Source organism: Salmo salar, chromosome 12 (genome assembly GCF_965601325.2).
Source record: "Salmo salar chromosome 12, fSalSal1, whole genome shotgun sequence".
Classification (NCBI taxonomy): Eukaryota; Metazoa; Chordata; class Actinopteri; order Salmoniformes; family Salmonidae; genus Salmo; species Salmo salar.
Genome location: NC_138302.1, coordinates 41,531,732 through 41,672,720, shown reverse-complemented (window position 1 = coordinate 41,672,720; position 140,989 = coordinate 41,531,732). Strand labels below are relative to the sequence as shown.

General features: G+C 41.6%; 2 protein-coding genes and 2 long non-coding RNA genes across 9 annotated transcripts; 3 read left to right on the top strand and 1 right to left on the bottom strand.

Annotated features, from left to right (window-relative positions):
- Positions 1–37,407: 37,407 nt before the first annotated feature.
- On the bottom strand, positions 37,408–86,138 carry LOC106565027 (CMP-N-acetylneuraminate-beta-galactosamide-alpha-2,3-sialyltransferase 2). 6 transcript variants are annotated; one of them, XM_014131603.3, is made up of 7 exons: positions 85,825–86,138; positions 53,797–54,684; positions 41,239–41,432; positions 40,226–40,405; positions 39,868–39,913; positions 39,664–39,783; positions 37,408–38,870 (listed from the first exon to the last, which is right to left on the bottom strand). In XM_014131603.3, exons 2-7 carry the CDS (start codon positions 54,130–54,132, stop codon positions 38,700–38,702), a joined length of 1,047 nt encoding a protein of 348 aa, XP_013987078.1. In that variant the 5' UTR covers positions 54,133–54,684; positions 85,825–86,138; the 3' UTR covers positions 37,408–38,699. The 6 variants fall into 6 exon arrangements, with proteins under 6 accessions (XP_013987078.1, XP_082815108.1, XP_082815107.1 ...); XM_082958982.1 differs by having other exon boundaries at positions 85,821–85,842; XM_082958981.1 differs by having other exon boundaries at positions 85,815–85,833.
- A 23-nt stretch (positions 86,139–86,161) lies between these two features.
- LOC106565029 (uncharacterized) lies at positions 86,162–88,203 on the top strand. Its single transcript, XR_001319586.3, has 3 exons — positions 86,162–86,485; positions 87,727–87,780; positions 87,894–88,203. It is a non-coding gene; the product is annotated as an uncharacterized LOC106565029 (long non-coding RNA).
- A 21,432-nt stretch (positions 88,204–109,635) lies between these two features.
- On the top strand, positions 109,636–113,766 carry dynlrb1 (dynein, light chain, roadblock-type 1). The gene is made up of 4 exons (XM_014131599.3): positions 109,636–109,784; positions 112,085–112,160; positions 112,341–112,508; positions 113,312–113,766. Exons 1-4 carry the CDS (start codon positions 109,782–109,784, stop codon positions 113,353–113,355), a joined length of 291 nt encoding a protein of 96 aa, XP_013987074.1. The 5' UTR covers positions 109,636–109,781; the 3' UTR covers positions 113,356–113,766.
- Positions 113,767–136,854: 23,088 nt separating this feature from the next.
- Positions 136,855–140,373, top strand: LOC145859500 (uncharacterized). The gene is made up of 2 exons (XR_014379698.1): positions 136,855–137,720; positions 137,823–140,373. It is a non-coding gene; the product is annotated as an uncharacterized LOC145859500 (long non-coding RNA).
- The last annotated feature ends 616 nt before the right edge of the window (positions 140,374–140,989 follow it).

The window sequence follows — 140,989 nt, the reverse complement described above, 5'->3', positions numbered from 1 at the left end:
CTAATCAAACTCAGAAGCTAGGATATGCATATAATTAATACCTGTGGATAGAAAACACCCTAAAATTTCTAAAACTGTTTGAATGGTGTCTGAGTATAACAGAACTCATATGGCAGTCAAAACCCCGAGACCGATTGAAACAGGAAGTGGAATTCTGAATTGTGGACTCAACTTCACATCGTTGCCTATTATTCACACCGTGAGCTATCGTTCATTGAGCACGTTCTATTGCTTCCACTAGATGTCCCCAGTCTTTACAAAGTGTTTTGAGCCTTCTACTGTCGAAACTGAGTGAATGAGACGCGTTGGAAATTGGTCACAGGGGGAGGGCCATCACCATTATGACGCCGGCGCCCCTGTCTACCCCCTCCTTTCGAAACGTTTTGAAACACAATAAAATCGTCCCCCTCGAATCTTATTGGCGCTCTTGTTGAAACAGGCCCTGAAGATTTATGTTATACAACGTTTGACATGTTTGAACGAACCTAAATGGGGGGAAAATGTTTTTTTTCGAAACGGCTGTCCCGCGCCCGACGGAGCATTTGGATACAGCCTTCAGACGCGCTAACAACAGCAAGCTAATGGAACATAAAGGATGGACTTTTTCGACCGAAAATACATCTGTTGTGGACCTGGGATTCCTGGAAGTGCTTTCTGGTGAAGACAACTAAAGGTAAGCGATTATTGACAATATTATACAAGATTAGATGTGATATGCGATTGTTCCAAGATGGCGCCGAGCTAGGTTTACTAGCTCATTTTCTGAGTATCGCATCCCCTTTTATCGCAAAGTGTGATTACCCAGTAAAGTTATTTTTAAATCTGGTATGACAGGTGCTTTCAAGAGATATTCATCTATAAATCTTAGAATGACAATATTACATTTGAAAAATGTTTTTCGAATAGTAATTCAGTAAATTGTAGCACTGTTTCCCGGGATGCATTTGAGGGAAAATAGTTAGTCAACGTCAGACGCCGATGTAAAATGCTGTTTTCATATATAAATATGAACTTTATTGAACAAAAGAATGCATGCATTGTGTAACATGATGTCCTAGGTGTGTCATCTGATGAAGTTTGTAAAAGGTTAGTGCTGCATTTAGCTGTTTTTTGGTTATTTGTGATGCATGTGGTTGGTCGGAAAATGGCTATGTTGCTACTTTTACGATGGACTCCTCTAACATAATCTAATGTTTTGCTTTTCCTGTAAAACCTTTTTGAAATCGGATGACGTGGGTCGATTCAGGAGAGGTGTATCTATAAAACGATATGAGACAGTCCTATATTTGAAAAAATATATATATTACATTTCGTTTTCGCTGGATTTTGATCCCGCATATGGGACGAGACGCTCAAGAGGATTTATATTCAAATACCTCCGTTTTGTTCGTGCATTCAGGTCACTATCCGAAGGGTAACGCGCGAGCGCATTTCGTGACAAAAAAATTCAAAATATTCCATTACCGTACTTAGAAGCATGTCAAACGCTGTTTAAAATCAATTTTGATGCTATTTTTCTCGTAAAATAGCGATAATATTTCAACCGGGCGACGTTGTATTCATTCAAAGGCTGAAAGAAAAAAATGGAGAATTCTCATGAACGTGCATCTCCAGTCTCACTGTCCCCAGGCTGACCACTTACAAACTCTGCTGCTATACTTTGCCCAGAGACAGCAGACACCCCATTCCACTTTCTGGCGGCTTTAGAGAGCCAATGGAAGCCTTAGAAAGTGTCACGTTACAGCACAGATGCTGTAATGTCGATAGAGATGCAACAGAAGGACAACAAATTGTCAGACAGGACACTTCCTGTATGGAATCTTCTCAGGTTTTGGCCTGCCATATGGGTTCTGTTATACTCACAGACACCATTCAAACAGTTTTAGAAACGTTAGAGTGTTTTCTATCCAAATCTACTAATTATATGCATATTCTAGTTTCTGGGCAGGAGTAGTAACCAGATTAAATCGGGTACGTTTTTTATCCGGCTGTGAAAATACTGCCCCCTATCCCAAAGAAGTTAAACCTAACATTGTTAACAGGAAATATTCCTAAAGCAGGGTAAACGGCATATGTACTGCCATTCCAAGGGCAGGGATAGTATTGATCTTGATTATTAACATCCCATCTCCAGGTTTCCATGTCTAGCTAAGATTCACGAGTCTTTGGTATGTAAGCAATAAGCTCTTTTTATCTGAGCATGGTATATTGAATATAAATCAATCTGGGTTTAGGCCAGGGCACAGCAACCACGTTAGTTATTAATGATATTGTCAATGCTTTAGAAACTAAAATGAATTGTGCTGCCTTGTTTTTGGACCTGTCAAAAGCATTTGATACTGTTGGTCATGCTGTTCAATTGGCATGGGCTCTGATGCCTGCTCAGGGTTTCATGATTATCTTAGTGACAGAACTCAGGCCATCCTGATTGAGGTTAAGTTTGAATATCTTGAAGTACATAAAGGTGTTCTGCAGGTGTCAATACATGTTCTTTTCAGCATTTATATTAATGCTATTGGTTAATATGTAAAAAAAAAATACTTTTCATCTATATGCGGATGATACTATTATGTACGCAATTGCCCCGACTGCTGACCTGGATATGACAAGACTACAGTCCGATTTTGCAGATGTACGCAAAGCCCTAACTGATCTAAAACTTGTGCTTAATACGGGCAAAACTAAATACATTACGTTTTCAAGTTCCGTTAAGATCACATCTTCACTCATCAGATGGTTTTATAATCGAACAAGACCCTGCATACAAATACCTTGGTATTTGGATTGACAATGATTTGTTTAAAAAGCATACGAATAAACTTGTTAAGAATCTAAGATTTAAAGAGGCAGTGGGAGAAACTATTCAAGTCATTAAATCCGTTTTTTTTTTAATGTAAAAAGAAACCTATTATTAGCTAGCTATCTGGCTACAGCAGACCACTTTGTAGTCTAACTTCACACACTGTTTAGCCAAGTGAATGAAATGCATCAGCTAGCTAACTTTCTATTAGCTACCTATCCAAATTCATTTGTAGATAACAGCCATGGAAGAGAGGGTGAAATTGCAGCTCCAGCTGTCAGTAAAGGTAGGCTACTGGATAGGGCAGGTCATTTTGTGGGAGGACATTATGAGAAGATTCTCCAGTTCCAATCCCTAGAGGGGAAAACTTTGAGAGAGATAATAGCAACATAATATTCAGTGCTGTCTAATTTGAGTATAATGAAGCCTATTTCTTTGTTTTCTATCCTCAGCTGTGAAAGCCTGTTTGCAGGTGAAAAGAAAGGTCCCATTGAATGCCACGAGACTAAGGGTATATCCTATATGCCATGGGTTATATCTGTAGGGCTACCTATGTTAGCAAATGATGTATACAAAATACAGTTAAACATCACACAAAGTGTTTAAACTTGTTTTATTCGTCAAATTATTATTCAAAATGAACTAGTGTCAATGTTGATTACAATCCTGCAATAAAGAGGGGAAGGGGTTCTGTCTGTAAATGTCTGTTTTATTCTTAAATTAACATTTCCTTTTTGTCTCGTAAGATCTCCAAATCGAATCATGGATCAAATTTGGCCCTGCTGAAAGATGAATTCAGGGATGTATTTATGACTTGACACAATGACATAAAATAATCATCATTAGCTCAATACACCAGCGTATTGATGTTAGCGTTCTAATTGCATTAACTGTACTATTTGTGAAGTCATTTGAGTATGTAGTATGCTTATTGGTCTTAGTAATAACAAATAATTTGTATCCTAAGTATGACAAATTTGTTGGTTGCGCTATCCTTATGAATCGAACTTGCTAGTATATTGACTATTCACGTCATGCTTAGCTAAATGGCATAGTCATTGTGCGGGTTGAATATATCCTGTGTCAGTAAATGTTAGGGAAATAACGTAATTTGAATTATTGCCAGCAGCACAGGGTAGTCCCCAACTTTTGAATAACATGAAAAAAGCCTAAGCAGCTCTGATTGGTGAGTAGAATGGAGAATGAGGATGTATTCTCTTGTTTGTTTCTAGAAGTAGCGTTAGCTAGCAAGCTAGCCAACTTTAGCCAGTTAGCTTGGGTGTGAGACAAGAAAGGTATTCTATTTTGTGAGGTCAGAGAGCTTGGATCAACCCTGCTTCTTGGCAGATTTGGGGGTTGTATAATCCTTGTGAGAATCAAAGACAGTGTATATTGGGTAACATTAAAATTAGCAGTATATATGGGCAAGAGCACGAATTATGTTACGAATCGTGAAACTTTGTTTTACGCCGGATTTAAACAATCGCTAAAGGGTGTAGATTTGAGGGTTCTGTATTGATATATGTAGTGAATCTATTGGCATAAAACCTGTGAACAGAAATTATGTTTGTTTTGACAATTTAAAACTATTGCCGTGTTTGTTTTAAGATGCAAACTGAACATTTTAACAGCTTGCTTAGTTCAAATACACAGTAAAAGTGTTCATTTAACTCCTTTTAAGTTGAATTCAACAGTTTCAGATAACATTTGGTCCCAGTGTACATAGTGTTACATTTACTCTACAGGTAGTGTCACATTTTCAGAGTTAATTTGACTCAAAATGGTGTTAAAATTCACACAAATTTGTAATAATATTTAACACTGGTTTAGTTACTCTCCAGTGTTATTTAATCACTAATTTGTGTTAAAATGTACACTTAAATGTGTAATCATATTCAACACTGGTTTAGTTGCACTCTGCAGTGTTATTTAATCACGCTTTTCAGAGTTGAGTATACTCAAAGTTGTTAAAATTGACACTTGTTTTTTTCTCTAGTGTTATCCAGAAAGCTCCACTGCACAGTAGTATTACCCAATTACTTAACTTGGTGTCAATGTGAATAAACACAATTACACATGATAAAACATTTATTGTAAATGTCATCAATTTCAACGTTCATGCACATCAACCCACCCCTCACCTTGCCTTTAATCAATGTAACCATTTACACTGTCAACATTGCAAGTGACCAGAGAAAGCAATATGGGACAACAAATAGAGATGTAATTCATTCCATACGACATTTGTATATCAAATGGTCTATGATAATGCAGGTTGTCGACATGAAAGAAAACAAAACCATGTTTTGACTTGGTTACTTTGTACGCATTGAAATGTTCTTGAAAAACTAGAGTAATTAAAGGCACAGTGAGCAGCAACACTTTGCCATTTGATAAAACAGAGGGATTTGAGATTACATTTTACAACAGATAACCAGGCTTGGGCGGTAAACAAAGCCATGGTATTTAGCCCAGTGCACTTTCATAACCTGAGTGCTAATGGGCACTTGCATTGCCATAGCAATCATAGAACCACCTTTTACCATATTCAAAGACACCATTTCACAGGACCAATGTCTTATTGACTAAAAGGTGTAGAGGATTGCCAATTGTACACCATATAGTTAGTTTTTTTGCCAAAGTTTTGGTAATATTTTTAAAAGATTGTAGTTAAAAAAAATATGCTTACCTTCATACTGCATTCACCAACTATGAATTACAAGTCCAATTTTCTAGATGCAGCGGGGATAATAGATTAGAAAATGGTGCTTTGGTTAAAAAAAATTCTGGAGAAACAACTGTTTAAATAAACACAGAGACCCTCTGTTAATATAGGAGAAAATATTATGTTAACTATTTGAAGTAATAAAAGGAGTAGGCCCCAGTGCTGTTCAGTAGAAGTTACCAAATCCCCCAAAATAAGAGGAACGTTTCTCAGTAAGCACCATGACTGAATTGCATTAAGCCCCAAATCATTCCATCCTTCTGATAAATTCACAGCCACTGGTTTATTGTTTCTTTCCATGAATCCATAATCAAAACTTTGTATTCTTAAATCTAATTCTGCTGATGTTACATGTTTTTTCTTCAGATAAAGAAATAACTTCAACTCGTACTGGGCCACACCCTCTAACACATCATGCATCACATCAACTGAGAAGTTCTCAGTTCTGTGATGATAAATACTCAGAATTTAATAAACACGAATGCTTCACACCAAAAATGTAAGGAAGAGATGGATTCCTATTCATTTCTTGACAGTGAGCAGTGTGCATTTCTTTAGTTCACAACACTATCTTGGGACAATCTTCAGAGAATTCTGCCTGAAAGTCATATTTTTCTGCAAGACAGAACCTACAGCAATACCTTGCGCTGAAAGACTCCACCAGGCCAAACAAACTATGTAGACCCAGATTATCGCCAGTAACATGGACCACACTGCCATGAACACAACCACTGTATAAAGGAACCACAAAGCCACCACTCTCTAACACTTTAATGTCTCGAACAATAGAAGCAAGGATTGCCCTTAATCCATAATGTTTAAGATCTTGAGCATGAAATAAGGCACGCAGGTGTATGTTAGCCAAACAAGCATTCCATTTAGGAGAGAAGTTCCTTAAAGTAAAATATATAGCACCCAATTTATGAATTCCTCGCTTGGAACCCACAGGGTTTGCAACCTCAAAATCATCATAGAACAATTGAATCTGTATGACGTGCCTTTCTGTTGAGAACAGAGAGTGACTCCTAATAAAATATCCATCACAAATCACAGTCTTGTGTCACTGGGATCACAAAACATCTCTGAAACATGTTGACATTTGAATATTGACTGCAAGGTAGACAATATTGGAACATACTTGAATTTATCTTGAACCACGATCTGGTCATATGTTCCAGTCTTTTTGTTTCGTCTTGTGTCAAATCTTGAGCCAATGACATGTTAAACTGGTTCTACAGTTTCCCACTTCTCTGTGAAAAATGTGGACCTCTTGTATTCATAACTTAGCACAATGAAAGGATTCTCTAACCCTTCAAAACATGCCTCAACTTTCTTGGACATTTCAGTTTGTCCTTCATCACATAGAACATGCTTAACAACAGTTTATTTAGCTCGCAGTTGGATATCATGAACTATCTCTTCCATGGAATTCACAACAGAATAAACTGTACTTTGACCTACACCTGCTGCCTTTAGATCAGCAATTACAAACGCACAATGATTTACAATGTCTGGGGAAGACATCGCTGATTCACTCTACATTTTCAGTCAACACTTCTCCAACATCACTACCTTTACAAGTGTTAAAGGTGCTTTGAGAGTTTGAAATATCAACATCACCGACTGAACCAAATGAACTGCTAATGTGGCAACTACTTAAATGCTTTCTAAAACCAGAAAAGCTACCAAAGGAATGTGAACATCCCACTTGATCACATTTTAGATGAAGAGTTCTCCCTGGACAAAGTCCATTAATTACTTTAAGGTGCTTGACAAGGGTGTTTGAACTTGTATGCTCAGTCTTGCATAGAAAACACTTCATAATTTCACTAATGCAACATTCTTGCTCTCAACACAGCAACTCGGGGAGTCTCCTTTGTTTCCCCTATATCAATGTTATAGATGGTTGTTTGCACAAAAGTGAAGAAGTTACTCAGGCAAGAACTGTATGACGTACCAAAGACGAAGTGAGCCTTAAAGAGTTTGTCAAAGAGTTTGTCAAAGGCTCCTACTGAGGCCGTTGCCTTGCATGGAACCGCATGCTTGTCGATCACAACAAAGTAGGAGTGAATGCTGCTCTTTGTGGATCCCAAGGCAAGAAGGTAGGGCTGACTGCTTTGGGTGATGCTATCCATATGCTGCTGCACACTGGTTCCAACCTAAAACATGAGATATTGGTAGGAGCATTTAGTGACTAACTTCTTTCAAAGGTTATAGGAACATCAGATCACTTCACACTATGCATGGGAGCTTGAGGTAGGGACAGATTATTAAACTTGAGCCATTTCTGGTGTCTGGTGTACACATTTTAGACAACTTTTTGACACCTTTTGAAATTTGATGAGCTGATCTACCCCTTGACATGCAGACATCTGTCCAGGCTTCTTACGACCTTGCGCAGCTGGTGGTAGCAGATGTAGCAGCAGCAAGATAGCGGCCATGTCACTGTCCCAGCCTGTTGATCAGTAAATCAATGTCAAGTGTACATTTTCCACATTTGCATTCAATACTGGTTGTCACAAACCTACATTGCTACCAAAATGCATATTGTGCACCTGCACAAAAACAATAATGGCAAGACAAAACATTGCTCTGCTCATACCATTCTCATTTTCAACAGCTGACTCAGCATTGCGCATCAATTCCAAGAGTTCTGTGGTGGGTGTAAGTCCATGGCTTTCCTTCATCACTTTTCCCTTGAAAGTGGTTGGCCACTTCTCCAAGAACTTGTTGGCTGTGGCCTCACCAAACAGAAGCCTGAAGTCTTGTTCTATCTGCAATGAAACAAGCGCACAAAAATAATCAAAACTGATTGACACTTGAAGCGGTATTTGGTATTTTGGTGGTGTAGTGATTTAACATGTCATACCAGTCCTGGTATATCCAATACTCTGGGGAAGACTGAGAAGGCATCTGCTGATTTGTCTGCATCATTGACCATTGCTTGGCAATGAGGGAAGGTAGTCTTCATCTTCTCCCGGACTGTGTCTTCATCAGCAGAGTATCTCAAAACAGCAATGGCTGCCTCGATGTCTTCGTTAATTGGCACTTCGTCATGGGTGAAGGGTTGTCGACCATGGCCTGGCCCACCAACTGGAGACAAAGTCAATTTGAGAGCCTCCTGTCTGCATGATTCACAACTCATTAAATCATTGTTATATTAGCCTATAATATGTATGTGAACCTACCTTTGGGAGATTTGCTTTTTTTGTGTGCTCTTCAATCGACATGCTAGGTATCCAGACCAACTCTCTCGATCATAGTAATGTTCCTACATAATACATACATATAAATGCATAATGTATACATTTCAGACTGATCATGTACTGTTCCAGAGATACTTTTACTTTACTTGCACATACATTTTTTTGAAAATGAGTCTTCAAGATAAGGAAACAATGCAACAATTCCCTGTGCATACATCATCCTGACCTTTTTGGGGAGGTATATGAATTCCATGAGTACACAATCAAACTCAATTGGCATTGGCCAACCACTAATAAAGACAATTACTCATGCGTACAATAATGACAATATTTACTTGTTACCCAAATCATTTGTTTACCCATGTGTTTCTGTCATCTCAGCAGCAAGTATGTTGATCATCTGCCTTCTGGTGGCATCTGTCAGAGTCTTGGTTTTTCCATACTCTTGTATGATGCTTTCACCACCAGGTTTTGATGTTAGGATTCTTTCAATCAACTTTAAAGCTAAATAAAGAAATAAGGTGCTCTGGGTGAGTAAATTCAACTATAAGATTTTAAAAAATTTACAAATTGAAAAGAATTAGCTCAAGAACACTCCCCAATCCCATAATATGAAACAAACATACAGATTACACTAAACAGTAGTTTCTACCACATACCGCTTCAGCCTCAGTTTATCCGGCACTGTCTTTTGGGTTGGCTCCCTTCACCAGTAGCTGCTTCTTCATGATGGTTACACACAGTGAAATTCAGAATTACAGTGTCATCAGATCTTACAGAGAATGACGATGATGATTGAGAGGCTTTAAAATAGGAGAGCAAAAAATGTAAAAGCCACGTGAATATGTGAACGTTTAGTATTTTGAATTGTGTCATACTTGTTAATTAATAGCCTTTCAGCTTAACATTAAACTGTGAAGAGTCTAAATGAATAAATACTACAAATAATTTCACACAGTGATGACCCACCAAGTCCTTCATCACCTAGAGTGATCCAGAAGTTGCCAGGTGACTCCTTTGCAATCTCTTCAAACACCTCCGAGTCAATTTCTGTGTGAGACTGGTCATACACTTTGATGTCAGACTGTCTTTCCTCTGGTATGCTGAATTTGATGAAAACGGAAGAAAAAAAAACACAGACATTGTGTGTCCAGGTGAAATAGTAGTGTCAATATGAAGAAAAATACAACTTAACCTGTTGGGGCTAGGGGGCAGTATTTTCACGGCCGGATAAAAAACGTACCCGATTTAAACTGGTTACTACTCTTACCCAGAAACAAGAATATGCATATCATTTGTAGATTTGGATGGAAAACACTCTAAAGATTCTAAAACTGTTTGAATGGTGTCTGTGAGTATAACAGAACTCATATGGCAGGCCAAAACCTGAGAAGATTCCATGCAGGAAGTGCCCTGTCTGACAATTTGTTGTCCTTCTAGGGCATCTATATCAAAAATACAGCATCTCTGCCCTAACGTGACATTTTCTAAGGCTTCCATTGGCTCTAAGAAGGCGCCAGAAAGTGGAATGAGAGCTCTGCAGTCTCTGGGCGAAAAACAGCAGGAGTGTTTGTGAGTGGTCAGGCAGGGAACACTGACACTGGAGCGCGCGTGCACGAGAGGACTACATTTTTTTCTTTCTCTCTTTGAACGAATACAACGTCGCACTTCAAAAATACAAATGAGCATGCATACACAAGCAATACAGTACCAAACAATCCCGCACACAGAGCAGGTGGGCCTCCTGGCTAAAATAGCCCAGCTAATCAGCCCAAACCAAAAACAGGTGCACACAATCAACAAAAAGGGGGAAAAGGAAATCAGTGGCAGCTAGTAGGCTGGCGACGACGACCGCCGAGCGCCACCCGAACAGGAGGGGGGAGCTACCTACGGTAGGAGTCGTGACACTGACGAAGAACAGCAAAGGTAATCCAATTTTTCTAATAGTAAATCTAAGTTTGGTGAGGGCCAAACTTGGTGGGTGTCAAATTAGCTAGCCGTGATATCTACTCAGAATATTGCAAAATGTGCTTTCGCCGAAAAGCTATTTTAAAATCTGACACCGCGATTGCATAAAGGAGTTCTGTATCTATAATTCTTAAAATAATTGTTATGTATTTTGTGAACGTTAATCGTGAGTAATTTAGTAAATTCACCGGAAGTGTTCGGTGGGTATGCTAGTTCTGAACATCACATGCTAATGTAAAAAGCTGGTTTTTGATATAAATATGAACTTGATTGAACAAAACATGCATGTATTGTATAACAATGTCCTAGGAGTGTCATCTGATGAAGATCAGCAAAGGTTAGTGCTGCATTTAGCTGTGGTTTTGGTTTTTGTGACATATATGCATGCTTTGAAAATGTCTGTATGATTATTTTTGGCAGGGTACTCTCCTGACATAATCTAATGTTTAGCTTTCATTGTAAAGCCTTTTTGAAACCGGACAGTGTGGTTAGATTAACGAGAGTCTTGTCTTTAAAATGGTGTAAAATAGTCATTTGTTTGAGAAATTGAAGTTATAGCATTTATGACGCAAACGTCCCACCTTGCCCAGGGAGGTTAACTAACTAAAGGCACCATCAAACCTAAGGTAACGCACGCACCTTCTTTCAAGAAAGAATCAAATGTCAACTCAGACAGTTTCACATATTTTTGCTCTGCCACGTATTAATCATGTTGGGTATACCTGGTTTTAAACAGAAATCCCAAATCTTCACTAGTGCAATCAAACCAGCTAACTCAATGTTTCTCAGTCCTGCTCCGACCCAGCACAGTACTGGACAATATAGGCGTCTCCCTGACATAGTTCAGTCTTCATGAGTTGAAACAGATGTGTTAGATGAGTGAGACATTGTTCAGTGCTCTGAGGTCCGGCAGCATTAACACACTGACCTAGTCTAGTATAACCCACTGAAAAATATTTTACTTATCTTCATTTGCTGAGTGTAAGTGAATCATAAGGGTTATCATAATAATTGAGGTGGCCAATGAAGTTATTCCTTGGAGCAAGTTAACTGACTGTGAACTGTAACAAAAGCAAAGCAGACAGGTTAGCTAAACCGGATTACTCCTATCTAAACACACTTTACATTGTTTGCAAGATCAACATAATAGTCACAATCCATAACCTCGAGAAAGGACAGATCAAAACAAGAAATCAGTTCAGTGCATCTCTGATTCAGGAAATCGAGACAAGCATTCAAGAAATCCAAACAAATTATCTACTGTATGACAAAGTATTACTACTATCAATATTCTTAATGCAAATTTCTAAAACAAATGTCAAAGAGAATAACACATTCTGTTGAAACCATTTTTTTTTTTAAACAAAGCAGACCCAATCTGGTGAGATTTATCAAAACAAAACAGAACAAACAATGCAACAATACACTCCTTCATACATCACTCAATACATTTCTATATATCACTCAAGGTGTGTAAACCTCAATTCCACCCCCCCCCCCCAAAAAAGGTAATTCCCCCATTTTGACACATAATTCACATAGTGACTAATGTGTAAAAACAACAACACTGCAAATCAAATTCGAATTACTACCCGTAATAACAAACAAAAAAACATTTGTACCCATAACTTCATAGAAAAATAGACTAGAGACAGGACTATCCTTCTTGTGGTCCTATTAGTTATAAAACTTCTCCGTAGTTATCAGCATTACAAATGACCTTCAAATCATCATCCAATGTCTCGCAGATTTCTAGTGAGGGTGATCAAACCACACTAGAAAGTCAGGACAGAGGTCAGAGGTCATTCAAACCCTTCAAATAAGTTTTTATTACTATATTAAATTAATTATGTAAAAACAGTCAAAACATTTCAATTTCCAGGTTCACAGTAAGTTTCTTCAGTACATTTCTTATCAAAATAATTCACGTGTTCAATAAAAAATTCCATGTGTGTGTATACCCCTTTAAGATATCTCGGCACTAACCTATATTCATAACCAGTAAGTTGTGTGTGTGTTTGTATGGCAAAAACAAACAAAAATGGCCAGGCCTTATTTAATTTGGTAACTCCTCTTTACCACCGAATTCGGATACCTTTATACCTATAAAATTACCGAATTTCACTAACCCCTCTCCCAAGACCACAGCCTCAGGAAACATTTCAAAGAGAGAGAAAAATGACCACCCCCATTCTCCTGGAAGAGAAAGTGTCAATTTCTTTAGGATTCACTATACTAATATCATAATCAGCCACCCAAAGATTTTAACTACAAACAAACATGATAATGATAAGTCCATTTTACTCCCTCAAATCATTAATCATTTGTTTTAATGTACCCCAACGTTTATGTGCACTTAATTTAGCATGCACTACCATTAGACACGGCAACATGTGTCAGCCCCCGATTCTAACAATTCACTCCCATATCTTATTATATGACTGGTCTCTCTTTTCCATAACCATGTAAAATTATCCTGGTATCGTTACTAGACCAATGTCCAACAACATATGTAATTGCTGTTTTGCTTTAGATTGTTCCTGTTACCCCTCTAAATGTAATACAGTGTTCCATTAAGTGGAATCGATCCTGTCTAAAATAAACAAACCCAGAGCCCCTTTCCAGTAATCCTATGTTTAACCTGTTGCATTAATTTAGTAAAATAAAAAACTGTTAGTTAACAAATGTAGAACCTTCAAAAAGTTGGTGCTGTCTTTACAGCTTAATAGTCAACACTTAATTCAATCTAGAAAGAAAGAGGAGGAAGGGAAGCGCTACTGAGGTACACAATAGTACATTTTGGTAGACAGAAGGTGCTCTTTGGTAAAAGGGGTGAATTGGCCATCAAAAAGAAAGGAGGACCAAGGCACTCTTCATATAATTAATTAAAATGCCTTTATTTTTATGGCATGTTCAATAGAAAGAAGGTTTTTAAAAAATTTGACGCGTTTCAGCTGCATGGCCTTCGTCAGGGAGTACAAAGAAATAATACAATGTCCTCTTTTGAACAGCTTTTCCAATTAGCCCTAATTTGAAGAGGGAGTGGTTACAAAATTGATTGGACACACCTAGTAAGCAATGCTATACACATTAAAAAGTGAAACACTGTAGCTGTGCCATCACAAAAAAATACAACTCCAAGCTAGAAGCACCAGAACACCCAGAAAGGTACAGTGGGGGAAAAAAGTATTTGATCCCCTGCTGATTTTGTACGTTAGCCCACTTACAAAGAAATTATCAGTCTATAATTTTAATGGTAGGTTTATATGAACAGTGAGAGACAGAATCAGTGAGAGAAAAAATCCAGAAAAATGCATGTCAAAAATGTTATAAATTGATTTGTATTTTAATGAGGGACATAAGGTTCTCACCCAAGATTTGACGGTACATGGCCCCGTCAAATGATGCGGTGAAGTTGTCCTGTCCCCTTAGCAGAAAAACACCCCCAAAGCATAGTGTTTCCACCTCCATGTTTGACGGTGGGGATGGTGTTCTTGGGGTCATAGGCAGCATTCCTCCTCCTCCAAACACGGTGAGTTGAGTTGATGCCAAAGAGCTCCATTTTGGTCTCATCTGACCACAACACTTTCACCAGTTGTCCTCTGAGTCATTCAGATGTTCATTGGCAAACTTCAGACGGGCATGTATATGTATTCTTCAGCAAGGGGACCTTGCGGGCGCTGCAGGATTTCAGTCCTTCACGGCATAGTGTGTGACCAATTGTTTTCTTGGTGACAATGTCCCAGCTGCCTTGAGATCATTGACAAGATCCTCCCGTGTAGTTCTGGGCTGATTCCTCACCGTTCTCATGATCATTGCAACTCCACGAGGTGAGATCTTGCATGGAGCCCCAGTCCGAGGGAGATTGACAGTTCTTTTGTGTTTCTTCCATTTGCCAATAACCACACCAAATGTTGTCGCCTTCTCACCAAGCTGCTTGGCGATGGTCTTGTAGCCCATTCCAGCCTTGTGTAGGTCTACAATCTTGTCCCTGACATCCTTGGAGAGCTCTTTGGTCTTGGCCATGGTGGAGAGTTTGGAATCTGATTGATTGATTGCTTCTGTGGACAGGTGTCTTTTATACAGGTAACAAGGTGAGATTAGGAGCACTCCCTATAAGAGTGTGCTCCTAATCTCAGGTCGTTACCTGTATAAAAGACACCTGGGAGCCAGAAATCTTTCTGATTGAGAGGGGGTCAAATACTTATTTCCCTCATTAAAATGCAAATCAATTTATAACATTTTTGACGTGTTTTTCTTGATATTTTTGTTTTTATTCTGTCTCTCACTGTTCAAATAAACCTAACATTAACATTATAGACTGATCATTTCTTTGTCAGTGGGCAAACATACAAAATCAGCAGGGGATCAAATACTTTTTTCCCCCTCTGTAGTTCCAACCCCAAACATGACTGGGAGAAGTGTCAAGAACAAGAAAGCAATATTTTCCATAGTACACTAGAACACAACAAAACATGAACAACAAGTCTAAACATAGCTGAGGGCAATTGAGCAAAATGACCACTAGATGACAGCAAATGGACCTATCACAACCCTACAGGAATGATGAGAAATCCATATCTTCATTTAAACCAAGGTATTTAGTGGCCTGTAGTTTGTAAATCCAAAAACTTTCCCTTTGGTTTAACTGTTTAAGACGGTCCCCTTGTCTAATAGAGGCCGGAATATGATCAATACCCATAGCTTGTAGGGAGGCAGGGTTGCCATGGTGTAAGGACTTGTAGTGCCTTGACATGGGGTAGTCTTCATTGCCTACCCGTATGGTGTACTTGTGTTCCTCTAAGCGGTCTTGAAGGCGTCTCTTTGTCCATCCAATGTAGAACATCTTGCAATGTGGACATTCCAATCTATAGATGAAATGAGTGGTTTTGCAGTTAATGAAATGCTTGACGTAATACTCCATTTTGGAAGTGTCAACAAAATACTTTTTCTGTGCAATATTTCTACAGTGGTTGCACTGGTTACATTTAAAAGAGCCTTTGGGTTTGTGGTCACATTTTTTGAGAGTCACCCAGAAGATAACTGTGGACTAATTTGTCATTTAGGGTAGGACATCTTTTAAAGCTTATGACTGGTGGCTAAGGAAAGACTTGGCGTAGTAGAGTATCACTTTGGATGATTCCCCAATTATTTTTAATGATTCTTTTAATGTTCTCTGCTTCAGTGCTGTATTTTGTAACAAAATACACTCTCTCTGATGTATCACGAGGCACTCCCCTTCGCAACAAGTTCTCTCTGTCAAGTAATCCAGCCCTTATACCTGCATCTTTCAGGACCTGAACGCTGGTGCCCCGATTCAAGAAGCGATTCTCCAATTCAGCAGCTTTGACACTGTAGTCTGTTTCCTGATCGCAAATTCTGCGGACTCTTTGGAATTGGCCATATGGAATATTCTCTTTTAGCCTTTTGGGGTGAAAGCTGTCTGCCCTCAGAATGGTATTCCCATCTGTAGGCTTCCTAAATATTGATGTGTGCAAACAACCTTTGTCATTTTTCCTAATGTCGAGGTCCAAAAAATGTATGTTATCCTTGCTGTACTCCATAGTTAGTTTGATGTTAGGGTTAATGCTGTTAAAGTATTGGTGGAAGGAAATAAGTTCATCTTCTGAGCCGGACCAAAACAGGCAAACATCATCAATATAGCGTCCCCACCATAACTGGTCAAATAACTGGTTATTAGAAGGTTCCAAAATGAAGTAATTTTCCCATTTACCCAAGTACAAACCAGCGTAGGAAGGGCTGTAGCAAGCTCCCATGGCACGTCCTTTGACTTGTTTAAAAATACGGTCCTGAAAAATAAAGATGTTATGATTAAGAGTCCATTCAGTCAGTGAGACAATGAATTCTGTAGGAGGCATCTACACTGTGTGCACAATTATTAGGCAAGTTGTATGTTTGAGGATTAATTTTATTATTGAACAACTACAGCGCTCTCGGTCAATCCAAAATGTGAATAAACCTCAAACCTGAATATTTAAGAAAGTAAATGTGAGGTTTTGGCTTTCTTTGGAGAATATCTATGTGTGCACAATTATTGGGCATCTATTAGTGTGCAGAATTATTATGCAACTAAATGAAAAACGAAAAGTTCCCCATCTCACTTGTTTATTTTCATCTGTTAAAGTGAGAATAATAAACAAACAACTCAAAATGTATAAATAAACATTTCTGACATTTAAAAAAAAAATCTGTGACCAATATAGCCACCCTTCTTTTCAATAACAGTCATAAGCCTTCCATCCATGGAGTCTGTCAGTTTCTTAATCTGTTGACGATCAACTTTTTGTGCAGCAGCAACCACAGCCTCCCAGACACTGGTCAGAGAGGTGTACTGTTTTCCTTCACCGTAAATCGTCCGTTTAAGAAGGAACCACAAGTTCTCAATAGGGTTTAGGTCAGGTGAGGAAGGGGGCCATGTTATTATTCTTTCATCTTTAAGGCCTTTACTGGCTAGCCATGCAGTGGAGTACTTCGATGCATGCGATGGAGCATTGTCCTGCATAAAAATCATGGTCTTCTTGAAAGATGCAGACTTTTTCCTGTACCACTGCTTGAAGAAAGTGTCTTCTAAAAACTGGCAGTAGGTTTGGGAGTTGAGTTTGAGTCCATCTTCAACCCGAAAAGGTCCAACAAGCTCATCTTTAATAATACCACCCCATACCAGTACCCCACCTCCACCTTGCTGGCGTCTGAGTCGAAGTGGAGCTTCGTGCCCGTTACTGATCCAGCCACGGGCCCATCCATCTGGTCCGTCAAGAGTCACTCTCATCTCATCAGTCCATAAAACCTTTGAAAAATCTGTCTTCAGATATTTCTTGGCCCAGTCTTGATGTTTCAACTTATGTGTCTTGTTCAGTGGTGGTCGGGTTTCAGCCTTTCTTACCTTGGCCATGTCTCTGAGCACTGAACACCTTGTACTTCTGGGCACTCCAGGTAGGTTGCAGTTCTGGAATATGACAGCACTGGAGGATAATGGGTTCCTGGTAGCTTCACATTTGATTCTTCTCAAATCTTTGGCAGTTAATTTGCGTCTTTTTTTCTCAACACGGTTCTTGCGACCCTGTTGACTATTTGCAACAAAACGTTTGATGGTTCTGTGATCACGCCCAAATATCTTAGCAATTTCAAGAGTGCTGCATTCCTCTGAAATACTTTTTACAATTGACTTTTCAGAGTCAGTTAAATCTCTGTTTTGGCCCATTTTGCCTGAGGAAAAGAAGCTGCCTAATAATTATACACACCTTGATATAGGGTGTTGATCTCCTTAGGCCACACCCTCCCTCATTACAAATACACATCACATGATATGCTTAAATCCAATAAGCATTCCAGTTTATACAGCTTGGAGTTGGGAAATATGCATAATAATGATGATATGGTCAAAATACTGACTTGCCTAATAATTGTGCACAAGCAGGGTGCTTGGTCGCCTGTTGGAGCATGACCTGTACGTCAAGGCTGAGAAATGCCTGTTCTTCCAGCAGTCCATCTCCTTCCTAGGGTACCGCATTTCCACCTCGGGGGTAGAGATGGAGAGTGACCGCATTTCAGCCGTGCGTAATTGGCCAACTCCCACCACGGTAAAGGAAGTGCAGCGGTTCCTAGGGTTTGCGATAACTACCGGAGGTTTATCCGGGGTTTTGGTCAGGTAGCGGCTCCCATTACCTCACTGATGAAGGGGGGCCCAGTACGTTGCAGTGGTCGGCTGAGGCGGACAGGGCTTTTGGTCACCTGAGGGATCTGTTTACCTCGGCTCCCGTGCTCGCCCATCCGGATCCCTCTTTGGCGTTCATAGTGGAGGTGGACGTGTCCGAGGCTGGGATAGGAGCCGTGCTCTCTCAGCGCTCGAGTACGCCACCGAAGCTCCGCCCCTGTGTCTTCTTCTCGAAGAAGCTCAGCCCGGCGGAGCGAAACTATGACATGGGGGACTGGGAGCTGCTGGCTGTTGTCAAGGCTCTGAAGGCGTGGAGACATTGGCTTGAGGGGGCTAAACACCCTTTTCTCATCTGGACTGACCACCGCAATCTGGAGTACATCCGGGCAGCGAGGAGACTGAACCCTCGCCAGGCAAGGTGGGCCATGTTTTTCACCCGTTTAGTTTTTTCCCTTTCCTACAGACCAGGTTCCCAAAATGTGAAAGCAGACGCACTGTCCCAACTGTATGACACAGAGGAGCGGCCCATGGATCCGACGCCCATACTCCCAGCATCCTGCCTGGTGGCACCGGTAGTGTGGGAGCTGGATGCGGACATTGAGCAGGCGTTACGTGCAGAGCCCGCTCCCCTCCAGTGTCCCGCTGGGCGTCTGTACGTTCCATCTGCTGTCCGTGATCGGTTGATCTATTGGGCCCACACGTCACCCTCCTCTGGTCATCCTGGGATCGGTCAGACGGTGCGCTGTTTGGTTGGGAAGTACTGGTGGCCTACCTTGGCCAAGGACGTGAGGGTTTATGTTTCCTCCTGCTTGGTGTGTGCCCAGTGTAAGGCTCCTAGGCACCTGCCCAGAGGGAAGCTACACCCCTTACCCGTTCTACAGCGGCCTTGGTCGCACCTGTCGGTGGGTTTTCTTACCGACCTCCCCCCCCCCCCCCCCCCCTCACAGGGTAACACCACGATCCTGGTCGTTGTGGATCGGTTCTCTAAGTCCTGCCGTCTCCTCCCTCTGCCCGGGCTCCCTACGGCCCTACAGACTGCGGAGGCCTTGTTTACGCATGTCTTCCGGCACTACGGGGTGTCTGAGGATATAGTGTCTGATCGAGGTCCCCAGTTCACTTCGAGGGTCTGGAAGGCGTTCATGGAACGTCTGGGGGTCTCGATCAGCCTTACCTCAGGGTTTCATCCCGAGAGTAATGGGCAGGTGGAGAGAGTGAACCAGGATGTGGGCAGGTTTCTGCGGTTGTATTGCCAGGATCGGCCGGGGGAGTGGGCAGCGTTTGTGCCCTGGGCCGAGATGGCTCAGAACTCGCTCCGCCACTCCTCCACTAACCTCTCCCCCTTCCAGTGCATACTGGGGTACCAGCCGGTTCTGCCCCTTAGCATCAGAGTCAGACCGAGGCTCCTGCGGTGGATGACTGGTTCAGGCACGTGGAGGAGATGTTCACCTCCAGCGGGCCATGCAGCGCCAAAAAGCCAGCGCAGACCGTCACCGCAGTGAGGCCCCGGTGTTTGCACCGGGGGACCGGGTCTGACTCTCGACCCAGAACCTGCCCCTCCGCCTGCCCTGCCGGAAGCTGAGTCTGCGGTTTGTGGGGCCATTTAAAGTCGTGAGGAAAGTGAACAAGGTTTGTTATAGGTTACAGCTTCCCCCTGATTACCCCTCGTTCCATGTGTCTCTCCTCAGGCCGGTGGTGGTTGGCCCGCTCCAGGAGTCTGAGGTGCGGGAGGTTCCTCCGCCCCCTCTGGACATCGAGGGGCCCCCGAAGAACTCCGTTAGCTCTATCCTGGATTCGAGGCATCCGGCGAGGGGCCTTCAGTACCTCGTGGAGTGGGAGGGGTACGGTCCGGAGGAGAGGTGCTGGGTTCCGGTGGAGGACGTGTTGGATCCTTCAATGCTGCGGGAGTTCCACTGTCTCCGTCCGGATCGCCCTGTGCCTTGCCATCCAGGTCGTCCCCGAGGCCGGCGTCGGCGTGCAGCTGGAGCCGCGCGTCAAGGGGGGTACTGTCACGACTTCCGCCGAAGTCGGGTCCTCTCCTTATTCGGACGGCGGTTGGCGTCGCCGGTCTTCTAGCCATCATCAATCCACTTTTCATTTTCCATGTGTTTTGTCTTGTTTTTCCTCACACCTGGTTTCAATTCCCTCAATCATTTGTTGTGTATTTAACCCTCTGTTCCCCCCATGTCTTTGTGTGGGATTGTTTATTGTAAGTGCTTATGCACGTGTTGATTGGTGCGCGACATTTTTTTTGTACCCAAATGTCTTGTTATTTTTATGCCGTGGGTTTTGCTATTAAACTGCTCCGGCTATTACCAAGTTCTGCTCTCCTGCATCTGACTTCCCTGCCACCGATTACACACCCCTTACACATACAGTGGTTCCCCCTTTAAAACTTGCGAGTGTACAACGCAGGACTTAGAGGTACCCAGCGTCACAGCTTCATTGCTCCAGACCACCGCAGGGGGGAATTATAGCACTCATTATGCATTTGGGTTGCAAGGTTTTTATATGACCAATCATATCGAGTGGTTCCAATGACGAATTTGACATTACGCAACCTGTCGCTGGTGACTTTCTTCAGCAAAGATGTCTGACAAAAACATTACGGTGGAAGCAAATGTAAGTAATTATAAAGTCATAACGAGTCAAGCAAAACATTTTCAATTGAGAGGAATATGTTAGTTAATGTAGAGACAAACGATTGTGCATCTTTTTTTGTCATGAAGTTAATTTACGAAAATCGCTATTTAGCAAGTCTTTTTTCAGTTATATCCAATACCAGGTGTATCAAACTCTATTATTTGAATGATGCTGTGTCTGCATGTATGAATTACAATTATACACTTCAACAGTGTTTACCACTCCTGCTCCTGGGACATCAATGATTACACATTGTAACTATGCAATAGACTAGAAACATGATTTAAGAAAAGGCTGATTTATAATTCATATATACAGAAAAAAACTGTACACTACACTTCCTATGCATATCTAACTCCCTTCATCTGCATTAATCTGAGGAGGTTCTCCCAGCCATGTGGACGATTGAATACAGGGCAGCAAAGTTTGTTTGTCACCAGAGCGGTTTAAAGCATATTACTATTTGCCTGTGAATAACCAGACCTTCCTACAAACTTGCTATGCTGAATTCTTGACGTACAACCGAAGGTGCTGCCATATCCTGCCAGCACGCCCACAAGCGAGCCACTCAGGTGGAGAATGACGCGTGGAAGAGGGCGGGGAACAAGATGGGAGTAACAATCCATCCTATTTGCTCTGAGACCGGCATAATAATGTAATGAAACAAGCAGGGAGCAGGTTTCAAACCTTCAACATTCTAGCCCAAAGTCCGGTACGCTATCGACTGTGCCCAAATGTATTAATTGGGGTTGGGGCCGATTGTGGCAACAAAAAAAAACTTTATCAATTGGAATCCTTAAGTGGAAAGGAAAAAGTATTATTTGTTTTTCACAAGCATAGCAGGCTGTGAATTCTGCTAACAACTTATCCAGGATGGGCTATTAGCTGAACAATAGACTATTTAACCTAGGTGTGAAACCCCACCCTCCCCCCTCCCCAACTTGAGCTAGGTGTGAACCCCCTCCCCCCCATTTGTATCTACCTTTCCACATCTACCTACACACGGGTTAATGTTCTGAAAAAGAAAGAAAAATTTTTTTTTTTTTTTTTTCTTTTTTTTTCAGAACATTAACCCGTGTGTAGGTAGATGTGGTAGATGTGTGTAGGTTAATGTTTTTTCAGAACATTAACCCGTGTGTAGGTAGATATGGTAGATGTGTGTAGGTAGATATATATATATATATGTCATGGCTCCCGAATCGCGCAGCGGTCTAAGGCAATGCATTTCAGTGCAAGAAGTATTACTACAGTCCCTGGTTCGAATACAGGCTGTATCACGTCCAACCGTGATTGGGAGTGCACAATTGTCCCAGCATCATCCGGGTTTGGCCGAGGTAGGCCGTGATTTGACTTTACAAACAACAAGAGGGCTTACTTGGAGTCTATTTCTTCGGAGCCTAGACCAATATAAAATAACCTAACTGGCTGAGGTAGGCTATGAGGCTTAACAGCTTAATAGAAGTAGGATTTTTTTTATTTGGCCTCCTTACAATTGCAACTGGTCAAACATTTTGCATCCTACATAAAACAATCATTTAAAGAAAAAAAGTCTGCACATTCTAACTAAAACAATGTAACTAATAATGAAAAGTGCACATTGGTAAATCCCAAACTGTAAAAGTAATTGGAAAGGTAGATACAAATTATTTGTGACATTGTGGTTACAATAAAGAATGTAAACAAGATGTAAACAAGATGCTCTGTTTTTATTTACAGCAGTGATGGACAACTGGAGGCATTTTGAAAACAGGTTTTCAAACACTTGTTTTTCACAAGTGTACTGTAGCAATGTAGTACGTGTAGCCCATCATGCAAATGTTTCCTATTAGCAGGACAATAGACTTTTTATAGCCCGGCTACTGTAGTGAAAATCCCTCAACTTGCAATATATTCGATGCAGCAGTACAGTATTTCTTCATCAACATATTTATGCTTTCGTTAATAAAATAACGAGAAAGACATTCAAATGCAGATGTTTATTTAAACTACATTTTAGTCGCACTTCCACCCAACTCCACGACCACAGGTAAAACCTTGTTGAGATGAGCAGCATTTGTGTAGAGTCAGGCAGCATTGGTGGAGAATGACACATTGAAAAGGGTGAGGAACGAGATGGAGTCACAATCCATGCCAGGCACACCTGTGAGCTCTGGAACTCCAGCTCCGACAAGCAGAGTGAACATACGTGGCAGGTTCGTTAGGTCGTCGGTTCACCCTGACATTTCCATTCCTCTTCTGACAACAGAACTTGACCAACTGCTCACCAGGCACAGCAATGGCCGCCCGGACCATTATGCTGTTCTACTATTCCAAGGATGTGCAACCGAATAGAGATACCACGAATGGGCACAGAATACAAACTTGGATGGATCCCGAGGCAAATGTGGCTTACCAGTGAACCTCCGGGTGTTCATCATTAATACTGTGTCTCAGAAGTTTCTGTCTGTGACTGATGCAACCCGAAAAAGCATTAAAGACAGAGTTAATGAGTACTTGAGGTCACTGAGAAAGTCTGGACATGGCCTGCTCTCCCTTATGTAAGGAATTAGGCAATTTCCCATGTTTACTACAGTATGTACTGTAGGCTATGTTTACTTGTCAGACTGAACAGTAGCCTAATAAACAAATGCAGGTGGCTTATATCTTCAAAATGCTTTAAATGCTTTATTATCCAAATGTAAAAGCATATACTGTACAGTACTGTATTTTTTTATCAGCATCTTTATGCTTTGGTTAATAAAATAATGATAAAAATACTCTTTCAAAATGCTGATGTTTATTTAGTTATGGATCCATAAAAGCTTACGCTTGCTTCCCAGTCGAAACAGTTCGCACATATATTATGACAAACGTTTTGGTTCGTTTTGGTTTTCAGCAGGTGTTTTTTCTTGAGGCAAGTAGCCAAAGTCTTAAGCCTCTTCATCGGTGATTGGTTAACAATACTACTCCTAGTAGGAGTGGGAACTATGGACGGATTCTTCAATTATGTGTTTGTTGTCATTCAATGAGACAACTAGTTTTCATGCACATTTTGTCACTTGAGAAATACTGTACCAAACCTTTAGTTAGTTGTAAAACTGCGTGACTAAGACTTCTTTGGCAAAAACGTCAAAATGAATGACAGATTTCTTGATTTATCATTGATTAATTCCGACTATTTTGAAGAAGTGTTACTGCCTATGTTGTTACTACACCGTCTCAAGGGACAAACAGTAATTGTTCGTTTTTCAAGTGCATGTCATTTAAGGGTGTATGCGAGCACAGACGTTAGCTTTTGCCTAGCCCGAGTTCTGAAAGCAGCATTAAACTGTTTTGCACTGACTCAATACACACACTGGCACTCCTACATACGCTCACACCAGTGGCGGTCAGTGCTGTTTAAGATTAGGGAGGACCATTTAAAAAAAAATGTATGAGCATGGCCTTATTTCTATTACAGCATATTTTTTTATTTGAAATGTAACCTTTAATTAACTAGGCAAGTCAGTTAAGAACAAATTCTTATTTACTATGACAGCCTACCGGGGAACAGTGGGTTAACTGCCTTGTTCAGGGGCAGAACGACAGATTTTTACCATGTCAGCTCTGGGATCAGCTCTGGGATGCTCTAACCACTAGGCTACATGCTGTCCCAAGCATATTGGATGACTGTCATTGATAGGTTTAGGCTACTACATGATACTCAAAATTTCCCTATATCCATCATGAGGTTGCTACAACCTAGCCTACGAATAAAAGTTTAACAGGTTGAGTGACAAATTGGAGTAATCAAGGTAACTGACAGTGACACATTCAAAAATGCCTTGCACATGCTTGCCTGTATCTAGGGTGTAATCATTAGTCCAAACAGTTGCAAACAAGTGTTTCTATTTGACAAATTCAGGTAGGTTTATCCCTGTTCATTCCTTTTGCTTCCATTTAAAAAACGTTTTAACAGAATCAGCGGAATGAATACACCCCTGATCACCCGCACACACAGTTCACTTTCATAGCAGCCACACAAACAGCATCATCACTTTGCTCGTTGTATAATTTCTTCTCTCATCTACGCGCTCTCCTCCTCTCACCTTTTCCCTTCGCTTGTTGTCTTCAGTGCACAACACAACAGCTGTCTGTCACTAGGCGAAAAATACTTTCCAACCCAAACCTTCAGCTACCATAACCGCTACCCCTACATTGTTGTCACCATATTAGCCAATGTCATAGTCAACATAGCTACTAGAACTAACACGCTAGTAAACTTGCTATAATCGCGCCATATAGTGTACAGCAAGTAGATTAGTAGTTACACAATGAATTAATAAAACCGAAAGCTTACCTTGACTTGGAAGAGTTCCAGTGCTGGATAGCCTTAGCCAGCATTCTTCTTTGTTTGAGCCAGATGTATGAGTAGGTTAAATTAGCTAGCTGCATTAGCTAGCTAAGTAAGTCAAAGTGAAAGTGGAAAAAAATACAACACTCTCTCTCTCTTCTCCTTAATTTTTGAAAAAATATATTTGTTAACTGTTCAACTATTGTCTTTCTCCCTCTGAGTCAACTACCCACCACATTTTATGCACTGCAGTGTTAGCTATGCTTTCAGTACTAGATTCATTATCTGATCCTCTGATTCGTTGGACATGTCTTTTCATGCAGCAAAAGCTCTGATAGGTTGGAGGACGTCCTCCGGAAGTTGTCATAATTACGATAAGTCTATGGAAGGGGGTGAGATGGTGCTACACCAGAGAGTGCTGTTGAGGCTACTGTAGACCTTCATTGCAAAACAGTGTGTTTTACTCAGTTATTTGGTCACCTGAATATATTTACTATAGTTTTATCTAAAAATAATCACTTTTTTAATGTTTCACAATTTTTTTTGGTTGAAATTCATTGAGTAGGATCGTCCTCCCCTTCCCCCTCTGAGGAACCTCCACTGGCTCACACACACTCACACATAGACACTCTTCACATATGCTGCTGCTACTCTGTTTATGATATATCCTGATTGCCTAGTCACTTTTACCCCTACCCACATGTACATACTGTATTACCTAAACTACCTCGTACCCCTGCACATTTATTCGGACTGGTACACCTTGTATATAGGCTTGGTCTTGTTTTTGTGTTACTATTTCCTTTTTCATTTAGCAAATATTTGACTTACTTTTTAACTCTGCATTGTTGGGAATGGGCTCGTAAGTAAGCATTTCACTGTAAAGCCTACACCTGTTGTTTTTCCCACATGTGGCCAATACAATTTGATTTGATTATTTAAACAGAAACAGAAGAGCAGACCCAATCCTGTAGCTATGCATGACTGACCAGCCTGTACAACACAGAATGTATGAGTGAATGCAAGTAAGAAGTCCCTTCATAAACACTGATCACTAATAGTTTACCCCTCCAATGGTTAAAGTCAGTGCCAATAGCAAGCAGCTGAGTTAATTGTAGCACCTTTTATTCACTATTTTATCAATTTAGCTGTTGCCCAAAGACTTTGAAACGAACACAGTGAAGAAGGCACACCACCGAAACAGATTTGTGGAGGGTAATCTGATGCTAGATCTGTGTCTGAGGACAACTTCTACCTATAACAGAGATACCTTAACACCAATCAGCATTGTCCTCCTCCAGCACAACCAATATCTCACCCTTGTTGCTTGGGCTGGAGAGAGAAACACCACAGCACAATTGAGTGAAAAACATAACACCAGTAAGGAAAGAAAAACATTACATCATCCCTAAAGGTGACTAAGCCAAATTTGTGCTTAACAAAAATAACATATTTGCTCTGAGGAGGAAAACCCCCATATCATTGAAGAAAAATAGGTGTATGCCCAACAGTAATGAGTCAGGGAAAATGTCAAAATACATATTTTGCAGTCATCAGATTAACTAAAGATCTCAGAGGATAAGGTGAACCAATCCTGCTGTGGTGACTAAGACTTGGACTTTCCAACTGTTTGCCACCTATAAAAGGAGCCTGTTTTGTCCCAGCAGATGGCTCTATTGTCAACTTGAAGTATCCAAGGGTAGCCTGTCCAAAAAACACAGATAAAAATGCCCGGCCTTTGGATGTAGAAACAACTACACTATATATGCAAAAGTATGTGGACACCCCTTCAAATTAGTGGATTTGGCTATTTCAGCCACACCCGTTGCTGACAGGTGTATAAAATTGAGCACACACCATGCAATCCTCATAGACAAACATTGGCAGTAGAATGGCCTTACTGAAGAGCTCAGTGACTTTCAACATGGCACTGTCAATAGGATGCCACCTTTCCAACAAGTTAGTTTGTCACATTTCTGCCCTGCTAGAGCTTCCCTGGTCAACTGTAAGTGCTGTTATTGTGAAGTGGAAACACTCTAGGAGCAACAATGGCTCAGCCGAGAAGTGGTAGGCCACACAAGCTCAGAGAACGGGACCACCAAGTGCTGAAGCGCATAGTGCGTAAACATCATCTGTCCTCGGTTGCAACACTCACTACCAAGTTCCAAACTGCCTGTGGAAGCAACGTCAGCAGAAGAACTGTTCGTCGGGAGCTTCATGAAATGGGTTTCCATGGCCGAGCAGCCGTGCACAAGCCTAAAATCACCATACGTAATGCCAAGCGTCGGCTGGAGTGGTGTAAAGCTCGCCGCCATTGGACTCTGGAGCAGTGGAAATGCGTTCTCTGGAGTGATGAATCACGCTCCACCATCTGGCAGTCTGACAGACAAATCTGGGTTTGGCTGATGCCAGGACAACGCTACCTGCCTCAATGCATAGTGCCAACTGTAAAGTTTGGTGGAGGAATAATGGTCTGTGTCTGTTTTTCATGGTTTGGGCTAGGCCCCTTAATTCCAGTGAAGGGAAATCTTAACGCTACAGCATACAATGACATTCTAGGCGATTCTGTGCTTGCAACTTTGTGGCAACAATTTGGGGAAGGCCCTTTCTTGTTTCAGCATGACAATCCCCCATGCACAAAGCAAGGTCCATACAGGATGGTTTGTCAAGATTGGTGTGGAAAAACTTGACTGGAACACAGCCCTGACCTCAACCCCATCGAACACCTTTGGGATGAATTGGAACGCTGACTGTGAGCCAGGCCTAATCGCCCACCATCAGTGCCCGACCTCACTAATGTTCTTGTGGCTGAATGGAAGCAAGTCCCCGCAGCAATGTTCCAACATCTAGTGGGAAAGCCTTCACAGAAGAGTGGAAGCTGTTATAGCAGCAAAGGGGGGACCAATTCAATATTAATGCCCATGATTTTGGAATGAGATGTTCGACGAGCATGTTGTCCACATACTTTTGGTCATGTAGTGTATATACAGTAATACTAAAACTGAAATATAGCCTGCTATGCCTTGGCCTCTACTAAATTGAACTACCAAACATATCAAACTATAGATTATGAAAATACACTACTTTGAGGTGGAAAATTACTGTGAACAGAAAATAACATAAGGGAGTAGGCATTTTCTGAGGAAATGTGCCCCTCTGCCAACTCTCACCAGTGCTCTCCTGGGCAGAGGGTGCAGGGGGTTGCCATAGTGGGAGAAGGCCCCATTGGACTGCAGGATGAAGGTGTGAGGAGATGAGGGGAGGGTTTCTGCTGATGGGCTGAGGCATCTGATAGACAAAGTGGGACGAGTTGCTCGATCCATCTGCGCGGATTCCTGGGTGACACAAAGGGGAGAGAGAGCAATAAAGACATTATGCCTGTGAAGTAAATGTGGTTGAATTCTACAGCATCTAGAGAGCATACTATGGAGAGCATACTATATGTGGTTTTTCCACTTCAAGAAAGAGGTGTGCTTTTACGTGTGATACAACTGAGTAAAATTCATTAAATTTGTAAAATATAGATAGAATAGTTTACCTCTCTCTGGCAGTTCAGATAGGGAGTTGAGGGCAGTGACATAGTATTTTGGAGACCCTGTGCTGAAATAGACGGGGCAAGACAATGGGCTAGATTCAATCCGGACCGCGGAAGATCCGCGTTATAACGCGATTGAAATTGAAAGGTAATTTCTGATTGAGCTGACATATGCAGTGTTTAACGTGAATGCAGTCTCCACGAACGTGGGAACATTTCCTTTAAATGTCAATTGCACTATAGCGCAGAACTTCCGTGATCCGGATTGAATCTAAGCCAATATAGAGTTGGCCCAGTGTTATGAGAGAATAAATGGATTTATCTGGTGATAGTACTACATATCAGATCTGGTGATTGAAACATCACTGCTGGGTCATGTATTGCAATACCCATAACTAATGTACTATTCATTGAAAACTCCCAACATAACCAGTTTCAGGTAGTTAATCCTTTAACCAAACGAGGTCAGTATACCAAAATAAATTTGTCATAGAAGAAATACCTAAATGAAGTTGGCCTACTCACACATACTTCTGAAAGGATGACTCTGGACCACCATAGCCTCTTGAATTTTATGGTACACCATTTACATTTTAGTCATTTAGCAGACGCTCTTATCCAGAGCGACTTACAGTAGTGAATGCATACATTTCATGCATTTTTTTTGTACTGGCCCCCCGTGGGAATCGAACCCACAACCCTGGCGTTGCACACACCATGCTGGCGTTGCAAACACCATGCTCTACTAACTGAGCCACAGGGAAGACACCATAATCTGCACAGACGATTAACAGATCACAGTCAACACTAAGTCAGAGACTACCGTTCAGTCCCCACAGGTCCCTGCCCCAGAGATACAAAACAAACTGAGGTCAATGGACATGTTGCTGCTACTGGTGGTGGGGAGGATGAAATCACACCAGCCCTCAGGTGGGCTGACTGGGTAGGAGGGGGAGGGACATTTGGACCTGGAAAACACAAGTTACAGCTTTATAATATATAACATGGTTTAACATTGGCCATCCGTAAAAGACAGAGACCATCTGGATATAAGTTAAGAAAACTGCACAAGACAGTTTTATGGAGAGGCATTGTTGAAGCCCTTTGTTGCACTAGGAGCTAAAAGGACTTAACCCAGTCATTCACATAAAAGAGTGTCCCATTTCTCTATGCCCTTGTGACTGTCCAATAATATTGCCTTGTCCTGTGTAAGGAGTGTCTGTCAACTAAGCACAATGGTGTACTGTCTAGATCACGGGTGGGCAAGTAAGGCCTGTGAGCCGAATAAATGTGGCCCGTGGTGGCTTGATATATTTATATATTCTGGGCTACAATTGAACTTCTAAAACCAGATGGACCTATAATAACAACCCTTTTTCCGTCCGGCAAACTAATCGGTCCAAAAAATGTTTTTGTTCTGACCTCCGTTGCATTTAAAAATCCCGATTTATTTAATTATTGCCCATCCCAGGTCTAGATCTATTTTCTTTTTATGCATCTCAATGGTATAGACAGTCAGTTCCTAAATCCTAGAAAACTACAGTCTGGGTTGAAGGAGAGAAGACTGAGTGTGACTCACCTTTGACTCTGGGAGGGAAAGGGGGAGCAGGTGAGGAGGGTGAAGATGACAGGGAGCTGTCCAGGCTGCATGTGTGAGAGCTGGGAATGGCGTATACCTCACGCTTCTGATCACGGACCAGGGCCAGCCTGCGACCCACACTGAAGAGTTCATCTCCTCCTCCTGCTAGTCCTCGGTCCAGGCTGGAGGAGCTGGTGTGGGTCTGGTACAGACTGAAGGGCCGGATCCGTCCTTCTTCACTGGACCCATCTAAGAGAGTCACAAACAAACACACTCTAAACTCAGCAGTGATAACAAACAGTCATAATAGACTGCTACAAACAATCTATTTCGGATCAACTAACACCTCCCAATCAGGATCACACCAGACACCATAGAGTTGTGAATTACTGGGTTGTGTTGATTATTAGGGCATGCAACAGAAAACATTTTTAAATGTTTTGTAACAAGAAAAAAAAGTGTTTCTTATTGGACAAGTCCAAATAGTTCCTCCCTGTTTAATCTGTTTTCTTCCATTTGGTGCCTAATGAACACGATTGAGATGTAACAATGTTGCTGACCTTGTCGTCATCACTCTCGTACAGATCATCCTGATGCAGCTGTAGTCCACGTGCACGTGTATGTTGAACTGGGACTGGTTGATCTGGTACACAACACACAACAGGAGAATTGCAGTGTGTCAATCATCATATATCATACTATATAGGGAAAGGGGGATACCTAGTCAGTTGCACAACTGAATGCATTCAACTGAAATGTGTCTTCCGCATTTAACCCAACCCCACTCATTTTTTGTCTACGCTATGGAAATCTATTTATCATTACAAAATAAATCTGCTTAGTTTGGTGTCCACAGACTCAGGAGCAAAAATATATATTGACAAGGAGGTGCTGCTGGCTATGAATGACAAGTGAATTGGTTTAGTTAATTACTTTAAGTGCCAGGGTCCTAGAACTGTGTAGCTGTGAGAGAATGAAATCCAGCTGTAGTCAGCTGTGTAGTCAGGTGTGTGTTATTTAACCTCCAAGCGATATCCAGTCCCGTCTTGCCCACTTCGTTCTCTGAGAGAGAAACAAAAACAAAACAGCGGGCACTAATGTCTGGCAAACATAAACTTCACACATGCAGAGCCACAATATGAAGCTCTCACGGTCACACTGTGGCAAAATACAATACATTACAATACTTGCTTAATTGGTCCATTTGCACAGATATTCTTATTATTTGCTATCACAGTACACAACCTGACACACAACACACAAACTGGCTTTGAGCAGAACAGTGCTGTGACCTTTGAGCAATTAGGGGTAAAGTGCCTTGCTTTCTAGGGCATAACAGTGATAGTAGATTGACGTTTATTGGGATGAGTCTTGTCCTTGAGGCAGAACAGTTTAGCCTAGTATGTGAGTTCCATAATGAAGGCTACATATCCTAAATTATTGCACAATGTTAGTCTAATATGATCCATTAATGCTAGCAGGAACAACTACACGGACATGACAGTGGAAAGAAAGGTAAAAGGAATGGAATGATGTAAAATGTAGGCTACAAATTGAAAGAAACAAATACTAAAGTGACAGTTATAAATGTATATGGGTATTACTGATGGCGGCTCCCGACATTTCTAGACATAATTGATATGGGCAGAAAGCTTAAATTCTTGTTAATCTAACTGCACTGTCCAATTTACAGTAGCTATTACAGTGAAAGAATACCATGCTATTGTTTGAGGAGTGCACACTTATGAACTTGAAAATGTATCAATAATCCAATTAGGCACATTTGGGCAGACTTGATACAACATTTTGAACAGAAATACAATGGTCCAATGGATCAGTCTAAAACTTTGCACATAACCTGCTTCCATCTAGTGGCCAAAATCGAAATTGCGCCTAACCTGGAATAATAAATTCAAATCAAATCAAATTTTACTTGTCACATGCGCCGAATATAACAAGTGTAGACCTTACAGTGAAATGCTTACTTAAGAGACCCCTAACAAACAATGCAGTTTAAAAAAAACGTATAAGAATAAGAAATAAAAGTAACAAGTAATTAAAAAGCAGCAGTAAAATAGCAATAGCGAGACGATAGATAGAGGGATACTGGTACAGAGTCAATGAGCGGGGGCATCGGTTAGTTGAGGTTGAGGTTATATGTACATGTAGGTAGAGTTATTAAAGTAACTATGCATAGATGATAACAACAGAGAGCAGCTGCGGTGTAAAAGAGGGGGGGTGGGACAATGCAAATTGTCTGGGTAGCCATTTGATTAGATGTTCAGGAGTCTTATGGCTTGGGGGTAGAAGCTGTTTAGAAGCATTCTCACATAGGTGTTCCTTTTGTCCAGGTGGGAAAGGGCAGTGTGGAGTGCAATCGAGATTGCATCATCTGTGGATCTGTTGGGGCGGTATGCAAATTGGAGTGGATTTAGGTTTCTGGGAAAATGGTGTTGATGTGAGCCATGTCCAGCCTTTAAAAGCACTTCATGGCTACAGACGTGAGCGCTAAGGGTCGGTAGTCATTTAGGCATGTTACCTTAGTGTTGTTAGGCACAGGGACTATGGTGGTCTGCTTAAAACATGTTGGTATTACAGACTCGGACAGGGAGAAGTTGAAAATGTCAGTGAAGACACTTGCCAGTTGGTCAGCGCATGCTCGCAGTACACGTCCTGGTAATTCGTCTGGCCCTGCAGCCTTGTGAATGTTGACCTGTTTAACCTGTTATGGATAGGGGGCAGTATTTTCACGTCCGGATAAAAAAACGTACCCGATTTAATCTGATTATTACTACTGCCCAGAAACGGGAATATGCATATAATTATTAGCTTTGGATAGAAAACACTCCAAAGTTTCTAAAACTGTTTGAATGGTGTCTGTGAGTATAACAGAACTCATTTGGCAGGCAAAAACCTGAGAAGATTCCTTACAGGAAGTGCCCTCTCTGACCATTCCTTGGCCTTCTACACTCTCTTTATTGAAAACTGAGGATCTCTGCTGTAACGTGACACTTCCTACGGCTCCCATAGGCTCTCAGAAGGCGGCAAAACGTTGAATGATGCCTTTGCAGGCCATGGCTGAAAAACAGTAGCGCATTTGGATAGTAGTCGATCTGAGAACAATGAGACTGGGGGCGCGTGCACGAGGAGACTCCATCTTTTTATTTTCAGTCTTTGAACGAAAACAACGACTCCCAGGTCGGAATATTATCGCTATATTACGAGAAAATTTGATTTTAAACAGCGTTTGACATGCTTCGAAGTACGGTAATGGAATATTTTGAATTTTTTTGTCACGAAACGCGCCGGGCGCGTCACCCTTCGGATAGTGTCTTGAACGCACAACAAAACGCCACTATTTGGATATAACGATGGATTATTTGGAACCAAACCAACATTTGTTATTGAAGTAGAAGTCCTGGGAGTGCATTCTGACGAAGAACAGCGAAAGTAATCCAATTTTTATTATAGTAAATCGGAGTTTGGTGAGTACCAAACTTGGTGGGTGTCAAAATAGCTAGCCATGATGGCCAGGCTATCTACTCAGAATATTGCAAAATGTGCTTTCACCGAAAAGCTATTTTAAAATGGGACATAGCGATTGCATAAAGGAGTTCTGTATCTATAATTCTTTAAATAATTGTTATGTTTTTTGTGAACGTTTATCGTGAGTAATTTAGTAAATTCACCGGAAGTGTTCGGTGGGAATGCTAGTTCTGAACGTCACATGCTAATGTAAAAAGCTGGTTTTTGATATAAATATGAACTTGATTGAACAAAACATGCATGTATTGTATAACATAATGTCCTAGGAGTGTCATCTGATGAAGATCATCAAAGGTTAGTGCTGCATTTAGCTGTGGTTTTGTTTTTTGTGACATTATATGCTAGCTTGAAAAATGGGTGTCTGATTATTTCTGTCTGGGTACTCTGCTGACATAATCTAATGTTTTGCTTTCGCTGTAAAGCCTTTTTGAAATCGGACAGTGTGGTTAGATAAAGGAGAGTCTTGTCTTTAAAATGGTGTAAAATAGTCATGTTTGAAAAATGGACATTTTTGGATTTTTGAGGAATTTGTAATTCACGCCACGCCTATCATTGGATATTGGAGCAGGTGTTCCGCTAGCGGAATGTCTAGATGTAAGAGGTTAAAAGGTCTTACTCACATCGGCTGCGGAGTGTGATCACATAGTCTTCTGGAACAACTGGTGCTCTCAAGCATGTTTCAGTATTATTTTCCTCAAAGTGAGCATAGAAGTTGTTTAGCTCATCTGGTAGGCTTGTGTCACTGGGCAGCTCTCGACTGTGCTTCCCTTTGTAGTATGTAATGGTTTTCAAGCCCTGCCACATCCGACGAGCATCAGAGCTGGTGTAGTACAATTCGATCTTAGTCCTGTATTGACACTTTGCTGTTTGATGGTTCGTCGGAGGGCATAGCAGGATTTCTTATAAGCTTCCGGGTTAGAGTCCCGCTCCTTGAAAGCGGCAGCTCTAGCCTTTAGCTCAGTGCGGATGTTGCCTGTAATCCATAGCTTCTGGTTGGGGTATGTACGTGCGGTCACTGTGGGGGCGACGTCATCGATGCACTTACGTATTGATGAAGCCAATGACTGATGTGGTGTACTCCTTAATGCCATCGGAGGAAGCCAGGAACATATTCTAGTCTGTGCTAGCAAAACAGTGCTGTAGCTTAGCATCTGCTTTAACTGACCACTTTTTTATTGATCTGGCCGCTGGTGCTTCCTGCTTTAATTTTAGCTTGTAAGCAGGAATCAGGAGGATAGAATTACGGTCAGATTTGCCAAATGGAGGGCGAGGGAGAGCTTTGTATGCGTCTGTGTGTGTGGAGTAAAGGTGGTCCAGAGTTCTTTTCTTCTGGTTGCACATTTAACATGCTGATAGAAATTTGGTAAAACGGATTTAAGTTTCCTTGCATTAAAGTCCCCGGCTACTTAGAGCGCCGCCTCTGGGTGAGCGTTTTCTTGTTTGCTTATTGGGGATTACAGCTCATTCTATGCGGTCTTAGTGCTAGCCTCTGTCTGTGGTGGTGTGTAAACAGCTACGAAAATTACAGATGAAAACTCTCTAGGTCGATAGTGTAGTCTACAGCTTATCATGAGATACTCTACCTCAGGCAAGCAATAGTTCAAGACTTCCTTAGATATTGTGCACCAGCTGTTATTTACAAAAATAGACAGTTCGCCGCCCCTTGTCTTACCAGACGCCGCTGTTCTATCCTGCCGGTGCAGCGTATAACCAGCCAGCTATATGTTGATAATGTCGTCGTTCAGCCACGTCTCCGTGAAACATAAGATATTACAGTTTTGAATGTCCCGTTGGTAGTTTAATCTTCCGTGTAGGTCATCTATTTTATTGTCCAAAGATTGTACATTTATTTGCTAGTAGAATGGAAGGAAGTGGGGGTTTATTCGATTGCCTACGAATTCTCAGAAGGCAGCCCGCCCTTTGGCCCCTTTTTCTCCACGCAAATCATGGGGATCTGGGCCTGTTCCCGGGAGAGCAGTATGTCATTCACGTCGGGCTCGTCAGACTCGTTAAAGAAAAAAAGGATTCTGCCAGTCCGTGGTGAATAATCGCAGTCCTGATGTCCAGAAGTTATTTTCGGTCACAAGAGACGGTAGCGGCAACATTATGCACAAAATAAGTTAAAAAATAAGTTACAAACAACGCAAAGAAACGAACAAAAAAACACAATTGGTTGGGGACATGTAAAATGTCAGCTGTCTTCTCCGGCGCCATCTTATTATTACATTGTGACCTTTCTCTTGCATTTCAAAGATGTATTGTATTATCTTTTACCAGATCTAATATGTTATATTCTCCTACATTAATTTCACATTTCCACAAACTTCAAAGTATTTCCTTTCAAATGGTATCAAGAATATGCATATCCTTGCTTCAGGTCCTGAGCTACAGGCAGTTAGATTTGGGTATGTCATTTTAGGTGAAAATTTTAAAACAAAAGGGTCCGATCCTTAAGAGGATATTAAAAAAAAATTATCTGGGAGATTATTATTATTATTTCTGATTAAATCTTGGCCCTTGTTTCATTCAGTCACCATATCTGCATCAATGAGTCATCCAAAACCAGGCCCTGATAATGCTTTACAGATTAGGTTTTTACCCTCTACAATATCCCTCGGCAGGCCCTGGCCAAGACATACACCGCAGATAAGAGATAAGAGTATGAGCTCAGTGAAAGTGTGAGGGAGAACAAAGTTACTTAGGAAAGAAAATAACGGAAAGAAAGATGGACAGACAAGTATTGCGTGTCTAGTCCAACCTAAAGATTCCCTTTTGTACAGGATATCATGTTATAGGAGAATCACTTCCTCCTCTGGATTCTCATTTGGCCATCTGGTTTTCAGATGGAATCTCCCTGGAGAGATATTTGCAGTCACAAAAACAGACCAACTGAACTAACAAACATACAAAGTGGGTGTGGATGGGTCTACCGTAGATTTTGTGTGCAACCCATCGACGTTTAATTTTGTCCTCACAGTATGGATACGTTGAGGGCCAGCCAAACAAGAAAGGCCCGTTCCCTTCATCTTTCGTCCATGCAATGTCTGACACAAGCCAAAATAGGGACATGTTCTGTAAGGCAACCTGCCACCCTTTCCAATGACTTCAGGACCAAGCTTAAACTACCCGAGGATCATGGGGCACTCGGGAACTTTGGTTCTGATCGTGAACGTACTCTGTTTGAAAATCACTGCTCACATTTCCCTCATCTTGGGGAAGCCATGTTTTTCATTAAGAACAATGGCTGTGGTTGTTGCACACACTACACAGCCTTCGTAACAAGTCAAGTTTTGCCCAAAGATATTGCGTCAAATTACACTGCCAGTCAAAGGGGTCACTGTATTTACCTACACAAGAATTTCATGTTATAAAAACTTAGGCCAGGATTCAATCCGTTTCAAAATTAAAAAGGGAGGCGGTGTGGTGATTGTTCAGCTTTTATTTAATTTTTAAAGACACCACAGCTTGATCATAGTCAATCACACACATAGTCACAAATACAAAAGGTATGGTTTTATTAAAAGTACTGTATTGGGTACCAATTTACTTTTATTTAAAAAATCCTAAATGGCTTTGAGATTTTATTTAAAACTTAATGTTTCGTGAATGATGATATTAAAGTTGCATTGATCGTTTCTGGTTTTAATTGAAGGTCTTCATTTTTACTCATCGGGTCACAACTGTCTACCAGTGGTCATAGATCAAACTCGGATAACAGCGAATAACAGCGAATTGACACAAAGGTTCACACATCCATATAAAAAAAGTTATATCAAAACTCCCTGTTAAACTGGCTCAGAAGGCACATCACTGGAATCTCTCTAATTAAACCGTTCATTCTTTTTTTTAGAAATTAATCAAAGACATCTGGCTAGCCCCCCCCAAAACAAGAATGTGGTATCATAATGCAACATTAAGCAGACTGTTAATGACCACATTGTGTGTTCCCTCCTTACACAGCATTCAAAATTTGTATTCCTTGGGATGGCAACACAAGTGAAATTTCCATCATCTACGTTATTAGATCAAGTTAAGAGCAACATAATAATAGGCAACATAATTGGGTGTGAAAGCTGTACATTAATATGGTTTAATTGACTACTATGGCAGCTCAAAACTGTTTCTACAGAGACATTAAACCAATCCTTATAGTTCCAATGCAGTATAAATTCTTGAATTAATTTGAGTCCAACTGTGCCCTAATCCATCCTCACAAAGAAGAAAAATACACGCAGATGTGGTTTTTACACCCTTGCAACACAGGGCTTCTGTCCTTAATGCGGATTCTGTGGTTTACCCCTTCAGTCAAAGGCTCTCAGGTTCTTGAAGGGTTCTTCAGTATAATGTTAGTTCGGTACAGAACAGGGAAGAAACGAAATAAGCTGGCTCAGCGTAAGCCGCTCCGCATACTGTGTTCGTTTTCATGATCCGTCTAAAACGTGCATGTGTGGAGGTTTTCCGTCCCTGTTAAAATGTTGTTTTTTTTCAGACATTTATAATGCTGTTGACATGCAGCGCATGCTCAAATGACATGATTCAAGTTCTTGTTTTGGTCTGAGGACTTCTGTTTGTGGTTTTGGTTGTATGTGTAGCTCACAGTGCTAGTTTCAGTGACCAGGGAGCATCACAGGTTTCATGTCCCTCTTCGACGGTCTCTGACCACCACGCCCAACACTAATGGCTTCATCCTGTACACACCACCCTTGCTCATTCTCATCTCTTGTGCAGCTTAATTTTGCCCTCTGTGTCCAGCTTTTGGATAACCTCCGTCTCAAAATCAGCATTGTGCACCCCAGTTTTCCTAAACGCACCAGCATACTTGTTGTCCTCCCAGTAGTGGTGCCAGTTCCCCTGTTGGTCAGCTCCATAGCCAAACACAGACACCTGGAGAAGGACGGCAATGTTTAGCATTACTAGTGTTATTAGCATTCTGTTTACTTTCAGCCAGGCTTGTGACACTTAAGATAAGTCAATTTCCACTGATAATTTACCCCCCAAAAATCAGATTGTTTCCACATCCATGGCCCAGCTCCAGTGATTCACTGGGCTATGACCTCAGTGGACCTGTTCTGACTTGGGGCCAAGGCTAAATTTACTTTTCAGCTCGCATTTACATAACAATGGCTTAGTATGAGCTTTTAATTTTTGTTTATTTTACCAGGTAAGTTGACTAAGAACACATTCACAGTTACAGCAACAACCTGAGGAATAGTTACAGGGGAGAGGAGGGTGGATGAATGAGCCAATTGGAAGCTGGGGTTGATTAGGTGGCCATGATGTTATGAGGGCCAGATTGGGAATTTACCCAGGACACCTGGGTTAACACCACTACTTTTATGATAAGTGCCAGGGGATTTTTAATGACCAAAGAGTCAGGACACCCCTTTAACGTCCCATCCGAAAGACGGCACCTTACACAAGCCATTGTTCCCAATCACTGCCCTGGGACATTGGGATATCTTTTTTCAGACCAGAGGAGCTAATCACCTTCCACGGTTAACATCATCTCACAAAGTAACTGTGTTGATATTGCAAAGGTTGTTGATTCTGCTCTTCACAAGTCCTCAGTGTCAGCCTTAGTTCCCCAAAAATTACACTAGAGCTGACATTAACATAATCACTGGCGACACACTAATGCTGCTATGGAAAAACCCTATTGATATCAAAGGATACTCACCTCATCGCAGATGTGAAGGGAAAATATAACGGCCAGCATGCCCGTGGAAGGGTATCTGCCATGGCGCTCTGTCCACCGGTCGTGGGTGTACTTAAAGAACGCTGGATTCACCACTATAACCTGCAAACGAGAGGGTGATTAGCTTTAACACACAAAACTAATCAACATTCATTCAATAGTTTTGTCCACCATGATAAGCCTTACCCTGTTCTTGTCAGCCTGTACTCGACCTTTCACCCTCATGTATGTCCTGAAGAAACATGCAGGGAAAACAACTATTTTATTTTACATTTATTAAACAAGGTGGGTCAGTTGAGAACCAGTTCTCATTTATAATGACAGCCTAGCCAAGAGGCAAAACATTGTCACGATAAAAACAGGAACATTCTAAATATAGACTAAAAGACCATTGTACTTGCCTACGGAGCAGCAAGAGGAAATTGACAAGTGTTGTTGTGGTCAGTAGATGTGTGTTTGTGGTCAGTATTGTGTGGTTGTCGTCAGTAGTTGTACGTTTGGGAGTGACAGTGAAAAGCTTGGGATTGGCAAAGAGTGGACCTACGCTTTGATCTCTCCTGTCGAAAGGGCACTGGCCACCCACTGTAGATCGCGGAGTTTAAAGGGCAGCAGAACGAGGTGGACCCCAGGGGCGATGTCCACTGCACTCTCAGGGTACATGAAGTGGTGCGTCGTTCTGTTGCCCACGTCGGCTTCAAACCCTGCTGTGGTGGCTTTATTCATCCTTTACAGCAAAGAGAGAACATTGTTTCAGTTCACAGGCAGGTCATGAACCAATCTGTGCCTATGTGGCATGCGAGGCAACCATCAGACACTGAATTAGATTTAACATGGTAGCCCTGCAGCTACTGGGCTGTAGTGTATGTGTGAATTCATTCCTGACAGTCAGTCAACCACCTGATTTAACTAAGTATAGTCTTAATTGAGCTCATCTGGCATGCCTCACTGGTTTCAGGGGATATGGTAACTGGGTCAGGTGGTTTGATGAGTGTCTGGAACTGAAGCCTGGTCACTGGTTCATCAGGCTCAGTATTGCCTAATCCTGCCAAGGTGAATGGTTGTGGGTTGTTTGGATCATGGTGGGGTTGTGTAATGCATCTGTACCCCATGAAATCAGCCCAAATTAGTTCAATGCATGCATACACCTATAGAATATGCATTCACCTGAATTGTGAATAGGCCTAGGCTACATCGTGATTTACCCTGTTTATCAAGAGATGTATCATTCAAATAAATGATTACCGTTATGTAGTTATTGTTTTTACGAAAGTCAAATAAATTGTATGATTGTATAAATTATTAATTAATGCATACATACATTGCTGTCTCTGAAAATGTTTTACATACATCTTTTTGAATGTAATGTTGTTGAACTCAAAAACATGCCCAACGATTGAACAGAGCAGTAGCAGAGTTTATCTGTCTGGCTCAAGTGCCAGTATGTGCCTTCTTTTGTGGTATCGAGTATTGTGATGGTATCAAGTATCGTGATACTAAACCTGGTATCGGTATAGAAGTCAAAATTCCAGTATCGTGAAAACACTAGTTAGGTCATACCTTATGACACTGTTATGTGAGTCTATCAAGGAGCCGTATTGAGAGCCGAGCAGGTTTCCTGAGTTCCCCACCACTGCACACTTCCTGCACTGAGCTTGTTTGGGTTGGACATCCACGGCAGGGGGAGCGATGACCTGGAACATCTTCTGGACCACCTCGTATATCGTTCGCTCATCGGTGGACCGCTGCAAAGCCTGATGGGGATGTTTAAAATTCACTTTAGGTGTGGGGTGACAATGATATCTCACAGGACTAAAGCCTGAGCTCACCTTTGGCAAACAAACAAAAACAGGGCAATATATACAGTTGAAGTCAGAAGTTTACATACACTAAGTTGACTGTGCCTTTAACACAGCTTGGAAAATACCAGAAAATTATGTCATGGCTTTAGAAGCTTCTGATAGGCTAATTGACATCATTTGAGTCAATTGGAGGTGTACCTCTGGATGTATTTCAAGGCCTACCTTCAAACTCAGTGCCTCTTCGCTTGACATCATGGGAAAATCAGAAGAAATCAACCAGACCTCAGAAAAAAAATTGTAGACCTCCACAAGTTTGGTTCATCCTTGGGAGCAATTTCCAAATGCCTGAAGGTACCACGTTCATCTGTACAAACAATAGTACGCAAGTATAAACACCATTGGACCACGCAGGCGTCATACCGCTCAGGAAGGCGACGCTTTCTGTCTCCTAGAGATGAACGTACTATGGTGCGAAAAGTGAAAATCAATCCCAAAATAACAGCAAAGGACCTTGTGAAGATGCTGGAGGAAACAGGTACAAAAGTATCTATATCCACAGTAAAACGAGTCCTATATCGACATAACCTGAAAGGCCGATCAGCAAGGAAGAAGCCACTGCTCCAAAACCGCCATTAAAAAGCCAGACTACAGTTTGCAACTGCACATGGGGACAAAGATCGTACTTTTTGGAGAAATGTCCTCTGGTCTGATGAAACAAAAATAGAACTGTTTGGCCATAATGACCATCATTATGTTTGGAGGAAAAAGGGGGAGGCTTGCAAGCCGAAGAATACCATCCCAACCGTGAAGCACGGGGGTGGCAGCATCATGTTGTGGGGGTGCTTTGCTGCAGGAGAGACTGGTGCACTTCACAAAACAGATGGCATCATGAGGAAGGAAAATTATGTGGATATATTGAAGCAAAATCTCAAGGCATCAATCAGGAAGTTAAAGCTTGGTCGCAAATGGGTCTTCCAAATGGACAATGACCCCAAGCATACTTCCAAAGTTGTGGCAAAATGGCTTAAGGACAACAAAGTCAAGGTATTGGAGTGGACATCTGAATGCCCTGACCTCAATCCTATAGAAAATGTGTGGGCAGAACTGAAAAAGTGTGTGCGAGCAAGGAGGCCTACAATCCTGACTCTTTTACACCAGCTCTGTCAGGAGGAATGGGCCAAAATTCACCCAACTTATTGTAGGAAGGTTGTGGAAGGCTACCTGAAATGTTTGACCCTAGTGTAACAATTTAAAGGCAATGCTACCAAATACTAATTGAGTGTATGTAAACTTCTGACCCACTGGGAATGTGGTGAAAGAAAGTAAAGCTGAAATAAATCATTCTCTACTATTATTCAGACATTAGACCTTTCACATTCTTAAAATAAAGTGGTGAACCCAACTGCCCTAAGACAGGGAATTTTTACTTGGATTAAATGTCAGGAATTGTGAAAAACTGAGTTTAAATGTATTTGGCTAAGGTGTATGTAAACTTCCGACTTCAAATGTACAAGGGGCCTTTAATATTCGGTACTAAGGGAATCACCAGCCTCCAGAGGGAGACTTGGTCATGTGTTAAAATGTCCCCTTTCATGACCAGCCAGCCTCTTTTTGGTTATTACCTTGTTTTGGCATGGCATTCTTATCAGACCAACTATGGCAACACAGTGTGTGTATGTCCTGACCACTGCTTTTCAGTGCCAGGAGCCATCACAATGCCAAGCTTATCTTGGTGTTGCTTTCGAAACCTTGAATGCCTCAAATTATCTTTAAATAAAACATATTGAAACATGCTCAGACTGCTCAGACTGGAGAAAGGCTGACTTGCTCAGTCCCTTCGGGGAGTTTCTTTTGGAAAGGAATCACCCTGACGATTACAGTGCATGGAATCCACCGCAGTTGGTTTTAATGACATTTGGCCATGGAATGATGGTAGTAACAGAGCACATTTAGTTTTCACTGTGCAGCACAGAGGCTGTCTTTTCCAGATGTACTAAGTTTGCCACGGAAGAAAATGTAGACTTCAAAATGTTGATATTTGCAGCATGCTTTAGAGATAAGAGTAGGACTACTAAGTCCCTCATAGGAATAAAATGATAACAGATGTGTATATCTGGGAATACACACATTTCTCATGCATGTCAGGAAATTTTTGCTGGCCACATGTCTTGATTTATTTTCAAATGACTGATTATTGAATGGTGGTGAACAGGACATGCAGTGCAATAAAAAAAAAAGTATTTGCCCCCTTTCAGATTTTCTCTAGTCTTGCATATATAAGTATTTTTTTAGAGTACCACAGTATGTGTCAATAATACCCATAAAACCTAGCGGTTAAACAATGAATAAAATAGCTACATTCCTTTAAATTGATAATTCTGTGAACTGTCTTGTGCAAGTTTTAAATTGACACAATACCTGTTAGCAAAGGTATCAGCGAAAGATGACGTGCAGGAGCTTGCAGGGATTTGTAGTCTTGCATGGTGTCTACTTTGATGCTTATTAGAGCATATTGATAAAAGTCACCTTGTCCGAGACAGATAAACAGGGTAAACTTACATGAAACACAGTTTCTAAAAATTTAAACATTCATGAAAATACAAGTGTTATACATCATTTAAAAGCTTAACTTCTTGTTAATCTTTCAAAAAGGCTTTACGGCGAAAGCATACCATGCGATTATCTGAGGACAGCGCCCCACACCAAAATACTTTTTCAACCAGCACAGGCGTCACAAAATCACAAATAGCGATTAAATAAATCACTTACCTTTGAAGATCTTCCTCTGTTTGCAATCCCAAGGGTCCCAGCTACACAATGAATGGTCATTTTGTTCGATAAAGTCCTTATTTATATCCAAAAAAGTCTGTTTAGTTGGCGCCAATGATCTCAGTAATCCACTCGTTCAACGTGCATATAAACGAATCCAAAAAGTTACCGGTAAAGTTCATCCAAACAAGTCAAACAATGTTTCTAATTAATCCTCAGGTATGCTAATATCTATATAAACGATAATATTTAAGACGGAGAATAGTATGTTCAATAGGGAAGATAACGAAGAGCGCGCACCTCATTCACGTGGCACACCTCATTCACGTGGCAACAAGACTACTTTTCTAATGAGACACCTTGTAGTTTTTCCAACTACTTTTTTCAAAAAACAAGCCTGAAACCCTTTCTAAAGACTGTTGACATCTAGTGGAAGCCATAGGAACTGCAATCTGGGTCCTATCTATTTGTATTTCCCATAGGCTAGCACTGAAATGGCCTGTGACCCCAAAGAAATTCCGGATGGATTTTCCTCGGGTTTTCGCCTGCCATTTCAGTTCCGTTATACTTTGGGCACATCCGTCAACCGAAATTCTGAACAAAAACCAGTCTCCAAAACAGGTTAATGGGTATTATGACACCTCCACTGTGGGTCTCTATAGCCCCCTTACTCTCAATAACTGGTTGTACCACCTTTAGCTGCAATGACTAACGAAACACGTCTTGTAGTTGATCAGTCTATCACATCGTTGTGGAAGAAATATCGCCCACTCAGCGACATTTGTGGGTTTTCGAGCATGAACAGCTAGTTTCAGGTCCTGCCACAACATCTCAAATCGGGTTTAGGTCTGGACTTTGACTAGTTCATTCCAAAACTTAAAATAGCTTTTCAGGCTTTCTGTAGACTTGATGTGTGTTTTGGATCATTGTCTTGCTGCATGACCCAGCTGCACTTCACAGTGGCGACCTGTCATTCAGTGCTGTTTTGAGCAACACACTTTTAGGTAAAAAAAAAGAAAAAAAGTAATTGAGTCAATAACACTGACACGGTCGCCAGGTGTACAGTGTTTCCTTCGACACATTCGTGCGACTGGCTTCCGGGTTACGTGGGCACTGTGTCAAGAAGAAATGCGGCTTGGCTGGGTTGTGTTTCGGAGGACGCACGGCTCTCGACCCTCGCCTCTCCTGAGTCTGTATGGGAGTTGCAGCGATGAGACAAGACTGTAACTACCAATTGGATACCATGAAAATTGGGGAGATAAAAAAAGGGGTAAAAAAAAATGTGCCCATCCAAGAAGGCTCAAGGTCATTGGCCACAGAATTACATCAAATCACATTATATTTACAGTAGCTTTGATTGGACTGATCATGTCAACATTTACTTTCAAAGTCTTAGCTAGCAGTCATTATCAAGTCGACAATCTACTGGCAAATCCTTTTGAAATCTTTGTCATATGAAGAGAAATAATGAAGAGAAATTATAGATAAAACGTATCGGTGCTCATCGGCCATTGTACATAAAGATTACACAAGTTGGCAATCAAAATTCAACAATGAGTCGTTTAGAAGGAATCAGTGGCTAACTGCAAGCGTTACAAAGAAACCACTAACGCTAGCCTGCTATTCAATGGAGTGGTTGTGTTCCCCCCCGCCCCAAGTTCCCACCATAAATTCAGAGAATGCCAGACTTTGATGACAAAATTTGCCCAAAGGACCGCTGCACCACCTTCACAAGGTGAGTCCAAAAATGTATTGTATGTTGCTCCATAAATGATGTAATATGCAAGGGAGAAATCTATTCTGTAGCTAAGAAAGTAATACTAAGTATATATTGTGTAGTAAGCTGTTAGTAGCCCATGTGCCTCACCCTAATAATTTGGTCTATTTTCACCAATGCGGTATCGTTCGTGGCCCGGGTTTGGCTGTGCTAGTTTGGCTACAGCTTTGACAGTGCTACTGATAGTATTGGTGGCGCTTGGCTTGAACGTGCAAATTCAGCACACACAACATTCTATAATATAAGTGTTATTTGATGTGTCAAATTAAAAGCATATTTAACGCGTCAAATAGTGTTATATGACGTGTATCTTTTTTGACACGCATAGACCCAAATGGCGTTCAATGTACCTCACCCTAATAATTTGGTCTGTTTTCACCTCTTAATTTTGCCTACTGTTCAAACTTGGTGGTGCACAAATCGCCTATAACCTGTTTTACAGAAATGTAATCATTGAATATTGTAAGAGCTTTCATTGTCTGTTTATATGCCCCATTTATTTATCCTACGGTTCTAACTTGTACAGGGAGTAAACTGTAAGAACGGCCCATGTTCTGAATTCTGTCGCTGTAGATTTCATAAGTGCTGAACAAATAGTTATTGACTATGTCCGTCGTCGCTTGCTCATTAATGTCTTAAATTGAAATTACGGATTTCCACTTGACGTTCCCTTATGCCATAGTTCGTACATCTCAATTGTCAGTAGAAACCACATTTGTTTAAGCAAGTCTGTCATTTCAGCTATGTTTTTTTTTAAAGGCAGTAAATTAGGCTGAATAAACTGTTTCGATGCCAGACAAGGCTCCGCTGAAAGCCAGGTGTAGCAGTGGTAAGGTGTTGAGTCTGCTGTTGGGACAGTTTTATGTAGGCCCTACAGTTTGTGGGCACCGTTTGTCACCGTTATAGTGCAACTAATGTATTGTTTAATGTTGTGTAGTGGCTTTTCAGGCATGCATCCCACATTTTCTGTTTGTTTGCCCCACCAAGATGTACATGCTAAAATCGCCACTGGCACTTCAGCTCATGGACAGATGGCCTGACATTCTCCTGTAAAATTATTTGATACAGAGCAGAATTCATGGTTCCTTCAATGATGGCAAGTTATCCAGGTCCTGAGGCAGCAAAGCATTCCCAAACCATCACACTACCACCACCAATTTCATCCACAGCGATGTACGGAACTGATCAACAACTACAGGAAGCGTTTGGTTGCAGTCATTGCAGCTAAAGGTGGTATAACCAGTTGAGTGTAAAGGGGGCAATTATTTTTTCACACAGGACCTTGGGTGTTGCATAACATTATGCATTAAATAAATGTAATTAGTATTGTGTTATTTGTTCATACGGGTTCCCGTTATCGAATATCTAGAGAGTAGCAGCGGTGTCAAAAGGGGGGTGGCGGCAATGCAAATAGTCTGGGTAGCCATTTGATTAGGTGTTCAGGGGTCTTATGGCTTGAGGGTAGAAGCTGTTTACAAGCCTCTTGGACCTAGACTTGGCGCTCCGGTACTGCTTGTCGTGCAGTAGCAGAGAGAACAGTCTATGACTAGGGTGGCTGGAGTCTGACAATTTTTAGGGCCTTCCTCTGACACCGCATGGTATAGAGGTCCTGAATGGCAGGAAGCTTGGCCCCAGTGATGTACTGGGCCATTCGCACTACCCTCTGTAGTGCCTTGCAGTCGGAGGCCGAGCAGTTGCCATACCAGGCAGTGATGCAACCAGTCAGGATGCTCTCGATGGTGCAGCTGTAGAACCTTTTGAGGATCTGAGGACCCATGCTAAATCTTTTCCTGTGGGGGAAGAGGTTTTGTCGTGCCCTCTTCACGACTGTCTTGGTGTGCTGGGACCATGTTAGTTTGTTGGTGATGTGGACACCAAGGAACTTGAAGCCCCGTCGATGAGAATGGGGGCGTGCTCTGTCCTCTTTATCCTGTAGTCCACACATCAGGCCTACCACTGTTGTGTCATCGGCAAACTTAATGATGGTGTTGGAGTCGTGCCTGGCCGTGCAGTCATGAGTGAACAGGGAGTACAGGAGGGGACTGAGCACGCACCCTTGAGGGGCCCCTGTGTTGAGGATCAGCGTGGCGAATGTGTTGTGACCTACCGTTACCACCTGGGGGCGGCCCGTCAAGAAGTCCAGGATTCAGTTGCAGAGGGAGGTGTTTAGTCCCAGGGTCCTTAGCTTATTGATGAGCTTTGAGGGCACTATGGTGTTGAACGCTGAGCTGTAGTCAATGAATAGCATTCTCACATAGGTGTTCCTTTTGTCCAGGTGGAAAAGGGCAGTGTGGAGTGCAATAAAGATTGCATCATCTGTGGATCTGTTGGGGTGGTATGCAAATTGGACTGGGTCTAGGGTCTCTGGGATAATGGTGTTGATGTGAGCCATGTCCAGCCTTTAAAAGCCCTTCATGGCTACAGACGTGAGTGCAAAGGGTCGGTAGTCATTTAGGCAGGTTATACTAGTGTTCTTGGGCACAGGCACTATGGTGGTCTGCTTAAAACATGTTAGTATTACAGACTCGGACAGGGAGAGGTTGAAAATGTCAGTGAAGACACTTGCCAGTTGGTCAGCGCATGTCCTGGTAATCTGTCTGGCCCTGCGGCCTTGTGAATGTTGACCTGTTTAAAGGTCTTACTCACATCGGCTGGGGAGAGCGTGATCACAGTCTTCTAGAACAGCTGGTGCTGTCATGCATGTTTCAATGTTAACCTGTTATGGCTAGGGGGCAGTATTTTCACGGCTGGATAAAAAACGTACCCGATTTAATCTGGTTACTACTCCTGCCCAGTAACTAGAATATGCATATAATTATTGGCTTTGGATAGAAAACACTCCAAAGTTTCTAAAACTGTTTGAATGGTGTCTGTGAGTATAACAGAACTCAAATGGCAGGTCAAAACCTGAGAGATTCCTTTACAGGAAGTGGCCTGTCTGACCATTTCTTGAACTTCTTTGCCATCTCTATCTTTTACAAAGGATCTCTGCTCTAACGTGACACTTCCTACGTCTTCCATGGGCGCTCAGAGCCCGGGAAAAACCTGAATGTCGTCATCCCAGCCCCAGGCTGAAACACATTATCGCCTTTCTCAAGTGGCCGATCAATGGACTGTGGGCTTAGGCGCGTGCCCTGGCCGCCCCCGTCTTTGTGATTTTTCCTCTGTTTGCCGAAAAGGAGATTCCCGGTCGGAATATTATCGCTTTTTTACGAGATAAATTGCATAAAAATTGATTTTAAACAGCGGTTGACATGCTTCGAAGTACGGTAATGGAATATTTAGAATTTTTTTGTCACGAATTGCGCCATGCGCACGACCCTGATTTACCATTTCGGATCGTGTCTGGGACGCACGAACAAAACGGCGCTATTCGGATATAATGATGGATTATTTGGGACCAAACCAACATTTGTTATTGAAGTAGCAGTCCTGGGAGTGCATTCTGACGAAGACAACAAAGGTAATAACATTTTTGTTATAGTAAATCTGATTTTGGTGAAGGCTAAACTTGCCGGGTGTCTAAATAGCTAGCCCGTGATGGCTGGGCTATGTACTTAGAATATTGCAAAATGTGCTTTCACCAAAAAGCTATTTTAAAATCGGACATATCGAGTGCATAGAGGAGTTCTGTATCTATAATTCTTAAAATAATTGTTATGCTTTTTGTGAACGTTTATCGTGAGTAATTTAGTAAATTGTTAGTAAATTCCCCGGAAGTTTGCGGGGGGTATGCTAGTTCTGAACGTCACATGCTAATGTAAAATCTGTTTTTTGATATAAATATGAACTTGATTGAACAAAACATGCATGTATTGTATAACATAATGTCCTAGGTGTGTCATCTGATGAAGATCATCAAAGGTTAGTGCTGCATTTAGCTGTCTTCTGGGTTTTTGTGACATTATATGCTAGCTTGAAAAATGGGTGTCTGATTATTTCTGGCTTGGTACTCTGCTGACATAATCTAATGTTTTGCTTTCGCTGTAAAGCCTTTTTGAAATCGGACAGTGTGGTTAGATAAAGGAGAGTCTTGTCTTTAAAATGCTGTGAAATAGTCATATGTTTGAAAAATTGAAGTTTTTGTATTTTTGAGGAATTTGTAATTCGCGCCGCGCCTATCATTGGATATTGGAGCAGGTGTTCCGCTAGCGGAACGTCTAGATGTAAGAGGTTAATTGCCTCGAAGCGAGCATAGAAGCATTTCAGCTCATCTGGTAGGCTCGTGTGACTGGGCCGCTCTTGGCTGTGCTTCCCTTTGTAGTCTGTAATGGTTTGCAGGCCCTGCCACATCCGACTAGCATCAGAGCCAGCGTAGTATGATTCGATCTTAGTCCTGTATTGACGCTTTGCCTGTTTGATGGTTCATCGGAGGGCATAGCGGGATTTCTTATAAGCTTCCGAGCTAGAGTCCCGCTCTTTGAAAGCGGCAGTTATTGCCTTTAGCTCAGTGTGGATGTTGCCTATAATCCATAGCTTCTGGTTGGGGTATGTACGTACGGTCACTGTGGGGACGACATCATCGATGCACTTATTGATGAAGCCAATGACAAGATGTGGTGTACTCCTCAATGCCATCAGAGGAATCCAGGAACATATTCCACTCTGTGCTAGCAAAACAGTCCTGTAGCTTAGCATCTGTTTCATCTGACCACTTTTTTTATTGATCTAGTCATGGGTGCTTCCTGCTTTAATTTTTGCTTGTACGCAGGAATCAGGAGGATAGAATTATGGTCAGATTTGACAAATGGAGGACGAGGGAGAGCTTTGTATGCGTCTGTGTGTGTGGAGTAAAGGTGTTTTTCCACCCTCTAGTTACACATTTAACATGCTGATAGAAATTTGGTAAAACGGATTTAAGTTTCCCTGCATTAAAGTTCCCGGCTACTAGGACTGCCGCCTCTGGGTGAGCGTTTTCTTGTTTGCTTATGGCGGAATACAGCTCATTCTATGCTGTCTTAGTACCATCCTCTGACTGTGGCGGTATGTAAACAGATATGAAGAATACAGATGAAAACTCTCTAGGTAGGTAGTGTAGCCTACAGCTTATCTTGAGATACTCTACCTCAGGCGAGCAATAGCTCGAGACTTCCTTAGATATCGTGCACCAGTTGTTATTTACAAAAATACATAGTCCGCCGCCCCTTGTCTTACCAGACGCCGCTGTTCTATCCTGCCGGTGCAGCGTATAACCAGCCAGCTGTATGTTGATATTGTCGTCATTCACCCAAGTCTCCGTGAAGCATAAGATATTACAGTTTTGAATGTCCCGTTGGTAGTTTAATCTTCTGCGTAGGTCATCTATTTTATTGTCCAAAGATTGCACGTTTGCTAGCGGAATGGAAGGAAGTGGGGGTTTATTCGATCGCTTATGAATTCTCAGAAGGAAGCCCGCCCTCTGGACCCTTTTTCTCCGCCTCCTCTTCACGCAAATCACGGGGATCTGGGCCTGTTCCCGGGAAAGCAGTATATCATTCGCGTCGGCCTTGTCAGACTCGTTAAAGAAAAAACAAGGATTCTGCCAGTCCGTGGAGAGTAATTGCAGTCCTGATGTCCAGAAATTATTTTTGGTCATAAGAGACAGTAGTGGCAACATTATGTACAAAATAAGTTAAAAAAAATACAAATGTACAAACGCAAATAAACAAACAAAAAAACACAATCAGTTGGGGGCATGTAAAACGTCTGCCTTCTTCTCCGGTGCCATCTTACCATCTTGTCATCGCCAGACTGACTTTAGTTGCAGTATAACGTTAGCTAGCTAGCTAAGATTGAGGGGAGACCTCCAGATTTTAGCTAGCTAACATTAGCATCTCTAGCTATTTTTGATGAACTTTGCTAGCTAATGACAACATTGCCATCTGTCTAAAGTAAATTTGACAACATGATGATGCTGGTAAAGTTGTTTCCTACGAAATATGTGCCTAGTTTAGCAATATCATAGTATTCCCAAGCCCCTATAATGTAATTTAGACTAAACAGTCATTAGCCCTGGTTTAGTCATTAGCCCCCGTTCCACGTTTGAGCATCAATATGGCTGCGGCGTCTGTAGAACATTGATAACAACGGCAACGACACGACCGAGTGACCCATAAATAGTAATACAAATGTATTACATTGTACTGATGTACTAATATTAATGTACAGGACAGATATTGTTTGGGAAAGTGACAGATTCCTTCATATTTTTTCTTCATTTGTCATAGAATTTTTTGCTGTATAATCCTACACCTTTAACCTGTTAGGGCTAGGGGGCAGTATTGACACGGCTGGATAAAAAACATACCCGATTTAATCTGGTTACCACTCCTACCCAGTAACTAGAATATGCATATACTTATTACATATGGATAGAAAACACCCTAAATTTTCTAAAACTGTTTGAATGGTGTCTGTGAGTATAACAGAACTCAAATGGCAGGTCAAAACCTGAGAGATTCCTTTACAGGAAGTGGCCTGTCTGACCATTTCTTGAACTTCTTTTCCATCTCTATCATTTACTAAGGATCTCTGCTCTAACGTGACACTTCCCACGTCGTCCATAGGCGCTCAGAGCCCGGGAAAAAACAGAATGTCGTCATTCCAGCCCCAGGCTGAAACACATTATCGCCTTTCTCAAGTGGCCGATCAAGGGACACTGGGCTTAGGCGCGTGACCCGACCGCCCCCGCCTTTGGGATTTTTTCCTCTGTTTGCCGAAAAGGAGATTCCCTGTCGGAATATTATCGCTTTTCTACGAGAAAAATGGCGTAAAAATAGATTTTAAACAGCGGTTGACATGCTTCGAAGTACGGTAATGGAATATTTAGAATTTTATTGTCACGAATTGCGCCATGCGCGCGACACTTCTTTACCATTTCGGATAGTGTCTGGAACGCACGAACAAAACGCCGCTATTCGGCTATAACGATGGATTATTTTGGACCAAACCAACATTTGTTATTGAAGTAGCAGTCCTGGGTGTGCATTCTGACGAAGACAACAAAAGGTAATCAAACTTTTATAATAGTAAATATGATTATGGTGAGTGCTAAACTTGCCGGGTGTCTAAATAGCGAGCCCGTGATGCCTGGGCTATGTACTTAGAATATTGCAAAATGTGCTTTCACCAAAAAGCTATTTTAAAATCGGACATATCGAGTGCATAGAGGAGGTCTGTATCTATAATTCTTAAAATAATTGTTATGCTTTTTGTGAACGTTTATCGTGAGTAATTTAGTAAAATGTTAGCGAATTCCCCGGAAGTTTGCGGGGGGTATGCTAGTTCTGAACGTCACATGCTAATGTAAAAAGCTGTTTTTTGATATAAATATGAACTTGATTGAACAAAACATGCATGTATTGTATAACATAATGTCCTAGGGTTGTCATCTGATGAAGATCATCAAAGGTGAGTGCTGCATTTAGCTGTCTTCTGGGTTTTGGTGACATTATATGCTGGCTTGAAAAATGGGTGTCTGATTATTTCTGGCTTGGTACTCTGCTGACATAATCTAATGTTTTGCTTTCGTTGTAAAGCCTTTTTGAAATCGGACAGTGTGGTTAGATTAACGAGAGTCTTGTCTTTAAATAGCTGTAAAATAGTCATATGTTTGAGAAATTGAAGTAATAGGATTTTTAACGTTTTGAAAATCGCGCCACAGGCTGCCAGTGGCTGTTACGTAAGCGTCCCACCTAGCCCATAGAGGTTAACAATAAGCTGACAGTTTTGGGCCACATATGGTATATAACCACACTATTTGGCCCCTATCATCAATAATAAACGTCTTACCAGCCACCACTTCAGGGCCAGGGGGTCCATGTTGTTGTCTCCGTCTGTGAGAAAGGGCTGCTGCTGGGGGTCATAGTGCTGAGCGAACCACTCCGAGACCTCCATGTCCGCTATGCAGGACGGACACCCACATATCCTGTCCGGGCTGGGCACAGTGGCACTCGGTGGAGCCCATGTTCGGTTAACAGCGTGAACTTGCACAGTCCTGGAGGTGGCATGGGTCTCCATCAAAGTCATAGACAGGATGTTGTTCTTCTGAATGGTGTGGGTGGCAATCATGACAAAGAGAATCCCACCAAACAGAGCAAACAGGCACAACTTCCTCTTGAAGAGCATGACTGGACTGTTTGAGCCAGTGCCCTGGGTAAAAGGCAGTCCAGTGTTGATGTGTTGGCACCACTGCTCCGTGAATATACTTCGTCAGTGATTCTGGAGTCGAGGGTAAGCACCAGACACATTCAGCAAATATATCAGGAATCTCCCTGTTGTTCCAGCCAGAGGGAAGGTACACTTAAAATTACTGACAAGTTATACATGTAACAAACATGAAGAATAATTAGTTGATACCAGAGTTTATAAAGGAAAGAGGGTGTTTGCTGGATTGTGACCTTGGCCTAATGTGTCCTATTTGGCCATGCTGGTCTGCCACAGGAAGAGGAGAATGAGTTCGAGTAAAAGACTTGACCAAATACTTTTGTCTGCCGCTTATGAAGAGGCACTGCCTTTCCCTGCTCAAGGCGATCGGTGAGGAAATTAAAAAGAGGAAGGTCAAAAATAGAGCCTTCGGTTTCCAAACACCCTGTCCAGAACAAAGAAGGCCCCTCATTGGTTCAACCTCATGTTTCTCTCCAGAGCTCTGGTCTGCATGCGCTGCACAGCTTCCTGCTCCTAGAAGACAAACACATACAGATATCAGCATCTGGAGAAAAAAAGGTCAAACCAAGATGCTTAGGTAAGAAATAAGACAGGGAGAGAAATCAATTACTCCAAAAATCACATACTGAACAGTCACCACAGCCTTTGATTAAACTCACCATCCATGCAGGGCTCAATACATAATCATGAAAACGTCAATCAAACTCATACTGTGTGGATGGCCATACTGTGTGAGCCTTCTGTTGTTTGAACCTTTCTCCTGTTGTGGCACAGAAAGATGAAATCTTGCAGCCTCTTTCTTCACATTGAGTTCTCAGAGCACAACATGATCATCTATGGAGAGGAAAGCCAGAACAACTTGCCTCTCCGCAGGAAGTAGAAACACAATGACTAAGCCTGAGTGTCCGCTCTGCACACAAGTTCATGAATAAAGTCACACGCTGGCTCTGCATTAATGCATCTCCTATAGATACACTGCCTGCATAAACTGTAGCTACAGCTGTCAGGAAAACACAAATAGAAACCTTCTTGCCTTTGTTAAGAGACCATTAACCATTATGCAAGGCTTTCAAATGAATGCATGTCAAACATACCAACTCCTGCGGCTCCCATCCAGTGGCTTTGAATCAATACTGAGCCCCCCTTTGGGGCCAGACTCAGTGGTACCAGGGATGCAGAATCACTTGCATTGCAATAAGCCAGCCTGCTGACTTCCCTCACTGGGCTGTTGCTGCCTCTGGAGTCAGACCAAGTTCTGAGCCTGCTCTGGAAGTTGATCTTGCTAGGGCAGCCTGTGCCAGAAACATCAGCAGCCTTCTCCAATACTCATAGAAGTCTAGATTGTTTCACAAGTTTGAACATCACATTATGGCAGCTTAGCACAGTACAGGACAGTAGTATTATTCAGTAGAGAAGAGTACAGTAGAGTACAGTACGATACAGTAGAGTCGAATTCAGTAGATTACAGTACATTAGAGTAAAGTAGGATACAATACAGTACACTAATCTACATTTCTTTATTCTACTGTGTACTCTAATGTACTTTACTCTGCTCGACATAACTATGTAAATCTAAACCAATTATAGACGTCCATGTTTGGGCCAAATATAGGCCGATCTGGATCGGATGTCTGTGGACGTTGAAAATCAATGCCGGTGTGGACTGTACCAACAAAAAAAAGGCTGGTCTGGACCAAACAAAGTCGCCGCCGTCGGTAAATGCTTAGTGGGTTAGGAACATCTCATTTCAAAACAGGCCATCATGAATGATAATTCTTCACATTTTACCAGTGAAATGTCCAAAGTGCATGTCAATAATTTGATCTCAATCAGTTGCATGGGAATATGCATTTAGATCTTAAATGACTGTTTCATGAGTGAATTAATGCAGATTGTGTTACACTATAAGCCTTTCTTTGTAAGCCCATTTTGTTTCAATCATCGCATATATCGTGCCATTTGGTGAGCACTGTTCAGTTTTGGCCGCATGAGAAAAACATTGACAGCTTCAGATAAATGACTGAGGTTTTTTTGGTGTAACATATTAGAGGCCTATGGTACAGTATATGCTATTATATTAGGTTTTGTTATGTAAAATACTAATTCATCATTGTGATCTTGCGAGACATTGATTCAGCTTTAATCTAACTTTACTAAACAAGCACCATTGTGAGAAGAGATAATATTCCACTTTTAATAATAATAATAATAATAATAATAATAATGTGATGAGTAGGACTATTAGGTGCAAGCAACAGATCTTGATGATGAGGGTTATTTTAAGCGATTTGAGCGCCCCTCGAATGGTGGTGCTGAAAGGACAACACCATAACCAAGTGATCACACACAGTGGTTCCTCCTTTAAAAGTTGCGAGCTTATGCCGCGGGACTTAGAGGTACCCAGTGTCATGGCTTTATTGCTCCAGACCACTGCAGGGGGGAGTTAGAGCACTCATTATGCATTTGGGTCCCGAGTTTTTTTTCTTTCTAATGACGAATTTGACGTTATGCCACCTGTTGCTGGTGACTTTCTTCAGCAAAGATGTCTGACAAAAACATTACGGTAGAAGCAAATGTCATTAATTATAACGTCATAACGAGTCAAGCAAAACATGTACAATTGAGAGGAATATGTTAGTTAATGTAGAGATACGATTGTGCATCTTTTTTGTCATAAAGTTAACTTACCAAAATCGGTATTTAGCAAGTATTTTTTTCAGTCATATCCAATACCAGGTGTATCAAACTCCATTCTTTGAATGATGCTGTGTCTGCATGTATGAATTACAATTATACACTTCAACAGTGTTTACCACTCCTGCTCCTGGGACATCAATGATTACACATTGTAACTATACAATAGACTAGAACCATGATTTAAGTAAAGGCTGATTTATAATTCATATATACAGAAAATAAACAGTACACTACACTTCCTATGCATATCTAACTCCCTTCATCTGCATTAATCTGAGGAGGTTCTCCCAGCCATGTGGACGATTGAAAACAGGGCAGCAAAGTGTGTTTGTCACCAGAGCAGTTTAGAGCATATTACTATTTGTCTGTGAATAACCAGACCTTCCTAGAAACTTGCTATGCTGAATTCTTGACGTACAACCGAAGGTGCTGCCATATCCTGCCAGCACGCCCACAAGTGAGCCACTCAGGTGGAGAATGACGTGTGGAAGAGTGCGAGGAACGAGATGGGAGTAACAATCCATCCTATTTGCTCTGAGACCGGCATAATAATGTAATGAAACAAGCAGGGAGCAGGTTTCGAACCCTCAACATTCTAGCCCAAAGTCCGCCACGCTATCGACTGTGCCCAAATGTATTAATTGGGGTTGGGGACGATTGTGGCTAAGAACACTATCAATTGGAATCTTTAACAATGTTTCTAGGATGGGCTATAAGCTGAACAATAGACAATTCAACCTTTACTAAAGAATTGTCTAATAGCCGAGCTAGGTGTGAACCCCCCCCCCCAACTTCAGCTAGGTGTGAAACCCCCTCATCCCCAAATTGCAACAAATCATTTGAAGTCAGTTTACATACACATAGGCTGGAGTCATTAAACCTCGTTTTTCAACCACTCCACAAATTTCTTGTTAAGAAACTATAGTTTTGGTGATCTACTTTGTGCATGACAAGTAATTTTTCCAACAATTGTTTACAGATTATTTCACTGTATCACAATTCCAGTGGGTCAGAAGTTTACATACACTATGTTGACTGTGCCTTTAAACAGCTTGGAAAATTCCAGAAAGTTATGTCATGGCTTTAGCAGCTTCTGATAGACTCAAATTATGTAAATGAGCCTATTGGAAGTGTACCAGTGGATGTATTTCAGTGCCTCTTTGCTTGACATCATGGGGAAAATCAAAAGAAATTAGCCAAGACCTCAGAAAAAGAATTGTAGACCTCCACAAGTCTGGTTCATCCTTGGGAACAATTTCTAAATGCCTGAAGATACCACGTTCATCTGTACAAACAATAGTACGCAAGTATAAACATCATGGGACCACGCAGCCGTCATACCGCTCAGGAAGAAGACACGTTCTGTCTCCTAGAGATGAACATCCTTTGGTGTGAAAAGAGAAAATCAATCCTATAACAACAGCAAAGGACCTTGTGACGATGCTGAAGGAAACAGGTACAAAAGTATCTATATCGACATAACCTGAAAGTCCGATCAGCAAGGAAGAAGCCACTGCTCCAAAACCACCACAAAAAAGCCAGACTACGGTTTGCAACTGCACATGGGGACAAAGATCGTACTTTTTGGAGAAATGTCCTCTGGTCTGATGAAACAAAAATAGAACTGTTTGGCCATAATGACCGTCATTTTGTTTGGAGGAAAAAGGGGGAGGCTTGCATGCAGAAGAACACCATCCCAACCGTCAAGCACGGGGGTGGCAGCATCATGTTGTGGGGGTGCTTTGCTGCAGGAGGGACTGGTGAACTTCACAAAATAGATGGCATCATGAGGAAGGAAAATTATGTGGATATATTGAAGCAACATCTCAAGACATTAGTCAGGAAGTTAAAGCATGGTCGCAAATGGGACTTCCAAATGGACAATGACCCCAAGCATACTTCCAAAATTGTGGCAAAATGGCTTAAGGACAACAAAGTCAAGGTATTGGAGTGGACATCACAAAGCCCTGACCTCAAGCCTATAGAAAATGTGTGGGAGGAACTGAAAGTGTGTGTGAGCAAGGAGGCCTACAAACCTGACTCAGTTACACCAGCTCTGTCAGGAGGAATGGGCCAAAATTCACCCAACTTATTGTGGGAAGCTTGTGGAAGGCTACCCGAAATGTTTGACCCAAGTTAAACAATTTAAAGGCCATGCTACAAAAATACAAATTGAGTGTACGTAAACTTCTGACCCACTGGGAATGTGATGAAAGAAATAAAAGCTGAAATAAATAATTCTCTCTACTATTATTCTGACATTGCACATTCTTAAAATAAAGTGCTGGTCCTAACTGACCTAAGACAGGGAATTTTTACTAGGATTAAATATCAGGAATTGTGAAAAACTGAGTTTAAATGTATTTGGCTTAGGTGTATGTAATCTTCCGACTTCGAATGTATCTACCTACACACGGTTAATGTTCTGAAAAAATAAAGAAAATACACTGCTCAAAAAAATAAAGGGAACACTTAAACAACACAATGTAACTCCAAGTCAATCACACTTCTGTGAAATCAAACGGTCCACTTAGGAAGCAACACTGATTGACAATAAATTTCACATGCTGTTGTGCAAATGGAATAGACAACAGGTGGAAATTATAGGCAATTAGCAAGACACCCCCAATAAAGGAGTGGTTCTGCAGGTGGTGACCACAGACCACTTCTCAGTTCCTATGCTTCCTGGCTGATGTTTTGGTCACTTTTAAATGCTGGCGGTGCTTTCACTCTAGTGGTAGCATGAGACTACAACTCACACAAGTGGCTCAGGTAGTGCAGCTCATCCAGGATGGCACATCAATGTGAGCTGTGGCAAGAAGGTTTGCTGTGTCTGTCAGCGTAGTGTCCAGAGCATGGAGGCGCTACCAGGAGACAGGCCAGTACATCAGGAGACGTGGAGGAGGCCGTAGGAGGGCAACAACCCAGCAGCAGGACCGCTACCTCCACCTTTGTGCAAGGAGGAGCAGGAGGAGCACTGCCAGAGCCCTGCAAAATGACCTCCAGCAGGCCACAAATGTGCATGTGTCTGCTCAAACGGTCAGAAACAGACTCCATGAAGGTGGTATGAGGGCCGACGTCCACAGGTGGGGGTTGTGCTTACAGCCCAACACCGTACAGGACGTTTGGCATTTGCCAGAGTTGCCTCAAGATTGGCAAATTTGCCACTGGCGCCCTGTGCTCTTCACAGATGAAAGCAGGTTCACACTGAGCACATGTGACAGACGTGACAGAGTCTGGAGACGCCGTGGATAACGTTCTGCTGCCTGCAACATCCTCCAGCATGACCGGTTTGGCGGTGGGTCAGTCATGGTGTGGGTTGGCATTTCTTTGGGGGGCCGCACAGCCCGCCATGTGCTCGCCAGAGGAAGCCTGACTGCCATTAGGTACCGAGATGAGATCCTCAGACCCCTTGTGAGACCATATGCTGGTGCGGTTGGCCCTGGGTTCCTCCTAATGCAAGACAATGCTAGACCTCATGTGGCTGGAGTGTGTCAGCAGTTCCTGCAAGAGGAAGGCATTGATGCTATGGACTGGCCCGCCCGTTCCCCAGACCTGAATCCAATTGAGCACATCTGGGACATCATGTCTCGCTCCATCCACCAACGCCACGTTGCACCACAGACTGTCCAGGAGTTGGCGGATGCTTTAGTCCAGGTCTGGGAGGAGATCCCTCATGAGACCATCCGCCACCTCATCAGGAGCATGCCCAGGCGTTGTAGGGAGGTCACACAGGCACGTGGAGGCCACACACACTACTGAGCCTCATTTTGACTTGTTTTAAGGACATTACATCAAAGTTGGATCAGCCTGTAGTGTGGTTTTCCACTTTAATTTTGAGTGTGACTCCAAATCCAGACCTCCATGGGTTGATAAATTGGATTTCCATTGATTATTTTTGTGTGATTTTGTTGTCAGCACATTCAACTATGTAAAGAAAAACGTTTTTAATAAGATTATTTCATTCATTCAGATCTAGGATGTGTTATTTCAGTGTTCCCTTTATTTTTTTGAGCAGTAAATATATTTGGTCATGGCTCCCGCGTGGCACAGCGGTCTAAGTCACTGCATCTCAATGTAAGAGGCATTACTACAGTCCCTGGTTCGAATACAGGCTGTATCACATCTGACCGTGATTGGGAGTTCCATAGGGCGGTGCACAATCGGCCCAGCGTCATCCTGGTTGGCCGAGGTAGGCAATGATTGTAAATAAGAATTTGTTCTTACCCGACTTGTCTAGTTTAAATAAAGGTTACATTTAAAAACAACTGGCGGAAACACAGCCCAATCAATAGGAGGTGAACAGTGGCTGGTGCTGAAAATATAGCTAACTTATTATGCAAGTGTTGCACACCAACAGATGGAGAAAACCTACACCAGTTGAGCTATTCATTTCAACAATAATCTTCATCTTAATTTGACTTTACATACAACAAGAGGGCTTAATTGGAGTCTATTTCATCGGAGCCTAGACCAATATAAAATAACCTAACTGGCTGAGGTAGGCTATGAGGCTTAACAGCCTAATAGAAGTAGGATTTTTTTTTTATTAGGCCTCCTTACAATTGCAACTGGTCAAAAATGTAGCATCCTACATAAAACAATAATTTAAAGAAAAAAAGTCTGCACGTTCGAACTAAAACAATTCAACTAATAATGAAAAGCGCACATTTGTAAATCCCAAATTCTAAAAGTAATTGGAAAGGTAGATACAAATGATTTGTGACATTGTGGTTACAATAAAGAATGTAAACAAGATGCTGTGTTTTTATTTACAGTAGTGATGGACAACTGGAGGCATTTTGAAAACAGGTTTTCAAACACTTGTTGTCACAAGTGTACTGTAGTAATGTAGCAGGTGTAGCCCATCATGCAAATGTTTCCTATTAGCAGGACAATTGACTTTTTATAGCCCAGCTACTGTAGTGAAAATCCCTCAACTTGCAATGTATTCGATGCACAAGTACTCTAAAGTGTTACATTTCTAACTCAAAACAGCAGTACAGTATTTCTTAATCAACATCTTTATACTTTTGTTAATAAAATAACGAGAAAAAAGACATTCAAATGCGGATGTTTATTTAAACTACATTTTAGTCGCACTTCCACATATAAAACCTTGCTGAGATGAGCAGCATTTGTGGAGAGTCAGGCGGCATCGGCGGAGAGTCTAGTGGAGAATGACGTGTTGAAAAGGGCGAGGAATGAGATGGTCACAATCCATGCCAGGCCCACCTGTGAGCTCTGGAACTCCAGCTCCGACAGGCAGAGTCAACATACGTGGCGGGTTCGTCAGGTCGTCGGTTCACCCTGACATTTCCATTCTTCTTCTGACAACAGACCAACTGCTCACCAGGCACAGCAAGGGCCGCCCGGACCATTATGTTGTTCTTCTATTCCAAGGATGTGTAACCGAAGAGATACCACGAGTGGGAACAGAATACAAACTGGGATGGATCCCGAGGATAATGTGGCTTACAGAACCTCCATATGTTCATCATTAATCTTGTGTCTCAGAAGTTTCTGTCCAACCCAAAAAGCATTAAAGACAGAGTTAATGAGTGCTTGAGGTCACTGAGAAATTCTGGACATGGCCTGCTCTCCCTTATGTAAGGAATTAGGCACTTTCCCATGTTTACTACAGTATGTATTGTAGGCTATGTTTACTTGTCAGACTGCACAGTAGCCTAATAAAGAAATGCAGGTGGCTTATATCTTATATCTTAAAAGCATATACTGTACAGTACTGCATTTCTTCATCAGGATCTATTATGCTTTCTTAATAAAATAATGATACAAATACTCTTTCAAAATGCAGATGATTTAGTTATGGATCCATAACAAATTACTATGGGAATAAATATCACTGATTTACAGAAATATTGGAACAAAGTAATCTAATGGAGGCAAACAATTTAGAATCCTCCAATCCTCTTACGCTATTGCCTACTTCCAACCGTCACGTTGTACAGCTCCATATTTTCCATTCCATCCTAACGGAAACCCTGAGGGGTTCGTTTATCATTTTTCTAAGAATAGAAACACCGTAATATTAAATAAAATTAATTAAGCCAAATTTCTTAAGAATCAATCCCATATACTATGTTATTACAAAAAAAGGTTTTAAATTCTCTGGTAATGCCAATATGGAAGACTATCAAATGCTTCTCAAAGATACTAGCACTAACTTGCATTAACAGAAAAAATGGCTGACAAATAACGTGCCACAGAATGCTGCAGAAGCCCGCAAGATGTGCTGCAGTACGACGCAACTTTTAAAGGAGGAACCACTGTATCGTTCTGGGTTCCACTGCACAAGAGGGTGTCCATGGACCTTTATGAACATCAAGGCAGACACTGTGAATTTGTATCCTAGATCGCATTGGTGTGATAAGGTTCATGCGTTGGATGTTTGTCTGCATACGCAATAGGTGTTAGGTTTCTGTAAGCTAAGTACTCGGACAATAGGGTGAGTTCAAGTGCGTCGTACATGAGCCCCAAGTCCATAACAAACTGTTTTGAGGACAGCCGTTTTAGCAGCCCCTGGGAGTTCCGTCTGTGGCAGTTCTTGCTACGTCGGATTTGGAACGCTCAAAGTCAACGGGCCTCTGCACATGCCTACTGTTATTCATCATTCACGGCACCACCAGAGAGAGAAGACAAGTAAAAGGTGGTTTCTTCCCTACCTATAGGCTGCTATAGCCTACATATTTACTTAGTTTCTCATTCTACTGTTTTCATGACATTTCTGTGGTAATTAAATATAATTTAAGATGTATATTAATACATTTTCCAGAAATATTTGACCAACTCTGTGTATTCTCTAATTGAAAAAATTGAGGGAGCGCTGCTCCCCCGCGCTACTGAAGCACTACATCCCTGCTCCCCACCTAGCCTCTGGCTGCCATGCTAAAGCGGAGTTGCAGGGATAATCCGCAGAGATCAGCTGATCCTCAGCTGATGCAGTGGAAGAGTTCTGTTAGATGAGATCATATTGGTGCATGTCTGTCCTCTCTGGTCCTGCTGGAGACCAAACTGCTAGAGATCTTATCCTCAGAAGAGTGCAGCAAAAGTAACCCAGTCAGCAAACCAGCAGGCCCAGGCCCACACACTTCACATTACAGGGAGGTTGGTGGCACCTTAATTGGGGAGAATGGGCTAGTGGTAATGACTGGAGTGGAATTGTAACAAATACATCAAACAAATGGTTTCCTGGTGTTTGATGCCATTCCATTTGCTCCATTCCAAACATTATTATGAGCCTTTCTCCCTTCAGCAGCCTCCTGTACTTCACATTCATTATGCAATCAAATGAAGGCAGGAAACCCTGAATTACAGGGCCAGGGCAAGAGAAAACACCCACATGGGGATACACCGGGAATCACAGCCGTCTGCTATTTATGTGCCCAGGCATATACACTTATGCTTAAAAGCAGTAGCTACTACTAGATTATAGGATAAAAAAAAATACTGGATACAATTCTGATTATCCCTAATCTGCAAAAGTGTGCTTATTTTGCAGACTATGTTGGAGTGGCAGCTTTCATACAAATGTGTGTTTTGTTTCACAGAAAAGCAGATATGGGGAACGTTTTTTCTCAGTCTAACAATGCTTGTGATAACTAAGCACTAAGTTCCCAGTGTAGGGTAACATGTGTCTGGTGTGTAGTTATCAACAGTACAGATCTGCAAAACTTAATCTAGGTTTATTTTGCCGTTGTTACCAGGGCAGGATTAAGAAATCATAGGCCCTTCCCGGCACACCATTTTCTGTAAACAACTCTGTACACCAAGATGCAATTCGATGGATGGTCAAGTTACTGTTGAAGAAAAAGGGCCTTTATAATAAAGCCATAACATTTGCAATGTGGCAAAGGCTACAGTTGAGCAGAGGCGATTTAGGATTTCCACACATAGGGAACATTTGTTAGCATGGTCCGATATTTTGTTTTTGCCTTTAAAATTCTACATCATTTACATGAAAGAAGACATTAGCTGAATCGTTTTTAATACCGCAAAGGATCAACATCACTACCAAGTTCTAACAGTATCTGGAAAACGTGTGAAATGCTTGATAATGTATGTGATATCAACAGAGGGGTATCTTTTCTGGGTGATTCGAATATTGACTGGCTTTCATCAAGCTGCCCACTCAAGAAAAGCTTCAAACTGTAACCCGTGCCTGCAACCTGATTCAGGTTGATCAGTCAACCTACCAGGGTAATTACAAACTGCACAGGAATGAAATCATCAACATATATTGATCACATTTTTACTAATGCTGCAGCAATTTGCTTTAAATCAGTATCCAAATCCATCAGATGTAGTGATCACAATTTGGTAGCAATATCTAGGAAAACCAAAGTTCCAAAGGATGGGTTATACAATAAGTTTTGTAGTGATTCCTATGTTGTTGATATAAATAATATTTGTTGGTTTGTGGTGTGTAATGACCAACCAGATGCTGCACTTGACACATTTATGAAATTGATTCCAGTTACTAATAAGCATGCACCCATAAAGAAAAATTACTCATCAATCCCCATGGATTGCCTCATCCCCATGAAAGGGATGAGGCAAAAGGAATGGCAAATAAGTCTGTCTGTACAATCAATTGGCAAACGTACTGCAAATTGAGAAATCATTTGACTAAACTGAATAAAAAGAAGAAGAAACTATACTATGAAACAAAGATAAATGATGTAAAGATTGATAGTAAAAAGCGTTGGAGCACCTTAAATGACATTTTGGGCAAAAAGGCAAACTCAGCTCCAGCATTCATTGAATCAGATGGCTCATTCATCCCAAAACCTACTGATATTACCAATTACTTTAATGATTTTTTTTCATTGGCAAGATTAGCAAATTTAGGCATGACATGCCAGCAACAAACGCTGACTCTACACATCCAAGTATAACTGATCAAATTATGAAAGACAAACATTGTAATTTTGAATTCCGTAAAGTGAGTGTGGAAGAGGTGAAAAAATTGTCTATGAACAATCACAAGCCACTGTTATTTGCCATATCTTTAATCTAAGCCTACTAGAATGTGTGTGCCCTCAGGCATAGAGGGAAGCAGAAGTTATTCCGCTACCCAAGAATAGTAAAGCCCCATTTACTGGCTCAAAAAGCCAACAAACCAGCCTGTTACCAAACCTTACTAAACTTTTAGACCAGATACAATGCAATTTTACTTAAACAAATTGACAGACTTTCAGCATGCTTTTAGGGAAGGACATTCAACAAGCACGGCACTTAAACAAATGACTGATGATTGGCTGAGAGAGAAATGTTTTGTTAGAGTTCAGTGAGGTTTTTGACATTATCAGTCATAGCCTGCTGATGGAAAAACGTATGTGTTATGGCTTTACACCCCCTGCTATATTGTGGATAAAGAGTTACCTGTAACAGAACACAGAGGGTGTTCTTTAAGGAATACCTGGGATAGGATAAAGTAATCCTTCTAACCCACCCCCTCCCCTGGCTCAGAACAGGGCAACACGGCTGGCCCTTGGATGTACACAGAGAACAAACATTAATTATATGCATGTCAATCTCTCCTGGCTCAAAGTAAACTGTCAAAACATGCTGATACAACAGTGGCTAAGATAGAGAGAAGTTTGTCCATAATAAAGCGCAGCTCTTCCTTTTTTAACAACACTATCAACAAGGCAGGTCCTACAGGCCCTAGTTTTGTCACACCTGGACTACTAAGATTGTATAACTGCCTTAATTTTGCTGGACCCCAGGAAGTTGTGTGGTCAGGTGACACAAAGAGGGACCTCGGAAAATTACAATTGGCCCAGAACAGGGCACCCCGGCTGGCCCTTAAATGTACACAGAGAGCTAACATTGATAATATGCATGTAAGTCTGTCATGGCTCAAAGTGGAGGAGAGACTGACATCATCATTACTTGTTTTTGTAAGAAGTGTTGACATGCTGAATGCACCAAGGTGTCCGTTTAAACTACTAACACAGCTCGGACACACATGCATACTCCACAAGACATGCCACCAAAGGTCTTTTCACAATGCCCAAGTCAAGAACAGACTATGGGAGGCGCACAGTACTACATACAGCTATGTCTACATGGAACTCTATTCCACATAAGATAACTGATGCAAGCAGTAGAATCATATTTATAAAACATACACCTTATGGAACAGCGGGACTGAAAAGACACACACACAGGCACAGACACACATACACATGATAAGACACCCACTCTACACATACTTACACCTGGATTTTGTATTGCAGATATGTGGTACTAGAGTAGTGGCCTGAGGGAACACAATGTGTTGTGAAAAGTGTTATGAAATGTAACGTCATGTAATATTTTAAACTGTATACAGCATAACTGCTTTAATGTTGCTGGAACCCAAGAAGAGTAGCTGCTGTCTTGGCAGAAGGCTATATTAGGTTGTAATAAATATACAGTGGATTCGGAAAGTATTCACACCTTCACTTTTTCTACATTTGGTTGCGTTACAGCCTCATTCTAAAATGTATTAAATACATTTTTTACCTCATCAATCTACACACAACGACATGGTGAAAACATTTTTTTTTTATTTTTTTTTTATGTTTGCTAATTTATGAGAAAAAAATTAAAAATCTTATTTACATAAGTATTCAAACCCTTTGCTATGAGACTCTAAAATAAGCCAGGTGAATTCTGTTTCCACTTGGAGTCCACCGGTAGTAAATTCAATTGATAGGGCATGATTTTCTGAGGCACACACCGGTCTATATAAGGTCCCACAGTTGACAGTACATGTCAGAGCAAAAACCAAGCAATGAGGTCAAAGGAATTGTCCGTAGGAACAGATCTGGGGAAGGGTAAAATGTCTGCAGCATTGAAGGTCCCCAAGAACACAGTGGCCTCCATCATTCTTAAATGGAAGAAGTTTGGAACCACCAAGACTCTTCCTAGAGCTGGCTGCCCGGCCAAACTGAGCAATTGGGGGAGAAGGGTGTTGACCAAAAACCCGGTGGTTACTCTGACAGAGGTCAAGAGTTCCTATGTAGAGATGGGAAAACTTCCGGAAGGACAACCATCTCTGCAACACTCCACCAATCAAGCCTTTATGGTAGAGTGGTCAGACGGAAGCCATTCCTCAGTAAAAGGCAACTGACAGCCCGCTTGGAGTTTGTCCAAAGTCATCTAAAGGACTCTGACCATGAGAAACAAGATTCAATGGTCTGATGAAACCAAGATTGAACTCTTTGGCCTGAATGCCAAGTAGTCACGTCTGGAGGAACCCAGGCACTGCTCATCCCCTGGCCAGTACCATCCCTAGCCTGGTGGTGAAGCATGGTGGTGGCAGCAGCATCATGCTGTAGGGCTGTTTTTCAGTGTCAGGGACTGGGAGACTAGTCAGAATCGAGGGAAAGATGAATGGAGCAAAGTACAGAGAGATTCTTGATGAAAACCTGCTTTAGAGCGCTCAGGGCCTCAGACTGGGGCAAAGGTTCATCTTCCAACAGGACAACTACCTTAAGCAAACAGCCAAGACAACGCAGGAATGGCTTCGGGACAATTGTCTGAATGTCCATGAGTGGCCAAGCCAGAGCCCGGACTTCAACCCGAACATCTCTGGAGAGACCTGAAAATAGCTGTGTAGTGACGCACCCCATCCACCCTGAGAGCATCTGCAGAAAAGAATGGGAGAAACTCCTGAAATACAGGTGTGCCAAGCTTGTAGCGTCATATCCAAGAAGACTTGAGGCTGTAATCGCTGCCAAATGTGCTTCAACAAAGTACTAAATAAAGGATCTGAATACTTATGTAAATGTGACATTTCAGTTCAGTATTTAAGTCAATTTGAAAAATCTAAAAACCTGTTTTTACTTTGTCATTATGGGGTGTTGTGTGAAGATTGATGAGGGGGAAAAAAACTATTTAAATCATTTTAGAATAAGGCTGTAACATGACAACATTTGGAAAAAGTGAAGGGGTCTGAATACTTTCCGAATGCACTGTATATGTATTATTTTTAATACTACAAATAGAAGAGTATCCCTTCTCACAATGTTGCTTGTTTAGTAAAGTTAGATTAAAGCTGAATCAATAGGCTATTGCCAAGTGGAGCGCATCTCAAGATGAGCTACTTTGACAAACAGTGCTGCTGTTCAGAAAAAAATTGGGATTTGAGAAGAAAGAATTCTATTGGTTCTACAGACTAATGTCTTCTCTATCCAGCAGTAGGCATTTGCTTTCCAAACTCTACGTTTTCCCGCAAATGTATTTTGAAATTTGAAAAAGGGAAACAGACAGCCACAACCAACCATAGAAATATGACAACCAGGTGGCGAATCGCATCTCTGCATGTCTGGCAGACATATCAGTGTGGATGACGGATCACCACCTCAAGCTGAACCTCGGCAAGACGGAGCTGCTCTTCCTCCCGGGGAAGGACTGCCCGTTCCATGATCTCGCCATCACGGTTGACAACTCCCTTGTGTCCTCCTCCCAGAGTGCTAAGAGCCTCGGCGTGACCCTGGACAACACCCTGTCGTTCTCCACCAACATCAAGGCGGTGACCCGATCCTGTAGGTTCATGCTCTACAACATTCGCAGAGTACGACCCTGCCTCACACAGGAAGCGGCGCAGGTCCTAATCCAGGCACTTGTCATCTCCCGTCTGGATTATTCCAACTCGCTGTTGGCTGGGCTCCCTGCCTGTGCCATTAAACCCCTACAACTCATCCAGAACGCCGCAGCCCGTCTGGTGTTCAACCTTCCCAAGTTCTCTCACGTCACCCCGCTCCTCCGCTCTCTCCACTGACTTCCAGCCGAAGCTCGCATCCGGTACAAGACCATGGTGCTTGCCTACGGAGCTGTGAGGGGAACGGCACCTCCGTACCTTCAGGCTCTGATCAGTCCCTACACCCAAACAAGGGCACTCCGTTCATCCACCTCTGGCCTGCTCGCCTCCCTACCTCTGAGGAAGCACAGTTCCCGCTCAGCCCAGTCAAAACTGTTCGCTGCTCTGGCACCCCAATGGTGGAACAAGCTCCCTCACGACGCCAGGACAGCGGAGTCAATCACCACCTTCCGGAGACACCTGAAACCCCACCTCTTCAAGGAATACCTGGGATAGGATAAAGTAATCCTTCTAACCCCCCCCCTTAAAAGATTTAGATGCACTATTGTAAAGTGGTTGTTCCACTGGATATTATAAGGTGAATGCACCAACTTGTAAGTCGCTCTGGATAAGAGCGTCTGCTAAATGACTTAAATGTAAATATAATCTATAGATAGCAGTTCCCATTCAAGTGCACCCATTAGTTTAACATTCAAATTGGCAGGGTAAGAGGTTCCAAAATCTTTCTATGGACTATATGTCTATGGCCGCAACGCAACAAGCTGTATATTTGGCGCGCATGCTGCCCAAATTGCAGCCTCCTCGACTGTAGGCAACCGCCAAAATAAAACGCTTGAGTAAATGAGGGATACAGAGTTTGTTGTGTGGGGTGCATTTTCCTCCCATACCATAACCTCACCGCCACTATGGGGCACTCTGTTCAAACATTAACATAAGCAAACCCCTCGCCCACACAACACCATACACGCTGTCTGCCATCTGCCCGGTACAGTTGAAACCTGGATTCATCCATGAAGAGCACACTTTTCCAGCTTACCAGTGGCCATCGAAGGTGAGCATTTTACCCACTGAAGTTTGTTACGTTGCCAAACTGAAGTCAGGTTAAGACCCTGGTGAAGACGATGAGCATGCAGATGAGCTTCCCTGAGACGGTTTCTGACAGTTTGTGCAGAAATTATTCGGTTGTGCAAACCCAAGCTCATCAGCTGTCTGGGTGGCTGGTCTCAGACCATCCTGCAGGTGAAGAAGCCGGATGTGAAGGTCCTGGGCTGGCGTGGTTACACGTGGGCTGCATTTGTGAGCCCGGTTGGACGTAATGCTAAATTCTCTAAAACGCATTGGAGGTAGTTTAAAAGCTCTGGTGGACATTCCTGCAGTCAGCATGCCAATTGCATGCTCCCTCAAAACTTGAGACATCTGTGGCATTGGTCTGTGACAAAACTGCACATTTTAGAGTGGGCTTTTATTGTCCCCAGCACAAGGTGCACCTGTGTAATGATAATGCTGTAATTTGTGCACAATATTTAAGAGAAGTACCTTTTATTTTTGCATATGGAACATTTCTGGGATATTTTATTTTGGCTTATGAAACATGGGACTTACACTTTACATGTTGCGTTTATATTTTTGTTCAGTATACTATCAAGGATATCTTCCCCTACTTTTGTCCACGTTGGCTTGTGAACCCACAACCTTCTGGGCACCATAAAAATTCCTGCATTGCCATGTAATACTTACAGGACAAATAAGAGTTTCTCAAACGGCATATCTAAGGCTCTGGCCTGTCCAAGAAGTGAGGGTAAATGATAGACATGTGCTATCCACTTTGTTTTAATTATTATTTTGGGTATAGGAGAGGGTCACTTGTTTTTTTCAAGCGTTCAGGGAGGGTTTAGGTAAAATATATTTAGCTGAAGGGAGGGCCATCCATTTCATTTCAGAAAAGGTCCGATATACTCCATGTAACCCTTATTATAAAAAAACGTTCACTCCCTTATAATTTCCGTCATTTGTTAGTCAACTTGTCTATAATTAGACACATGCAGCTTCTCTTCTTCCATTATACACTGAGTGTACAAAACATTAAGGACACATTCCATGACACACAGACCAGGTGAATCCAGGTGAAAGCTATGATCCCATATTGATGTCACCTGCTAAATCCACTTCAATCCGTGTAGATGAAGGGGAGGAGACCGGTTAAAGGAGGACAGATTTAAGTGCCTTTGAACAGGGTATGGTAGTAGGTGCCAGGTGCAAGGGTTTGTGATAAGAACTGCAACGCTGCTGGGTTTTTCACGCTCAACAGTTTCCTGTGTGTATCAACAATGGTCCACCACTCAAAGGACACCGAGAAAATTTGACACAACTGTGGGAAGCACAGACTAAAACCCTTGCTCACCTGAATGTCATGAATGAATGCTTCAATCTAGTTAACATCTGTAAAGTTCTGTCATCCATGCTTCTTTTATGGAGCAAAGACGTTTGGGACCGGGGAGAAAATGCAATTAAAACATTTGATTTTTTTACGAAAGATTTTCTGTGCATGACAATTTGATCGGTTGTAAGGAAATAGAAAGCTGTGAAAACGAACCAACATCTGAAAAGATTTCAGTTCGGCTTGGATGCATATTTAGTCAGTGTCCAGTTTCCATGACGTGCCATAGGCCTATTTTAAGTCCACATCTTTTGACTGTCGAATTTGTATAGCTCCTCACAATCCTCAAATAACTTTTTGACATCATGAAAAATATATCTGGTTTTTGGTTGAAATCTGATTGAACTACTGACCAGTTATCTAAAAGCTACTCAATTAATAGACACCAATCTATATAAACATGTGCATAGTTTTTGTGGGCCCTACACGCATTGCATAGAAGACATTAGAACCATTACAATTAAATGAATGTTATTTTTCAGCAGGGGCTGCATGATTCAGTTTAGCACACTTGGCAAACAACAGCTGGCAGAGCACAACAAAGTGGGATAGGGTCTCGTAGCATATTGTACCCAGTCAACACTCTGGTCTCGGGCCCATTCCGTTTGAGACTCGGGAGACTCTGATTTGGGGGGCTTCTTGCGGGCCAAGTCTGGCAGAATCATATTACTCCAGGCCGAGGTCACTTCAGGTAATATCAGATTAACTTTTCAGGAGTAGGGCCATTTTACGTTTTTATTCGGCAGGTGATGAAATACCAATTTAAAAAACTACGAATTTTGATATTTCACCTCCAAGTCATAGCTTTTGCTAGGTAATTAAAAGCTATAATTTGTGACAGTCTCTGCAGTCATATAGCTATCAGTGATGGTCCCTAATTTAGAGAATCTCCAAAGCTATGCTTTTACTACAGGCTATGGCAATGTTTTCTGTAGTTGCAGTCCACCACAACAAAAAGTGCACATTCACTTACATTATATTTGTTCTAGGCTACCAGCCTGTAAAATAATCATGCACAATAATACAGGATACCCTTACAAAAATTCACTGCTGTTAAAATGCAGTAAAACTGCAGTACAATGACATAATGGTTGTTTAATTAATGATATTGGTAAGTTGCTGTGTGTGTTGGCTTCCAATGACCATCTTTTGTTGATGTTAATTTCTCTGTGTTGCACATTTTCTTCTGTTCCACTGAATGCAATTTTGATGTTCTATTATGTCCATTTGTTTTCAGATTTTTTTTAAATTACACATAGGCCTGTCTTTTATTTCAATATCATACTACAATCCACCAGAATTTACAGAATCTTATTTTTATTCCATTTATTTCCATCAATAATTAGTACAAAATTATTGCACCCGAATTTGACCCTGAGAATGACAATTATATTTTCCCTTAAAGATTTTAATGAATTAACAATGCATGCAGTAATTATATTTTACTAAATAAGTGTAACCGATGTGAAATGGCTAGTTAGTTAGCGGTGGTGCGCGCTAATAGCGTTTCAATCGGGTGACGTCACTCACTCTGAGACCTGAAGTGGTTGTTCCCCTGGCTCTGCAAGGGCCGCGGCTTTTGTGGCGCGATGGGCAACGATGCTTCGTGGGTGTCAGTTGTTGATGTGTGCAGAGGGTCCCTGGTTCAAGCCCAGGTTGGGGCGAGGAGAGGGACGGAAGCTATACTGTTACAAATAAAGAGGTAGACATATCAGTTCCAGCTAAAACTTGTATTGGAATCTGTGACTCGCACAACAATAGTTCTTTGCTCGCAAGCAGCCTGCTTTCATCAACATTCCATACGGCATGTCGGGACAAAGCACCCAGTAAGCTACACAACACTGCTGGGAAACAACAGTTTCTTGAAATGTATGTTGTTGTGATTTTATAGATTTGACTGCTAAATGGTAGTCCCCATTCTCCATCATTCTTGTTTTATTTTTGTAAGTAAAGTGCCAGTTTGTTGGGGAGAAGAGCATCAAGGAATGTTTTGCTAGCTGGCTAATTTTAGCTAGCTAAAGTTAGCTCTCTGGCAAATCCTCCATGGACTTGGTAAGTTTTCATTTTTACCTGTTGTAGCTAGCTAGCTAACTTATTGACATTTTGATCCATTTGGTTAATGAGAGTAAACGTGTGTTTCTCTCTTTCTGTGTGTGTGTGTGTGAGTGAGTGAGTGGGATGATCTTAACTTCTAGAAAAGATTGTGACAATGTCAACATTGTGTCATGCTAGCTACTGTATGTGTGTGAGAGAGATGGTTAATGAATACACATACACTACCGTTCAAAAGTTTGGGGTCACTTAGGAATGTTCTTGTTTGCCATGAAAACATACATTAAATTAGTTGCAAAATGAAGAGGAAATATAGTCAAAATGTTGACAAGGTTATAAATAATGATTTTGAATTAAATAAATTGTGTCCTTCAAACTTTGCTTTCGTCAAAGAATCCTCCATTTGCAGCAATTACAGCCATGCAGACCTTTGGCATTCTAGTTATCAATTTGTTGAGGTAATCTGAAGAGATTTCACCGCATGCTTCCTGAAGCACCTCCCACAAGTTGGATTGGCTTGATAGGCACTTCTTACGTATACGTACCATACTGTCAAGCTGCTCCCACAACAGCTCAATAGGGTTGAGATCCGGTGACTATGCTGACCACTCCATTATAGACAGAATACCAGCTGACTGCTTCTTCCCTAAATTGTTTTTGCATAGTTTGGAGCTGTGCTTTGGGTCATTGTCCTGTTGTTGGAGGAAATTGGCTCCAATTAAGCACCTTCCAAAGGGTATGGCATGGCGTTGCAAAATGGAGTGATAGCCTTCCTTCTTCAAGATCCCTTTTACCCTGTACAAATCTCCCACTTTACCACCACCGAAGCACCCCCAGACCATCACACCATGCTTGACCGATGGCGTCAAGCACTCCTCCAGTATCTTAAAAAAAAAATCTGCGTCTCACGAATGTTCTTCTTTGTGATCTGAACACCTCAAACTTAGATTCATCTGTCCATAACACTTTTTTCCAATCTTCCTCTGTCCAGTGTCTGTTCTTTTGCCCATCTTAATCTTTTCTTTTTATTGGCCAGTCTGATATATGGCTTTTTCTTTGCAACTCTGCCTAGAAGGCCAGCATCCCGGAGTCGCCTCTTCACTGTTGATGTTGAGACTGGTGTTTTGCATGTACTGTTTAATGAAGCTGCCAGTTGAGGACTTGTGAGGCGTCTGTTTCTCAAACTAGACACTAATGTATTTGTCCTCTTGCTTAGTTGTGCACCGGTGCCTCCCACTCCTCGTTCTATTCTGGTTAGAGACAGTTTGCGCTGTTCTGTGAAGGGAGTAGTACACAGCATTGTAGGAGTGTGTATTAATTCCTACTGGCCAGCCAGCTTTGTAAGAGCTAGTTTTGTACTAGCTATGCTGATGAGCATTAACATTATTTCTCTGCTTCAGGTCTCACTGAGACTGGATTCCCCAAGAGACATGCTATTCAGCTGCCCATGATTGCCTGATCTTACACTTAGAAAAACACTGAACAAAAATATAAATGCAAGAGATAGTGTTAGTCCCATGTTTCTTGAGCGGAAAGAAAAGATCCCAGAAATGTTTCACACACAAAAAGTGTATTTCTCTGAAATGTTGTGCACAAATTTGTTTACAGCCCTGTTACTGAGCATTTCTCATTTGCCAAGAAAATCCATCCACCTGACAGGTGTGGCATATCAAGAAGCTGATTAAAGCAAGATCACTACACAGGTGCACATTGTGCTGGGGACAATTAAAGGCCACTCTAAAATGTGCAGTTGTGTCACAATACCACAGATGTCTCAAGTTGAGGGAGCGCACAAATGGCATGCTGACTGCAGGAATGTCCACCAGAGCGGTTGCCAGGGCATTTAATGTTAATTTTTCTACCATAAGCCGCCTCCAATGTCATTTTAGAGAATATGGCAGTATTTCCAACTGGCCTGATGAAACTGTGGGTTTGCACAACTGAAGAATTTCTGCACAAATTGTCAGTAACCGTCTCAGGGAAGCTCATCTGTGTGCTTGTCGTCCTCACTAGGGTCTTGACCTGACTGTAGTTTGGTGTCGTATCCGACTTCAGTAGGCAAATGCTCACCTTCAATGCCCACTGACACACTGGAGAAGTGTGCTCTTCACGGATGAATCCTGGTTTCAACTGTACCGTGCAGATGGCAGACAGCATGTATGGCGTTGTATGGGCAAGCGGTTTGCTGATGTCAACATTGTGAACAAGAGTGCCCCATAGTGGCGATGGGGTTATGGTATGGGCAGGCAAAAGCTACGGACAACGAACACAATTATATTTTTAATCGCTGGAAATTTGAATGCACAGAGATACCGTGATGAGATCCTGAGGCCCATTGTCGTGCTATTTATCCGCCTCCAGCACCTCATGAGTCAGCATGATAATGCACAGCCCCATGACACAAGGACCTGTACACAATTCCTGGAAGCTGAAAATGTCCCAGTTCTTACATGGCCTGCATACTCACCAGACATGTCACCCATTGAGCAGGCTTGGGATGCTCTGCATCAACGTGAACAACAGCGTGTTCCTGTTCCTGCCAATATCCCAAAACTTCACAAAGCCTTTGAAGAGGAGTGGGACAACATTCCACAGGCCACAATCAATAGCCTGATCAACTATGCGAACGAGATGTGTCGTGCTGCATGAGGAAAATGGTGGTCAGAAGTTTACATACACTAAGTTGACTGTGCCTTTAACCTCTCTGGGCAAGGCGGGACGAATTCGTCCCACCTACGCATCAGCCAGTTGAATCCCGTGGCGCGATTTTCAAATACCTTAGAAATGCTATTACTTCAATTTCTCAAACATATGACTATTTTACACCATTTTAACCTCTATGGGCTAGGTGGGACGCTTGCGTAACAGCCACTGGCAGCCTGTGGCGCGATTTTCAAAACGTTAAAAATCCTATTACTTCAATTTCTCAAACATATGACTATTTTACAGCTATTTAAAGACAAGACTCTCGTTAATCTAACCACACTGTCCGATTTCAAAAAGGCTTTACAACGAAAGCAAAACATTAGATTATGTCAGCAGAGTACCAAGCCAGAAATAATCAGACACCCATTTTTCAAGCCAGCATATAATGTCACCAAAACCCAGAAGACAGCTAAATGCAGCACTCACCTTTGATGATCTTCATCAGATGACAACCCTAGGACATTATGTTATACAATACATGCATGTTTTGTTCAATCAAGTTCATATTTATATCAAAAACCAGCTTTTTACATTAGCATGTGACGTTCAGAACTAGCATACCCCCCGCAAACTTCCGGGGAATTCGCTAACATTTTACTAAATTACTCACGATAAACGTTCACAAAAAGCATAACAATTATTTTAAGAATTATAGATACAGACCTCCTCTATGCACTCGATATGTCCGATTTTAAAATAACTTTTTGGTGAAAGCACATTTTGCAATATTCTAAGTACATAGCCCAGGCATCACGGGCTCGCTATTTAGACACCCGGCAAGTTTAGCACTCACCATAATCATATTTACTATTATAAAAGTTTGATTACCTTTTGTTGTCTTCGTCAGAATGCACACCTAGGACTGCTACTTCAATAACAAATGTTGGTTTGGTCCAAAATAATCCATCGTTATATCCGAATAGCGGCGTTTTGTTCGTGCGTTCCAGACACTATCCGAAATAGTAAAGAAGTGTCGCGCGCATGGCGCAATTCGTGACAATAAAATTCTAAATATTCCATTACCGTACTTCGAAGCATGTCAACCGCTGTTTAAAATCAATTTTTACGACATTTTTCTCGTAGAAAAGCGATAATATTCCGACAGGGAATCTCCTTTTCGGCAAACAGAGGAAAAAATCCCAAAGGCGGGGGCGGTCGGGTCACGCGCCTAAGCCCAGTGTCCCTTGATCGGCCACTTGAGAAAGGCGATAATGTGTTTCAGCCTGGGGCTGGAATGACGACATTCTGTTTTTTCCCGGGCTCTGAGCGCCTATGGACGACGTGGGAAGTGTCACGTTAGAGCAGAGATCCTTAGTAAATGATAGAGATGGAAAAGAAGTTCAAGAAATGGTCAGACAGGCCACTTCCTGTAAAGGAATCTCTCAGGTTTTGACCTGCCATTTGAGTTCTGTTATACTCACAGACACCATTCAAACAGTTTTAGAAAATTTAGGGTGTTTTCTATCCATATGCAATAAGTATATGCATATTCTAGTTACTGGGTAGGAGTGGTAACCAGATTAAATCGGGTATGTTTTTTATCCAGCCGTGTCAATACTGCCCCCTAGCCCTAACAGGTTAAAGATAAGACACTCGTTAATCTAACCACACTGTCCGATTTCAAAAAGGCTTTACAACGAAAGCAAAACATTAGATTATGTCAGCAGAGTACCCAGCCAGAAATAATCAGCCACCCATTTTTCAAACTGGCATATAATGTCACAAAAACCCAGAAGACAGCTAAATGCAGCACTAACCTTTGATGATCTTCATCAGATGACACACCTAGGACATTATGTTATACAATACATGCATGTTTTGTTCAATCAAGTTCATATTTATATCAAAAAACAGCTTTTTACATTAGCATGTGACGTTCAGAACTAGCATACATGAGGTATGTGTGTAAGGCTATTTTGTAGGCAAACTGAATGCGCACAACAGTAAACCGATAATCTCATAGATAACCTCACCTGAATACCATATTCATAATGTATCAAAAATGAATTTACTAAATTACTCACGATAAACGTTCACAAAAAACATAATTATTTTAAGAATTATAGATACAGCACTCCTTTGTGCAATCGAGGTGTCCGTTTTTAAAATAGCTTTTCGGTGAAAGCACATTTTGCAATATTCTCAGTAGATAGCCCAGCCATCACGGATAGCCATTTAGACACCCACCAAGTTTAGCCCTGACCAAACTCCGATTTACTATTACAAAAGTTTGATTACCTTTGTTGTCTTCGTCAGAATGCACTCCCAGGACTGTTACTTCAATAACAAATGTTGGTTTGGTCCAAAATAATCCATCGTTATATCCAAATAGCGGCGTTTTGTTAGTGCGTTCCAGACACGCCCATCATTGGATATTGGAGCAGGTGTTCCGCTAGTTGTTCTCTGATCGACCACTATCCAAATGCGCTACTGTTTTTCAGCCATGGCATGCAAAGTCATCATACAACATTCTGCCGCCTTCTGAGAGCCTATGGGAGCCGTAGGAAGTGTCACGTTACAGCAGAGATCCTCAGTTTTCAATAAAGAGAGTGTAGAAGGCCAAGAAATGGTCAGAGAGGGCACTTCCTCTAAGAAATCTTCTCAGGTTTTGGCCTGCCAAATGAGTTCTGTTATACTCACAGACACCATTCAAACATTTTTAGAAACTTTGGAGTGTTTTCTATCCAAAGCTAATAATTATATGCATATTCTAGTTTCGGTTGTGTTTCGGAGGACACGCCTCTCTGCCTTCGCCTCTCCCGAGTCCGTATGGGAGTTGCAGTGATGAGACAAGACTGTAACTACCAATTGAATACCATGAAACTGGGGAGAAAACAGGGTAAAAAAATAAAAAAAATTAAGAATATGTTGTAGATTTAAACTTTATATTGGTGACTACGGAAACAAATAGAAAGTTAATGAGCAATGTTTTCAATATCCAACTTCCTCTGCAATACTTTTTACAGTAGGTAGGTAATAAGCTGTGGTCATTACCAGGTTATGACCAGTAAGCTACATAATATAGCACATAAGATAGTGGTCAGAATTATGACCAACTGGTCGTATGGTGGTCAGAAAAATATGTAATATTCTGGCCAGTAAAAAGACCAAAAAAAACGTCCTTTTATAACCAGTTTGCGACCAGAATAAGATGTCATACTGACGTCTTTTCAACCAGGTTTTGCCCACTGGGTTCTCGGTGTAGCCAGTCTACTTTTCTTGGGTAAAATGCTAGATTAACTTTAAACAAAACATTAGGAAATGTAGCGGGCTACATTCTTCCTACGATAAACATTAGAAATATGATGGCCATGCCTCGTTTTTGCCACAAAGACCTTGCTTTTTCATTGTAAGTTAATTTACTTCTGTGGCTGCCAGCCAAATAGCGTTGCATTTCTGTTGTCATCTGATGAAAATGAAACTATTTTCTGCCAAATGTTTTGCAGTAATGTATTTTCTGGTTAAGGAAAACTATAGTTGCATGTCCCTGATCACTCTTGAAGCAAAAAAAATAAATAACACTTAGCTTTCAATATAAAATGTGACCCTTTCAATAAACAGCTGGACTCTCTCCCATTTACAAACACACGACTGGCTCAACTGTTCTGGGCAACTACGGTAAGCTTCATAAAGTAAAATAATGTGACAGGTGAAAAGAAGAACGTGATCTGCTTTATCTCCTAACGTATTGCAAAGTTTACTGCAGGCATTTACTTAAAGTAGCAACAAATATGAACATTTATTGAATAATGTAATAGTTTCAACGGTATTGAAAAACCATCCTGTGGCTATTTCCAAATACCCCGGTATACGGTACACCGCCCAAGCCTAATCAGTGATTTTTACTCAAGTGCCGCTAGGGCTGGGCGATATTGCCAAAATATTATATCACGGTATTTTTTTTTCAATTGAACAGTATGACGGTATTTTACTGTATTTTTAGTTTTGAATAATACAATTTCTACATTTGCTTTATGAGTAGTGAGTGATCCTAGGGTGGCAACACATAGACTCATTGATATCACTTAGAATGTTTCTCCATTCTGATTGTATTATACTGTTCAATTCAACTTTAACCAAAACAAATTTCAGCACTTTTATCATTTCTGCATTTCCTGCACTCAATTGCAGTGGTGGAAAAAGTACCCAATTGTCATATGAGTAAAAGTAAAGATTCGTTAATAGAAAATGACTCAAGTAAAAGTCACCCAGTAAAATACTACTCGAGTAAAAGTCTAAAAGTATTTAGTTTTAAATATACTTAAGTATCAAAAGTAAAAGTATAAATCATTTAAAATTCCTTAGATTAAGCAAACCAGATGGCACCCTTTCTTTTTTATTTTATTTACGGAAAGCCAGGGGCACACTCCAACACTCAAGACATAATTTACAAACAAAGCATTTGTGTTTAGTGAGTTCTCCAGATCAGAGATGACCAGGGATGTTCTCTTGACAAGTGCGTGAATTGGACCATTTTCCTGTCCTGCTAAGCATTCAAAATGTAACAAGTACTTTTAGGTGTCAGAGAAAATGTATGGAGTAAAATGTACAGTATTTTGTTAAGGAATGTAGTGAAGCAAAAGTTGTCAAAAATAAAAATAGTAAAGTAAAGTACAGATACCAAAAAAAAAACGTATGTAGTACTTGAAAGTATTATTACACCCCTGCTCAATTGAGATCATTTCCACACTGCCACGTATGGCTGCACGATATGGACAAATAATCTAGGATTTATTTTTAACCAAATGTTGCAATTACAATTTGACTTGCAAATTAGAGCAAAACTGTTGGAGTCATGGAAATTGAATGGCTATTCTAATTCTATAGTTAGAATAAAATAGTGGGCACTTTGAATACAGTGTTTGAGATGACAAGGAATTAAAATGCCAGGGAGGAGTTATTGTGACAGGGTAGGAAATAAAGTGCTGATAAGTGTTTCATAGGGGACCCTATAAGCTTTGGCTACATTGCATGTTCTCTTAGCTACTTCATGAAGCTAACATATTCTTGCTTTGCACATTCCTCTTTGATTTAGAAGATACTGTTGCACAAACAACATGCTAATTTTGGTCTACACCATCACTTGTATTATCAGGATGTATTAGCTAGCTACGTTTGCTCTTACGCAGTACATTTATTTGCTAGCTAGCTATTAGCATTAGCGGCTAACAATTAGCGTCTCACAAGAATTAGGGAAAAGAAAAGACAAACTAGCCGTTTGCTGATGTAAGAAACAAACTAATACTGTCATTATAGAATGCTAGTGGATTTATATTAAGAAGCAAAGTGAAAACAGCATTGTTGTCAACAACATTGTTGCATGTGCTGCATTGACCTTTCAGACTGAACGCAAGTATCTGTGGTTGAGGAACATCAAATGTACTCCTTATGTGACAGGGGGTGTGGCTAGGTCTCTGTGGAAAGTGGCACAGAGAGATAGAGCGGAGAGATGACTCGAGAAGTGAAGTAAACTATAAAAATGGACATTACACCTGGCGTATCACATTTAACAACCAAACATTCAAATACCGGTATAGAAGGTAAAGTAAAAACCCAAACCGGTCCCTGCATCAATACCGGTATATCATAAAACACGGTATACCGCCCAGCCCTATACAGTGCCGCTACAGGACAAAGCCTGGAGCATATGGAAAAAAGTTTGACTCTCACATTACTGAAACCAGAAACCCACAACTGTGCTCTACCAACAATATTAAGTTGCATTGGTTGACAGGGGTCTTAGCCAAGCAAATTCCAAATTCATATTCAATTCTGGAGGGGGGAACCTTTGTGTTTGACTTTGCATTACAACTCACTTTTTAACTGCAAAATGTAATTAAGTGAGCTCTGTAAAAGGAGCCTCTTAATTTCACTCAAGTCAAACTGGCAACTTAGGGGGGAGAAAAAGTGAGTAGGACCAACATTTTCACAGAATTAAAGTACACAACTAAAAATGAGAGAGCTGAGGAAGGGGACAAACAAGAACAACAAATCCCCTCTTAGAAGATTTAGACTAGAAGCCGAGCTGAGTAAATAATACTCAAATGCAAGGGTCTGTTATTTCCTGTGGCATGCAGGGTGGTGTATGTCGGAATTTAGGAGAGAGCTTCAAGAGGGTGACGGAGAGGGTTGTTATCTTTCGGGCGGGTAGGACAGTGGCAACATAGGTCTTGGTTTCCAGCGGTTGCGTCTGTATAGACCACACACAAAAGACAGAGCGGGCCTTCACCTTCCAAATACAGGAAAGCCCACCCCACTCAAATTGGAAATATGCTTGCAACCAACCATCACCTCCAGCACCAGCCCAATATCGCATGACTACAGGAATGTAACAGCTGTTACTTTGTGATGTGCTTAGTCCATAGTAAAAGGACGCTCTGGTTGTAAATGTATAACAATAGGCACAATACCGTTCACCAGCCACATCCTCACATTGTTGTTATGACAAGTCACTATATGTTACATGAGCACAGAACATATGGGTTCTCTACAATGGTCCATAGTGGGTGTGGAGAGATTAAATACAATGGCTTTACTTGCTAAAACCAGCTACCTTGCTTTCATTGCTAATGAGGAGTGAATGGACTTGAGAACCATAACTTGTGTAGATTCAAGCCACGGGTGTATTCCTTTTTATAGTGCAGCGCTCTTCTGTTGTGTAGGAAGAAGTGCTAGAAGGGCACTTCCTTTAACGCTTGATTATGCACTTCTCTTAAAATTCAGCCTGGATGATGGAAACAATTCACCAACATACAATATCACTAGTGCTTACGTTAATATAAATTCTGCAGTGACTCCAGTGCTGAGTATGGGGGGGAAACTGTGTGTGCATAGCGCTTTTCAGACAAAAAAAAAACCACAGGATGGCGACGCCTACGTTAGTAACTCGTAAAACGGCTCTATTTAACACAGTTTATTCCATTGTAGTAATTTGTTCATGGGTCATGTGCTAATCTCATTTCACTTCAAAATCGATACCTCGGTGGTGCTGTTCGTTTTTTGTGTACGACTAAAAACGGAGGGGATTACACAAAATACAGTTTTTTTCCACTACAGCACAATGTCGTATAGCTTTGCAACAATTTTCACAACGTTCGTTAATGTGGCCATCCAATCTTTCTTTTCAAGATCCTCCTAGAAAACTTTTACGAACACGTCATTCACATAACGGGTTTCTCGTAACTTCTATGCAGTTGACTATCTCCCATAGCGTTCATAGGGCGGATACATTTTCAAAAATCGAATGAAACTAATATGAAAATATACCTATAGTTTACTTACTATCATCATTTTTTTCTTCCGAAATCGTATATAGTAAGTAAACTACGTGCCTTCTCAAAGTTGATACATTGTAACTTTGTATGAAAACGTTCTAACCTTGGTATGATGGCCACACAACACATTCGATACCACGTCTTCCCCGTTTTTGAGTCATTTCTACAAAGGCAAATAGTCACACGAAAAGGAGACATACTTACATAGCGCGGGACGACAGCTCAGCAGCCTAACTGTTTTTTGTTAAGCATGACCAGAACGTACATGAGGTCGGAGTGCTTATTTGCCCTGCCTCCAATTTCGTGTGCGAGCGCTCACGCGTGCGTGGATGTTTTAGAAATGCAAAATGTTTATTATGGAATTACGACTGACTCATTTTCCCTTGGTAGCCTAACGTCTGAGTTAGATTATTTAAGTAACTTTTCCATGAGTCTCACAAAAAGTACAGTTTATAACGGTGGCAATGAACACAACAAAATCCACATTTTTAACACACATCTTTTGTCTGGCAGCAAACATTTACTACAGGCTGTGGTGTATCCACTACCATATCTTCACTAGCATCACTTGTTGTATCAGTTCTTTTAATCGCTTTTGCATAAGAGATTCGATTGAGGTGGCAAAAGTTAGAGCGGGCAATCTCCTTCACCCTTACAGGGCACTCCAGGAACTCAGTTTAATGTACCCCACCACAATTCCAACACCGTCATCTTTCTACACACCGTTCTTCAGTATACACTGTTCGTCTGCACACACTTGAAACATGGCCAAATCTTTTACAATTCTTACACTGCATTGGTTTGGGGACTAAATCTCTTACAGCGTATCTTACAGAACCAAGCTTCACATGTGTAGGTATTTGCTCTTTATCAAAAAACAATATTCACCCAGCAAGTCAGACGCCGGGCACTAACCCCACCAGGAATTCTATTCATGTATTCAACCTGAGCATCTGTCGTCACCACTGAGATGACTCCTTTGACGGGTGCTCTACTCCGAAGTTCAAAACACAAAACTTCTGTTGTTTTTTGAGGCCCACTGCAATTTTCCTCTACTCTTTAGAAATACAATTAATCAAAATAAAGTCACTCGGACAGACTTCACTTTTCCAAGTGCATACTTCACCATTTTCAACACCTCAAACAGGTTTCCCACAAATGCATCCATCCCATCAATAAGCGATTCATTATCACTCACACACGTATCCTCCACTCCAACAGTTCCAGTACTACTGTTGTTCATTGAGGACATTCATCTTCACCAAATTTACAATACAACATTGGGAAAAAGGAAAATTGCCCTTCCAACTATTAACCCTCTCTAAAAAAAACACCACCGCATTCCACTATTTAACCCTATCTAATCCTACTCCAGACCAACGGTCTGAGAGGACAGAACACTACCGCTCAACCCCCCCTGCTACTGTTCTGCAGTAAATCCTTGCAATCCCAAGTACTTCTCTATGAATGCTAAAAAGCCTACATTAATGAAGGACATGATCTTCCCATCACTCTCTCTTGGTCACTGCCTATCCACAGGAATACTCTCAGTATCCCTTACCCTGTACCCATCTTCCTCTACCTCGCTCTTCAAAGCTTTGTCATACACACACTTTCTGTACTACTCTTGCAACCTCAACCTGACTTTCTCTCACCGGACACCACTGAGCTCCAGCCCCATGGGCTCCCCCACATCTATCACACACAACTTTCTCCACCGATACTGCACATTCCTTTGTCTCATGCCTCCTTACACACATCTAGGAATCTCCCTCCTACACACTGCTGCAACATGCCCATAAACGTGACAGCTAAAACACTGTAGTATTTTCGGAACAAAAGCTCTCAAGGAGTAACTTACACTTACTTACTTGACCTTGTCCGGCAAAGACTCTACATCAAAACTCAGCAGGACAGACATTGTCTTCTCCGTTTCCCCACCCTCTCCAACGGATCTGTGTCACACCAAACGGCAGGCATCACAGACACCGGGAATCTTCCATTTATTCTGATCCTCCTCAACACATAATACCACCCTCGTTGTTACTCCTTTCAATGGCGCCCTGCTCCAGAGAGCAAAGCAAGTCACATTTCTTGTCCCTAATCATGTGGTCCAGAGGGCAATAAATCATCACTAATCCACTCCGAGTTACTCTCACCAACTCAACAGTCCCCAACCTCTTCACCCAACCTGACACCACATATGGATCAGCCAAAATGCAAGGATCCATTCTCTCCACAAACCTCACTCCCACTGTGCCATAACTATGTCAACAAATCATGGTCCCTTTTGCTAAGCTCTATGTGCAAATCGCCCCTCTGCCCCCTTCGCTTAACTTAATTGTAAGGGGCTTCATCGCCCCCAACGCGTTCAAAGGATCACGGGCCCTACACGGATTGACCATGCCTCCACAGCCAAAGATCCTGTCGAAGGACTCTAGAGCTAGTGTGTGGTCGGAATAGGTGCTTGGAGTTCGTCGGTCCCAAAGTCTGCACCAGTAACGCTAGCTTGGTGTGCAGTGACCGGTGGTGGTGAGTATAACCAGAGATACTGGAATATAATCACCTCTCTGGTATAATTTAGCTAGCAATGTTAGATAACGTTATTACTGGTTATGTAGGTAGCCATCATTTGATAAAGCAAGGCAGGCTAGCTAACATTAGCTTTTGAGGCAGTCTAGCTAATGTTAGCTAGCGAGGCAGGCTAGCTATCGTTTTAGCGAACGTTAGCGTAGCTAGCTACCTCGTTAAAACTTAGTTAGGTCGTAGCGCATACTTTTATTGTGTATTGTCTAGATACTGCTGGTTATGTAAAATTATCATTTGATAATAACATTCACCTACAAGTCAGATTTGGAAGTTAGTTCGTAGCTCATACAAGTGTATTCTGTATTGTCTAGGGCAAAAATAAATAATTGATGCAGCTACGGTGGTAGCTAACTCATGTCTGAGTCTGACTAATACAGTGAACTAGGAGCAACAAACCCTAATGGTGTCACCAGTCTAAATATAATCCAATCTGGAGCTACAGTCAGTCTACATCTGTAAAGCATAGAATTAGGGGTTCCACTAGTTACCACAGTCACAAAGTCAAAATTGTACAAACGTAAAAATAAATGTCAACAAAAATGTGCTTTTTGGTCTTAATTTAAGGTTAGGCTTAAGGTTAGAAGTGTGGTTAAGGTTAGGTTTAAAATCATATTTTAAAGGGAGAAATTATAGAACTGTTTTTATAACTTTGTGGTTGTGCTAATGACACAGATGGCTTCATCAACAATAGTAATATGTGTTATGTGAAAAGTTGTATAAAAAAATACCCGGTTTGATAAACTAGTAGGTTAATTACCCAACCAAGCAGATACACCAAGCAGATGGTTATCTCTGAAACTGGAAACACTTATCTCCCTCACTAGTTTTAAGCACCAGCTGTCAGAGCAGCTCACAGATCACTGCACCTGTACATAGCCCATCTATAAATAGCCCAAACAACTACCCCTTCCCCTAATGTATTTATTTATTTTGCTCCTTTGCACCCCAGTATTTCTACTTTGCACACTCATCTACTGTCAAATCTACCATTCCATTGTTTTAATTGCTATATTGTATTTACTTCGCCACCATGGCCTATTTATTTATGGCCTTATCTCACCTCATTTGCTCAAAATGTATATATACTTATTTTTCTACTGTATTATTGACTGTATGTTTGTTTTACTCCATGTGTAACTCTGTGTTGTTATATGTGTCGAACTGCTTTGCTTTATCTTGGCCAGGTCGCAGTTGTAAATGAGAACTTGTTCTCAACTTGCCTACCTGGTTAAATAAAGGTGAAATAATTTTTTTTAAATGGTTGTAAAGTGCATTATCAAAAATCTTTGACCTTTCTTTATAACAAAATGCAATTTACCATGTGGTTGTCTGTTGTATCACCCTGTCACAGGCCCTCACAGTCAACACCACCGCATAAGATGAAGAAGTACATTGCTTATGAGGATTGCCTTCTGCAGTTGTTTGAGAGATGTCCTTTTTGCAGCCGAACGTGCAACATAGAGAAGACCAACAACGGGACCCTCTGCATTTTAGTTGTTCAGTTTGTGTCATTCTTTAGTTTTTTATCATATGTTTGTTGTGTAGTAAATACTTCAGCTTTTATTTTCATTGTTTTTTTTCTAGTTTTTTTGTTGTTGTAAAACGCATTGCATTCCATGTCTAAAATGTGCTGTATAAATAAAGTTTGATTTGATCACGCAGACATGCCCTCGCTGTGAGCATTCCTATAAATGGAACAGGGTAACATCTGACCTGGTCAAAGGTCAAAATAGTTTTGAGTTTTGTCCGATTAACCTTCATAAACTAGCCTGGTGGAACCAGCCTGATTTCTGCGTTGACCTTTCTATTTCACTTCAGATATCATGATACCTGAAGTGAAATAGAAAGGTGAATGCAGCTATCAGGTTGGTTCCACCATGCTAATCATAACTACGTTGCCATGCCCATCAATGGGGCGCTGGCAAACACCTCACCTCTTGCCTACTCACCAATGGTAGTCACTGGGGAGACCAGAATTAGGTAGGTTCAGTCTGACCTGTTCAAACTTCAACATAGTATATGTTTGTTTGTCAGGTATCAGCTATCTTAACTGCCATTGGTAATAGAACAGTGTGTCACAGATACATCTATGGAGCCATCGGTTGGAGACTTGCAAGGCGATGTGATAGAATCCTGACCGACATACAGGCTTAATATTGACCTCTGACATGTTTGCCAAGGTAGCTATTACCACCCAAATGCCCATAGGCACAGTATTTGTATCGTCTGGGAATGACAATGAAGGTGACAGGTTCATATTTTTAAATTAGCAGAACAATATTTTTATGGTGTTATGTAAAGGTTTATTTATGGACATGTTACAAAAAAATGGTGTTTGACCAGATACAATGCTATTTCACAGTAAACAAATTGACAGACTTTCAGCACACTTATAGGGAAGGACACTCAACAACCACAACAGTTACACAAATTACTGATGATTGGCTGAGAGAAATTGATGATAAAATGATTGTGTGGGGCTGTCTTGTTAGACTTCAGTGCAGCTTTTGACATTATCGATCATAGTCTGCTGCTGGAAAAACGTATGTGTTATGGCTTTACACCCCCTGCTATTATGTGGATAAAGCGTTACTTGTCGAACAGAACACAGAGGGTGTCCTTTAATGGAAGCATCTCCAAGATAATCCAGGTAGAAGCAGGAATTCCCCAGTGTAGCTGTTTAGGTCCCTTGCTTTTTTCAATCTTTACTAACAACATGCCACTGGCTTTGAGTAAGACCAGTGTGTCTATGTATGTGGAGGACTCAACACTATACACGTCAGCTACTACAGCAACTGAAAAGACTGAAACACCTTCGGAATGGGTAGCAAGGAATGAGTTAGTCCTAAATATTTCCAAAACTAAAAGCATTGTATTTGGGCCAAATCATTCACTAATCCCTAAACCTCAACTACATCTCGTAATGAATAATGTGGAAATTGAGCAAGTTGAGGGGACTAAACTGCTTGGAGTAACCCTGGATTGTAAACTGTCATGGTCAAAACATATTGATACAACAGTAGCTAAGATGGGGAGAAGTCTGTCCATAATAAAGCGCTGCTCTGCCTTCTTAACAACACTATCAACAAGGTTTTGTCGCACCTTGACTACTGTTCAGTCGTGTGGTCAGGTGCCACAAAGAGGGACTTGGGAAAATTGCAATTGGCTCAGAACAGAACAGCACGGCTGGACCTTAAAAGTACACGGAGAGCTAACATTAATTACATGCATGTCAATGGCTCAAAGTGGAAGAGAGATTGACTTCCTCATTACTTGTTTTTGTAAGAGGTGTTGACAAGCTGAAGGTACCGAGCTGTCTGTTTAAAATACGAGCACACAGCTCAGACACCCATGCATACCCCACAAGACATGCCACCAGAGGTCTCTTCACAGTCCCCAAGTCCAGAATAGACTATGGGAGGCGCATAGTACTACATAGAGCCATGACTACATGGAACTCTATTCTACATCAGGTAACTGATGCAAGCAGTAGAATCAGATTTAAAAAGCAGGTAAAAATACATCTTATGGAATACCTTATGTCTCCCGACCCCTCCTGTCTCAGCCTCCAGTATTTATGCTGCAATAGTTTGTATGTGTCGGGGGCTAGGGTCAGTCTGTTATATCTGGAGTATTTCTGTCTTATCCAGTGTCCTGTGTGAATTTATGTATGCTCTCTCTAATTCTCTCTCTCTTTTTCTCTCTCTCTCTTTCTTTTTCTCTCTCGGAGGACCTGAGCCCTAGGACCATGCCTCAGAACTACCTGGCCCGATGACTCCTTGCTGTCCCCAGTCCACCTGGTCGTGCTGCTGCTCCAGTTTCAACTGTTCTGCCTGCGGCTATGGAACACTGACCTGTTCACCAGACATGTAGACCTGCTGTTTTCAACTCTCTAGAGATAGCAGGAGCAGTACAGATACTCTGAATGATCGGCTATGAAAAGCCAACTGACATTTACTCCTGAGGTGCTGACCTGTTACACCCTCGACAACCACTGTGATTATTATTATTTGACCCTGCTGGTAATCTATGAACATTTGAAAATCTTGTCCATTTTCTGTTATAATCTCCACCCGTCACAGCCAGAAGAGGACTGGCCACCCCTCATAGCCTGGTTCCTCTCTAGGTTTCTTCCTAGGTTTCGGCCTTTCTAGGGAGTTTTTCCTAGTCACCATGCTTCTACACCTGCATTGAATGCTGTTTGGGGTTTTAGGCTGGGTTTCTGTACAGCACTTTGTGACACCAGCTGATGTAAGAAGGTCTTTATAAATACGATTGGTGGATTGATTGATTGATTGATTGATTGATGGGGGAACAGCGGGGTCTGTGAAGTAACAAACATAGGCAGAGACACATGCATACAAACACATGATAACATACGCACTAACACACATGTACACATGGATTTTGCGTTGTAGATATGTGATAGTGGAGTATAGGCCTGAGGGCACAGACTTAGTGTGTTGTGAATTCTGTAATGAATGTATTGCAATGGTTTTAAAATTGCATAACTGCCTTAATTTTGCCTTGGCAGCAGCTAATGGGGATCCATAATAAATACAAATACTACATTTGAAAGTTATCAAAACACTTAGTTTAGAATATCTACATACATTCAGCAATTGCATTATTCTCATATTACTTTGTAGGCTAATGACCTATTCATAGCTTCCTCTGGCATCTCACCATACATCTGCCTGTAGTTATTGAACTTGACTTACAGGAGGTTAGTTTGTTGTGATTGAGTGGGGGGAAACAGCTGTGGGCAAGGTTCTGACAGATGGGTGTGTCTTGGTGGTGGCAAGGACACACCCACATCAAACCACACCCCAAAGCCAACTCACATTTGGATTCTGTCATAGCCGCCAGCATTTCTTGAGGAGCAAGCCAAAAAATGAGGCCAAATCAGCAGGTGCAGTTCCCCTTTAAGGCAACAGTAATGAGGAAACAGTCGGTGGTTGTATTTGATTAACATTTTATTAAAAAGTATGGATTTCAGCTAACAAAGAAAGTCACACAGCTACAGAGGACAAGCATAGGAACACGGTAAGTGTTTAAGAAGTATCAACTGCACAGCAACTCAAAGGAGTCGGAGGTTCACTCCAAAAACTCGTCTCCACTCAACTCCGTGGATGAATCATCATGGAGTTTAGATACTTGGCTAAAGTTAGCAGTGGCTATTGGAACACATTTGAACAGTGGGTTACAGTTTATTGAGGTCTGTAGACTCATTTCAAGGTAAAATAAGAAATATAAAAATACCAAACTTGTCCTTTAACCATCTACAGAAAATGTTAATTAATTTTAAAATAATTTTGTCTACACAGTAAAACAATTTCGTCCACACAGTGAAGGACCTCCACAACATACAGTATATTTTAGCAATCCTCGCTACATGAGCCTCGTTACCATTCCAACCAAGTGGTTAACACTATTGGTGTGAAACATAGGGCGTTAAAATCCAGAGACACGGGTTTGCTTCCTGCTCTCTCCATTTGCCAGTGGTGTAAAATAGTTAAGTAAAAATACTTTAAAGTACTAATTAAGTAGTTTTTTGGGGTATCTGCACTTTACTATTTATATTATTGACAACTTACTTTTACTTCACTACATTCCAAAATAAAATTAGGTACTTTTTACTCCATACATTTTCCCTGACACCCAAAAGTACTCGTTACATTATGAATGCTTAGCAGGACAGGAAAATGGTCCAATTCACGCAACTATCAAGAGAACATCCCTGGTCATCCCTACTGTCTCTGATATGGCAGACTCACTAAACATAAATGTTTCGCTAGTAAATTATGTCTGCATGTTGTAGTGTGACTCGCTATCCTTACATACATTTTTTTAAATAAAATTGTGCTGTCTGGTTTGCTTAATATAAGTAATTTGAAGTGATTCATACTTTTACTTTTGATACTTAAGTATATTTAAAATCAAATACTTTTATACTTTTACTCAAGTAGAATTTTACTGGGTGACTTTCACTTTTACTTGAGTCATTTTCTTTACTTTTACTCAAATATGGCAATTGGGTTATTATTTCACCACTGCCATATTTTTTTATTTAACCTTTATTTAACTAGGCAAGTTAGTTAAGAACAAATTCTTATTACAATGATGGCCTACCCCAACCAAACCCTAAACCAGACGACAGCGCCCTATGGGACTCCCAATCACGGCCGGTTGTGATACAGCCTGAGATGCAGTGCCTTAGACCACTGCACCACCCATTTGCTTCATTGGTGTTAAAGGTGGAATGGTGGCTGTGAGGCCATCGGAACGCTCTGATGTGTGAGGGGGCTAAGGTCAGTTAAAGCATGTGGAGGGGGCAGTGAAGCGCTTCTCGCTTTATGAGTCACGTTACAATTTCCATCAATTGTGATAACCCTATTGGCACAATGCGTAGGGGGTTTGCCTTTCCCACCAGAAACCTGGGTTTGCTTCCCACTCCCTCTGTTCGCTACAATATCATTGAACTTTCTTTGGATATATCTACCCCAGTTTGGTTTCAGAATTTAGAACCGTAGAGCCTGAGGTAATTTCCTACCCTATTCAGTTGTCAGTCAAAGTGCAATACATTCTTGACATGCCTTCTCCATATGGTTCTGAGGTCACATGGCCATACTGTAGGATGGACCCATTAGGTTACTGGAAATACTGAGCTATAAATCAGCATGCAAAGGAAACAGGCACCATTAGGTTTTTATCTCCTTGCTTGGCTTCCTTCCTGTGTCTGGCTTGTGTAGTGCCCAGATAACATTCAGTTAAATGGAATGGGGTCGTTACAAGCCATGCAGTCTGTTCTGAGTGCATGGGTTACCCAAAATGAATTAGCTTGACGCTAATTGGGAAGATAAAAGGACTGTTGGGTTAATGTAACTGCATAAAGAAGTACACCAGGCCATGTCTGACCAATAGATCTTCTCTGTAATGAAGTACCATGCTATAGAGTTTGGGGTACACAGGTTTGTATTACGTTTTTGGGAAATCATGTCCTGTTTTTTGTGTTTAACTTTGGATTTGCATACAGCTGTTACACAGTGATGAAAATTGTTTTCAATCTGATGACGCGTGCTTTCTCACAACTTTATGATTGCTAAAGAAAAATCAATCAAATCCCACTAGCAGTTTGAGAATGAGAGACAGAGAGAGTCATGTTATCTTGTTGAAGGCTGCTGTCAAATCAAATCAAATTGTATTAGTCACATGCGCCGAATTCAACAGGTGAACCTTAGAGTGAAATGCTTACTTACAAGCCCCTAACCAACAATGCAGTTTAAAAAAATATGATTAAGAAATAAAAGGAACAAGTGATTAAAGAGCAGCAGTAAAATAACAACAGCGAGACTATATACAGGGGTACCGGTTAGTCCGAGGTAATTAAGGTAATATGTACATGTAGGTAGAGTTATTAAAGTGACTATGCATAGATAATAACAGAGAGTAGCAGTGGCGTAAAAGAGGGGGTGGGGTGGGCAATGCAAATAGTCTGGGTAGCCATTTGATTAGATGTTCAGGAGTCTTAAGGCTTGGGGGTAGAAGCTGTTTAGAAGCCTCTTGGACCTAGACTTCGCGCTCCGGTACAACTTGCCATGCGTTAGCAGAGAGAACAGTCTATGACTAGGGTGCTGGAGTCTTTGACAATTTTTAGGGCCTTCGTCTGACACTGCCTGGTATAGAGGTGCTTGGCCCCAGTGATGTACTGGGCCGTACGCACTACCCTCTGTAGTGCCTTGCGGTCGGAGACCGAGCAGTTGCCATACCAGGCAGTGATGCAACCCGTCAGGATGCTCTCGATGGTGTAGCTGTAGAACCTTTTGAGGATCTGAGGACCCATGCCAAATATTTTCAGGTTGCTGAGGGGCAATAGGTTTTGTCATGCCCTCTTCACGACTGTCTTGGTATGCTTGGATCATGTTAGTTTGTTGGTGATGTGGACACAATCATCTCCTTTGTCTTGATCACATTAAGGGAGAGGTTGTTGTCCTGGCACCACACGGCCAGGTCTCTGACCTCCCTATAGGCTGTCTCGTCATTGTCGGTGATCAGGCCTACCACTGTTGTGTCGTCAGCAAACTTAATGATGTTGTTGGAGTAGTGCTTGGCCTCGCAGTCGTGAGTGAACAGGGAGTACAGGAGGGGACTAAGCACACACCCTGAGGGGCCCCCGTCTTGAAGATCAGCGTGGAAGATGTTGTTGCCTACCCTTACCACCTGGGGGCGGCCCATCAGGAAGTCCAGGATCCAGTTGCAGAGGGAGGTGTTTAGTCCCAGGGTCCTTAGCTTATTGATGAGCTTTGATGTTGGTGTTGAACGCTGAGCTGTAGTCAATGAATAACATTCTCACATAGATGTTCCTTTTGTCCTGGAGGAAAAGGGCGGTGTAGAGTGCAATAGAGATTGCATCATCTGTGGATCTGTTAGGGCGGTATGTAAGTTGGAGTGGGTCTAGGGTTTCTGGGATAATGGTGTTGATGTGAGCCATGACCAGCCTTTCAAAGCACTTCATGACTACAGACGTGAGTGCTACGGGTCGGTAGTCATTTAAGCAGGTTACGTTAGTGTTCTTGGGCACAGGGACTATGGTGGTCTGCTTAAAACATGTTGGTATTACAATCTTGGACAGGGAGAGGTTGAAAATGTCAATGAAGACACTTGCTAGTTGGTCAGCGCATGCTCGCCGTACACGTCCTGGTAATTCGTCTGGCCCTGCAGCCTTGTAAAGGTTGACCTGTTTAAAGGTCTTACTCACATCGGCTGTGGAGAGTGTGATCACACAGTCGTCCGGAACAGCTGGTGCTCTCATGCATATTTAAGTGTTATTTGCCTCGAAGCCAGCATAGAAGTAGTTTAGCTTGTCTGGTAGGCTCGTGTCGCTGGGCAGCTCTCGGCTGTGCTTCCCTTTGTAGTCTGTAATGGTTTGCAAGCCCTACCACATCCGATGAGCGTCGGAGCCGGTGTAGTACGATTCGATCTTAGTCCTGTATTGTCGCTTTGCTTGTTTAATAGTTCGTCTGACGGCATAGCGGGATTTCTTATAAGCTTCCGGGTTAGAGTCCCGCTCTTTGAAAGCAGCAGCTCTAGTCTTTAGCTCAGTGCGGATGTTACCTGTAATCCATGGCTTCTGGTTGGGGTATGTACGTACACACTGTGTGGACAACGTCATCGATGCACTTATTGATGAAGCCAGTAACTGACGTGATGTACTCCTCAAAGCCATCGGAAGAATCCCAGAACTTATTGGAGTCTGTGCTAGCAAAACAGTCCTGTAGCGTAACATCTGCTTCATCTGACCACTTTTTTATTGATCGAGTCACTGGTGCTTCCTGCTTTAATTTTTGCTTGTATGCAGGAATCAGGAGAATAGAATTATGGTCAGATTTGCCAAATGGAGAGCGAGGGAGATCTTTTTACACATCTCTGTGTGTGGAGTAAAGGTGGTCTAGAGTTTTTTTCCCCCCTCTGGTTGCACATTTAACATGCTGATAGAAGTTTGGTAAAACGGATTTAAGTTTCCCTGCATTAAAGACTCCAAAACTATACATAGCAAATTGGATGCAGTCTATCACAGTGCCATCCATTTTGTCACCAAAGACCCATATACTACCCACCACTGTGACCTGTATGCTCTCGTTGGCTGGCCCTCACTTCATATTCGTCGCCAAACCCACTGGCTCCAGGTCATCTGTAAGTCTTTGCTAGGTAAAGCCCCGCCTTATCTCAGCTCACTGGTCACCATAGCAGCACCCACCCATAGCACACGCTCCAGCAGGTATATTTCACTGTTCACCCCCAAAGCCAATTCCTCCTTCGGCCGCTTTTCCTTCCAGTTCTCTGCTGCCAATGACTGGAACGAACTGCAAAAATCACTAAAGCTGGAGACTCTTACCTCCCTCACTAGCTTTAAGCACCAGCTGTCAGAGCAGATCACTGCACCTGTTCATAGCCCATCTGTAAATAGCCCATCCAATCTACCTCATTCCCATACTGTATTTATTTTTTTATCTTGCTCCTTGCACCCTAGTATCTCTACTTGCACATTCATCTTCTGCACATTCTACCATTCCAGTGTTTAATTGCTATATTGTAATTACTTTGCCACCATGGCCTATTTATTACCTTACCTTTCTTATCCTACCTCATTTGCACAGGCTGTATATAGACTTTTCTACTGTATTATTGACTGTATGTTTGTTTATTCCATGTGTAACTCTGTGTTGTTGTTTGTGTTGCACTGATTTGCTTTATCTTGGCCTTGTCGCAGTTGTAAATGAGAACTTGTTCTCAACTAGCCTACCTGGTTAAATAAAGTTATAATTTTTTTTAATAACATTGAATGGGACACTTTGAAAACTTTCAAATTAGATAAATGACTACCTAGGCCAGGGGTAGGCAACCCTTGTCATGGAGTGCAGCAGGCACTTTAACCGACCTGGAAGACCAAGTGTGGTGAATTTAGGCAATCACTGAACTGTTAAATTAGCTCAGTTGGTCAGGTGGGGTGCGAAGATTAAACAAAATCCTGCAGTACCTGCTGCACTCCAGAAACAGGGTTGCCTACCCCTGACTTAGGCTAAAGTTCAGTGGGCTATCAATGTTATGTGCCGTCCACACGTTTTGATTGACAATGATGCAGTGACATTTAATATCAAAATAATGATGATAATCATTGTCCAATTTCTGTGTTGGGTAGCTTAGTCACACAGAGACTTTTGAATTGAATTCACACAAAAAAAGTTGGATACTGAGTTATTTGAAAAATCCAAATAAGACCTAGTAATATTCATTGCATTACAATCAAAATTCCAGCTTCACCGTAACAGAAATGGTTGAAAATGCACCAGGTAATTGAGATTTGGTATTTTCCCCTGAGCAAGAAATAGCACCTGGACCAAAACATCAGTGTATTTCTACACTGAACAAAAATTGAATGCATTATGAGCCGAAACAAAAGATCCCAGAAATGTTCCATACACACAAAAGCTTATTTTTCTCAAATTGTTGCTCAAATTTGTTTACATCCCTGTTAGTGAGTATTTCTCTTTTGCCAAGATAATCCATCCACTTGATAGGTGTGGCATATCAAGAAGCTGATTAAATGGCATGATCATTACACAGGTGCACCTTGTGCTGGGGACAATAAAAGGCCACTCTAAAATTGCAGTTTTGTCACACAACACAATGCCACAGATGTCTGAAGTTTTGAGGGAGCGTGCAATTTGCATGCTGACTGCAGGAATGTCCACAAGAGCTGTTCCTAGAAAATTGAATGTTAATTTCTCTACCATAAGCCGCCTCCAACGTCATTTTAGAGAATTTGGCAGTACGTCCAACAAGTCTCACAACCGCAGACCACGTGTAACTACACCAGCCCAGGACCTCCACACCCGGCTTCTTCACCTGCAGGATCGCCTGAGAACAGCCACGCTACTATCTGACCCGGGATCCTGCAAGACCAAAATGTCTGAGGTTATTTGTCGTAGCTAGCTACTAGCCTATCTGGTAGCTATTAGTATCAAGATCCCAGGGATTTCCACGAACAGCTTGAACACAGCCCGCGACACTGGGACTGCGGAGGTGTCCCTGGCTAATTGTGGCTGTATCCCCTGCTGCCTGTTGCTTTTTCCCTGCAAGCTGACCTTCCTGGAACTGCGCTGGATAGCTACCCACGTTAGCTGATGCTGCTACCAACAGTACGTGCAAAGACACTGCTTTTGTGCTCACTGATGTGAGAGGATTTAAAGGACAACATACACTATTGTTCAAATAGAAAGAGGAGTGGGAGGCCCCGGTGCACAACTGAGCAAGAGGACAAGTACATTAGAGTGTTTAGTTTGAGAAACAGACGCCTCACAAGTCCTCAACTGGCAGGTTCATTAAATAGTACCCGCAAAACACCAGTGTCAATGTCAACAGTGAAGAGGCGACTCCGGGATGCTGGCCTTATAGGCAGAGTTGAAAAGAAAAAGCCATATCTCAGACTGGCCAATAAAAAGAAAAGATTAAGATGGGCAAAAGAACACAGACACTGGACAGAGGAACTCTGCATAGAAGGCCAGCCTCCCTGGAGTCGCCTCTTCGCTGTTAACGTTGAGACTGGTGTTTTGCGGGTACTATTTAATGAAGCTGCCAGTTGAGGACTTGTGAGGCATCTGTTTCTTAAACTAGACACTAATGTACTTGTCCTCTTGCTCATTTGTGCACCGGGGCCTCCCACTCCTCTTTTTATTCTGGTTAGAGACAGTTTGCTTTGTACTGTGAAAGGGGTAGTACACAGCATTGTACAAGATCTTCAGTTTCTTGGCAATTTCTCGCATGGAATAGCCTTCATTTCTCAGAACAAGAATAGACTGACAAGTTTCAGAACAAAGTCTTTGTTTCTGGCCCTTTTGAGTCTGTAATGGAACTCACAAATGCTGATGCTCCAGATACTCAACTAGTCTAAAGGCCAGTTTTATTGCTTCTTTAATCAGGACAACAGTTTCCATCTGTGCTAACATCATTGCAAAAGGGTTTTCAAATGATCAATTAGCCTTTTAAAATGATAAACTTGGATTAGCTAACACAACGTGCCACTGGAACACAGGAGTGATGGTTGCTGATAATGGGCCTCTGTACGCCTATGTAGATATTCCATAAAAGAAATCTGCCGTTTCCAGCTACAATAGTCATTTACCACATTAACAATGTCTACACTGTATTTCTGATCAATTTGATGTTATTTTAATAGATTTTCTTTCAAAACCACAGAAATTTCTAAGTGACCCTAATCTTTTGAACAGTAGGTTATATTTCTGCTTTTCGGATTTAGCCATTTCTGTGTGCTCTTTTTGTTCACTTAGTTGAGAATTCCCTGTAAGGAGAGAGACACAGATGCCCAGCTAGCCTAGCTAGCCTAGCTGGCCGGCTGTCTCAAATGGAGGTCACTATTGAATGTTTTCAACTCTGCAGGAGCTGTGTTTATTTTGCCCTATTCCGGGACAATGTGGACCTCCCGGACTTTCAATATAGCATCTGTTTGCTTGCAGAGGACTACAGGGGCAAAGTGGCTACTCTTAGTAAACATGTAGTGAATTTACACAATATACTGGGGAATCCACACCCGCCGACTTTTTCTTTCTCCTCTATTCCAGTAGCTGGGTGCCTCTCTGGCTTGGTGGAATTGTCGCCGCCGTGTTGGCTCTTCACAGTCAACTGGCCAGTGCTCGACAGGGATCCATCCCCAAAGGTGTCTCTCTCTTCCTTGGAGAATTAAGTAATTAAGCTGCTTCTGGATGACTTGGTGGATGTTCTTGTTCTTGTGTGCAGCTCACTCGGCAATATCAGCTCAAACATAAATATCACTGTTATGTCTATTCTGATAAGCCGCTCAGTAAAACAATCAAAACAATAAAGCATCCCAGAAAAGTACAAAAAATAGCCCACACTAACATATGTAGCCCAAGATACAAGGTTCATGAAATCGATAACTTGCTAGTAACAGATGACATTCATATACTGATTATCTCTGAAACTCACTTAGATAATTCCTTTGATGATATAGTGGTATCAATATGGTTATAACATCTAGAGAAAAGACAGAAATACCAAAGGAGGTGGTGTTGCGGTCTATATTCAGAGCCATATTCCAGTAAATCTTCGAGAGGATCTCATGTCAAATATTGTTGAAGTAATATGACTTTATTCAATAGTGACCTGCGCAGGGGAGACCTTTTCTGGACGCAGCCAGCATTGGACTCTCTTAGACACATACATTTTAGCTTATATAGGCAAGGAACATCAGATCAGCACACTCCTCACTACTGATTTTTCTTATACTGGAAGACACCCCCCCCCCCCCCCCCCTTCAATGTATAACACATGTGGGATTGCCTCGTTTCATACTCCCCTTTAACTTGGATAATAGCTTTAAAGCACACAGTACAGTTGTCTAACACAATTGTCATTCATCTTAATTTCCCTTTTTGTGCTATGGAGACTTCCATAAGCACAACTATACCAGCAATGTTGTTTATACTCAGAACCACATTCCTGTAAAGCTTAGAGACAATCTAATGTTAAATACTGTTGAAGTAACAGGTTAATCTGCCTCATCTAAAGCCCATTCTTGTGGGAAGCTGCAATAGACCACCAAGTGCTAACAGTCAGTATCTGGATAATATGTGTGAAATAATAATAATTAATAACAATAATTAATAATAATAATAATTGATAATGTATGTGATATCAACTGAGATGTGTATTTTCTGGGTGATTTAAATATTCATTGGCTTTCATCAAGCTGCCCATTCAAGAAAAAGCTTCAAACTGTGTTAATGTTAACGTAGATGGAAAAAAGCTGTCCTTGAAACAATCTTGATATGTTCGTCAAAGGAGAGATCAGGTTCCAGAGTAAGGCTGAGGTCCTTCAGTTTTATTTGAGACGACTGTACAACCATCAAAATTAATTGTCAGATCCAAAAGAAGATAGCTTTTTTTTCTTGGGACCTAGAACAAGCGTCTCTGTTTTGTCCGAGTTTAAAAGTAAAAATGCATGCGTTTGCACCACTGTACTACTTACATCTACAGTGCATTCGGAAAGTATTCAGACCACTTGACTTTTTCCACAATTTGTTACGTTACAGCCTTATTCTAAAATGATTTCAATAAAACATTTTCTTCATCAATCTACACACAATACCCTATAATGACAAAGCTAAAACAGGTTTTTAGATATTTTGGCAAATGTATTAAATATAAAAAAACAAATACCTTTATCTACATAAGTATTCATACCCTTTGCTATGAGACTCAAAATTGAGCTAAGGTGCATCCTGTTTCCATTGATCACCCTTGAGATGTTTCTACAACTTGATTGGAGTCCACCTGTGGTTCATTCAATTGATTGGACATGATTTGGGAAGGCACAGACCTGTCTATATATGGTCCCACAGTTGACAGTGCATGTCAGAGCAAAAACCATGAGGTCAAAGGAATTGTCCGTAGAGCTCCGAGACAGGATTGTGTCGAGGCACAGATCTTGGGAAGGGTACTAAAACATTTCTGCAGCATTCAAGGTCCCCAAGAACACAGTGGGCCTCCATCATTCTTAAATTGAAGAAGTTTGGAACCACCAATACTCTTCCTAGAGCTGATCGCCCAGCCAAACTGAGGAGTTGGGGAGAAGGGCCTTGGTCAGGGAGGTGACCAAGAAACCAATGGTCACTCAGACAGAGCTCCAGAGTTCCTCTGTGGAGATGGGAAAAACTTCCAGAAGGACAACCATCTCTGCAGCACTCCACCAATCAGGCCTTTATGGTAGAGTGGCCAGACGGAAGCCAGTCCTCAGTAAAAGGCACATGACAGCCCACTTGGAGTTTGCAAAAAGGCACCTAAAGGACACTCAGACCATGAGAAAAAAGATTCTCTGGTCTGATGAAACCAAGATTGAACTCTTTGGCCTGAATGCCAAGCATCACGTCTGGAGGAAACCTTGCACCATCCCTACGGTGAAGCATGGTGGTGGCAGAATCATGCTGTGGGGATGTTTTTGTGCGGCAGGGACTGGGAGACTAGTTAGGATCGTTGATGAAAACATGCTCCAGAGCGCTCAGGACCTCAGACTGGGGCAAAGGTTTACCTTCCAACAGGACAATGATCCTAAGCACACAGCCAAGACAACGCAAAAGTGGCTTTGGGACAAGTCTCTGAATGTCCTTGAGTGGCCTAGCCAGAGCCCAGACTTGCAGCCAATCGAACATCTCTGCAGAGACCAGGAAATAGCTGTGCAGCTATGCTCCCCATCTAACCTGACAGAGCTTGAGAGGATCTGCAGAGAAGAATGGGAAAAACTCCCCAAATACAGGTGTGCCAAGCTTGTAGCATCATACCCAAGAAGACTCGAGGCTGTAATCGCTGCCAAAGGTGCTTCAACAAAGTACTGAGTCTGAATACTTATGTAAATGTGATATTTCAGTTTTTATTTTTGATAAATTACCCCTATTTAGAGGGATGGAGAAAGAGAGCCAACTCACTGGGCAAAAACTGAGTAAATCAACATTGTTTCCACATCATTTCAACCAAAACATTCTATGTGATGTTAAAACATTTTTTTTTAGCAATGTAAGGGAATTTTATCTTTTTTTCAGCCAACTTTTAACCTAAATCCAATGGCATTGTGACATTTTTTTGGTTGACAACTCAACCAAATGTAAATCAAAACTAGAAGTTGAACTGACGTCTGTGCCCAGTCGGATGGTTACTTGTTGAAGCCTGAGAAAGGGAGCCCTGGCTGTAGCTCCAGTCTGGCTTTATGCCCCATTCCTTGCACTGTGGCGTATCATCTGCACAAGATGGTTTAGATTATGATGTGTCAGTATGTGAGAGGCTCTTTTTTTCTATCCAAAGAGGTGGAGCAGAGTTTTTTTCCATCAACTTTTAGTTCACTTTCAAAAGACTAATGTACTCCCCAGTCATAGTAATTTGGTTCTTACAATTTGTCAATGTCATCAACCTGGTCACTGAATGCATTGCTTTTATAGTCATTAGCAGTGCCTCTGAACTCATTTCCTAAGGAAAGACTGACACTGTAGAACCAAGATTAATAAATGGAGATGAAAACAACATTTTGCTCTTAAAATGTACAGTATACAATTATTATTTAATCATGAAAAAGTAATTAATTATAATCACTTTTCTCTTCTAATTCAGTTTAGAATTGTGCAATTGGGTAAATCATCTACAGTAATGACCATGTTTTTGTGAGAGGCCAGATGTGAATGTTGTATGATAAGCAGGGTGAAGAGGAGCAACAACCTCTCAGTCATACTGTATCAGTTTTAGTGCCCAAACATGGGGAATGGTTGGAGGTGGGGTCGACAGAGACAGTATTTGCCTGGGCACCTTTTGAACTGACAGACAGGATGAATGGGTGAACAAAGCAGGCCATTACTTGGCCACAGTTTTCAAATAACTTTTATTTCTTGGGAAGGAACTTCCATGTGTGGTGACAAATTGTTACATACAAGACACACAGCAACATAGAACATATTAGTTTCAAACTTAAATGCCCATGGTGTCAAGGTGTTTTGGTGCTGTTTTAGGATTTGCCACTAGTTAATGGAAGAAGGTACTACAGTGGTTATGGCTAAGATGTGTTGTTCTTTTGTGTGGAGAGACGGCAACATGTACAGCCATGTCTGTGTCAATGCGATACGTCTGTCAGTCACATCACATGACTTGCATCCTGCTCTTTATCTCTCCCTCCAGATCCATAGAGTCTTGACATGCTCTGTCCACTCTGGCACAGTGAGGGTTGGCATTGACTGTAATAAAAACAGACTTGATCAACACTTAGGCTTATTATTTTTCAGTCATGATTTATTTTTTGGCCATAATACAAAGACCCACCCCAATCCAGAGAGGGATGTCTTCACGTGCCATGATCAATGAGTTCCCGGGTGTGTGTGTGTGTGCACGTGCGTGTGTCTAGTTTGTGAAACTTCTGGTGTGGCCAAACAAAGAGCTTTTCACATATGAGCTGTAAAATCAGTTGCTAATAAACAAACATCGACATGTTTCGACAAATCTTGGCATCCAGTTGCAGAACCATAAGGAAATGGGATTATACATTATGTCTGGTAATGTGTCCTTAAATTGATGATAATAAGGATTGGATGAATTCCTCATAACTCATCCCATAGAGCACATAGGAAACCTTTTGTATATTCCTAAAGGAATGTACAACAGAGATTCAAAACACATTGGTATACGTTTGTAAAACTTAATTTCCATGCTGATTTACTGCTTGTGTGTTTTCTTCAAATGAAAAAGGGTAGATACCACTTAAAACCCATAAGCTTGTAACGCCCTGGCCATAGAGAGGTTTTTTTTGTTATCTATTTTGGTTAGGCCAGGGTGTTACATGGGTGGGCGTTCTATGTTTATTTTTCTATGTTGGTTTGTTTCTTTGGTTGGCCGTGTGTGGCTCCCAATCAGGAACAGCTGTAGTTCGTTGTTGCTGATGGGGAGTCATACATAGGCAGCCTGTTTTTCCTTTGGGGTTTGTGGGTGATTGTTTTCTGTTTAGAGTATTTTCTGACAGGACTGTTTTGCTGTCGTCTTTTGTTTATTTTTGTAGTGTTCTCTTTTTCAATTAAATTTCAAGATGAACACACATCCTCCGCTGCACCTTGGTTCCATTACTACGACAGCCGTTACAAAGCTACAATTATTCATAACATGTTCATATCCAGGATGTGAACCATGCTGTACATGGATTTGAAGCATTGTATATCATCTCTGTAATTATTGCACAGAAAAACCTGAGGGAAACATTAGGGTGTGATGTTGACTTTACATCATCAACTTTAATTCACTCTGACCTTTATTGTCTTCCTTTTTATACAGTGTACAGTTTCCCTTTGGTTCCATGTCTTCAGATCAACCATGACTGCCATTGCTTTTTCACATTTTAGAAGGGATAATGTAACCCAGACAACTGTAAAATGCTCTCCAGAGCCTTGGAAGGAGTAAGGAGGTTTCAAGGAGGGACCTCTGCTTTAAGGAGGACTGCTCTGTAGTATTTTTTGCCACGTGTGGGATGGAAGGTACCCAAGCCAAAAGCTCAAAAGTTGAACACTACAACTGATATAACTCCTCTCCCAAATGAGAATTCCTCTCTTGATGGGTGTGGAAAACATTCTGTTTCCTCATCAAAAAGTCCATGGTCTTGACCACTTTACAAAATCTGATGGAGATTTGAAAGTATTTTCAAGGGTAACACAATCATTAATTGGACCAGGGAAAACCTAAGATTCTCAACATGGGAGAGGACAAGAAAACATGAGTGTTTGTCCTGAGGGAGTTTGAATTCACAAGAGCAGAGACATGACAGATTTCCCTGTGCTTCCTCTGCTCCTTAATAATTTATTTGCCAAAGGGAGATCTCAAGTGCAAATGAAGAGGTCACCTGATGAAATCTCCTAAATCAAACACAAGAAAAAAACAACCATAAGAACATGTTAGTGCTGCCGAAAAGATTTCCAAGAATCTTCATATAAGGCCGATTCAAGCAAACGTGTCATTGGGTCTAAAGATGGTCATGACAAACTGCGCATGTGCAGACCATCAAATCAAAGCCAATCCTTAGATATAAATTTGTTTTTTGACGTAAATGATAACGTGTCAGTTTGTCACTTTCACACGGTTTGAGTAATAAAATGTTCAGCTACTTAAAACATTGGCTCAATTCTAGGTTGCGCCTTTTAAACATTTTGAAAATTAACAACTAAAATAATGTCACTTCTCTCATTGACTTCTCAAACCCCAAAACCCAGCCGGCCTGGTCTGCTTCGCAAGCGTTCCTGGAAGTCTCACAATGTTGTGCCTCTGGGTTTAGAAACTGTGGCTATGGTTTTATGTCAATAGAATCAGCCAGAAACAGTCAAGCTGCCTTTTGTGTCATACTTACTATCCCACTGTCTGTCATGAGAATGGTGCATTTAAGCCACAGTAATAGCTAGTAACAGCCTTAGCGATAGAGGATATTGAGACATAAAGAGAGTGAGTGGTGAGGTACTGACAAAGAGGGAGAGGTAGTATCCTGGGGATTTTATGAGCGAGCTAGTGAGCTTGGTGGATGGGAAGGAAAGTTAGGAAAATTGCCACATGAACCACAAATCATTTGTACTGCTACAGTGGCAAATATTAAAATAAAAGCTTATTCCAAATTAAACAAAACACCCCCAGCTTTGTGTCATGGTTTAAACAAAAAAAAAATATCCATGTGGCTGCGCTTCTCATCCCGGTACAGTCCCGTATCTCAGCCCCTTTTCAGGTGTCCCAACTTTTCTTTCTACAAAAAATGTCCTTTTGTCAGCAAGACACATACATAAATTAATTCAGCCTACAAGAATGTAGACCCAATGACAATCACCGTTTTTGTAAAAGATGTCTCTTTCCATTCATTAAATGGATGCTGGAATTATTTTGGAGTGGACGAACATGCACAGGTAGCCTACTTTTTGAAGTGTTGTTTGACAATAAGATGAAAACATCTTATTGTGTTCATGCCAAATAAAAATGTAATACATAGATTTTTTTTGTAATAAAAAAAAAAAATTTGGGCTGGATACTTTTTTTATTATTATTTTTTATTTATTTTACTATTATTTTACCAGGTAAGTTGACTGAGAACACATTCTCATTTACAGCAACGACTTGGGGAATAGTTTCAGGGGATAGGATGGGGATGAATGAGCCAATTGTAAGCTGGGGATGATTAGGTGGCCGTGATGGTATGAGGGTCAGATTGGGAATTTAGCCAGGACACCGGGGTTAACACCCCTACTCTTACGATAAGTGCGATGGGATTTTTAATGACCTCAGAGGGTCAGGACACCCGTTTAACGTCCCATCCGAAAGACGGCACCCTACACAGACGGCACCCTATACTGATAGGGGAAACTTGCTGAATGATCAGAGAAATTATATTCCAAACTTTTCATTTAGTCTGTTTAAAGAAAAAGAAGTCCTGGATTCTTTGCTAGCAATAGACAACAAGAAATCCACAGGGGCCGGCTCAATTGGATCCTGATCTGCTTAAGTGTGCAGCGCCCAGCATTGTTGGCTCAATAACCCACATTCTTTATTTAACATTGTTATCAGGAAATATTCAAAAAGTATGGAAATCAGGTCTTGTGCTGCCACTCCATAAGGGCGGGGATAGTTGTGATCTTAATAATTATCGCCCCATTTCAAGGCTTACTTGTCTAGCTAAGATTCTTGAATCCTTAGTAAATGTACTACTTTTCTCTTTTTTATCTGAGAAATGTATTTTAAATGTAAACCAATCAGGGTTTAGGCCTGGACATAGCACTATTACAGCAACCACTTTAGTTGTTGATGCTTTAGACAATTAAATGAAATGTGCTGCTTTGTTTGTGGACCTGTCAAAAGCATTTGATACTGTTGATCAGGCTATTTTATTGAATAAGCTGTCCTCGATAGGCCTGATCTCTGACACCTGTTAATGGTTTCATGATTATCTTAGTGACGGAACAAAGGCCATCGTGACTAATAGACTATTCTGTGATTTCATCTTTGTGGCAACAGTTTGAGGAAGGCCATTTCCAGTTTCAGCATGACAATGCCCCGTGCACAAAGCGAGGTCCATACACAAATGGTTTGTCGAGATCGGTGTAGAAAAACTTGACTGGCCTGCACAGAGCCCTGACCTCAACAGAATTGAACACCTTTGGGATGAATTGGAACACCAACTGCGAGCCAGGCCTAATCGTCCAACATCAGTGCCCGACCTCACTAATGCTCTTGTGGCTGAATGGAAGCAAGTTCCCGCAGCAATGTTCCAACATCTAGTGGAAAGCCTTCCCAGAATAGTGGAGGCTGTTATGGCCGCAAAGGGGGGACCAACTCCATATTAATGCCCATGATTTTGAAATAAGGTGTTCGACAAGCAGGTGTCCACATACTTTTGGTCATGTAGTGTAGCTGATGGTAGTACTGTTGGCCTTGCTATACACCAAGTCACTTGGCTCTGTCATATCCTCACATGGTCTCTCCTACCATTGCTATGCAGACGACACACAATTAATCTTCTCCTTTCCCCCTTCTGATAACCAGGTGGCGAATCGCATCTCTGCATGTCTGGCAGACATATCGGTGTGGATGACGGATCACCACCTCAAGCTGAACCTCGGCAAGACGGAGCTGCTCTTCCTCCCGGGGAAGGACTGCCCATTCCATGATCTTGCCATCACGGTTGACAACTCCATTGTGTCCTCCTCCCAGAGTGCTAAGAACCTTGGAGTGACCCTGGACAACACCCTGTCGTTCTCTACTAACATCAAGGCGGTGACCCGATCCTGTAGGTTCATGCTCTACAACATTCGCAGAGTACGACCCTGCCTCACACAGGAAGCGGCGCAGGTCCTAATCCAGGCACTTGTCATCTCCCGTCTGGATTACTGCAACTCGCTGTTGGCTGGGCTCCCTGCCTGTGCCATTAAACCCCTACAACTCATCCAGAACGCCGCAGCCCGTCTGGTGTTCAACCTTCCCAAGTTCTCTCACGTCACCCCGCTCCTCCGCTCTCTCCACTGGCTTCCTGTTGAAGCTCGCATCCGCTACAAGACCATGGTGCTTGCCTACGGAGCTGTGAAGGGAACGGCACCTCCGTACCTTCAGGCTCTGATCAGGCCCTACACCCAAACAAGGGCACTGCGTTCATCCACCTCTGGCCTGCTCGCCTCCCTACCTCTGAGGAAGCACAGTTCCCGCTCAGCCCAGTCAAAACTGTTCGCTGCTCTGGCACCCCAATGGTGGAACAAGCTCCCTCACGATGCCAGGACAGCGGAGTCAATCACCACCTTCCGGAGACACCTGAAACCCCACCTCTTTAAGGAATACCTAGGATAGGATAAAGTAATCCTTCTACCCCCCCCCCCCCCTTAAAAGATTTAGATGCACTATTGTAAAGTGGTTGTTCCACTGGATATCATAAGGTGAATCCACCAATTTGTAAGTCGCTTTGGATAAGAGTGTCTGCTAAATGACTTAAATGTAATGTAAATGAACGAAATTAAGCTGGACAGGGTTGTTGTGTGTTCTGATTCATGTGCTGTATGGATGAGTCTGAAGTCTTTTAGTTCATGGAGAAGACAATACATGCTATATGAGGTACTCCAAATTCTACTCTAAGGAAATGATATGGACAATGGTGGTGCAGAGATGGCAGGAGCAGTGGAACAGAGACACTAAGACAGGTATCTTTTCAAAGTACAGAGTAAAGTCGGAGAGGATGGAAGGAAGAGATATAAGAGCGGAGGCCATCTTTACAAGGATAAGGGTGGGACACAGACAGTTGAATAAGACATTAAATGTGATAGGAAATCATCCAACAGAAAAGTTGATTACTACCAGGAAACAGAGACAGTGGAGTATGTGCTGATACAGTGTGGGCAGTATCATCATTTTTAAGAGAAACAGGCCTGGCATGTACTGTAGGATTTAGTTCCACCCTGTCTTTGGCCCACACTCCAGTGCAATAGGTGGCGGTAATGCTGCACCATAACGTTGGATGCCTAGCGACAAAAAAATAAACAGCAGTAGAATAAGTGTGCATGAACGGTTGTGGAGTTGTCTGACGACACGACCCTCTACCGGTTTGGCAGTTAGCTGAATTCTGGCTAAATAGCTACATTTCTTGGACGCAAGTTACAACCTCGCCCCCAAAATGGCAAGTGCATTGTATATTATGTGAATACCTTGACATTCGTGTCATTTACATGCTTTGTATAGTTAATATTTTATAACGCCAAGTATTTAGTTAGCTATATAGGCTACATGATGTTGGGCGTTGCCATAGCTAGTTAGCTTGGCTTCGACGCCGGTGGCGAAAATTCCTTTCGTAGAATAGCCGAAGGCAAATGCCGCGTTCATAACAACTAGGAACTTGTGCAAAATTAACTCCGACTGGGTGAAAACGTTTTGAACGGTCAACCATTTCGGAATTCTAAGAAACCCGTATTTTTCTATAGCTCCGACTTCGATTTGAAAACTGACGTCGTGATTTGGCCTCGTTTTTTTTCTCCAAATTCCCAATCTGACAACGCTCTGAATTTACAAACATTCAGAGCGCACTCTGGCACGCCAGATTGAATTTACGAACATACCCCTAATATTCCCTCAACCCAATAACTGTGTTGCTGTAGAGGGCTTGTTACATAGGTGCAGTGTTTGTCACCTCCGTAGGCTGGACATATGACATTAATTACGCTTTTTTCCTAATGAGTAGTTCATTGCATCCGCCATGGAGCCCAGTTTCATTATATTGCCGTAGTTTTGAAGTAATAGCGAAAAAACATATTTTAGGGTGTTTTTCACCCTGCCAGCTCCTATTAGTTCTGTTGAGCACCGTGGCACCAACTCCCTAACGAACGTACCATTATTCCCAGCCCATTGTTCTGCGTCACTATGCCAGCTTCGCTATTGCTGGCAATGAGACCTGCCTGCGTTAACCTTGTAGGCTTACTTCAGGTAATTTTCTATTAACAAGGTTACGGCTACGTGGTGGACAAGCTCACTGTTCGCCTGGGTAGACGTTGTGGTGACCCAAAATGTTAGTGATGTTCTGAGCAAGGAACTTAAACGTTACCTTTTTTACATGGCACATATGGCACTTTTACTTTCTTTAAACCGAATTGAACACGTTTCATTATTTGAGACTAAATTGATTTTATTTATGTATTCTGTTAAGTTAAAATAAGTGTTCATTCAGTATTGTTGTAATTGTCATGATTACAAATATATAAAAATCGTCCGATTTTTATCGGTATCGGCTTTTTTTGGTCCTCCAATAATCGGTTGAAAAAAATCATAATCGGTCGACCTCTATTATGTGTATTAAATCCTGTAATATTGATCTGTATGCCAACGATACAGTTATTTTTTTGTTGTTGTTTTTTTGTCATTTAGCAGACGCTCTTATCCAGAGCGACTTACAGTAGTGAATGCATACATTTTTGGGGGGGGTTTTGTACTGGCCCCCTGTGGGAATCGAACCCACAACCCTGGCGTTGCACACACCATGCTGGCATTGCAAACACCATGCTCTACCAACTGAGCCACAGGGATATGCCATTGCACAGACTGTTGACCAAGCTATGTTAGAGCTGCAATCTGATTTTGTTACATTACAGAAAGACCTTGTTGAACTAAGACGTGTAAATATGTTCTCTAATTCACGGCAAAATGTCTCAGATGGGCTACATATTCACTCATTGAATGGTTCTCTCGTCGAGTAGGTTCCCACCTATACATATCTGGGCATTTGGATTGATAAATATCTAACGTTTAAAAAAACATACTGATGAGCTAGTTAAAAAGCTAAGATTTAAAGTGGGCTTATTTTTAAATTTTCTGTTATTGATCTTGCCTCCACGAACAGCAGGAATCAGATTGTACAGTCAACTTTCCTGCCAGTTCTTGGCCATGGTGACACCATTTACCAGAATGCAGCAGTCACTACTCTTAAACCTTTGGATGCCTTCTACCATTGTGTCCTTTGCTTTATTATAGGTGACAGTTTTAATACTCATCCCTGCATCCTGTATCAGAAGGTCGGCTGGACCTTACTAAAGTCCTGTAGATCACTTCATAGGACAATTATAAGCACCCAACAAATGTATTATTATTATTGTTGAAAGGAAATTTTGCAGGCCGCTGGCTAGATCGCTAGCCAAGTTAGCTAACAACATTCTGGTTTGGTACTTTTTCATGAAGGGAAATCATTTCAACTTTGCTAACTCACCCTTCAAACAGTAGATTAACTGCTTAGCAACCCACTGACCAGTCTAATGCTTTGTCACTTTGAAGATGAGTTGGCCTGCTAACGTTAGCTAACTAGTCACTGGCTAGCTAGCTACAGTAGCAAAAGCATTTTATTTTTTCTGTCTTGTTGCAGTCTTGATGATAATGCTTTTAACTTAAGGAAAGTGTGATTTTTAAATTATATTTAAAATAACTGCTGTCTTTTAGGCTGAGGTAGAGGAAACCCTCAAGAGAATTCAGGGTCAAAAAGGGGTGCAAGGAATCATCATTGTCAATGCTGAAGGTAAGCCTAATTGGATGATTACCATAGTTTAAACTGGTTAGCTTTTCCATTAATAATATCCTTAGTTGTGCCATGATTTACCATAATAAAGTTTACTTCAAATGTATTTAAGACGGCAATGATCTCCCACAGACTCAATGCACAATGGTTCCCTCTCCATTCCCCTCTGACATTCTCCAGGCATCCCTATCAAGACCACCCTTGACAACTCCAGCACAGTGCAGTATGCTGGACTCATTCACCAGTTAGTGATGAAGGCACGTAGCACAGTTAGGGACATTGACCCCCAGAATGACCTCACCTTCCTCAGGGTCCGCTCCAAGAAGAATGAGATTATGATTGCTCCAGGTAATGCACAATGATTGTCTCAGTCACATATAGCATGGCTTTTGAACATCGGTGTCCCGTGGTTGCATTACCCCCACATTTATCTTGGATGTTGAATTTTGTCAAATGCAATGCTGCAGTAGTAGTAATTTGTTGTAGAGAGGACACTGACACTACAGAAATGTTTAGAATCTCTAGAAAGTTAAGATTAGGGTTTTCAAATGAACTTTTATTTGTCACGTGCACAGGATACAGCAGGTGTAAACAGTACAGTGAAATTCTTACTTGCAAGCTCTTCAACAGTGCAGTGTCAATATCAAAATAGAAATAACGGGTTGATTAAAAAAAAAAAAATGTATCAATCAACAAAAATAAACACAACATGCAACCATTTCAAAGATTTTTCTGAATGACAGATTATATAAGGAAATCAGTCAATTGAAATATATGCGAATACAGGTATCCATATGTTGGTCACAGAATACAGTAACTTAAAAGGTAGGTGCATGGATCAGAAAACCAGTAAGTGTCTGGTGTGACCACCATTCGCCTCATGCAGTGCGACATCTTCGCATAGAGTTGATCAAACATTTGATTGTGGCCTGTGGAATGCTGTCCCACTCTTCAACGACTGTGCGAAGTTGCTGCATATCTGTATTCCCAGTCATGTGAAATCCATAGATTAGGACCTAATTTATTTATTTAAATTGACTTATTTCCTTATATGAACTTTAAGTCAGTATAATCTTTGAAAATATGGCGTTTTCTGTTTTTGTTCAGTGTATATTTGTTTAGAATAATACCCATTTTGCTTTCCCCTACAGATAAAGACTATTTCCTCATTGTCATTCAGAACCCTTCAGACTGAGAGGATCACCTCCATCTCTTTGCCGTATTTGTTTTTTTCTATTTAATGGCCAAATGTTTATTTTATTGTTTTAGCAAAATGATAAGTTGTACAATAAGCTTTTGGGAGCTTGATTCATATCATCATGGGTGGGTTGATTATATGTATGTTCATGTTTAATCATTGCAGTTCCATCTCCCCTGTCCGAAACGCTCTTTATTGGCACATAACCTTATAAAGGATCGTTGACTGTCATTTTGGGGCGAAGTCCTTAACTTTTACTTATTTATTTTTGGTTTTGAATCCAATAGGTTTTAACAATATTCTTTGTAAACGTTGAGCAGTGTATAACACATCTGCTTCATCATTTTATGTTGGTACCTTGTAAGGACCGATAAGATCTATACAATAAACATTTATCATACAAAAGAGCCTACATTCGGTGACATTTCAAATGTTTGTTGAGCAAAGATGTACAGCTGAATAAATCATTTCAGTGCAGTGTCCACTTATATCCTGAGCTCTCGCCCCCCCCCCCTTCCACAAAGATGTACTTCAGTACTTTTCCATCACCCAGGATTTCTCCGTGCTCCTCCATGCAATCACAGGACTCCTTATCAGTCTAGAGGCCTTGAATTATTGGAGTACACATTCCTGCAGTCCACTAAATAATTGGTTTTCTCATACACTAAGAACTTCCGCAATTGCATAATTCAATGCAAAAAATCAACCAATAAGCGCATATTATGCGAGAGCTCGCAATTTTGACAAATCGCCGCACGTTTAGCTCATAAAAGGGTCCAATCAAAAGCGGGTTCGTAATTTTGACCAACTACTGCACTGTTACCCTGAAATTGCCCAATCCAACCCCCCTGGCCTGTCAGCGTATTCACTTGCGAAGATGGGTGATTGTTGATGGCTGACAGGCAGTACAATGAACAGAAATAACTCAATTTGTCATAAAAAATAACAGCTAACGACCGTGCGAAACAATTTCCAAATGTTTTTGGAAACTAGAGAAAGTCGACAATCAACAGTCACTTCGAATCAGCAAATCATATGAAAATGTCTGAACAGTTAACACAGCAGCGGCAATCACCATGACTGAAGTGGTAGCAGGGAAGACTGGCAAGCGCTGAAAGAATCAAGGCGAGTGCCGTTTTTACTCCGCTAACCTTGGCCTTAGTAGGGTGGTCGGCACTCTGCCCTCCTCAGTCTAACTATGGAGAGCGCTGCTCAAAGCACCGAGTGCAACTTAGCCTTTTTAAACTCTAAAACTTAAGGATCACGAAAGCACAGGATTTTTTTTTGTAATGGAATAGTACATATCAACCACAATACTCTATTTTTACGTTTTCTATTCTAAATCTCCCTTACGACCCTTTCAGAAAAAAATGGCGACAGCGATGCATCTCGTGTTGATAGCAAGCCCCAAGCCTGATGGAGAGGTGTGAGTGGATTATGACAGCTGTTTGTTCAGGAAAATAGAAACATCTAAAGTGCTCAATGTTGTTTAATTGTTTTTGATTTCTGTTTAAAATCGTCAACTGAGAACATTATTTTTTATTGTTTTATAAAATTAACGTGGGAAAAAACATCGCAATATGTATTGCAGCATTTCAGAAAAGCTAGTGCAAAATCTATTTTTGGCCGCAGAAATCACAAAAAATGTCGAAATCCAGGAATGACTGCTAAAAGGATATAATGATGTAATTTATAATCAGGCCTGTAAAAGCTAGTGCTGAGCGAGTAATTATTTTTAGGTCGTTTCGGTAAAAAAAAAGACATTTTAAAATGATTTTTTGCTCTTTTTAAAGCCCAAAAGAGAACAATAAATTGCAAAAACATTAAATATCCCATTTGTCTCTCAGGCCCACATTGGGTAGACATAAATAGGAAATTACTATGAAATTCTACTATTTCAACGGTGTAGATTACTAGTTTTGAATTTTCATTCCTTAAAGTCATCTCATCTCTAGTCAGGCTGTGGCAGCCATCCAGACAATGTTATCTCTGTGCTCCCCATACTGTCTTGAGTCATCCTGTGTTGCTGCCATGCTATGTTGTCTTAGGTCTATCTTTTATGTTGTGGTGTCTCTCTTGTTGTGATGTGTTTTTTGTCCTATATTACATTTTTTTAAAAATGTAATCGCTCCTGTCCTCGCAGGAGGCCTTTTGCGTTTTGGTAGGCCGTCATTGTAAATAAGAATTTGTTCTTAACTGACTTGCCTAGTTAAATAAAGGTACATATATTCTATTTAGCTAGCCTGGCTAAGCATGCAGCAGAGCTGTCTGATTAATAATTTTACTAGTTCTTCAAGGTAGATAAGGCATAGTTACACGAATTTACCATATTCCTCTCATGTGTTGTGTACATTCCTCGCCTATGCTGTCAGTGTGTATCTAGCATAACGTAGCACGTGCAAAAGCACAGACAGAAGAGGAAACCCAAACACGTCACGGGGGCTGTGAACCTGAAGCATCCGTTTAGAATGTTTTCTCACCACCAAATATGGTAGTGAGAGGTAGTCCAGTCATAGGTAAGGTAAACTCACTCACTTTTGTACATCGCCTTGGTCTGTACAATTGACCTTTATTTTAGTGCCCCAAAAACTTAATACTTCCAGATCAACTGTAAGGTCAATACCATTGTAAAGCACAATTTCTCCCCTTTCCAACAAAATTAATGACATGGCCTCCACGCTGCCCGTTTCTGCATAATTCAAGAAGGCAATGCTCTCTGTCGGGTCTTTTTGAAAATGGCGGGTGGGGAAGCGAAACTAATGCGTGATAGTGAGAAGGAGAGGAGATGTGTGGGAAAACTGCTTTTTTTCACTCAATCTGTCGAATTTATCACCTTGTCGCCTCTAAAATGTAAATAGAACACTATAAAGAGTTTATATAATGTGCCATTACATACCTATTTGAAGGTTTGTGTCGAATTTTAATCGTGTTTTTAGGGCGGTGCTAAAGTGATCTTCAGAAGTAAACAGCGGCTTTGAGAGTCACGATCGCTTACAGTGATGACGCAAAAAATGACTAGGTATCCCCCCTTACCCCGTCACTGTCCATTTCTTGTTTTTAAACGATGAGAAAAGTGCTACACCAGGTGGAGAGAGATTGTAAGTCAGAAATAGTTGCTTTATGCGTGCTGTACGTTACGGCATGACACGTCACGATGTAACGGAGGGTCAGTTTTTTTCAACTTTTCTCCAATACTATATAGCCATTACCATGTCGATCAACGCTTGAATAGAAACGTAGTTCACACCCCATATTTTGAAGTCGCTACAGTCCCATTCGTTTTCTTTGTAGCCTCGTTTGAATGTCGCGGTTGCGCACATTTGTACGGAATGGGGTGAGTTTACATTAGTTGGAGAGGATGGAACTAGTTGAAACTGGACCGACATTCTGCACATTTTCTCATCGACGAAGGATCTGATCAATATATTTGTTCCCAAAACTAGAATCTGTTACAAACAGTGCATTACCTTTTTTTTTTTTTAAATTGCATTGTTTTGAAGGTGTGCAAAGTCTAATTGAATTTGTGAGCAAGTGCACTACAGAGGAAGCGTTCCCTAATGGAAATATCCGAATACATGCTGCAGTAGGATCTTACTGGCTTGTGCTTGGCTTTGCCCACCTCCTTGCTTGTTCTGCCCACTATCCTTAATTTGCTCCCACTGTAAACGACACAGATTAACTATCTTGGATTACTTATGAATATCTTTGTTAAAAGTGTACCCGTCTCTGTCTGAGCTTGAAAGAACGGGCGCAGTGGATTCTGGTCATTGTAGTTAATTACCATGTTTCTGCTCTGAAATAGGTTGAATATTTGCTTAATGAAAACTACAGCTCCGTTCAGCACATCGTCCCACGTTGTTCGACTTGATTTATCTCGTGAATGATTTGATTTCTCTCTGATGAAACGGCACGTTGGGCTCACAAAAAAACTATCTCAATGGAATTAAAGTAATTGAACCGACATCAGTCAATTATTAGTTTAATAACCCCCCAAAAATAAATCAGTTAATCGCTCAGCACTAGTAAAAGCAAAGTCATATTCTGGGTGCGTTCCACAACTAAGGTTGTGACCTGTGTGATAGTAATTTATGAAAGTCCTTCCTACTTCCTGGTGCAACAGGCACATTATACATACAAAAATCAAATTTGTTCAAATATAGAGACTGAGCAACATTTTTAGTTAATAAAAGTGTATAAGCAAAGGTGGTCTAATCTGGGATCAAAGTACAAATATTATTTTAAAGACAGGGCTTGTTTTAGATGAGTAATTTCAGAGATTTCGTATACAACGTTACCTCATTCAAAAAAACAGAGGGATAGTTTTTAGAAAACAGTTGAGTGTAAAATATTTTTATCATAATTAAATTATTGTACATAAATCAAGCTTTTCTGTCCTCCATTAGGAAGCCAAACCTGACATAAATCAACGATCATTATGGGTAATCCAGTATTGAAATGCATCCAAAAATGTTTTGCTGAATTAAGTCAGTTAATTAAGTCGGAGTAAAACATCTCGCTTCGCCTCTTCCTCTCTGCCCAAACCAGAACTGTTTTGGTAATATAAATTAGAATGAATAGAACAGACTTCCCCATTTAAGTCAATGATGGCATAATGGGTGGACTGGCAACCATTTTGAGCATACCCATGCCAGGAAGTGTACCCTTCAAGCTGTGACTCAATTCAACTGACGTTACAACAAATACATTCCATTGCATGATACACATTGTACATTACCATGGCAATCCAGCATCAGTTGATAGAACATTCCAAATGACCATAGAAATGATTGCATCACGATACCAGGGTGAGTTTACAAGTCTATGGAAGAGGCTAACTAGGAAGCATCATCTTTGTAGTGGTTATACCAGGGGTCTGGTATGGCATCCCAGCAAAATAAATATTGGGTGTAGGCCGATCATAATTAAAGCGAACCAAATTCACATATAAATGTGGGTTATAGATTTTTTATTTCACCTTTATTTAACCAGGTAGGCAAGTTGAGAACAAGTTCTCATTTACAATTGCGACCTGGCCAAGATAAAGCAAAGCAGTTCGACAACATACAAAAACACAGAGTTACACATGGAGTAAAACAACATACAATCAATGATACAGTAGAAAAAAATAAGACTATATACAATGTGAGCAAATGATGTGAGATAAGGGAGGTAAAGGCAAAAAAGGCCATGGTGGCAAAGTAAATAAAGTATAGCAAGTAAAACACTGGAATGGTAGATTTGTAATTTGAAGAAAGTTCAAAGTTAAAATATAAATAATAAGGTGCAAAGGAGCAAAATAAATAAAATAAATAAATACAGTAGGGGAAGAGGTAGTAGTTTGGGCTAAATTATAGATGGGCTATGTACAGGTGCAGTGATCTGGGAGCTGCTCTGATAGCTGGTGCTTAAAGCTAGTGATGGAGATAAGTGTTTCCAGTTTCAGAGATTTTTGTAGTTTGTTCCAGTCATTGGCAGCAGAGAACTGGAAGGAGAGATGACCAAAGGAGGAGTTGGCTTTAGGGATGACCAGAGAGATATACCTGCTGGAGCGCGTGCTACAGGTGGGTGCTGCTATGATGACCAGTGAGCGGAGATAAGGGGGGACTTTACCTAGCAGGGTCTTGTAGATGACCTGGAGCCAATTTGTTTGGCGACGATTATGAAGCGAAGGCCAGCCAACGAGAGCGTACAGGTCGCAGTGGTGGGTAGTATATGGGGCTTTGGTGACAAAACGGATGGCACTGTGATAGACTGCATCCAGCTTGTTGAGTAGGGTATTGGAGGCTATTTTGTAAATGACATCGCCGAAGTCGAGGATTGGTAGGAGGGTCAGTTTTACGAGGGTATGTTTGGCAGCATGAGTGAAGGATGCTTTGTTGCGAAATAGGAAACCAATTCTAGATTTAATTTTGGATTGGAGATGATTGATGTGTGTCTGGAAGGAGAGTTTACAGTCTAACCAGACACCTAGGTATTTGTAGTTGTCCACAAATTCTAAGTTGGAACCGTCCAGAGAAGTGATGCTGGACAGGCGGGCAGGTGCAGGCAGCAATCGGTTGAAGAGCATGCTTTTAGTTTTACTTGTATTTAGGAGCAGTTGGAGACCACGGAAGGAGAGTTGTATGGCATTGAAGCTCTTCTGGAGGGTTGTTAACACAGTGTCCAAAGAAGGGCCAGAAGTATACAGAATGGTGTCGTCTGCGTAGAGGTGGATCAGAGATTCACCAGCAGCAAGAGCGACATCATTGATGTATACAGAGAAAAGAGTTGGCCCAAGAATTGAACCCTGTGGTACCCCCATAGAGACTGCCAGAGGTCCGGACAGCAGGCCGTCCGATTTGACACACTGAACTCTATCAGAGAAGTAGTTGGTGAACCAGGCGACGCAATCGTTTGAGAAACCAAGGCTACTGAGTCTGCCGATGAGGATGTGGTGATTAACAGAGTCAAAAGCTTTGGCCAGGTCAATGAATACGGCAGCACAGTATTGTTTCTTATCGATGGCGGTTACGATGTCGTTTAGGACCTTGAGCGTGGCTGAGGTGCACCCATGACCAGCTCTGAAACCAGATTGCATAGCGGAGAGGGTGCGGGGGGATTCGAAATGGTCGGTAATCTGTTTGTTGACTTGGCTTTCGAAGACCTTAGAAAGGCAGGGTAGGATGGATATAGGTCTGTAGCAATTTGGGTCAAGAGTGTCACCTCCTTTGAAGAGGGGGATGACAGCAGCTGCTTTCCAATCTATGGGAATCTCAGACGACACGAAAGAGAGGTTGAACAGGCTAGTAATAGGGGTTGCAATAATTTCGGCAGATAATTTTAGAAAGAAAGGGTCCAGATTGTCAAGCCCAGCTGATTTGTAGGGGTCCAGATTTTGCCGCTCTTTCAGAACATCAGCTGAATGGATTTGGGAGAAGGAGAAATGGGGGAGGCTTGGGCGAGTAGCTGTAGGGGGTGCAGTGCTGTTGAATGCAGTAGGGGTAGTTAGGTGGAAAGCATGGCCAGCCGTAGAAAAATGCTTATTGAAATTCTCAATTATAGTGGGCTTATCGGTGGTGACAGAGTTTCCTATCCTCAGTGCAGTTGGGAGGAGGTGTTCTTATTCTCCATGGACTTTACAATGTCCCAGAACTTTTTAGAGTTTGAGTTGCAGGAAGCAAATTTCTGTTTGAAAAAGCTAGCCTTGGCGTTTCTAACTGCCTGTGTGTATTGGTTTCTAACTTCCCTGAAAAGTTGCATATCGCGGGGGCAGTTCGATGCTAATGCAGAACGCCACAGGATATTTTTGTGTTGGTTAAGGGCAGTCAGGTCTGGGGAGAACCAAGGGCTATATCTGTTCCTGGTTCTAAATTTCTTGAAAGGGGCATGCTTATTTAAGATGGTGAGGAAGGCATTTAAAAAAAATAACCAGGCATCCTCTACTGACGGGATGAGGTCAATATCCTTCCAGGATACCAGGGCCAGGTCGATTAGAAAGGCTTGCTCGTTGAAATGTTTTAGGGAGCGTTTGACAGTGATGAGTGGAGGTCGTATGACCGCTGACCCATTACGGGTGCAGGCAATGAGGCAGTGATCGCTGAGATCTTGGTTGAAAACAGCAGAGGTGTATTTAGAGGGCACGTTGGTTAGGATGATATCTATGAGGGTGCCAGTGTTTGCGGCTTTGGGGTTGTACCTGGTGGGTTCATTAATAATTTGTGTGAGATTGAGGGCATCAAGCTTGGATTGTAGGATGGCTGGGGTGTTAAGCATGTCCCAGTTTAGGTCACCTAGTAGCACGAGCTCTGAAGATGGATGGGGAGCAATCAGTTCACATATGGTGTCCAGAGCACAGCTAGGGGCCGAGGGGGGTCTATAGCAGGCGGCAACGGTGAGAGACTTGTTTTTGGAGAGGTGGATTTTTAAAAGTAGAAGTTCAAATTGTTTGGGTTCAGACCTGGATAGCAGGACAGAACTCTGCAGGCTATCTCTGCAGTAGATTGCAACACCGCCCCCTTTGGTCGTTCTATCTTGTCTGAAAACGTTGTAGTTAGGGATGAAGATTTCAGAGTTTTTGGTGGACTTCCTAAGCCAAGATTCAGACACAGCTAGGACATCCGGGTTGGCAGAGTGTGCTAAAGCAGTGAATAAAACAAACTTAGGGAGGAGGCTTCTAAGGTTTACATGCATGAAACCAAGGCTATTACGGTTACAGAAGTCATCAAAAGAGAGCGCCTGGGGAGTAGGAGTGGAGCCAGGCACTGCAGGGCCTGGATTCACCTCTACATCCCCAGAGGAGCAGAGAAGAATGAGTATGAGGGTACGGCTAAAAGCTATAAGAATTGGTCGTCTGTGACGTCCAGAATAGAGAGAAAAAGGAGCAGGTTTCTATCATTCTCATTGAAAGCAAGTCTAAGAAGCGGTATGGAAAATATATTTCAGTGGTTTAGAAGGTACAATGATTCTCTACACCAGGGGTAGTCAGTTTACCCTATGAGGTCCAGAGCCTGCTGGTTTTCTGTTCTACCTGGTAATTAATTGCACACACCTAGTGTCACAGGTCTAAATCAGTCCCTGATTAGAGGGGAACAATGGAAAAAATTCAGTGGAACTGGCTTCGATGTCCAGAGTTGAGTTTGAGGGCTCAACACCATACTTGCTTGTTTTGTCACAAACTGAAATTAGGCAAACTATTTGAATTTTAGAAACCAGGAAATGGCAGGGAGATTTCTGTATGGTGCACCTTTAACATTTGGGGCGGAAGGTAGCTTCGTGGTTAGAGCGTTGGGCCAATAACAGAAAGGTTGCTAGATCGAATCCCTGAGTTGACAAGGTAAAAAGCTATCGTTTTGCCCCTGAACAAGGCAGTTTAACCCACTGTTCCTAGGCCGTAAAGTGTCTGAAGTTGAGGGACCATAGGGCAGAAAAGGCAGTGTGGAGTAAGGGGTAGCTAGAAGATGGTTGGCCATGGAGTAAACATAAAATGGGGTGCGGCCCATGTCCAGTCATACTCGTCTCAGCGTGTGTCCCTCGATGTAATTCCGTCTCAGTTGCAGCATTTAAATCGTGGTCATCGTGTGTCTGTGAATCACAACATTAAAGACGCAGTGATCACAGCATTTTCAAAAATTGAGCCATAGAAAATACAATTTAAGCATTGAGGACTAAGGTTGGGCGGTTTCCAGATATTCATACCGTCCTCTCATCTCGGGATTTACGGTATTACCGGCTTAATACACAAGGGGGCGCCATTTAAAAAAAGAAAATACCATTGGGCATCGGTTACCAGAATGCTAGCAAAATTTGCCCAAGTAATAGTGAATTTCCATAGAGGATGCTAGCTAAATATGCTAACGAGCACAAATGAAAATAAACTGATTGCAACGACAGGCAATCCAGCTCAAAGTTGTGTGTATACACTACCGGTCAAAGGTTTTAGGACACCTCATTCAAGGGTTTTTCTTTATTTTTACAATTTTCTACGTTGTAGAATAATAGAAGACATAAACTATGAAATAACACATGGAATCATGTAGTAACCAAAACTGTTAAACAAATCAAAATATATTTTAGATTCTTCAAATAGCCACCCTTTGCCTTGGTGACAGCTTTGCACACTCTTGGCATTCTCTGAACCAGCTTCACTTGGAATGCTTTTCCAACAGTCTTGAAGGAGTTCCCACATATGCTGAACACTTGTTGGCTGCTTTTCCTTTACACTGCGTTCCGACTCAACGGACCGCAGAGTGAAGGAAAAGCAGCTAACAAGTGGTGTTCTTTCCCTATTAGCTGCTGCTAGTAGCAGCAGCAGCTAATGGGGATCCATAATAAATACAAACCATCTCAATTTGGTTGAGATCGGGGGATTGTGGAGGCCAGGTCATCTGATGCAGCACTCCATCGCTCTAATTCTTGGTAAAATAGCCCTTACACAGCCTGGAGGTGTGTTTGGTCATTGTCCTGTTGAAAAACAAATTATAGTCCCCCTAAGCGTATCGCTGCAGAATGCTGTGGTAGCCATGCTGGTTAAGTGTGACTTGAATTCTGAATAAATCACAGACAGTGTCACCAGCAAAGCACCCCCACACCATAACACCACCTCCTCCATGCTTTACGGCAGGAAATATACACGCGGAGATCATCCGTTCACCCACACCCCGTCTCACAAAGACGTAGCGGTTGGAACCATAAATCTCCAATTTGGACTACAGACCGAAGGACAAATTTCCACCAGTCCAATGTCCATTGCTCGTGTTTCTTGGCCCGAGCAAGTCTCTTTTTATTGGTGTTCTTTAGTAGTGGTTTCTTTGCGGCAATTCGACCATGAAGGCCTGATTCACCTCTGAACAGTTGATGTTGAGATGTGTCTGTTACTTGAACTATGAAGCATTTATTTGGGCTGCAATTTCTGAGGCTGGTATCTCTAATGAACTTATTCTCTGCAGCAGAGGTAACTCTGGGTCTTCCATTCCTGTGGCAGTCCTCATAAGAGCCAGTTTCATCATAGTGCTAGGAAGCACAGTTCCCGCTCAGCCCAGTCAAAACTGTTCGCTGCTCTGGCACCCCAATGGTGGAACAAGCTCCCTCACGACGCCAGGACAGCGGAGTCAATCACCACCTTCCGGAGACACCTGAAACCCCACCTCTTTAAGGAATACCTAGGATAGGATAAAGTAATCCTTCTAACCCCCCCCCCCCCCCTTAAAAGATTTAGATGCACTATTGTAAAGTGGTTGTTCCACTGGATATCATAAGGTGAATGCACCAATTTGTAAGTCGCTCTGGATAAGAGCGTCTGCTAAATGACTTAAATGTAAATGTAATGTTTTTTGTGACTGCACTTGAAACTTTCAAAGTTCTTGAATTTTCCGTATTGACTGACCTTCATGTCTTAAGGTAATGATGGACTGTCATTTTTCTTTGCTTATTTGAGCTGTTCTTGCCATAATATGGACTTGGTCTTTTACCAAATAGGGCTATCTTCTGTATACTCCCCTACCTTGTCACAACACAACTGAAATTCCACAAATGTAACTTTTAACAAGGCACACCTGTTAATTGAAATGCATTCCAGGTGACTACCTCATGAAGCTGGTTGAGAGAATGCCAAGAGTGTGCAAAGCTGTCATTTGAAGAATCTCAAATGTAAAATATTTTGATTTAACACTACATGATTCCATAAGTTTGATGTCTTTGCTATTCTACAATGTAGAAAATAGTAAAAATAAAGAAAAACCCTTGAATGAGTAGGTGTATAAAACTTTTGACCATGTGTGTGAGATCTATCTCTCAAAAGTATAAATGCAACATGTAAAGTGTTGGTCCCATGGGCCAGAAACCGAAAGGTTGCTGGATCGAATCCCCGAGCTGACAAGGTAAAAATCTGTTGTTCTGCCCCGGAGTTCCCCGGTAGGCCGTCATTATAAATAAGAATTTGTTCATAACTAACTTGCCTAGTTAAATAAAAATGAGCTGAAATAAAACATCCCAGAAATTTTCAATACACAAAAAAAGCTAATTTCTCTCCAATTTTGTGATCAAATATATTTACATCCCTGTTAGTGAGCATTTCTTCTTTGCCAAGATAATCCATCCACCTGACAGGTGTGGCATTAAACAGCATGATTACACAGGTACACCTTTTGCTGGGGACAATTAAAGGCCAGTCTAAAATGTGCCGTTTTGTCACAACACATTGCCACAGATGTCTCAAGTTGAGGGAGTGTGCAATTGGCATTTTGACTGCAGGAATGTCCACCAGAGCTATTGCATGTTAATTTCTCTACCATAAGACTCCTCCAATGTTTTTAGAGAATTTGGCAGTATGTCCAACTGGCCTCACAACCACAGACCAGATGTAACCATGCCAGCCCAGGACCTCCACGTCCGGCTTCTTCACCTGTGGGATCGTCTGAGACCAGCCACCTGGATAGCTGATGAAACTGAGGAGTATTTCTGTCTGTAATAAACCCCCTTTTGTGGAGAAAAACTCATTCCGATTGGCTGGGCCTAGCTCTCCAGTGTGTGGGCCTGGCTCCCATGTCTGTGAAATCAAATCAAATTTTATTTGTCACATGCGCCGAATACAACAATTGTAGACTTTACCACGAAATGCTTACTTACAAGCCCTCAACCAACAGTGCAGTTTAAGAAGAAAATATTTACCAAGTAGACTCAAATAAAAAGTAATAATAAAAGTAACACAATAAGAATAACAATAACGAGGCTATATACAGGGGGCACCGGTACCGAGTCAGTGTGCAGGGGTACAGGCTAATTGAGGTAATCTGTACATGTAGGTGACTATGCATAGGTAAAAAACAAACAGCGAGTGTACAAAAGGGAGTGGGGTTCAATGCAAATTGTCCGGTGGTGACTATGAATTGTTCAGCAGTCCTATGGCTTGGGGGCAGAAGCTGCCAAGGAGCCTACCGGTCCTAAACTCGGCGCTCCGTTACCGCTTGCCGTGCGGAGCAGAGAAAACAGTCTATAACTTGTGTGACTGGAGTCTCCAACAACCTCACGGGCCTTCCTCTGACACCGCCTATTGTATAGGTCCTGGATGGCAGGAAGCTTGGGCCGCTCGCACTTCCCTCTGTAGCGCCTTACGATCAGATGCCGAGTAGTTGCCATACCAGGCGGTGATACAGCTGGCCAGGATGCTCTCGATGGTGCTGCTGTAGAACCCCTTGAGGATCTGGGGACCCACACCAAATCCCTTCAGCCTCCTGAGGAGGAAAAGGTATTGTCGTGCCCTCTTCACGACTGTCTTGATATGTTTGGACCATGATAGTTTGTTGGTGATGTGGACACCAAGGTCCTTAACTCTCGACCCACTCCACTACAGCCCTGTCGATGTTAAAGGGGGCCTGTTTGGCCCACCTTTTCCTGTAGTCCACGATCAGCTCCTTTGTCTTGCTCACATTGAGGGAGAGGTTGTTGTCCTGGCACCACACTGCCAGTTCTCTGACCACCTCACTATAGGCCGTCTCATCGTTGTTGGTGATCAGGCCTACCAATGTTGTCGTCAGCAAACTTAATAATGGTGTTGGAGTCGTGTTTGGCCACGCAGTCATGGTCATAGGTCTAATGAATTTATTTCAATTTACTGATTTCATTATATGAACTTTAACTCAGTAAAATTGTTAATTGTTGCATGTTGCGTTTTCGTTATTGTTCAGTGTATATACATTGCAATCGGAAGTATTCAGACCCTCAGACATTTCAGAGACTTGTCCAAAAGCCACTCCTGCGTTGTCTTTGGTTGTGTGCTTAGGGTTGTTGTCCTGTTGGAAGGAGAACCTTGGCCCCAGTCTGAGGTCCTGAGCACTCTGGAGTAGGTTTTCATCAAGGATCTCTGTAGTCTGTTTATCTTTCCCTCGATCCTGACTAGTCTCCCAGTCCCTGCCGCTGAAAAACATCCCCACAGCATGATGCTGCCACCACGCTTCACCGTAGGGATGGTGCCAGATTTCCTCAAGACATGACGCTTGGCATTCAGGCCAAAGAGTTCAATCTTGGTTTCATCAGACCAGAAAATCTTGTTTCTCATGGTCTGAGAGTCCCATTAAGTGCCTTTTGGCAAAGTCCAAGCGGGATGTCATGTCTTTTACTGAGGAGTGGCTTCCGTCTGGACACTATACAATAAATGCCTGATTGGTGCAGTGCTGCAGAGATTGTTGTCCTTCTGGAAGATTCTCCCATCTCCACAGAGGAACTCTGGAGCTCTGTCAGAGTGACCATCAGGTTCTTGGTCACCTCCCTGACCAACGCCTTTCTCCCCAATTGCTTGGTTTGGTCGGGCGGCCAGCTCTAGGAAGAGTCTTGGTGGTTTCAAACTTCTTCCATTGTGTTCTTGGGGACCTTCAATGCAGCAGAAATATTTAGGTACCCTTCGCCAGATCTGTGCCTCGACACAATCCTGTCCCGGACCTCTTCGGACAATTCCTTCGACCTCATTCGTTTTTGCTCTGACATGCACTTTCAATTGTGGGACCTTATATAGACAGGTGTGTGCCTTTCCAAATCATGTCCTATCAATTGAATTTACCATCGTGGACTCCAATCAAGTTGTAGAAAAATCCCAAGAATGATCAATGGAAGCAGGATGCACCTGATCTCCTTTTCAAGCCTCATAGCAAAGGGTCTGAATATTTATGTTAATTAGGTATCTGTTATTTATTTTTATAAACCTGTTTTTGCTTTGTGTGTAGATTGATGAAGAAAATCAATTTAACTTCATTAGGGTAGGGGGCACTTTTCACCACTGGATGAAAAGCGTGCCCAAAGTAAACTGCCTGCTACTCAGGCCCAGAAGCTAGGATATGCATATAATCGGTAGATTTGGATAGAAAACACTCTAAAGTTTCTAAAACTGTTAAAATAATGTCTTTGAGTGTAACAGAACTGAAATGGCAGGCGAAAACCTGAGGAAAATCCATCCAAGAAGTGCCATTACTTTGAAATGGCTGTTTTTCCAATGAAAGCCTATCCACCATTTAAAGGGATAGGACCCAGATTCCGTTCCCTATGGCTTCCACTAGTTGTGAACAGTCGTTAGACATTGTTTCAGGCTTTTATTCTGAAAGATTAGGGAGAATGACAACATTGAGTGAGTGGACCCTGGGATGTCCTCAGAGCGACCGAGAGCACGCCTTTCTTGTTTTCCATTTTATATTGACAAAGCTTTTGTCCGGTTGAAATATTATCAATTATTTAGGCTAAAAACAACCTGAGGATTGATTATAAACTTCGTTTGACATGTTTCTACGATCTTTACGGATACTATTTGGAATTTCCGTCTGCCTCTTGTGACTGCATTTGAGCCATTTGAGTACTGAACAAAACGCGCCAACAAAATTGAGGTTTTTGGATATAAAGAGGGACTTTATCGAACAAAACGAACATTTATTGTGTAAGACGGAATCTTGTGAGTGCAACCATACGAAGATCATCAAATGTAAGTGATTAATTTTATTGCTATTTCTGACTTTCGTGACTAATCTACTTGGCTGGTAACTGTACGTAATGTTTTGTGTGCTGAGCGCTGTCTTCAGATAATCGCATGGTTTACTTTCGCCATAAAGCCTTTTTGAAATCTGACATGTCGGCTGGATTAACAAGAAGTTAAGCTTGATATTGATGTATAACACATATATTTTCAAGAATGTTAAATATTTGAATTTAGTATTTTTGGAATTTTGCGCTCTACAATTTCACTGGATGTTGGCCAGGTGGGACGTTACCGTCCCACACCCCCTAGAGAGGTTAATCCATTTTAGAAAAAGGATGTAACGCAACAAAATGTGGAGAGAGAAATAAGTTGACACATGCTTTTCTGCTCTGAAGCAGTATGTGTACAAGGAAATCAAAAGATAACTTTGGCTTCTCAAACACGGCACAGAGCTTACACAGTATGATGCCCTGTCCCCTTATTAATTCAGTACATACTTAGATAACGTGGCCCCTAAGTTTAACTTGCTAGTTAACGCAAAATTGTTTGTTTTTCACGTAGGAAAAAAAAGAAACATGTAAGAAATCTCTTGCTTTGTTTTGTAAACACAGATTTAAAATGCTTCTTATTTCTGCTCAGCATCAGATTAATTTTGCAATCTCCACCCACATGATAATTCAGGAATGGGCAGTCTTTCATCAGACAGCGCTCTGACTGTCTCCACTTAGTGGAGAAAATTCAAGATTAACTTTAAGCAAAACATCAGGAAATGTAGCTGGCTGCATTCTTTCTATGACAAACATTAGAAATATGATAGCCATGCAAGGTTTTTTGCAAAAAATACCTTGCTTTTTCATTGTAAGCTCATTTACTTGTGTGGCTGCCAGCCAAATAGCGTTGCATTTCTGTTGTAATCTGATTAAAATGAAGCTATTTTCTGCTGAATGTGTTACACTAATGTATTTTCTGTGAAGGAAAACTATAGTTGCAAATCCCTGATCACTCTATTGAAGGAAGAAAAAAAACTTGACTTTCAATATAAAACACGACCCATGTCAATACACAGCTGGACTTACCTGCTCCCGCTTTCTCCCATTGTGCTATTTACAAACAAACAAACATGTGAATGGCTCAATTGTTCTGGGGAACATTGGTAAGCTTCATAATGTGGCGGGTGAAATGAAGAACGCAATCTGCTTTTTGTCCTAGTAAACTGCTGGTACATATTTAAATATATTGCAAAAACTAAAACAAAAAAAAGTTTCAAAGGTATTGACTGTATTGAAAAACCTTCCCATGGCTATTTTCAAATACCTGTATATGCTAATCAGTCCATCTATGAAACCTCTCAAAAAGCCAGACTAAAATAATACAGCCAGTTAGGGTAGCTACAAGTCAAGTAGTACATGAAGTAGGCTACGCACCCCTCACCCACAAACATAATCAAGAACACCTAGCCCTACCTTCACCATCTAAGCTAGCTAACTAGTTAACTAGCAAGCTTTTCATGCATTTAAATGGCTAGACAAATTAGACGGCTAATCTAGCCAGGCTGTTGCTAGCTGGTTAGATAACAGGCATTTTCCATTTAAAACTTCCCCAAGAGTTCACAGAATTGTCAATTTAAACAACTTCTGCCAATGTATTAATTACTACATTTATCTAACATTAGATAGTTAAGAGATTCTTACCTTTGGCTCGATTCGGCAGTCTCATCCAGATCATCATGGCCCTGGTGAGTGGCGAAGCTTGAAACATTTGTAGTTCTGTATAATAGTACATTAGCATCTAATTAGCATTTAATTTTTTTGGGGGGGGGATACAAGTCACCTTGTCCAAGAGTGGTTTACACGGTATTCAAAACGTCATACCTGGGTAAGCCTACACGAAACACAGCCCTTACTTGAAGCGTTTCTGAAATCCACAATGGATAAAATGTAATGGTGGAAAAACTATTTCTGTGTTTGACCGCTAGGTTTTATGGATATTTTGACTCATACTGTGGTGGACTATGACAATCGATGAAGGTCATTACAATACAAGTATGTGTTTTTTAACAGATGTCTTTCCATTCATCAAATTACAGGTAAACAGTGCATTGGATATTGGAATTATTTTGTGAGTGGAGGAACATGCGAGGGTCGACAACAGGAGGAGTGCCTTTTTGAAGTGATTGTTTGATAATCAGATGAAAACATCATGACTGGTAAATTGTGTTTATGACACAATAAAAGGTAATGCACATTAAATGTGATATGACAAATATTTTACTAAATCAAATTTTATTGGTCACATACACGTGATTAGCAGATGTTGTTGCGGGTGTAGCGAAATGATTGTGCTTCTAGCTCCGACAGTAATATCAAACAAGATATGTGGCAACAGGGCCTGTCATGGGACGAAGACATTCCACAAGATTTATTCACTAGGTGGAGCCAATGGATTCTACATTTTTGGAGCCAATAGAGTCTACATGCCAATGGACATCTACATTTAATGCTTTAAAAAGTGTAATAAATCCATGTAATATAGCCTACACCATCACAATAAATCCATTATTTATCTTAGACAGGTCTAAAGAAACATGATATGAAAAAAAAAGTAGTCTATTTCAGAAGAACAGAATAGCATACTCTGAGTTGTCCTTATGTTAGGCCCTGATCTGTCTATGCCATATGGCTGTGGGCTACACTAGTTCATTTAACAGACAAGATTTGCTTAGAATTCCGTGGCATTATTTTATAGTATGAAGAATACAATTGAACATAGCTGAATAAAATAGAAAGGATATTTTCTACAAACGATTTTAGGGTGCATGCACATGCAGCTATTCTGTGTTGAGCGGTTATCAAAGAAACAGGTCCTCATATATGCTTCATTTCTAGTTATTTATGCAACTTTAGTTGTGATGCAAACTTTGGCTTATGTGTTTAGATTTTTAATACATTCTAAGGCTGCTTGATGCAAACAATTATGATATGCACAAAGTTGCATGAAACGCATGAGCTCTGCTTTGTTTTTTTTTGTGCAGGCTGCACATACTTCATCAGTCTCTCATTCACAATTTGACACACACTTGATAATGTCTCGAATTTTCCGGGGACTTCCCGTTTGTGTGGCCATAATGCCTCCTAAAATAAATCCATGCCTTTGCGGCCAGTGGCCATTGTGCCCTTGGGCTGAACATAATCATTATAATTCCCTTCTGCCAGCTGAGTACTCCGAAGCACCTCTCACTCATATGGCTCTCTCAGATATCTAAATTCTTATTAGCCAATGCCATCATGTGATTGGGTCTTTCTCACAGTCTACAAGTGAAGACAGACACATCGGGGATGCAAGTGTGTGTGTCCTTATCCAATTCCTAAACGCATATTGAAGATATTGGAATAACTGTCCACATTTAGTTTTCGTCAGCCAACAAGATGAGTAGGCCTAACGAACAGCAAAAGCACTAGCCTATGTCAATCTATTATCCCCCATAGTACAAAAGTTTGTGTGTCGAGAAATAAATATTCCAAACATAGTTGGGACAGTTGTGGGATGCGATAGATGCCAAATTTAATACAACCATTAGCATAAACAAGTATAATATTTAAGCAGTGAGGCTGATGCAACAGATCATCAGAATGTTTAGCTTAAAATGTTGATAAACTATTAGGCTATTTCTTCATGTTATAAGCTTGGAAATGCGTACATGGCAGTAAGTGCAAATGTTCCAACATGCAATCAATTCGTGGGAAGACACCATTCTCAAAAGTGACTGCAAATGCAATTATGCATTTATTATAAAAATGTGCATTTATATGGTAAAAATGATCTTCCCCAAACTTGAAACTCACGCGCTGCGTATGTATGCCAGTTAGGCACTACACCCATTGTAAATCGTATTAATGTGCTTAATTTTAAGAGGTTATTTGCCCACTTTAGTTATGATACAAACCTTATCAAAACAGATAGGCCTATGGGCTAGGCTACATGAGGTGTAGCCTGAAAAAGTTGCAAACAAAAGACATGCGCTGTTTCTTGCCTTACTGTACACAAGCTGCGCAACATTCACAAGTGACAGGCTAACATTGTCACCCATCAGACTATTCTTGATTTAATCTTGTCTTTACATATACTAAATAATATTTGTTAAATTAGTTATGATTTATTTGACATTTTAGTCATTTAGCAGACACTCTTATCCAGAGCGACTTACAGTAATGAATGCATACATTTCATTTCATGCATTTTTTTTGTACTGGCCCACCGTGGGAATCGAACCCACAACCCTGGCGTTGCACACACCATGCTCTACCAACTGAGCCACAGAGAAGGCTATATTTACAATGGACCGTTATCATGCACCTGTCTCGAAACGGAAAAAAATACATGTCATCTATGCACTTAAATAGCGAATGGAGGACGCTTTTCCTGTGGTTCATTTTCATACCAACCAGGTAGGCTGTACTTCTGTTGTAAACACAAGCATTGTGCTTAATATTAGGAAAGTTCAGGAATAAATATACTTGGTCTAGCCTATAAAAAGCTGATGGGTTCTTCTTTTTAATGGAGGCCATCACTCTGTTTTCAACCAAACGCATAGCCTATAGGAATGTTGCGCAACATGAGCTTTTGGGCTCTCGTGAAGTGTTTGATTAGATTTTCAATACTTTTTACATTGATGTCAGAGTGATTAGAGGGACAATGGAGTGCTGAGTACCAGGCAGTTAGCAAGTTTGGTAGGCTACTAATGACCATCAGCAGCATCAGAGCTTGGAGAAGCCTGGTTACCCTGACTAAACAGTCACATGGAATTTGACTGCTGTCTTGACTCGTGGTGTGGCGGCAATACGGTCACTGTAACAGCCCTAGTCTAATCTCAGAAAGACGAGTTGTTCCATTGAAAATAATCACTACCCATACTAGAACTCCTAGGAGCGATATTAGGAAACTATTACTTCTCCTTTCTAAAGAACAACTTGAAGATGAGTGATGTAGAAGTTCACTACTTGACAGACTTCATGATAACACTCCAATGGATCAAGAGCACAGTCAAACAATGGAAACCATTCATTGCTAACAGTAGCTGAAATCAAGTCTGACACTTCCAGAAAATTGGAGACAATCCTGCAAAGGCACACAAGGAACAAGTGTGGAGAAGTTGACCAACGATTCCCTGGGGTGGAGTGGACTGCAGTGGTTAAAACTCACGAACGCGGAACCACAGCGAGATCTAGGAGACAGACAATCAAGAAATCGGTGAATGTATCATTCAAAACCAAGTTTCTACACAAGAACTGAGAGTGATGAGCGATGTAATACCCATTATAGAGTTGGAGAACAATAGCAGTCTTAGTAAAATGTTAAGGAAAACTGTGCACAAAAACAGAGGTGCACCGGAATGTTGCGCACACAAAAAACTGAGATACAGCTGACACAAAGCAAAAGTGTATCTAAAGAAAAGAGCCTGCTACAAGCCGGAAAATAATTGGACAGACAACAAGCAGACTGGTCACACGGGCAAAAACACCCATAGATATTGGCATCTGACACATTTTCAGAACTGCTGGTGAAGGCACACAAAAAGTCATGCTCTAAGGTCTACAGGACACACTAACGCAAGTAAGTTAGACATACTGGATGTTAAAGGCTAGACCGATGATAAAGATTGAACAAAAATGTCTAACATGTCGCAAGCACAAGGCCAAAAATGCACTAATGGATGAACATTGAGAATGCCAAGTTCTTCAGGTCAGTGTTTGTTGTAGCTATTTCGGGCTGCACCCCAGTGTAACCGATGTGAAATGGAAATGGCTAGTTAGTTAGCGGTGGTGCGCGCTAATAGCATTTCAATCAGTGACGTCACTCGCTCTGAGACTTGAAGTAGGGTTTCCCCTTGCATTGCAAGGGCCGCGGCTTTTGTGGCGCGATGGGTAACGATGCTTCGTGGGGTGTCAGTTGTTGATGTGTGCAAGGGTCCCTGGTTCGAGCCCGGGTTGAGGCGAAGAGAGGGACGGAACCTACACTGTTACACCAGCAGTGCTCATAATGAGTGATTACCCACACCAGGGGCCTCATTTTTAAAACGGACTTACAATCAATTTTGATCGTAAGTATAATTTTACGCAGAAAACCACGTATAAGTAGTTATTTATAAAACCTTACTTTGACGTGGAAATGACCTTATCGCTACGCAAAGTCTAGACTTGACGTAAGTGATTTTCCTGCTGGTTATGTAGGGGTATTGCAGTTTGGGACGCATATGCCAGTGTATGTGCTTTCCCCAATGATTGCCCCGATGCGCTGGTCCATTTGGGAGAGCTCCGGCGTGCCAGGCCCCCCTCCATTTGCCTTAATGCTGCGGTTATGTATGGCTATTCTTTTTTTTCCCCTTGCAGTTTGTCAGACCATTTCTTTTTCACATCAGCCACAGTTCTGTCTTGCTGCCCCACCTCGTTCACTGCAGCGGCGACACACTCCCAAGCTACCCATTTGGCTTTTTTTTGTCAAACCCCTATTTAGTCCACCAAATAATACGTGTTGCCTGTCTTCAATCTCCTCTACCATCGCCGTGATCTCGTCTTCCAAAAAGTTAGCTTTTCTCTTTTGGTCCATGGCTATTCCTGACTAAACCCTCATTTGTGCTAGCATTCTATAAGGGGAAATCGCTGATTGTAAGGCACGTTCAGGTGCCGTCAATTCAAAGTTAATTTGAGATTTATAGATCACTGGTGCGTAAGTTACAAATGGGCTTCTTAGAACCTGCGTAAGCAAGGTTTTTTACGCTCAGTATCTTTTATGAATCGAACGCAAGCACACCATCGGAAATGATCTTACGAATAAGTTCTAGTATAAATCTAAGACAATTTTTATAAATGAGGCCCCAGGACTGTGGGTTACAGAAATGTTTGATGACCAGCAGGGCAAGTGCATTCCATTAAGATTTTGTTCCCATTCCTCTTTTAAAGTTTTAGAATTGTAAACAATAAGAAATAAAACATGGATTTAATTTAACTGCACGCACTGAATCAAACCTGATTATACACCTCACACCTCCCCCAAATTTTCCAGGAATATTCTTATGTTACTGAACGTATCCAGAGTTTTCAGATTTAGTTATCAACAAATATGGCGAAAAGTACAGTAAATGTAAAATGCATATCAAATCAACAGTAATGTTTGGATTCAGTCTTGTCAGGTGAACTGTGTCCTCAACTTTGGTCTAATAATTTTCACATTATCTCCAAACTGCTGTTCCCTTTCAATTGCTACCATGCTTATGAATTTCATATTTCTTCTGTAAAACATTTCAATTGATCCCTATCCATATAGGCCAATTCCCATGATGGTAAGGGGATAACTAATTTACTGCCTACACAAAAACTCCATCCAATTAGTTACAATTTTCACATAATTATTCCAATCTCAGTGTGGATATATATCTCATAGGAAAAACATGTGTTTTACTGCACTGGGCCTAAACCTATACCATGTGGTGTGTAAAGGGTAACAAATAAGTCCTTTTACATGTTCAGTTGATATGGCTGGTTGGTTAGACTAGTTTATAAACAAACAAGCAGATACAGTACCCTGTCGTTGTATCCACTTGTTTTTTACATATCAGGAATTCATTTTCACAATCCATTCATAATTCTATGTTTGGAGAATGAATGTGCATTTATGAATGAAATTACCACTGGAAGGCATTGTGCAGCCTATATTATTGTGCATACTATTGTGTTAGGTGGGACTCAACGATTTAGTATGACAGGTAATCATTCTTCGTAGGCATTTTTAGACTGGGACATATCAAGCACAGCTGCTGCTGTGTTCGTCTTGACAGGTCGTCATTGACTTACCTGTGTAAATAAAGGTAAAACAAAATAAAAAAACAAGCTATGCTCTGTCTGTTTTACCCCACCCTTGTTTTCCCTTGGAGAGACATGCACTTTGACATGCAGTGTGCACCCCTTCAGGCTTCTTATGCAGATGTGGTTTTCTTTGATCACCAAGTCTAGCCACTCTCATATTTAACCTTTATTTAAACAGGTAAGTCCAATGTCTCTCTTGCAAGGGAGCCCTGCTTCAAAAAAATGCAGCATGAAATACAAAGTACATGATAAGGAATTAGCACAATTGAATGTAATACATTTACAACAAACAAAGGCGGGAGCATGAGAAATACAAACAACTGAAAAACACAATCATAAAAATGTTCATTCCTTTGTGAACATGTTATTTACCAATACCCTAAAATGCCTGAAAGGCACTAGTGAGTCCAATTGTTGGGTATTCTGAAATGTGTACCATGAATGCAGCGCGTAAGAACAATGTTCAAGTGAAAGGCATGATTTCGGTAGAAGCCCAGTTTAAAGAGTGACTGCCCTAAAAAGCAACTAACCCCTTTGAAAACGGCCTATGTGGCATCAATAGAAGTGTAAATTGGATAATTTTGGTCATAAAGTCATTCTCGTCTAAAACGGAGTTTGGAACCTCGTAGGTCACAACGAATAAATAGGCTCTATGCATTATACCGCCTCCAACGCTCTAATTTACTTCCGACCGGGTTGATGACTTCCGGAGCGAGTTCTGCTATTGTTTTTATCATTAGCTTACTAGCTATCATCGATGCATTTCTGACTGAAATAGTTTGCAATGACTACGTTTAAATTACAGCCCCGCGAAGGAGGTGCTAATGAACATTGTTCAGTGCCTCTGTTCAGTTTCTTCCAAATGTAATGGTATTGTGAGCTTCCATCGTTTCCCGGTCGATGTAGAGCTCAGAAAAAGGTGGTTGGTGGCAGTACGTCGTGACAACTGTCACCAAACACACAAATGTGTGTAGTACACATTTCGTCAAAAGTGACTTTGTTGAGGGAAAAATTGGGGGGGGCGACAATACCTAAAAAGAGGTATTGTTCCTACTGTCTTCGCGTGGAACTGGCACATTCAAAAGAGACCTGGTGTTTGGGGAAGATGACTGAAACCTGCTCCGACTGAGGGGGATGAAGAACAAGGTGCGCTGCCTATGGACTGTGCCGTCTCTGATCCGGTCCAGAGCATGGGCCAAGCCAGTGTAAATGTACATGTTTATTTGCTAGCAGCAAAATAATAATTAGTTTATCTACGACGTATCAATCATTTGTGTTGTAGTGAATATCAGTTTGTGTGGAGCTTGTATTGGCTTTAATTAGGCAATGAGTAACAGGGGTGGGGGAAAGAAATCAAGTAAACACAGAATAGCCAGAATGCAAGATTGAATACAATGTTAGAGATGTGTAATTGATTAACTGAACTGTTGAACATTTGCTGAAATGCATTTTTTTCAAACAAATCTATTCTACTGTAGATTTCTTCACAAGAACATCAATACTTATTTTTCATAAAACCCCTAAACTTGGCACCCATGCAGGGGATCCATTCAGGTGCGAGAGACACTGATGTAAGTAGTGGTAAAAATAAAAGTGGTCAACCTTCTCTCATAGTTTTTGAAACCTGTAGATCTTTCTATATCCTTTCAACTAGGATGTCCTCCTGTGCACAGATGACAGTCACACCAGCTACAACCTGTGAGAAGAATTTGACCTTGCACCTGCCAGTAGTAAGCAGGAGATCTCTTCAACTTCAGCTCTCCATTCTGTATCTTCAGGTAAGGGCAGTCAACATAACTTGGTACATTTGGGCACTTGACCTCTAAGAGTCCAAAGTGTGGTCTCACACTGGGATCAAATATGATTCCATCTGGAGAGGATCCTAACCACGGAGCATCTGGGTGCACTACGAAGCCACACGGAAAGAAGTTAACATTCTTCAGTGCGCAGTACTCCTGTACAGCCAATGGCTCCATGGCTAGCCCCCTCTTCATCTCCATGGTCTGCATACCAGATCCCTTGAACATCTGCTCAGCTAGGTAGTCAGCTGAGGTCTCTCCCCGGACATGGCAAACCTCTCGGAAACGAGAGGATGTTATTCTCATTTTCCTAAGCTTATGCCATTCTGGGCTGCTGCTCTGCTCCCTTGTAGCAACCTTGAATTTGTGTGACATCTCGTAGGTTTCCATTGTTGTTACAAGAGGGGCAGTAAGTGGATAAAAGTTGGCATACGTTTCTGAGATGCGGAGAAGGTCCATGTCAGGCATGTATCCATTGAGTGCTTTGTAGAGAGAACTTCTGCAAAACATTTTAAAACCTTAACATCAGGTTGGAGAGATTACTATGACAAAGACTCATGTAACTTTTCCAGAAACAGCACAAGCCCGAAAGTTCAAATAAAATGATTTAAAATATACAGATTTATAGATTATAAACTGCTCCAAAAAAATAAAGGGAACACTTAAACAACACATCCTAGATCTGAATGAAAGAAATAATCTTATAAATACTTTTTTCTTTACATAGTTCAATGTGCCGACAACAAAATCACACAAAAATAATCAATGGAAATCCAATTTATCAACCCATGGAGGTCTGGATTTGGAGTCACACTCAAAATTAAAGTGGAAAACCACACTACAGGCTGATCCAACTTTGATGTAATGTCCTTAAAACAAGTCAAAATGAGGCTCAGTAGTGTGTGTGGCCTCCATGTGCCTGTATGACCTCCCTACAACGCCTGGGCATGCTCCTGATGAGGTGGCGGATGGTCTCCTGAGGGATCTCCTCCCAGACCTGGACTAAAGCATCCGCCAACTCCTGGACAGTCTGTGGTGCAACGTGGCGTTGGTGGATGGAGCGAGACATGATGTCCCAGATGTGCTCAATTGGATTCAGGTCTGGGGAACGGGCGGGCCAGTCCATAGCATCAATGCCTTCCTCTTGCAGGAACTGCTGACACACTCCAGCCACATGAGGTCTAGCATTGTCTTGCATTAGGAGGAACCCAGGGCCAACCGCACCAGCATATGGTCTCACAAGGGGTCTGAGGATCTCATCTCGGTACCTAATGGCAGTCAGGCTACCTCTGGCGAGCACATGGAGGGCTGTGCGGCCCCCCAAAGAAATGCCACCCCACACCATGACTGACCCACTGCCAAACCGGTCATGCTGGAGGATGTTGCAGGCAGCAGAACGTTCTCCACAGCGTCTCCAGACTCTGTCACGTGCTCAGCGTGAACCTGCTTTCATCTGTGAAGAGCACAGGGCGCCAGTGGCGAATTTGCCAATCTTGGTGTTCTCTGGCAAATGCCAAACGTCCTGCACGGTGTTGGGCTGTAAGCACAACCCCCACCTGTGGACGTTGGGCCCTCATACCACCCTCATGGAGTCTGTTTCTGACCGTTTGAGCAGACACATGCACATTTGTGGCCTGCTGGAGGTCATTTTGCAGGGCTCTGGCAGTGCTTCTCCTGCTCCTCCTTGCACAATGGCGGAGGTAGCGGTCCTGCTGCTGGGTTGTTGCCCTCCTACAGCCTCCTCCACATCTCCTGATGTACTGGCCTGTCTCCTGGTAGCACCTCCATGCTCTGGACACTACGCTGACAGAGACAGCAAACCTTCTTACCACAGCTCGCATTGATGTGCCATCCTGGATGAGCTGCACTACCTGAGCCACTTGTGTGGGTTGTAGACTCCGTCTCATGCTACCACTAGAGTGAAAGCACCGCCAGCATTCAAAAGTGACCAAAACATCAGCCAGGAAGCATAGGAACTGAGAAGTGGTCTGTGGTCCCATTGTGTTGTTTAAGTGTTCCCTTTATTTTTTTGAGCAGTATATTTCCCCCCCAGTCTTTGTCCCAAATATTTGTCATTACATCTGTCACGTCCTGACCATAGAAAGCTTTTATTTCTATGGTAGAGTAGGTCAGGGCGTGACTGGGGGGTTGTTCTAGTTTATATTTTCTATGTGGGGTTCTAGGTTCATTTTTCTATGTTGGTGATTTGTATGATTCCCAATTAGAGGCAGCTGGTTATCGTTGTCTCTAATTGGGGATCATACTTAAGTAGAATTTTTTTTTCCACCTGTGGGTTATGGGATATTGTTTGTTTGTTTTGAGCTATTGCACGTAGCATCTCTGTAGTCACAGTTCATTTATTCATTTATTGTTTGTTTTGTATTTTGCTTAATTTCACTTTATATAATAAAGATGTGGAACGCTACTCACGCTGCGCCTTGGTCCATTTCTAACAACGAACGTGACAACATCGTAAAGACTGTTTAGGCTTATCATCTGGATACAAAAACAATCACAAGAAAATGTTTTCATTCTAGGAACCTCCAACTTACCTTATTCCATCAGCACACGAGTTAGTACGTTTATGGAACTCCATCCCATCAACCGGACCTGGCTTCACACCCTAATTAACAGGATTTACTGTTACATAGGCTGAATACTTTTAAGGTGCATTTCTTTATGGATATTGATAAACTCACAAGTGTTCTTAGCTTGTGCCAAAACTGTTCTGTGTCTGTGCAGCTGTGAATTGGTGGTGCAGCAGGAATGTTTAGTTGAGAGTAGTGCGCTGTCTGGTAAAGAAGGGCCACCAGGTGATTGCACAGAGCACTTCCTGCAACACAGGAGCAGTGGCTTTGGACCACGATCACTGGTACGGAGTGCTTTAACACCATCTGTGAAGATAAGTGTGATGAAAGACTGAAGTGAGAAACAAGAATGATGCGGCCCATAAATAACAATAAACATAGTAGTGTCTAGTCTTCTTAACTAGGGGCTCATTTAACTACACAGGATTAGATTGTGTCTCCGTAACACAATTA

Bases quoted from the DNA above. Each gene is read 5' to 3' on its own strand.
- dynlrb1 (XM_014131599.3), top strand. The intron at 112,161-112,340 runs GTAAGCCTAATT...GACATTCTCCAG, and splicing joins CATCATTGTCAATGCTGAAG to GCATCCCTATCAAGACCACC. The intron at 112,509-113,311 runs GTAATGCACAAT...TTTCCCCTACAG, and splicing joins TGAGATTATGATTGCTCCAG to ATAAAGACTATTTCCTCATT.
- LOC106565027 (XM_014131603.3), bottom strand. From the start codon at position 54,132: ATGCTCTTCAAGAGGAAGTTGTGCCTGTTTGCTCTGTTTGGTGGGATT. The intron at 41,433-53,796 runs GTAAGACGTTTA...CATCCCCATCAG, and splicing joins TGGCCCTGAAGTGGTGGCTG to GCTTTGCAGCGGTCCACCGA. The intron at 38,871-39,663 runs GTGAGTATCCTT...GTCCTTCTCCAG, and splicing joins CCCTTCACATCTGCGATGAG to GTGTCTGTGTTTGGCTATGG.